Consider the following 144,179-nt stretch of genomic DNA (forward strand, 5'->3'; position numbering starts at 1 on the left):
AATGAACCTCATATTAAATGTAGTGGATGGTGTAGTGGTTTAGTGTAGTGTACCTAAACTTATTGCGAGAGATACGAGTATGAGATGTGTTTATTTGCTAGGATACCCCTCCAAAATTGATACTATTTGATTTAGAGCTCTCATGTTTCATTTGTTGCAAATGCCACGTTTATACTTTATTTGGAACTTGTGGAAAGTTAGAGAAGAGAAGAGAAGAGAAGAGAAAATAATCAAAAAGGGAAATGTGAGAAAGGGAAACTTTTTCTCTTTCCTTTCCCCGTTTGAGAAAATAATAATCAATAATCAAAAAGTTAGAAAAATTTCCTTATTTTCCCTTCCTTTCCCCATGTTTCAAACAAAGCATTAATTTCCCTTAAATAAGCTCCATTAGTGCAAAGTTATTTTGGTCTCAACTGTTAATTTCTAGGGTCGAATCAAAACCATTGAGGATCGGGAAAAAAAAAACGACGCCAATGAATATTCCTTACATTAGTGATATTTTACAAATTTGGCAAACAAAATTTTGTGCTAAATTAGGGGCATAGTACAAAGTTGTCAAACTCAAAACTTACATTACACCATGGTCTTGCAAAATGTCATCTCTCACGTTGTCCTTCATGGCAGATGAATAGAACTTGTCGTAAGAAAATACAGTGGATCAGAGCATAACACATGGGACTTTCAAATCAGGTTTTTAAGTTCTTATTCATGGAAAACATAAATTTTAGCCTTTCGTTAATCACATACTCGTTTAAGTTTTGCATTTACGTGTTTATTACTGTCATGTACTACTGTCATAATGCCATGTCATGCATTGGGATTAGTTGTAGTTTGTTTTATTTTACTGGTCGTTCTGTTGCTACATTGTCCTAACATTTCATGTAAGGTGTCGAAGGGGTCGAGGTGAACAATGATGATTCCACAAAAGTTGTTGATGTCGCTGATACCGAGGAGACAGTGGAACCTTGGAACCATCTATGGATTAGACGGTTTATTCTTTTTTAACCTCTTTTTATAAACATTATTTACTTATTGTTAACTTCAAAACTTATTCGACCGAAATTACAAATGTTGTAATTTTGTAATTGAAACTCAAACTTTGTCTTTTGAATTAAATGTTCAAATTTACTCCACGATTTTTTACACTCTTTAATTTCAAGGCGTTACATATGACTTTTTCATGTATTTTGTGCTCCATAAATTATTGCCAAGGCAACCTTAGTCTCTTTTTTAACTAGTGTGGGTAATTGTTTTTTAAAATCTAGACGTGTTTTCATATAGTTTATTTTTATTCACGTTGTCTGTAGCTTAGAAGGAAAATTTGATCGAGTTAGAATTCCTCAAGTAGTATTTGGTAATTGATGTCAATTGAGCCTATATTACAATCGCCCGTGCTTGAACTCGTTTCTTTAGGCATGCGCATTCGCTTGTTCAACAATAACAAGAACTTTAGCTAATACTCCCTCCGTCCCATAATATTTGTCCGGTCCGCAAAACAAGGACTATAAAATAATGTATTTCTTTCAAGAAAAAATTTAAATTTTTTTCATAAGTTAAAAGAACTCGTCAAGATCTAGTAAATTGTTAAATTTTTTTCCAATTTTTTATACAAAAATTGTATTATTTTTACGTCTCCGTTTGCGGTCCAGACAAATATTATGGGACGGAGGGAGTAAATAGAGATGCTCGTATTTGCAGGATTTGGGGTGTTTAGAAAGCCCAAATCAAAGATTAAGGGTTGGTGCCTTAATCTGATTGAATGACAATCATGAGGGCTCTAAACTGAAACGGAAAAAGTTCGGAGACCAACCCTTATTCATTCAAAACCTTGAATATTTTAGTACTAAAAATTAAGAAGATCATTTTGGAGCTAGCATGGGGCAATGACCCTCACAACCTGTCGGGCAATGGTTCCATAACTCAAGCAATTTGCAATTTGTTTATTTATAGCTCCCTGTTTTTGCCAGTGGGTATGTGCTTCTCGGGAAGTACTCAATTATATATGCATACTATATAGTATATAACAAAGATAGTACTACTTGCTTTCGTTTCGTATAAACAAATGAAGAAAGATATCGTGCATCCATCCACTTGATTTGAAGTTGTATTTTAGCCATTAATTCCTGGAATCAATTCTGTATTTTTCTTCTAGAGAGATTTAATTCTTAAGAGATTTGATGAGTCAGAATCCGACATCTTCAATTGGCTATTTGGCTGCACTCGTTGAGCGCCACATGAAATGGAGGGTCACTCGGCCTAGACATTATAAAGAGCTTGTCAAGGCTAAAGAAGCAGAGAGTCTTCCTTGAACCCGAGATCAGGCCCGGTCCTGAAATTTTCGAGGCCCTAGGCGGGGTTTGAAAATGGAGAATCTCATTATATATATATATATATTAGTATTTTAAATTGGGTAACACAAAATGCTTGTAGCCCTATGGCAATCCATTGTGCCCCTCAGTTAGTACCTTTGGTGGCGATGTTGAACCTCAGTAACATCAGTTCAAAACTATTTTTTGTACGAGTTCAAAAGCTATTCAAGTTAAAAAGTTAACATTGATGGGATTTAAACTCACATTGTCGCATGTAAAACACGTACATCTTACCACCAAACTACATCAACTTACTTGAAAATAATTGGCATGCACAATATTTATTATGGTTCCGCTATTTTGGGGGTCCTATGATTGGATCCAAAATTGGAGACCCAAAGTGGTTGCCTAGTGGACCTAGGGCCGGGTCTGCCCGAGGGCAAGCCATATCCCATCGACTAACAAGTCCACCCTCACAATCAATGAAACAGTAAACTTCTATCGAGGGATCCTCCTCCCCTGATTCCAAAGTGTCACGATTGAGGATTTTTTGAGAATCACATTTTGTTTTTTGTTTTTTAAATTGTTTAAAAAATAATAATTAAAAAGAATTTTTTTTGGAGATCATGAATAAAGAGAGTGGTTGGTTTTGGAGACCTAAAGCTAAAACTTATGGCTGAAGCATATTTGGACATAGGCATTCGAATTGAGTGACATATAGGCATTCGAATCCAAGGAACCCTTTTAATTACTACTTTGTTTTCCACCCAAATTGATCACCAGCCTTTCTTATTATGTCCTTTCCTCAATCTCATCTTTTTCTTTACAAAAAAAAAAAAAAAGAAGCTAGTCTCGATTTAGCTTTATGACTAGTGCTTTTTATCATTGTGAAAAGTTGATCACTTTATATTCTTGTTGACCAAAAAGTATTTGAGCAATAATCTACGGTGCCTATTAAACAGAATACTTATGGTTGGAATAGAATACCTCATTTTCTTTTCCACCGATGTCGGATTGAATGAAGAAGTCTCGAGTTGGCTATCGACCGACCCCTCCTGTCTAGCCGAGGAATGAAATGGCTTTATGTGGTAGACTCAGTGAGAATGATTCTGGGTCAATGAATGGTTAAATCTAATTTGTGGCAAAGGTTATTATACTTCAGAATCAAGAGAGAAAAAGGCTGCGAAAAAATCTAACGTTAACATGGAGTTCGATTTGTGAAGAGAACGAAAAAGAAAAAGGGGCAAAAAGGCGAAGCAAGTGAAGTAAAAGAAGCTACTAACAATGTTTTCGTTTGCTAATTTGGGTTATGTCACAGTGAAAAGGAAACAGATACGTAGGTTTTTTCCAATAAATTAATAAAATTACTCCTACTTTTTAATTACTGCTTAAAAGATAAATTGGTAGTTAATAAGTACTTTAATAGCATTACTGTTTCAACTTTCATTTTCTTGAATCAAGACAGAAAAAGTAACACTTCAGAATCAAGAGAGAAAAAGGCGCAAGAAAATCTAACGTTAACATCGAGTTCGATTTGTGAAGAGAAAGAAAGAAAAAAGGGGGAAGAAGGGAGATCAAGTAAGTGAAGTAAAATAAGCTAAATTGTTTTTCTTTTGAACGGATAAAAAAAACCATTGTTTTCTTTTGAAAATTTGGGTATAAAATTACTTTTTAATTACTGCCTAAAAGAAAAATTGGTAGTTAATTAATTAATAGGGAGATTTAGTGATAGGTCCACTATAGACATTTCATAAGCTCACAAGTCCACCTAATAATTTTGTTAAGCCACAAGTCCACACAACCTAAACCTTAGGGTATCCTATGAAAGTGCCTAAAACCCTAACCCTGTGAAAGTGTCTAAACAACTAAAATCCTATAATAGGAAAGTGCACCCTAAAACCCTATAAAAGTGCCTAAACTCTAGGGCACCCTATGCTAAGGCACCTTACACTAGAATAATCTACCCTGTCCTAGAGTACCATATCCTATAATAAAAAAGTGCAATCTAAAATCTTATGAAAGTGCCTAAGCCCTAGGGTATCCTAAAAGGGACTTGAGACCTTACAAAATTAATAAGTGCACTTGTGAGCTTATGAAGTTCACATAATGGACCTAAGACTAATTTTCTATTAATGGGTAACGTTACCCTTTGAATTTTCATTTTCTTGGAAAAATTCCACTATCTAAACATAACATTTATATTGTTTGGTTTTGAATTTTGAATTTTTTTTTGTTGGTAATAAGTGGAGAGAGATAGAGAGAAACTTATTGAGAATCGTGCAGAGAGTAAAAATTTTTGGAAAATTATTTTGCATTCTAATTTTTTATGATGGCACTCCGAAATCTGTCTTTTAGCGTGCCTTGCTATGTATAATTTTTATACTAAAAAATAAGTTTTGAAGTGCCATCATAAAAGGTGGAGTGCCAAAATCATTTTCCATTTTTTTCTTAAAACTTGTAAATGAAGAAAGTTGCATTTAAGGCCAGGTTTGGAATTATAGAAGTCAAAAAACAAATTGGAATATTCTCATCGATAGTGCAAATTTTTTTTTCTATGAGGTCAATAAGGACCATATAGAAAAAAAAAATTAACGACAAAAGATTAACTTGTATTGTTAACTTATTTTTCTACGGGCAAAGTACAAATTATCTTTTTGTGCGTGTGTATGAGAGAGAGTCTCTCTTTGTTCATCTGTGAAGCACAAATTGAGGGCAGTTTGGTCTTTCGGAAGTCAATATAACGACAATTGGGTGGAGGGAGGGATTAGTTTATCGGGCTGCAAGGGTACTAAGGCCCCGTTCCGGAATGCAAAATAAGTACTTATTTTTTAAGAAGACAATTTCAAGCTTAAAAACGATAGGTTTATTGAAATTTAAAAATATGCAATATGGATCTTGTTTGAAAGATCTCGTTGAGATCTTTAATACGGTGCAAAAAAAAAATTAAAAGTTATTTTTCATCTACATTATTTTTTAGCTTGAAAATATGAAATAAGTACTTATTTTTTAAAAAGGTGTTCTGGATTAATCCCTGGATTCTACATCCAGCATGCAAAATGCAAGCAACCACCAAATACCTGAATACTATATCCGGCCTCTCCCCATTCCTCACACAAACAGGCCCTAATTCCAAACAGCTCTCGATTCTTGGAGAGGCTAATAGGACAAGAACATTTCTCGTTCTTTTGTTTGACTTTGTTCACAACCTCTTTCTTTGAACTTGGATTCAAACTTGTGAATAGCTAGAGCGAAGATTGTTGGAATAATTTCTTGATAATTATGTGTGGCCTGAGATCTTGAATCTGAGTACCTCTTTGATGAATCATGTGGGTGCCTAGCCTCATTGTCCTAATCTGCAGAGGGAACACACGACTAAAATCTGGTCAAGGTGTTTCCGGCAAGGCCCTCCGGCGAGAGAGTGAAAACGTGCATAGAGTAAAGTAAGTGTTCGCGCGCGAGGTGGCTCAAGGACTGAGTGGGCGTGCCAAGACTTGTCGCGTCTAACGTAAAGGGCTGAGCGTCCCTGTTCTGACTTCTAGATCTGAGAGGGCGATAGTGCTGCAACCTAAGGGCTGGATTGCAATGAAGGTCCGTGGTTTTGCCTCTTCGTGCGAGGACTTAATAATTTCCTAACCGTGTAGGAAAGAAAGTAACAACGTAGAATTACTTTACTATATCGTAATAATAAAGTAAGGGATGAAGAGAGATATGAACAACTTTATTATGTTTCGTAATAATAAAGTTGGGGTACAAGAGAGATAGAAACCCGAATTACTTGGTGCAGTAATTGAGTGAGGGTGAGAAAATAGAGATAGTTGCTTCGCTGGGAAGGCTTTGGTTTTAAGCGTTGAGCTTGATTGGTGTGGGAACCCTTTTTTCTTCTTGTACTGTCTTCTATTATTTATAGGCCAAGGGTCTTCGATTTTCTGCATGTAAAGGGCTTGTTGTCCTCTTCTCATGGCGCTATGTGTCTTTTGCAACTTCCCCTTCATGAGATCATGGGGTAATGGGTAGTTATTTGGAAGTTACAAAAGATCATGGGCAAATAGTGCACTGGTCCAGATCTGAGCCAAGTTTCCCGCCTTCACCATGAGCTGACATGTGTCCCGAGTTGGCTCTAGATGTTGCCAAGTGTCCAAAATAACTACCCATTAACATATTTAGTGGGATCATGGGTGGTTATTGAAGGTTTAAAAGAAAAACCCACATGTTTCCTTTTACCGTGAGAAGTTACTGGAAGTTAAACAAGAGTAATGGGCCACCCTCTTTCCTCTTTTCGTGGGTATCAAAGAGTAGTGGGCCATTTGACCAAGTCAAATGGCCATGTGGCAAGTATTCCCACCAACTTGTTTCCTTTTCTTCTGTGGATCGACATGAGCAACTATTGCAAAACACTAAGCATTTACCCACCTTCTACTTTTTATGGGACTCTTGGGTAATGGGCCATTTAATTAAATTAAATGGCCTATTTATATGTTTATCCCATAAAAATACCTAATTAACTTCCATGGGTCATGGGTCAACTAATTCCTTTTTGCAAATAGGCCCAGAAACACTAAGCCCGTGGCCGTAAAATTAACCGGACCCAATAAATATTGTCTTGGCCCATTAACTTTAACCCAATACCTCTTTATTTTTTGCCCAATTTAATTAAAAGATAATTAAATGGCCTTCCAACGCTTGCCCAGAACTGGGTGCCAAAAACGAGTGTAAACAATGCCCCCCCATGCCTTGATCTTATTTAAGATTTAGGCTTGTAGTTAAGACAGAGCACGGTTTTTGGCAAGCCAAACGAGTCCTTGCCCCTGGGTTTGAAAAGAAAACAAAAAGATAATTAGGCTCACTTAGCCTAAAAATCCCTTAACAAAATTAAACTTAAAAGATAATCAGGCCATAATTAGGCCTAACAACTTTTTAAGTTTCAAATTACATCTCTTAATTGGGTTTGAACTTCTCCATTTTGAATCTCAACAATTTTCGAGATAAATAACCCCTTAGGGAGTCCTGCTGGCAGCAACAACTATCACCATTTTAAGCCTGAGGGACATGTGTCATCACCCCAGGCCGTGCATTGGCTGCCATGCAGCTTTCCAAACCGTCAGGACTCTTTGCGTCAATCAAGAGTCCAACCTTTGATTTGCCTCTTCAATTTCGATCAAAGAGATAAAAAGGGAAAGGGAAAGAACAACGGCATCAATTGTGCCGCCACCCACAAAATCCCATTCTTGCTTTTCATTCTCTCTCTACATCTTCTATGTTTCCCTTCCTCCCGTACGAATGAAGTCCAGAAAAAAGATCTAAACCGCCATTCTTTCACTAGGTCTTCTGATCTGCACCAGATATAGCGACCCATAAAGCTAATGCTCCACCTCGAAATCTCAACAGCCTCGCCATCCAAATCTGCAAAATCATTGACGAAGAGCACATAGCGATTACCAATGACGTCTTAGTCATTGCAAACGCTGATCGAGTTGGGTTGGGGCCTGCGTTTCAATTAGGGTTTCCTTCCCAACTTGCACCGATGTACCCATTGGCTGAGGAAGTCCTTCCCTTTGAATCTCCGTCCCTTGACTGGAATCGTTTCAGCTCTGATATTCCCAATCGTCTTTGGCACAGACCTGACGCCAAGTACGTAGAGTGGCTTGATCGAATGCTTGAGGTCAAGAGTGATCTGTGGAAGCACATAGGGATCTGAGACACCATTCTGCTCAGTCGATCACTTATTGACATGGACAAAAATCTCTTCCTGGCTGCTTCTCAGTTCTGGTCAGTTACCACAAACTCATTCCATTTTAAGGTAGGCCTCATGAGCCCCACTCTTCAGGACCTGGCTTTCCTGACAGGCCTCCGTCCCCATGGGATAGAGGCCAATTACTTTCTGTCACAAAAAACTCCTTACTTCGAGTATAAAGAACCCTTGTCTTTTGCCCCTTTCATTAACCATTATGCCAAAAAGGGACCCGTTGAGGATAATGAACACATGGCCTTCATCTTGTACTGGTTGAACAAGTTTATCTTCTGCGTTTCTGCAAATAGGGTCACCAAGGACTTTATAGACTTGGCCTGTGCCCTATCTTCTTGGCAGAAGCTGGCACTAGGCCCTTTGGTCTTAGTCCATCTTTACCGTGGTATGAAGGAACTGATAAGCAACAAATTTATCTTTGCCCTTGGACCCCTGTGGGTCATGACCCTATGGTTATGGTCCTATTTTCCTAAACTTGCCCCACCCATGAACAAAAAGTCAGAACACACCTGTTACGGCCTTTATTACACTGATGCTCGCGGTCCTAGATACGCCTTCGGGACCTACTTCAAATTCTTGTACCATGAACTCACTGGGATGGGAAAGAACTGGCTGCCCTTTGTTAGGGACACAGTGCCCTGGTGGCTGAAACAAGAAGCCTCAAATCCGGTGATGACTTTGATGACCATTTCGAGATCTGGAGCAGCTTTCTGATTTCCAGGGACCTCATGTATGGCATGGCCTATACTCCTACCAATTACAAGTGTGGAGTTGAGTACTATAATGCAGCCCAATTTGCCAGACAGTTCGGTCTTTGTCAACTCACTCCATTACCTCCATACCAATCCTTAAATGGGGACTTCACTGACAGACTAGTGGTTCAACCAAAGGACCTAGAAAGGGTTAGAAACACTCTCCCTGAGCTTCAGAAGGCCTTTGCCCTTCATCGCTATGCTGAATGCACTAACAAAGGAGCCAAATTTGATAGCTGGTGGGGAGGTTACACAAGAATGCATTTCGTCAAACTCTACCTGGAGGTCTTAACCACACTTCTGCCGCAATCTGCTGGAGTTCCTGAGCCTGGCATTACCATGCCCTTGCAACAGATCAGTCCTTCCCCATCTTTGAACATAAAGAGAAAAGGTAAGACCCACACCTTTGCTGTTGCAAACATCTTGAACTCTATCAATATTTGGGCTAATCTCTTCCTTGTCTCCAGGTCCAGAGAGTATCCCCGATGAGACCCCTGCTGAAACTCCCCCACAAAAACCCAAAAGGACTAAGATGCTCGCACGCAAGCAGGCGCCAGAGGTAAAATTCCTTTAGCATCTCCCTATTCCTTCCGTACATTACTTATGCTTTAAATCTCCTCACAGGCCTCTCAGACCACTGTGGCTGGTAGAACAAGGAGTAGTGCCAAAAACAGTTCTCCTGAGTCTGACCCCTTGGAGAAGGTTTGTACTTTTCCTGGCTCTGCCCTTGGCTTCATTGACACCTTTTGCTAAATCCCCTTCCTCTTGACAGGCCACATCCAAGATCAAAGAAGGGCAAGCTGATTCTGCTCCTACCAAGAAGAGGTTGAGGAAGAAAAAACCTACTCCAATTGACTCTGAAAATACCGTGTCTGCCACGGAGGGCAATCCCATCGTAAGGATGTATTGTGACATGTCCTCTTCAGCATTTATGGCTCCTTACTATCATCTAATCCCTCTTACTTTTAATCCCAAGGAACTTGATGATTACTTTGAGGAAGAGAAAGAGATAGAAGATAAAGGGCTGGGTATGCCTCACCAGGAACCTGAACACGAAGCATCCTCCAGAACTCCAGAGAAGCCCAGCTCTCCGGCAACCAAACATATCCCCTCGACTGATCCTCCTGTCGAACCTGAATTCGTCATCGTAACAGAGGAAGAAGAAGAAGAAGATCTGGATACTTTGTTTCAGTCTGCTCAGGACTTGCCTCAGGCAGCCAATTCTGGTACCTCAGGCAGTGGTCTTGGATCAACTTCTCAATCTCAATTTACACCAGATGAAATTGCTGAGGCCAAGACAGCTCTTAGGATGGCCCTTATGCAGAACTTCAAGGCTATTGTCCATCCAGCTCGAGCCTCGAATATAAAGAAGGCCATGGAGGTGCTGGTGAAGTCCCAGGCCTTGGGTACAGAGGAGACCTCCCTTCAGTATTTCCAAAAAGAATTTCCGACCATGATCAAGTCCCATGATTCTTCCACCCATGAGCTTAACAAAGTTAATGCCAAGTTGGCAGAATTGGATCTGGTTGATATGGAGCTCACCAAATTCAGTTCTGAATGGAATCAGCTTAAGGAAGATATCAAGGTCAATGAAGCAAGCATCACTGCCACCTCCAATGAAATTCAAGATCTCAAAACCCAATTGGCACTAGTTGAAGATCGACTGGAAGATTTTCGGAAGGAATCCAAAATCTTGGCCCAACATCATGAAAAATTGAAGGTTGGATCAAAAAGTCAGAAAATGAAGCTGAATCTTCTGGTTGAAAAAGTCCCAGGCCTTCGTGGGCAGCGAGATACACTTGAAGCTCGGCTTGCCAATCTTGACACCTCATGGGTAAACCTCAAAAGCAGTCTTGAAGGCCTTCTGTAGGTCTTAACCTCAAAAACTTTCACTTTTGAACTTTGGTTTGTAATAATTAGTTTATCTGCTTCTTGCCTGGCCTGGAACTTTCCTTTAATTGGCCAAAGCAATGGTTTGATTCGATGATAGGCGGCCTGAACTTTAAGGCCTTTATGATTTTTGCATAGTAGGAATTACGGCCTCCGTTCAGGCCTTACTATAAAATCTCTCTATGGTTTGTTAGATTGAATTTCCCCAAAGTCTCTCATCTCCCACATAAAAGGATGCTTTAGGTACTTTCCATTTATTAAATGCTTAAACAGACCGCCATTTAAGTCCATAAGAAGATAGACATTACCTCTAAGGACTTGAGCAATCTGGTAAGGTCCTTCTCAGGTTGGAGACCACTTGCCATATCTTGGGTTCTTTTCCCCTAAGGGGAAGACTACCTTCCAACCCAAAGCACCCTCAGTAAAGCTCTTTCTCCTTACACGTTTGTCATAAGACCTAGCGACTCTTCTTTTCTGAACCAACATATGATCAAGGGCTGCCAGCCTAACCTCGTCCAAGTCCTCCAGTTCCATCAGCATGGCCTGAGTATAATCTGCAGGAATGAGGCCATTTTGATAGGCTATTCTTGCTGACTTTACTGCTACCTCCATTGGTAGGACTGGATCATGCCCATATACCAACATATAAGGAGTCATATTGGTGGCTTCCTTCTTTGAGGTTCTGTAGGCCCATAAGGCCTCAGAAAGAAATTCGTGCCGGGCCCTTGGATTATCTTCCACCATTTTCTCTATAATGTTGACAAGAGTCCTGTTGGTGGATTCGGCTTGGCCATTTCCTTGTGCATAATAAGGAGTGGAGTTGGAAATAATAATATTTTGCTGTGCAGCAAAGTTAACCACTTGTTCCCCCATAAATATTGTACCCCTATCTGCAACCAAGTGTTCAGGCAGTCCAAACCTATGGATGATTATTTCCTTGATCACTTTGATTACCTCTTGTTGATCCACAGACTTTAATGGTACGGCTTCTGCCCACTTGGTGAAGTAATCCGTGGCTACCAAGATGTAAGTATGATTTCCTGAAGAGGGCGGATAAATTTTCCCAATTACGTCAAGGGCCCAACCTCTAAATGGCCAAGGTTTGACCACAGCATGATAATCAGCTGCAGGAACACGCTGAATTGGGCCATGGGCTTGGCAAGGTTGACATCCTTTAGAAAAATGAATACAATCCTCTAAGATGGTTGGCCAATAGTATCCATACCTTCTAATTAGCCATCTCATCTTTGTTTCAGATTGATGGGCGCCACAGATTCCTTCATGGACTTCACTCATGACCCTCATGGCCTCGGGGTGCCCTAAACACCTTAAAAGTAAATCATCCTCAAAGCTTTTCTTGTATAATTCATCACCCACGAGGATATAGCTCATAGCTCTTCTCCTTACCTTCCTAGGGGTTCTGTGATGAGGCCTCTTTAGGAAGAAAATAATAGGTGTACGCCAATCGTTCTCTGGTTCATCATCTAATTCTTCACCTGTGAAGTCAAAAGTAAATACCTCCAGTCCTAGACCTCTCCTTCTAACAGAAGGTAACAACCTCTTTTGGACTGTGATGATCTTATGGATTGTTTCTGGAGCTAGCTTCAGACCTGTAGAGGCTTGAGCCAAGCTGTTGGCTTCAATGTTCATACTCCTTGAGACGTGTTTGACCGTGACATTATCAAAATCTTGGATTAATTGCACTGCTGCCATATAATAAGGAGCCAAGTCCTCACTATAACATTTGAACGTTCCCGCCAAGTGATTGATTGCAAGGTTTGAATCCCCAATAACTTGCACCTCTTTGGCCTCTAAATCCCTAAGAATTTCAAGGCCTATAACAACCGCTTCGTATTCAGCTTGGTTATTTGTACATGAGAAATCAAATTGAAAGGACAATTCAGTCCTCAGGCCTTGAGGAGAAATAATAATTACTCCACAGCCTGAGGCCTGCTGAGTCCTTGATCCGTCAAAGAGCAGTGTCCAAGGAGTAAGGGATATCTCAAGGGCGCTCAAACTTAACTCGGACTCATCGCCGATATCCACGCATGGATGATCAGCAAGAAAATCTGCTAAGGCCTGATAAGCACCTAAGATTGCTTGATCGTGGTGCTTAAGTCCGTTAGTTAGAAGTGCTTTTAGCTATTATTTGTCGTTTTTATTCAATATTGCTCGTAAGGTAGTTTGTTAAGTGTTTCAGGCAAAACGCCCTTAAAAGGCGTATTTTGAGTGCAAAGCCAACCCCCAAGTTAGTTCAAGAATCATCGGCCGGGGGAACTTGTGCCAAAGTGACCAAAGAACGAAGGCGAGAAGCGTCGGGAAAGCCAACAGTTGTCGAGTGTCAAGTCTGGGAGGCTGGCCTGAAGTTTTGGAGATAAGCTCTGCGTATCGATACGGATTATGGACCGTATCGATACACGTTGGTTAAGTGGGCAGCCAGATTGTTCCGTATCGATACGGATTATGAACCGTATCGATACGGGAGCGTTACGGGAAATTGGTCTTCTCAGCTTAGCGATATGGTATCGATACTTTGCATAATCTGTATTGATACGGGGAGCTCTCGGCCAGATATTTTGTTACTTTTTGGGCTTTCCATTTATGGAATACTTGCCTTTAATAGTATGTTTTTAGATATTTGAGGAGAGAGAAACCCATTGTGTATAATTAGGGGTCTCTTTTCTCTCTTTTGTATTTAGCTCTTCACTAACTTTAGCTTTTCCTCCATTAATGCTCTTTTAAGCTTTTCAAGTGTAATCTCTTAGAACTCAAGTAAGTAATTCTCGTTTGTTAATTTCTCGTTTATTAAAATTGTTCCTACGGACTAGATCCTTTATAATATCAAGTTTGTTTTCGTTTTTATCGGTTAAAAGTCATGTCTCGTTTTTATGCTTTCTTTCATGCTTTAGCTATGTGTGAGTAGTTGATAGGCCAAGTCTCGGGGTAATCTTTTCCGAGTACTTAGGTGGTTATTTGGTTCTCAAACCTTCGGGCTTAAAATCATGATTTTCGGAATTTTATTAACCTAGCCATTTTGGTCTAAGTGAGGGGTGTTAACTTCTTGGTATGAAGTTTAGTCAAGCGGTCTTGGCAAGCGACATACCGAGGGCTCGTGGCCTCCTACGTGTTAGATACATTAGCAAAAATAGGTTTGTTTAGTTCCGTTTAATCACATCTTTTGATAAACGAAGTCATTAAAGTTAAATCCTTCTGGCGTGAGCACGCGGTTGTGACTCTTGCCTGAGTTATAATCGAGAACCGGTAACGGCTTAAGTCAAGGGTTAGACGATCCCTAGACTTGCCTCTTTTAGTTTATAAAGCTCGTATCTAATTTGTTGCTTTAGCCTTTCCACCATTGAAAGCAAAACCAAGTTGGCCGTCTTAAACGCCACAATCCACCATATAAAACCTACAATCCGATTAAGCTATATTCGAATTCTCTGTGGGTACGATCCCGGACTTTTCGGTTATTATGCTACCGACGACCTAGCCCTACGCTTGGGGTTTTTCTCAACCTTAATTGAAGGCGAGGTTTGAAGGCTAAGCAAGGCCTGGCCCTTTACAGCCTTTTGAGGAACGTATTGAAAACTAAACTCTATTAGAGCTAAAGACCATTTGCCGATTCGGCCTCTCATGATTGGCCGAGAAAGCAAGTATTTAACTAGGTCTGTTTTACTCATAATGTAAACCAAAACAGGAAGCATTTAGTGCCTCAATTTTATTGCTGAGAAGTACAAGGCAAGACAAATCTTTTCAATTGGAGTGTATCTCTTTTCACAAGGAGTCAGCAATCTGCTCAAGTAATAAACCGCCTGTTCTTTTCCTTGAGCATTATCTTGAGCCAAGAGGCCTCCAATAGAGCCCTCAGCTGCTGAGATGTAGAGCTTCAATGGCCTGTTCTTGATGGGAAGCATAAGGACTGGAGCCGTTGCTAGATAGCCTTAGATCTCATCAAAGGCCTTTTGATGGTTTGCCTCCCAAACAAAAATGTCATGGTCCTTCAACTTCAAGAGTGGAGAAAAGACCTGAACCCTTCCAGCTAGGTTTGAGATAAACCTTCTCAAAAAGTTAAACGAACCCAAGAGCTTCTGCAACTCCTTTTTGGTGGTAGGAGGCTTCGCTTCCATGATTGCTTTGGCCTTGTTCTTGTCAACTTCAATCCCTCTGTTGTGAACCAAGAATCCGAGGAACTTGCCTGCGGAGACGCTGAAGGCACATTTCAAGGGGTTTACTTTCAAATCAAATTGTTGCATCCTCAAAAAAGACTTCCTCAAGTGTTCCAAATGTTCATCATAGGACTGAGACTTGACCACGATATCATCAATGTAGATCTCCATGAAATGGCCAATGAAATCATGAAATATGGCGTTCATCGCTCGCTGGAATGAAGCACCAGCATTCTTTAGGCCGAAGGGCATTACGACCCACTCAAAGGTTCCTAGGGCTCCAGGACACCTAAAAGCGGTCTTAGCCGTATCGGCCTCGTCGATAAAGATCTGATTGTAACCAGAATGCCCATCCATGAAGGACAAGACCTTGTGACCAGAAGCTCCATCTACCAACTGATCTACAACTGGCATTGGATACTCGTCCTTTGGGGAAGCCAAGTTCAAGTTTTTAAAGTCTACACACACTCTGACCTTGCCGTTCTTCTTAAGGACTGGCACAATATTAGAGAGCCAAGTAACATACCTGGCTGTGCGTATGAATCCAGCATTGAAAAGGCGTTCAATTTCATCTTTGACCTGTAAGTAAACCTCATTGGACATCCTCCTTGGCGGTTGTTTGAAAGGTCTGAATTCTGGTTGTATAGGCAACTTGTGTTCCACTAGGTCTCTGGACAGACCTGGCAGCTCTCCGTAAATCCAAGCAAAACAGGACTTGAATTCCCTTAAGAGCTGGATGAATTTTTCCTTTACGTCCTCTGGCAGAAGTTGACTAATATATACAGGTTTGGGATTCTCTGAATCTCCCAAATTAACTTCTTCTAAAGGATCTTGCACGTCAGCCTTTAAATCATCCAACTTGGCTGGGGCTGCTTCAAGGTGTTCCAGGCGGATTTCATCAAGATCTTCGACCAGGTTTTCGTCTTCGTTGATTACTTTGGCCGCACAGGCCGAAAAATCTTCCTCAAACTCTTGACTTCCCATCAGCCTCTTCTCTAGTAAATAGGCTTCAAACTTTGACAACGTGGTCTGAAGGGCCACATGTTTCTCTGCTTCTGAAGGGCTTACTGACATTGAGAAGGGTGTTTGGATGAAGCTATAATCGGTCTACTTGACTCCATAATCATTGGATCGATTAATTCTTGAAAAAGCGCCTTCACCTCTTCAGCTGACTTTTTGTTATGAATGAAGGCTATTCTGTGGCGGCCATACTTGTCAAGGCCTGCCACCTTCATTGGACCAACCCCTTCATCATATAGGTGGGCCTCAGCATGGTTAGTAGAGGCCTGGAATGGTCTACGGTCAGCCTATATTACCTTCACGTCGTCTTGATTCCAAAAAATAAGACATTGGTGAAGGGTTGAGGGGACCGCTATACAGGAATGAATCCAATCTCTCCCCAGTAGCACATTGAAGGAAGAGTGTGAATTGACAACAAAGAAAGGTGTTGTTAAGGTCTTGGACCCTATCGTTAAGTTCATGATCAAAATACCTTGGCATGCTGTCTCCTTCCCAGGGAAGTCAGTCAAGGTGGCGTTGCATGAAACCAGGTCTTGATCAGTCTTCCCGAGCCTCTGCATCATGGCCTTAGGAATGAGATTGGCTGCTGAGCCGTTGTCTACCAGGATACGGTTCACTGGCATCCCATCAAGGCAACTAGTAATGTGCAAGGGCTTGATGTGTTTGTTCATCGTAGGACTCGGCCTCTCAAAGATCACGCTAGCCGCACGATCTTCATTCTTCTCTTCGGTCTCGTCCTTTAGCACGATCACTGAAGGCCCATTCAGTCCTACAGAGAAGGACTCATTTAAAATCTCCGCTGTCTGCCCCATCTCTACAACATCTCCCTCCATGGCCGTTGGAGTATAGTCCTTGGCTTCCAGATCTGCTGGTAAGAACACGACCATGTTGCATTGCATGTTATGACCCTGTCCAGGCACAAACACCTTAGCCTGTGGATTCAACTTGGACTTGCCCTCCGAGTCTGGCTTTTTAGGTTCAAGGGCTGTCCTTTGGAGCAAAGAGACTTGTCTTGGTGGAGGCTGAATCCTAGCCTCCTTAAGAGTTCTTTCCAAGAAAGGTTGTTTCTTGGGTACCGTTGCCTGCTTTGGAGGTGGTTTGGTAACAGCCTCTTTGTACGTCTTTTTGAACGGGATTTGCTTCTGGGGTAAAGTCCTCGGAGGAGGCTCAAAGATAACCTCTTCCATAGTCCTTTCCAAAAGCTTGTATACTCTTTTAGCCTTAGGTTTTTCGACCATAGGCTCTTCCACTAGGATCTCCATCTTCGTCTTCCCCTTTGGATCATCTCCATTTATGAGGTCATCTTCATTCATGGGATCGTCAAGTAGGTCTGCTTCTTCCTCAGCCCTTCTTGCTGCCTGCTTGAATCGTTGGCAGCGCCTCTTCTGATATCTGGACAAAGGTGGAGGTTCAGAGGGAAACTTTGGATGTTCAACCCTATGCCACTCATCTGGAGAAGTGACTAGAGGTTTCACAGCCCTTGATTTATCCCTGGAAGGAGCAGATATCCTCAAGATGACGAGCTCATCTTCAATTTCAACTAACCCTGGCTGAATTCGGTTGAACACAGATTCGCGTACAACCCTTTTCCCTTTAGACCTGCGTGGCTCCTTAGGACTTGGCTCAACCCTTCCCACAATAATGCTTTTTAGGACTGGCTTGCTAGGACTGGCATGATGTCCACACTCTGTACACACCATGGAACAAGTTGGTTTATTTGGTTTCTTCACTCCCGAAGGTCTGGACCACCAAGAGTTCAGTTTTTCGAACCTTCTAACCCGCTCAGTCCTGACATCGCCCTCATCATAATAAGGATCCCAATACCTGCGTGAGCTGGACTTATAGACTGCTCTGGAAGGGGCTCCCAAACTTATCTTCTGCCTAGGAACAGTCCTAGGCATGTCCCTTATGTTGACGGAGACCATATTTGTACTCAGCCCTGAAGGAAAGGGATTGCCATCCACCCCCATAGGCTGCTTGTCTTTTTCATGGAATTTGAACTCTCCCCGCTCAATTTTGTCCTGGATATCATTTCTAAATACTATGCAGTTATTAGTAGTATGACTCCAAGAATTGTGATACTTACAATACTCTTTGCCCTTCAGTCCTTTCGGAGTTGGAATCTTGTGACCAAAGGGCAGTTTGAGCAGCTTGTCGGCCAGGAGTTGATCAAAGATAGCTTCAGCCCTACCCACGTCGAATGTATAGGTCCTGGTTGACTTATTGAAAGTGCTCTGGGCTGGCTGCTTTGTGGGTTCCATCTTGACAAAGGCCTTGCAAACGTATGGCTTTTTGTTGATGATTTCAGCCACTGCCACGTCAGGGTCTGCCTCTGCTTCCACTACAGCAACCTCAGCCCTACCCACGTCGAATGTATAGGTCCTGGTTGACTTATTGAAAGTGCTCTGGGCTGGCTGCTTTATGGGTTCCATCTTGACAAAGGCCTTGCAAACGTATGGCTTTTTGTTGATGATTTCAGTCACTGCCACGTCAGGGTCTGCCTCTGCTTCCACTGCAGCAACCTTATAATTAGGGTCGCGGTAATACGTCCCTTTGGATGCCGTCTTCCTGTCCTGCTCTTCCGCCAAGAACTTTTCATAATGAGAAGCCTTAGAAGATAATTCGAACAGGTTTCTGAACTCTGTTCCATAAAACTTCTTCCTCATTTCAAAGCCCAGGTCGTTTAGTGCTATACGCACGTATTCGGCCTCATGAAGGACTATCTTGCATTTGAATCGAGCAGTTTTGAAACGTAAGAGGTAGGACTCCACAGACTCTAGATGGGTTTGATGATAGCATGACAAGTCTGCCAACGTGACTTCTGGTTCTACCCTGTAGAACTGCTGGTGGAACATCTCCTCCAACTGTGCCCAGGTCTGCACCGAGTTAGGTGGCAAGTTGATGTACCAAGTGAAGGCTATCCCAGTAAGAGAATTGGGAAAAAGCCTCAACTTCAGTGCATCAATGGTTCCAGCTTCTCCATATTGAACTTGAAACCTGGCAATGTGCTCCACCGTCGACTACATGCTCTCACCATTGAAGGTCTGAAATTCTGGGACTCTATAACCCTTTGGGAAAGGTGTATTGTCCACCTCCTCGGTATGAGGCTTCCTATACATTGGCCTTCCCAAAGGTCTGAAACCAGGTCCTAACTGCTCCTGGAGCAGGTTCAAGACTTGATCCCTTCCCATGACTGGGTCTGGCTCAGGAGGCGGCTGTGGGTGCGCCTCTTGTGCCTGCTGGTTCTGGGCTGGACTTGCCCCCTGAGTATCAAAGCTTTGAGGAGTATGTGTAATTCCTTTATCCTTTCCAGAGCCCTGGCCTCCTTGCAAAGGCCTTCTGTCCATCTTGTCAGACTTGTCAAGCTTGTTCTGGTCCTCGACCAAAAGAAACCTTTGATCGTTATTTGGAGGCGTCGAAGCTCCTCCAATCACGACTCCCTTCTCTTTTTGCCCCCCGAGTGCAGGGCTATTAGACGAAGTGGCATGGTAAAATGTCTGAGGAGGGGGAGGAACCCCCAATAAGCCAGCTTGGTCTTGACCGTTGCCAAAGACACCAAACTGTGGAAAGCCCTGCTGCTGAGGAGCGAGCGGTAGCCTCTCTGTAAGCGTAGCAACCATTTTATTGACTGCTATGGTTAGAGGTTCCAAGGACTAAGTGAACGATTGCGAGATTGACTGCGTAACGTTGTTCGAGATCTCACGTCCCGCCATGAACATATAATTTTTGACGCTGTCGGTAGCGTCAGTAAGATCTTGGGCGCTGATCTGAGGACCAGCTTCCTCGAGTAATGGCACGTCGACTGCCACTCCCTCAGGACTCTGTGGTGGATCCGGGATGGGTGGATCCGGTTGTTGCTGCGGCTTCCTGACCATGATAAAACCCTTAGACGATTAGGGTCCCACTGGGCGTGCCAAAAAGATGTTCGCGCACGAGGTGGCTCAAGGACTGAGCGGGCGTGCCAAGACTTGTCGCGTCTAACGTAAAGGGCTGAGCGTCCCTGTTCTGACTTCTAGATCTAAGAGGGCGATAGTGTTGCAACCTAAGGGCTGGATTGCAGTGAAGGTCCGTGGTTTTGCCTCTTCGTGCGAGGACTTAATAATTTCCTAACCGTGTAGGAAAGAAAGTAACAACGTAGAATTACTTTACTATATCGTAATAATAAAGTAAGGGATGAAGAGAGATATGAATAACTTTATTATGTTTCGTAATAATAAAGTTGGGGTACAAGAAAGATAGAAACCCGAATTACTTGGTGCAGTAATTGAGTGAGGGTGAGAAAATAGAGATAGTTGCTTCGCTGGGAAGGCTTTGGTTTTAAGCGTTGAGCTTGATTGGTGTGGGAACCCTTTTTTCTTCTTGTCTTCTAGTATTTATAGGCCAAGGGTCTTCGATTTTCTGCATGTAAAGGGCTTGTTGTCCTCTTCTCATGGCGCCATGTGTCTTTTGCAACTGCCCCTTCATGAGATCATGGGGTAATGGGTAGTTATTTGGAAGTTACAAAAGATCATGGGCAAATAGTGCACTGATCCAGATCTGAGCCAAGTTTCCCGCCTTCACCATGAGCTGACATGTGTCCCGAGTTGGCTCTAGATGTTGCCAAGTATCCAAAATAACTACCCATTAACATATTTAGTAGGATCATGGGTGGTTATTGGAGGTTTAAAAGAAAAACCCACATGTTTCCTTTTACCGTGAGAAGTTACTGGAAGTTAAACAAGAGTAATGGGCCACCCTCTTTCCTCTTTTCGTGGGTATCAAAGAGTAGTGGGCCATTTGACCGAGTCAAATGGCCATGTGGCAAGTATTCCCACCAACTTGTTTCCTTTTCTTCTGTGGATCGACAGGAGCAACTATTGCAAAACACTAAGCATTTACCCACCTTCTACTTTTTATGGGACTCTTGGGTAATGGCCCATTTAATTAAATTAAATTAAATTAAATAGCCTATTTATATGTTTATCCCATAAAAACACCTAATTAACTTCCATGGGTCATGGGCCAACTAATTCCTTTTTGCAAATAGGCCCAGAAACACTAAGCCCGTGGCCGAATTAAATTAAAATTAACCGGGCCCAATAAATATTGTTTTGGCCCATTAACTTTAACCCAATACCTCTTTATTTTTTGCCCAATTTAATTAAAAAATAATTAAATGGCCTTCCAACGCTTGCCCAGGACTGGGTGCCAAAAACGAGTGTAAACAATAAGAGACTAGGGTTTTGAGTCTAAGTTTAGGTGTCCCTCTTTAGGGCTGCATCACTTGGTATTTATAGAGTCTGTTTTGCTTGCTCTTCAAGTACAGACACATGCCTTACACAGGTCGGCTGGTGTCATTGTGACGTCAGGGATATGGCTGTAAACGAACCAAGTAGCTCGCGTGTAACACCACGTCCCACATCGGAAGTCTACATGGATGATCTTGGGCATATAACAAACCTTGTGGGCTACTACTAGTACCTTGTGCTTAAGCTTTTGGGCCATGTGGTGTGGCTTGTGGATCAAAATCAAGGTACTGGGCCAGTGGTCTGCTCGGGGCGTTACAGGTGGTATCATAGCCATCCTTGTACACGACCATGTGGGCCTTTGGAGTTTGGTTGGATTTGGTTGTTGGTTAATTTGGTTTGATTTGTGTCGGTGATTATAGTGTTCAACCCCTCGCGAGGGCGCGAGGCTATAAAGTTGGGGAGATTGTAACACCCCGTCCCACATCGGAAGTCTACATGGATGATCTTGGGCATATAACAAACCTTGTGGGTTACTACTAGTACCTTGTGCTTAAGCTTTTGGGCCATGTGGTGTGGCTTGTGAATCAAAATCAAGGTACTGGGCCAGTGGTCTGCTTGAGGCGTTACATCGCGAGTTTGGCTCGGCTCGACTCGTTAAGGCTTGGTTCTGCTCGGTTTGTTTAGTAAATGGGCCGAGCTCGAGTTTTCGGCTCGTTTAGTGGGCTCATTTGATAAAAGTTTGGCTCGTTAAGGGTGGCTCGGCTTTATTAAAAAGACTCGTTTAATAAATGACTCAACTCGGCTCGATAAGGGCTCGGCTCATTAATGCTCGAGCCAAACTGGAGCTCGAATTTTGGGCTCGTTTACAGCCCTAGTCAGGGATAAGGTTGGATAACCATTTTCTGGGGTGAACTAGCACTTCCATGTGCGCTAATCATTATCTCTTGGCGTAATCGTTCCCCGCGCGTGGGGGTGACATGTCACTGAGCGTGGCCGAGCCAGGACGCTCGGTCGCCAAAGGAGGTGCATCGGAAGGAGATGGACAGGGTGAGGTCCTCTATTCGAGCCTTGGCCTTAGCCGAACCAAGACGCTGTCTCTCGGCTGAGACATCAAGCGGATGAGATGAGATCCTTTGTCTGAGCTCGGACATCGCTGAGTTTGTGCGCTCGACTCCGATTTATTTCGGCAAATACGGGGGAAGAATCTCTCTATCGTCAGCAATGTTCGCTCCGACTTAGCCCCGAGCCATCTCTAGGGGATATATGATCACTACAACAAATTACACCATTCCCGACTAACGTGAGTCGGCAAATGTAATGTTTTAACGACTAACAGTTTAGTCGCCGAATTTCTTTTTCCCGACTAAATAAGGTTAGTCGCTAATTCTTTTAGTCGGTGAATATACATTATTAGCGACCAAATACTTTAGTCGCTAATAATTATTTCCACTTGACGCCAACACCAAAAAAAGTATGTCCCACACTGGCACAATGAAGCACCTCGAACAACCACGTCGAATCTGAATTGTCCCTTTCAAAGAGCAAATTTCTACTCCCAGTTTCGAAACCCGGACCTCATCTTCGCATGCCGAGCAACTTATCAACCGGCTAGCCATGTACGTGTTTCTAAGTATGCTATTTTAATTTATATATTTTATACTCCTTGAGTGGATGCATCAACATTATTTCTGAAATTTAAACTTTAAGTACATTTTTTTTAATTTGAAAATTTTATTTTTCTAATCGTATTATTCTAAAGAGTCATATTTAATTTTTGTTTCCGACTCTCAAGTATCTGCTCTTCATTTAAAATGATCAGAAAAATAAGATCTTTACACCGGTTCAAACAAATTGAAAAAGGTGCACAGATCTTTATTTTAAAAAGGTGCGAAGATCTTATTTTTTAAAAAGAGTCATAATTAATCTTTATCTCTAGGACTCTCATAATTAAATACCTGCCCTTTCATTTTGTTCTATGGTTGTCATATTTGTCTCTGGCCAAAAATTAATTATGACCCTTTAGGATAAAACAATCAAAAAAATAAGATCTCAAATGAATTAAAAATTAGAGTATTTAATTTTTTAATATATAAATAGGCTAAGTGCTCCAAGTTTATAGTCGTGCCAATAAAAAAAAATGGTTAAAGTCCCTATAGTGCAAAGATCGAGGGCGGCCTAAGTTAATTTTTTTTTTAAATTAGAACCGTCTATCTTTTACGTAATAGGGAATAAATCATTCCTACAAAAAATGAAGTAAATATCTTATCGTCAAATACTTGATCGGACATAAAATATCATTCTAATAATGAATCTGTGTCCCGATAAAGGGGGTTTCAAAACCCGATAAACCCAAAATTTTACGAGAATGATTAAAACACGAAGTACAACAAAATGAACGGAATCGATCGTTGTGATTATGTTGTGATCATCTGGCTACTGTACATTAGATTATAACACAAGACCTTGATTCAGAAACAAGTAAAATCAATGTATAGATTTTAAAAGTGGTTGCCGGCTCATTTTTTTTAATGTTCGATCTAAACCGTTAGGATTTTACGCTTTACCGATTATAGCATTGTCACAAAAAATCGGAGATCATTAGAAATCATCTATCTTTAACGTAATACAAATTAGATCAATCGTACCAAGAATGAAGTTAACCACATATGTCGTACCAAGAATGAAGTTAACCACACATGGATAGACACTTGATCGGACAACAAAGTTTTTTTTATTTAAGAATTTGTGTGCCGATAAAGGGGCTTTCTTAACCCGATTGAGCCAAAATTCTACGATAATTTTATGATTAAAAAGACAAAAAAAAAATGAACGGTTTCGATCGGGAAGGTTGCATCGTGATTAATGTAGTCGGAACTAATATTTCCTTTCTTGAATTTTTTGTAAGGGAGAAAAAAATTTATTATTTCCCAACTAAATTTGTTTTTAGTCGGCAAAACTGATATTCCCTGACTAAAATGGACTTTAGTCGGCAAAAATATATAAATTCCGACTAAAGGATTTAGTCCGGGAATGTATTTTAGCGACTAACATTATTTTGGTCGCAAAATGTTTACTTTCAGCGACTAAAATTGTTTGGTCGCCAATTAATGTTGTTTTAGCGACGAACAAATTATTTTAGTCGCCAATTTGTATAGTTTTACCGACTAATAAACTTTTGTAGGTAAATGTGCATGCATTCACCGACTAAATGTTTTTAGTCGCTAATTGGTATACTTTCAGCTACTAAATGTTTTTTTAGTCAGAAATGGTGTAATTTGTTGTAGTGGATCTGAGTCGTATAGTTCAGCCTACTACAAATTATGCAAAAGATTAAAAACTCATAAACAATAACGACGGCAAGGATCCGGAGTCAAAAATCGTGTTCACTAAGTTCATATCCACTGTTAGATTCGGTTCTTTTGAGCGACAGGATCTATAGTTCCCGATAAACCATGAGACGTCAGATCAGAATAACCGGTATTCGAGTGCTACGAGTACGACGTTGTTGTTTTACCGAGCTCTAGTGGATCAGAATCCTTTTTCAAATCATAGTAATTCAGAGTGTGGTAATAATTATACAAGTCTGAGTCCAGTGCAGAAAAAGTGCTCGAATCTGATAGGGCAGAGCAGCTCTCCGGCTAGGCTTTCTCTAACTTGAAAGTTAAAAATGGCATTTTTTAATTTATTTCCCGCCTTAGATGTAGATTATATTTCAGATTTCAGATTTGTTTTAGCTGGAATTTATCTTTGCCAAGGATAATTGAGAGGGAAGTGGGAGGGATGAGTGACGGCAGTATGTACAACGTCGGTTTGTTCGTCGACATGGCAAGCGGCGGGACTAGGTGGGTTCGTGATGTTGAGTAGAGGTAGATCAGAGGTGGGTGTATATTCCGTGATGGGTGGAATGGCCTTTTTGCCCCTTTCATTTTTGTTTTGGTTGCACATAGTAGGCACATGATTAATTTTTCTTCCAAATGTTAACCACTGTTAACGATTGGACGCAATTGAAAGCAATCAGAAACTTGAGGGTATAAATTCATCAAATTATTAGTTTACTGGTGACATAGCTAGACAAAATGTGAATAGTTTATGGGATAAAAGCCAAAAACAAAAACCCATAGCTTTTTTTTTGACAAAAAAGGTTCTTTTAATGATTACAAAATAAGGGCTATTTCCCTCGTAAGGTATTAGGTTCGATTCTCCTTGCTAACAACTCTTGGGGCCACCTCAGCCTCAAGCATCAGCGTGTCAAAACGGCTATGAGAGAGGCTGTAGGGATTAGTCCGCGGTGCAAGCAAGCGAGTTCGGGTTGATAATAATAAGTGAGGGTTGATATTAATAACAGTTCTTCCATTTGGAAAAATAAAGTCATTTTGATTGAAAACGAGGGTTGATATTTTTACAACTTTTTAATGTCAAAAAGGGTGAAGTTGGCAATATAAGCTGTTTTAGTTGATTATATCACGTGTTTAGTTGAATTGTTGTTGATTGGGGTGTGAATGAAATGAAAATTGAAACCACGGGGAGTTTATTTTTATTTTTTATATTTGAAGGGAGTATTTGTCATTATGAAAAACCTCGGAGGTATAAGTAAATTTTACCCTTTTTAGAGGGTGTTTACACTAGTGATCAACTTATGCAGAATAATTTTTTAGTTTTGTCTTTATTCTTTTTTTTTTTTTTTTGCATTTGTTAGTTTTACGCCAAACTTTTATGTTATATGGGTGAGTAAGGAGAAGAGAAATCGGAAAAGTAAAAATTTTAACTTTTAATTACACAAATATTTTGAAAAATATCCAAAGAAAAACTCAAAAAATTAATTTTTAGCTCATTTTTTATGAATTTTTACACTGGTTTATGTATCATTGATAACGCCCAGACTACTTGTACTCAATGATTAGTTTAGTTGGAGGGAGGGGGGAGAGGGAGGGAAGGCTACAAAATTAACTTAAGTTTGCTGGGCCACGATCGATGTGGAATCCGAAATCCCTCCAAATCATGGTCCTATTACCTCTTCCTGCATGTACTTAATTGGAAAATAGAAGTGGTATTGAAACCATGGCACCAGCAGCTCCGCTAGCTAGGCGGCCCAGAACTGTCTCAATCCACATGCACGAACCAAATAGTATTAGTAACACACACACACACAGTACTGTCAAAGCTGGCTTTACCCACCAACGCAAGAAGAATGTCGTACGTCAAAGCTGCTTCTTCTACCAAATACTACCAATTATCAAACCCAAAAAATATTATGGTCAAAGCTACCTCACCCACGGAAACAAAATTTTATATATTTCCCCTGATGAGGTTGTTGCTTCATCGCATGCATCTTGAAGCAGTAAAAGCAAGTGCACCAACAAATAGGTAAATTAGGTTCCGTTTCGGAACAAAAAATAAGTCCTTATTTTTAAGAAGGCAATTTCAAACTAAAAAATTATGAGTTTATTAAAATCTAAAAACATGCAATATGGATCTTGATTGAAAGATCTCGATGAGATCTTTTCTACGATGCAAAAAAAATTTAAAAATTATTTTTCATTTACTTTATTTTTTAGTTTGAAAATGTGAAATAAATTGTTTATTTTTTAAGAAAGTTTCTGAAACGAGGCCTTAGTTATTCAGAACATAGTTTTTGTACTTTACCTATTCACTTTTTGTTTGGCCTAGGCAGCAATGCTCTGTACTTGCTTTTTATTTTATTATAATAGTACTTTATCATCTTTAACGAGGAGAGAGAAGAGTATAATTTTTTAGAGAGAATTCCGGAGACACTATAAAAACATCTAAAATGTCAATATTATAGTTTTCGATCAAATTTTGATGATTTCGAAGCGTTTAATGTGTTTAAAAAGTATTTTAAAGGATATTCGCGAGAAATTGACATCAAAAATTACCGGAAATGACTTGATCTAAACAGTTTTTCATAAATGCTGATAGAAACTATTTTATGAAAAACTGCACGGATTAAGCCATTCTCGATATTTTTTTGAGGTGATTTCTCGCGAGTACCCTTAGTTTGAAATGAGGACCTCTTAAAATGCGGACTTTTCTTACCCGATCAAATTTCAATGATCCAAGCTGCTCAATATGTTCAGAACGTGATTTTAAAGGTACCCACGAGAACCCCGAATTTTAGGAACGTTAAATAGGAAATTTCATTGAAAAATAAATGGAGTCTAGCTCAATATTACATCATAAACCTTACAAAAGTACTTTTATTCAAATAAGGGAGGGAACTAGGGTTCCTATCTACTGCTCTGCTTCTTCCTTCATCCTAGCTAGCTTTTCGGCTCCAAAGGCTTCCAAGGTGTAGAGTTCACCATGTTCATCTATAAGATCTGACACATTATACCAGCGCCGCCACCAATATAATATGTCAGGGTCATCAAAGATAACACCGTGAGCTACAAAAGCTCAATAAAGTAACCCATACCCTCTAACCCTTACACTTACGAACAAACGATCATAAATTTAATAATTTCCATATAGTTTGTGCATATTTGACAAAATGGTTAACAATGATACATCCACATTCATTATCCAAACTAACGTTGGTGCCCATTATTTTTTGAGTTTCTCTTACGCCCTCGTAGACCGTGTCACCATTTTTTCCATATTTCATAACCATATCAACATTTCCAAAATCATTTTTAACACACCCAACCTCGGTTCCGTCACGTCGGTCTCCCGAGTATCCTCACAATGGTTCCGCCGCATCGGGTTCCCATTGGCACACAAAATTTGCATTGGCTCCTCTCCGCGGATAACCAAGCTACTCATCCAACCTCGGTTTCGCTGCGCCGGTCTCTCGAGTATCCTCACAATAGTTCCGCCGCACTGGATTCCCATTGGCACACAAAACACACACCACACAATGGGCTACCGGCCACATTGCGGTTTCCAAAACATTTCACCTTTCCAAAACACGCCTTTTCATTAACCACGCCCTAGGTGTCATGTTCCTAATTTTCTCGATTTTCGTGTTTCGTTTTCATGCAACGACTCCGCGGTAGGACTTTTCTCATACGTAATCATAAATCATTCATTGAAATCTTGAAACTAAACTAGCAAGATTATCCAATTCTATATTACTAAGCATGCTTAAATTACAACTTAAAACATAACGCTACATGTACGGACGCCTTTGGAGTGAAAATCACTTATGCTTTACAACAAGGCAAGTAATGCAAACAATTCATGACACATACTCGTAACCATCTAAAAATCAAAATATGAATACTTCTATCAACGATAAAGTCTTATCTTTAGAAAACCGTTCTTTCTTCCTTTGTGGGAAATTCAAAACAACACATGTTTATTAGAGTAAAAGTTGATTATTCCAACATGTTCATACTATCATTAGCAAAACGAGTTTATTCACTATCATGCATTTCAAACATTTAAAAGTGATAGATAACCTTATCTACTTAAAAATATTTCATGTTATACTTTGAATTAAAGAGTAAAGACATTCTACTTTTCAATATTCAATTCTACGCTACCCGTTGAGTTAGGGGATAAGGGATTCTACATATATTTAGAGATAGCGTATATGGGACTCTACCTTTCTTCTTGGCGGTAGTTGACGACTATGGAAAGTTGGTTGGTGTTTGAGCGGAGTAACTTCTTACGGTTGGCTTCCGATAGCTTCGAAAGAGAAATATTTTCTCTCGAAACTACTTCGTGACTAAAACTACCAAACTTTATGGATCGAAAATGTGTTTTAGGATGAGTTTCTTGAAGAACACAAGAAGAGCTTCAAGAACAAAGAAATTTAAGAAAGAACAAGTAAGAACACAAGCTTTCTTAGAGAGAGAAGTTGGAGGATGAAGGTGTGAGTTGAATGATGAGAATGAGGTGCTATTTATAGAAAAAATTTGGACTCCCTCTCCTCCCCCGTGGCCGGCCCTCTCTCTCTCTTCTTTCCCATGGATTTTACTCCATTATTTGGTCAAATCAAGCTTTTAATCAAGATCCTTGCCTTCCCTCACTTGTCAATCCAACTTTTAGGCTATGAACTAGGTGATCATGACGGGTTTTCGTCTAGTCTTGTCCTAGGTTGATATTGCTTGCAAAAAAGAACATAATCAAATGCTAGGTTTGTACTTTGGAAGGCAAGAAATGGGTTGACATGGTCATAAATAGCCTTAAGGCTATAAGGTAGCTCGTTGGAGTGGAGAATACACAAGCACACACACCCACTCTCCCTCCCTCCCTCCCTCTCTCGGCCTCTCTTCACTTTCTCCCTCTCGATTTTTTCTCTCTCTCTCTCTCTAGTCCAATGTGTGTGTGTGTGTGTATATATATATATATGTATAGAAATCTTCAAGTAAGGACGCTTGTTGGAGTGGACAATACACAAGCACACACACCCACTCTCCCTCCCTCTCTCTCTCGGCCTCTCCTCACTTTCTCCCTCTCTCTAGTCCAATGTGTGTGTGTGTGTGTGTGTGTGTGTATATATATATATATATATATATATATAAATATATATGTATAGAAATCTTCAAGTAAGGACGTTAAAATGAGGACCTTATATGCAGACCTCCCAATTTCTCACCTTTTCCGATCGGATTTCGATGATCCGAGCCGCTCAATGTGTTCAGAACGTGATTTTAAGGGTACTTGTGAGAAATCGACAAAAAAATGACCGGGAAGGGCTTGATTTGAGCAGTTTTTATTTGAACCGTTCGATAAAAAACAAACAAAAACTGCTCGGATGAAGCCCTTTCCGGTCTTTTTTTTTTGCTGATTCCTCGCGAGTACCTTTAAAATCATGTTTTGAACACGAGTACCTTTAAAATCATGTTTTGAACACATTGAGCGGCTCGGATCATCGAAATTCGATCGAAAAAGGGAGATACGCATTTTATTAAAATGAGATGATCCTTATAAGAAGGAGACTCATGTATATGTATATATAACTACATATATGGTTATATATGTACTTAAGGATTGTAGGAAAGTAACTTTGGTATAAATAGGCTTAAGGCTATAACTCTAGGCATGTCTTGTCTTATCAAGTTATATATATATATATATATATATGTGTGTGTGTGTGTGTGTGTGTGTGTGTGTGTGTGTGTATATGTATATATACTTGGCAAGTCTAATCTCTATTAACCAAGGGATAATAATTCCCCTAACATTTGTTACCTAATGGGTAAAGAAAAAGTAAGATTGACATGAAATGTTGAAATGACAAGGTTGACTTTTTGGAAGTAAGGTACAAGATTCTCATGTGACTAAATTCCCATGTGACTAGTCTTGTCACACACACACACACACACATATACATATATATATATATATATATATATATATATGTATGTGTGTGTGTGTGTGATAAGACTAGTCACATTGTAATATCTTTCCTAACAATTATGGACCGAAGGGTAAAGAAAAAGTAAAGTTAACATGACATGACCTAAGATTCTTTTCTTGACTTGTCACATCAAAGCTTTATTGGCAATTACAACTCTACTACCCAACGGTTACAAGTTTCCATAGTGGTTATTAACTAAAGGATGGAAGAGAAAGGAACTAGGTAGTTTGGTTTCTCCAACTAACCGGTTAGAAACTAATTATACTAACCATGTAGGGTATTTAATCAAGAATTAAATTTTTAAAGGACTAAAATCTAATTATGACGGATAATAGAAATTAAAAAGGAATATTAAAAGTAATATTAAGTAATTAAAAGAAACTCCGATAAATAAATGAAATTTTTATTAAAAATTTCGAGTCGTTACAAAATCGGTAAAAAATAAAAAGGATCGAAAATGGCTTGATTTGAGAAGTTTTTATTGAAGTGTTTAATAAAAAACTATTCGAATCAAGCCATTCCCGGTCTTTTTTTTGTTGATTTCTCACGGATACTCTTAAAATCACGTTCTGATCATATTGAACGGCTCGGATCATTAAAATTCAATCCAAAAATGAATGAAATGGGGAGGTCCGCATTTTAACTAAAATGAGGACTTCCTCATGAAAAACGGACTAATATACTGTTTGTTCAAATGAGAGGGTCCTTATTTTAGTTAAAATACGGACCCCCTTTCATGATCGAATTTCGATGATTCGAGCCGCTTAATGTGTTCAGAACGTGATTTTAAGGGTAACCGCAAGAAATCGGCAAAAAAAAAATCGAGAATGGCTGCATCCGAACAGTTTCGAATTTTTTTTATTGCACGGTTCAAATAAAAATTGTTCAAATCAAGCCCTTTCTAGTTATTTTTTTGGCGATCTCTCGTAGGTACCCATAAAATCACGTTTTCATGATCACATTGATCGGCTCGAATCATCGAAATTTGATCGAAAAATGGGTGAAATGGAGAGGTCCGCATTTTTACTGAAATGAGGACCCGCTCATGGGAAACGGACTATAATATATATATATACACAAATTATCAAGTGAGGGATCCCTCACTTTTTTAAAATGCGGGACTTTCATTTCCCGATCAAATTTTGAAAATCCGAACCGTTCAATGTGTGCAGAACGTGATTTTAAGGGTCCCCGCGAGAAATCAGCAAAAAAAATGACCGGAAAGGGCTTCATCCGAGCAGTTTTTTTTGAACCGTTCAATGAAAACTGCTCGGATGAAGCCCTTCCCGGTCATTTTTTTTGCTGATTTCTCGCGGGGACCCTTAAAATCACGTTCTGATCACTTTGAGCGGCTCGGATCATCGAAATTCAATCGGGAAGGAAAGTCCCGCATTTTAAAAAAATAAGGGATCCCTCACCGGAACCTGACTGTATATATATATATATATATATATATATATATATGTATGTATGTATATATATATATGTATGTATGTATAGAGTCTGGTTCAAGTTAGGGATCCTTGTTTTTGTTACGGTTAGGACCTCCTGCAAAAGTCTATTTTTTTGATCAAATTTCAATAATTCGAACTGTTAAATGTGTTTTTAGGGGTACCCGCGAGGTTTCCGCAAAAAATATAATCAGAAAGGACTTGATCTGAATTTTTTTCATAAAAATGCGTAAAAATGTATTTTATGAAAAACTTTTCAAATCAAGCCATTCTCGGTTATATTTTTTACTGATTTCTCGCGGTACCTTGAAAAACACGTTTTAAAGACATTGAACGGTTTGGATCATCAAAATTCGATCGAGAACAATGAGGTGCAGACTATAACAAAAATCCGGGATCCCTAATTTGAACCGGATTGTATATATCGGGGCAATTCTGGAGACACATAAAAAAAATTTAAAAAAACACCCAAAATCTCAATCTCATAGTTTTCGATCAAATTTTGATGATCTAAGCTGCTCAATGTGTTCAGAACGTGATTTTAAGGGTATTCAGGATAAATTGGCAAAAAAAATTACCGGGAATGACTTGATTTAAATAGTTTTTTATTGAATCATTTAATGAAAAGTTGTTTGGATGAAGCCCTTTTCGGTCATTTTTTTTGCTGATTTCTCGCGGATACCTTTAAAATCACGTTCTGATTACATTGAGTATTTCAGTTCATCAAAATTCTATCGGGAACTTTGGGGTGTCTTTTTAGGTGTCCCCGAAACCGCCTCTAATACACACACACACACACACACACACCAGTCAAGATCCAGTAAGGGATCCCTTACGGGCCAAACTGTGCGGACCTCCACTTTTCCAATCGAATTGCGACGATCCGAGTTGTTCAATGTGTTCAGAACGTGATTTTAAAAGTACTTATAAAAAATTAGCAAAAAAAATGACTAGAAAAGACTTAATCCAAATAGTTTTTCTTAAAAACGCTATAAATATATTTTTATGCAAAACTGCTCAGATCAAACCCTTTTCGGTCATTTTTATTGGCGATTTTTCGCTGGTACTCTTAAAAATCACATTCTGAACATATTGAACGGCTTGGATCGTCGTAATTCGATCGGGAAAGGGAAAGTCCGCATGGTTTGACCGTGAAAAATCCCTTACTGGATCCGTGTATATATATATATATATATATATATATATATATATATATATATATACAGAAATTTTCAGATAAGGACCTTAAAATGAGGACCTTATATGCGGACCTCCCATTTCTCGCCTTTTCCGATCGGATTTCGATGATCCAAGCCGCTCAATGTGTTCAGAACGTGATTTTAAGGGTACTCATGAGAAATCGGCAAAAAAATGACCGGGAAGGACTTGATTTGAGTAGTTGTTATTTGAATTGTTAGATAAAAAAATAAACAAAAACTGCTCGAATGAAGCCCTTCCCGGTCTTTTTTTTGCTGATTTCTCACGGGTGCCCTTAAAATCACGTTCTGAACACATTGAACGGCTCGGATCATCGAAATTCGATCCGAAAAGAAAGGTCCGCATTTTATTAAAATAAGGTAGTCTTTATAAGAAGGAGACTATATATACAGTCCGGATCCAATGAGGGATCCCTTACGGTCTTATGGTGCGAGACTCCCCTTTCCCGATCGAATTGCGACGATCCGAGCCGCTCAAAGTGATCAGAACATGATTTTAAGGGTACTTGCGAAAAATTAGCAAAAAAAATGATCGGGAAGGGCTTGATTCGAGCAGTTTTAAAATGAACCGTTCAATAAAAAACTGTTCAGATCAAGCCCTTCTCGATCATTTTTTTTGCTGATTTCTCGCGAGTACCCTTAAAATCATGTTCTGATCACTTTGAGCGGCTCGGATCGTCGCAATTCGATCGGGAAAGGGGAGTCCCGCACGGTAACACCGTGCGGGATCCCTCATTGGATCCGGACTATATATATATATATTCTCAATAGACCAAATGCATGGCTAGCTAATGGCTTCATACAATTTTCTATATTAAATGTTGCTAGCTCTAGTACTCCTGGACCTTGTTTGGTTTGGCATTTGGGTTTTGGACTTTCTTTCAGCACGGTTCTCAATAAATTTTTTCTCAATCATTATTTTCATTTTACTTTCTATTTCTCTCCACTCAAAATCTAAAATCCAAATACCAAAACGAACAAGGTCTTGGAGCCTTGGTTCTTGAGTCTACGAAGTTGTCCTTCTAAATCTTTTACTAACATTTGACCTGAAAATTAATGTTTATTCCCGACAGATGAAGCTGATCAAGCCCAAACGACTAGTGATCAAATGGCTGAGAAAATAACCATCAATTAATGTCACATACCGTCGTGCGGCTTCTGCCAAAACAATATCTATCTATCTATATATCAATATACTATAAAAATGTGTCCGAACCCATAAGCTTTCAAACCCTCATTCCTAATTTTCTTGATTTTTCACTTTTTTTTTTGTTTATAAGAGAGAGAGAGGGGAAACATGGGAGAGAGGGAGGGAGGCGAGAGAAAAAATTATTCTATGCCACCGGAGACCGTCAAATGGTACTTCAAATCGAACACGAGACCGGATAGAAAATTAAACTATGTTTTTTATAAATTAACGTTTTTGCCCGTTCGATACACGGGTTTGAAAATAAATCAATGGAAATTTTTTTTATCTTGTGCATCGAACGGGCACAAACGCTAGTTTAGTGTAAGGTGGTGATTACTCACCTTAAAACACTTTTTATAGTCAAATAGTATTAAAAACACTAGTTTAGGTTTTGATTGGGTTTTGTTTCCCCCTCCAGTTTTGTGACTTTTTGTGACTTTTGTCTTCTATTCTATGTAATGATGCTCTCTAGTCTTTTTATAATGAAATTCTGTTCAAAAAAACAGAAGAAGAAGAGAGGAGGTATAGATCGATATACAAATAATAGGAGCGTACGTACGTGGTGATTTTTACACTTTTGTTTTTATAACCATATATACACCTTTTTTAATTATATTTGTATATAAAATTTCTCACATCGTTTATCTAAGCCACCCAAATTTGATTAATAAAATCTTGAGACTACGTACTCCACTTATAGTCAATTTCTTTTATGTTGGAATACTCTAAGAAATCTAACAAACAATATACACCTGATCTTAACGAAATATCACATAAGCACCTGACGTATTAAAGAACTCATTAATTAAACCCCTACCGTCAATCTCCGTTAAAAACAAACGGAAAACAAGTTTCTCTCTCCAATTTTGCTACTCGCACTGACTTTTTTTCACAGATTCTGCACATTTTTGTGGGCCCTTTTTTGGGTGCCACACATATTATCCGATCCATTGATTATGTAAAAAAAAAAAATTTTTGAGAACCCTTGCAAAAAATCAACTCCATCAGATAAATGTAAGTGTATGATCCAATCGTACAACTTTTTATTCAGAATTCGGATTAAAATTCTACATGAAAAGTTGTAAGATTTGATCTAACACTTACATTTACCCCCATTGAGCTGATTTTTTATAGGATCATGCAAAAAAAAAAAAAATTTTAATGAGCGGATCGGTTCACTTTTGGGTCCCCACAAAAAAAAATTTGTAATACGAATAATTTCTTTTGCGTTATTATTTTCCTTTTTTCTTTCCAGCATAGTGCTAAGTTATTTTTTTTAATTTATATTTTGGCGGAGCAACTAACACTACCCACTGTTCCCACGCAAATTAGTATTATATAGATTTTTTGTGGGGCCCACTTTTGGGTCCCTAAAAAAGATCTGATCATTTCATTAGTTTTAAAATATTTTTTGCGTGACCTTGTAAAAAAATCAGCCCAACAGGGTAAATGTAAGTATTTGATCAAATCTTACAATTTTTTATTCAAAATTTTAATTCAGAATTATGAATGAAAAGCTGTACGATTGGATCATACACTTACATTTATTTTATGGAGCTGATTTTTTGCAAGATCACTTGAAAAAATATTTTAGAATTAGTGAACAAATCGGATAATTTGTGTGAGACCCAAAAATGGACACCACAAAAAATTTGTGCAAAATATGTGAAAATAAAAGTCAGTGTGGGTAGCAAAATTGGAGAGAGAAACATGTTTTCCGTTTGTTTTTGGACGGAGGTTAACGATAGGAGTTTAATTGATGAATTTTTTAATACGTCAGGTATTTATGTGATGTTTTGTTAAAGTTAGGTGTCCATGTGTAATTTACGTGAAAGCTCAGGTGCTAATATGAAATTTAAAATAAAAAAAAATACTTTATTGCATAAACCGTTACTTTCAGCATTTGTAGCATTTTGCTTTTGTATAGTTTAGTTTACACTTGCACGCATTTTAGCAACATCATGGGAGCACTTTTTTCTGTTGGTACTACGGAAAGGGGGAGCACTTGTTCACTCTCTTAATTGATACGCTTTTAATATACAGTAAGTTTTTTCTTAAAATTATTATTTTTTCAATTTAACTAACATTTTGAGTTATTCCATTCAATATGATGTTTTTTTTTTTATCAGCAATTTTTTTTTATAAACCTTTGAAAAAGTGTACAAAGATTCAGCCAAAATAATTAACCTAACACCAAAAGAAATAAAACCGAACCTTAAGAGAGCAAATCTAAAGAACAAAATCGCCAAAACCAAAAACATGACCCAAACCCGCCAAACCTCCATGGAATATGATGTTAAGGAAATAATTTAGGTCCAGCATTCCTAGATCATATGCCTTATATGCTACCAACCATATCATATTGCAAAGACTTCTCATCCCCAAGTTACAAGAGAGATTATTAAGAGATTAGAACATTAATTGGCAAAGCAAAAAGAAGTCAACAAATGGATCGAGTACTAATTTCTCACAATTACATATCAACCATAAACAATTATCACGGATATTCTACTCATCTTAGTAATACATTATCTATCATACACTTCCAAAAAAAGAAGAAGAAAAAAAATCAAACAGCGCCTTAAGGAACAAAAAAAAAAAAAAAAAAAATTTGAATACACACTCTACCTTTATTTTGAATATAAAAAAACAAAGATGAAGCAGAAACAAAACAAAAAAAAAAAACAAAAAACAAAAAAACGATAACCTTCATATTAGCGAATTAAGGAACGGCTTGAAGTTTTCGGCCACCGCCTTCTTAAACCCGTTTACCAACTTCTTGATCCGATCCCCGTTGGAGGTATACGTCACCGTTCCGTCGTTCCCGGCCAACACTCTGTACTTATCCTTCCTAGTAAAATTGGTGCACTCAAACCCCAGCGTCGCCGCCAAGATCCTCTGCACGTAGTTGGCAACCTCGTGTGGGCTCTTCCCCGACGAACACGTGGCTTCATGCGGCAACTGGTTCAAGAACGTTACCTCGTAAACGGGCTTCGGGTTCATGAAGAAGAAGATCGGGTCGAGGCCCTTCCACCCGCGTGCCGTCGTCGCGTGGAAGAACCCCACCCGGTAGTTCATTGCCACCGGCACGATCCGGTCCGTCAGCTCCGCGAACAGCGCGCTGAACCTCAGCAGGAACGGTTCCCTGCACGTGGTCCCTTCGGGGCACACGACGAGGTCTCCTCGGGTGAGTTCTCGCTTGATTCTCTCGGCGTCCACGTGGCGGACGCGGGTTAATCGGACGGTGGGGATGGGGGAGAGGATCTCGGAGAGCCGGGAAATGGAGTAGGTGACGGCCGGGACGCGACGTTGGAGGACGGAGGAGAGGACCACGGGGTCCATTAGGGTGCGGTGGGTGCACACGAAGAGGACGCCAGAGGTGGAGGCGGTGGAGGACGGTGGCGGCGGCGGCTTTCCTTTGACGATGACCTTGCCGCCGAATATGACGGAGTAGTAAGGGATGGCCCACATCGGGAGGATGAGACCGACGGAGATTCGGATGGTGGCGAGGACTATGCCGAAGGGGATCCATAGGAGGATTAGGAGGGCGGTTGGTGGGGTCGGGCGCTTGACGAGGCGGCCGTCGTGGAAGATCACCGGCAGCGGGCGGAGGAGCTGGTGGTCGTTGTGGTGGTTGGTTGTGTTGTTTGTGAATGGTGGGTGGGATTCTTCCTATAATAAAAAAAAAGCACAAGTTTCATGTTCTGGTTAGTATGGGTTGTTACAAAGGTTGGTAAGCTAGTCATGCAAAGTAGTACTTTCGAGGTACAAAACTTCAAATGAATCCAATTAATATATTGACCTCCATTCAATTCGAGCCAAAACTTTAACACGGTCATTTTAAAAAAAAATAAAAAATAAAAAATAAAAAAATCTGATTGCTAGGATAGTTTTCATTCAACAAGACAACACACCTATTAGAATAAGAAAACATTTTATCCTATATATTCAGTACATGGCCGGCCGGAGTTCGTCAATCCCAATAAAAATGAAAACTTTTTTTTAATTTGTTAGCTTATGTATTTGGATCAACTTACGTGCAACTTCTCAATTAAATTTGAAAAATAGATTCACCATATTATTTCTATCTAAATATACTACAAGTTTTACAAATTTTAATGATGCATGTCATGGCTAATTTTCTTTTTGGACTATAAAGCACCAATTTATTTGTTTAACAGGTTCATGTATATATATATATATATATATATATATATATATATATATATATATGGTTGAGTGATACTCAAATAAGTTTACAAATGTAGTTACCAAAGTAAAAGTATTTTAGCAAAATTGTGAAGGCTGAGGATTTTCGAACATTAACTAAGAAAGTGCCATTTGTAGTTAAGGTTGGTTGTTGTACTTTTTTCAATTATAGACTTGCAGCTATCCACATAATGCACCTATTGAGAACTCACTTGAATTAAACTTTATCAGAATTGAATTGATATTCATTTTGATACGTAGGATTTTACTATCCAAGCGAAGCTGAACTATTGATTTCTCTTTTAGGGGCATTTTTTTCGAAAACCCTACCCTACCATTGGTGCTTGAAAAAAAATCGATGTTGGCAAATCATGAGTACTCTCACGAAAAATCACTTACCATGCACAGAGATAAGAATGAAGAACCGGACTCAGGCCGTCCTAATCCCATACTAGCTTGAACGCCATCATTCCCAAACAAAGCTGCAACCCGGTCTGACAACGAACCCACATCCTCCTTAACAAACCCGGTAGCAAGCCCAAACCGGTTCACTACAAGTTCACTCCCAACCACCTCATCAGCTCTCAAATGCTCCTTCACAAACCTCTCCACCATAACCCTTGGTGTTTTAGTCACCACAACCCTCTTCTCATAACAACTAAAAACCCCCCAAGCCTCCATGTTAATATCATCCATGTAAAACTTGGGCAACACCGCTCGAGCCACCGACTCAATCTCCGAAACGCGGAGTCCGGCCGTCGCCACAAAAATCGTCAACTTGAGCCCAGCATCCCTCATCCCGGACAGTTGGAGAAGTCGAATAAACGGCCACAGAATCAGCAAGAGAGCGAACCGGATCAGACCCGACGCCTCGTAGGCTACTAACATGAAGTAGGAGAAAGGGTCGGGGCTTTTCACAAGTGTTCCTTCGAGCTCCGAAACAACCGACTCCATATTTACGGGCTTTTAGTTGTTTTTTTTTTTGGTTTGTCTCAAATGGGTCTTTTTTTGGAGTCTGTGTAAGGGATTCAAAGAGTTGTAAGGGGGGATATAAGGGGAGTGAGATGGGGGTAGATTTGACCGTTTCTCTAATGGAAGAATTAAGACGTTCATCAGATTACAGCTAACTTGCCTCGTATTTATATAACCTCTCTCTCTCTCTGTGTGTGTGTTTTTAGGTTGATGTAGCTAAACGGACGGATTATTACATTATACGCCACTTTAACGTGTAAAGACGGATAAGTTAACATCAACAACTTTGGTAAAATTGTTCAGACTCTCGGATTTTCCCACCTAAATTGTCGCCCTCCACGTTGTTGATTGAGGATATTGCAACCGTATTTAAATTTTTATATTTTCTTCTCTCCACTTGGTGGCTAGTTGTCTGCTTTCAGATTTTGGTTTATTTTTCCCGTCAACTTTTAGTCTAGAATTCTCTCTCTCTCTGGACACAACAATGTGTCATTATTATGTGATTGGTGATTGTAAATTAGTTTTAAAGTAATTGTTCTCTCATTAACAATTAATCCTGTAGTGTCATATAAGTGTGTGTGGTTAGTGTTGTGGTAAAGTATTGTGTCCATAGTATTATTGATGTATATATTTGGTTGGGCTCATTTCTTCTCAATGCTCTAAGATTGCGTCTTTATTTATCACATATTTTCGTAGGTTTCACACATTTAGTATTGGATTTCACAAAAATATGTGATGGACAAAAACTTAAGTGAGGGCACCGCCTTGACCACCAAATAAATTTTCCTCCTGTGGACTTGACTAAATTTGCTGACATACCGTCTCAATCACATACTACTAAATTTAGATTGCGAGAGGCTACAATATATTGAAAGCGTGTTAGACGTTTGCTTCTAATTCAGCCGACTTCGATCCAGTTCTACTGATCCCTCACCCCATTTGGTTTTTAATTAATTTTTTTCTGTATCATACAAAAGTACTCATTGAAATATTCTTTCTATTGGCGAGAAAATCAAAAGTTATTTTTAGAAGTAGTACGTACTACTTTTGTTTAGCTCAAACTGACACAGTCTTTCTTAGCTAGAGAACGTACGTACAAACAAAATAAGACAGCGGGAATTTTTTTAACGAGAAGTCAATGAATTAAAGCTAGCTCGTTGCGTTGTCATTATGGGGTTCACTCCCTGTTTTTCAAATTAATATTATATTTTGTGATCATGACACCTATATATAGTAGTAGTATATAATTGGAGGGTGTGCCTCTAAAAAATATGGAACCTGATCGAGGAATATTAGTATATATATATATATATATATATATATATATATATATATATATATACATATATACCAGACAGACACCGCCTAGCTAGCTAGCTAGCTATTCTCCAAAAACTTAACCCTATATATATATCATTTCTTTTGTCAGTAAGCCAATAAGTGATCGATGTTTGTTTGTGATGAGAGGAATTTATCTGGCGCTTCCTTTTCATATCACGTGAATAAGGCCGGCCATAAGTGTCATCCGGCCGTGTCCCACGCGCCACATGCATTTAGTTGATCGACATAGCTAGTAATTACTCCATTTAATTACCATGCATATATACATATAGTATTACAACATCGATCCAAACATGTCTTAATTTGTCAACGCATGCATGCATGCATGCACCCTAAATGACCAGGTGGGAGCGGAACTCCATGCCATCAGCAGATCAGCCTCCTCTAAAAGGGGAATTTGTGCTTCAAGTCACCACAAAAAAATAAAAGGTAGTTTGGTTTATGTAATAATAATACTCATTAGGCCACCAATGACATTTCCCCCAAATAACATTTATATATAAACATTACTGTACTACTTTGTGCGCTTCCCGCCAATATTTAACATTAAAAAAAAAAAAAAAACACATACATGCAGTGTGGAATGCAAGATTTAAATTTAGTGAGGATTCAAACCACATGCATTTTCCACATTATTAACAAAAATTATACTGTGTAATTTATGAGATTTTTTTCACACAGACATATGAATTTTAAGAATTTTTTTTGCAGCAAAAATGAACTTGAATGAGAACCCGTTACAACTATTCCAAATTGATTTCACTCTTGATCTTGACAAGCTCGTCATTCTCTAGTTTGATTTCAGTCTTGATCTTGTCGAGCCCATCAAAAAAAATGCATCAGTGATCTTTTCGAAATATAAATATTATTGAAGATGTCTGGTTTGAGATGTGTAGACCCAAGTGCATCCTTCCGAATGTGAATTTGTTAATTTGCGTGGTTTTTTTTTGTTGTTGAAGTATTATTATTGGAGTATTTGTTAGTACCAACCTTATTTATCTACAATTGATTCAACCAGAAGCACTTGAGACGCTTGGCTGGTGCAACCCATTTCATTTTTAAAGATAACTAACAAATGTATTCCTTAATTGGAAACATTCTGATAGAAAAGTCACCAGCAGACAAGAAAAATATTGGAATTTGAATGCAATCGGCAAAAAGCTGTAATGTAACAGAATTCAAAGTAGGTAAGAATATTGGCATAATTGGATGAGCCAATGCCTTGGCTGGGCATGCCCAATTGCAATTTAGTTTGTCATAATTAGAAAGTACTAGTAGTAGAAGTAGTAGTTAATTAATTAATTAATTCAAACAAGAAATTAAATCAAGGAAGTTAAGAAATTGTTTAATCTACATTATCGATCGTTTTATAAAGGGAAAATTTTCGTAGTCATCCCTGTAGTTTTACGGTTGTCTCACTTTCGTCCCTCTAGTTTCAAAGTGCTCTAATTTCGTCCCCGTAGTTTGTTTTACGTTCCAAATTGGTAAAATCGTTAACACCGTTAACGAAACTAACGGGAAAAAAAATAAGTGTTCCAATTTTCAATCCGTTTGAACCGGTGCAAATATCTTATTTTTCTGATCATTTTACCTTAAATGGTCATAATGAATTTTTGGCTCTAAGGCCTTTCAATGAGCACCTTAAGAGAGCCCTGAAACTAAATAAGGAGTCTTCGGGTGCTCGTTGAAAGGCCTTAGAGCCAAAAATTCATTACAACCATTTAGGATAAAATGATCAAAAAATAAGATCTTCTCACCGGTTCAAACAAATTGAAAATTGGAACACTTTTTTATTTTTTCGGTTAGTTTCGTTAACGGTGTTAACGATTTTACCAATTTGAAACGTAAAACAAACTATAGGGATGAAATTAGAGCACTTTGAAACTAGAGGGACGAAAGTGAGACAACCGTAAAACTACAGGAACGAGTATGAAAATTTGCCCTTTTATAAAACGTTATGGTGGCTCAACCTCTAATTTGTTGAACAGTGCAATCTTTCTTTGGAACAACCTGTTCTTTCTCACAGGTAGATAAAAGTTGGTTAGAAAAAGGAAACCCTAACAAGGCATTGTCCGTGTACGTAAGTTGATTTCTCCTATTGCACGGAGGACGTTAACATCAAATTAACATGCCAATTCCTATCAAGTTGTAATATTTCATTTGTGATGCAGCGCAGCCTCCTTTTACGAAATTATTTGTAACAAGAAAACACGAATAATGTTTGAGCCAGAGGTACTCCCTCTTTGAACAAACGAATTGAGATAAATTTAGGTTTTTCTTTAATTCATCAAATAACTGCCGTGCCCTAAGGCTTACAATGAATATAAATAGGGTGGTAGAAACCCTTAACAACTTAGAAAACAATTAGGGCCCAGAATCAAATCCTAATCGCAGAAAATACGAAAATTATCAAAAACAAAAAATTCTACTTTGACTGAAAAATTAAATACGAGGAAGAAATATAATATTGCCAAAACAAGCGGCAATTAAAACAGAGTTTCCTATCAAAAGTTATTAGCAATCTAAATATTACTATAAACGGCAAAATAGGCATTTTGGAAGGCTAAAAACATCGAACGGCCGTTTCGCTTCAACCCTACGGCCCATGGGTCATTCTACCACTGTCACTCTGCCTCCAGTTTGGTTTGGGCTGTGCTCGGTCCAGTCGCTCTAGGAACGTGGGCACGACCCGCTCCACATCAGTTTGTTCGTTGATTATTTGCTTAAGCCTCTACTTCTGAATTGGCTAGAACTCTTGCTTCTCACCAGAAAATCAAAAGTTTGAATCATTTCACTTATGTGTGAGTGTTTTTTTCCTTAGAGAGACTTTTTCTTTCATTGTTTCTTCTCTATGATGGGCTTATTTCTTGTACTGATTGAGTTGCTGGGCTTGATTATCTCTTGAACTCTTACAATTGATATAGTGTTCCGGATTTGTATTTGGTTATTCATACATGATGTAAATGATCTCTCTTATCGATTGAAAAAAAAAAATTCTTTGGCAGCCAGAATTATCTGTTATATGTATGAAAAAATAGGGTAATGCTAAATCCACGACAACTTACTATAATGCCACGACAATTTTGGCGACTTGACATTTTTATCCTCTCCAACAAGATTAATGCTCTCTCTCTTTCATCTGTTTCCATATTTTCTCTCTCTTATTTTTTGCATCCCTATTCACTCTATCATCATCGTGTCATTCTATCCCACCACCATCGGCAATGGATAGAGTCACGGCCCACAAATCCCAAGCCAAATCAATAAGACGCCAACATTTTGTCAATAGTTTAAACAATCCTCAACCTGTCTGAGTACACAATTTAAAAGCCGCTCTTTGAGGAACTCTTAAAAATCATGAATTAGCGAACCTTTCGAATGGATACGCTGATGGATTTAGGCAGCATCGACGAATTCACAGTCTATCTTAATGGTGATGCTGATGGATTTGGGTGACTCATACGGGGGGATTATGGTTGAGGATGAGAGAGAATGGAAAACGATCGAAAAATTTATAGACCTGATCTTTGGATCTTGATCTCGGTTTTGTGGGAAAGTGATTACGAGAGAAGCAAACAGAAAAATGAAAATTGGGACTGGGATAATCTGTGTTGATTCATGTATAGTGGATTGAGAGAGAAGTAAAAGTACATAAGAGAGAGGCAATGAGAAGCAAAAGAACAAACAAGGTCGGTCCAGTGATAGATGAGGGTAAATATGTCAAACTGCATCAAATAGTCGTGGTCCTAAAAGAATTGGTCGTGGCATTATAGCCGCCCTGCATATTGCCAGGGAGAGAATTAATTAGGAATCCTTGTTTGAATCTTATCACTGCATGTTATAAATAGTGTAACATAAACAAATGAAAGGCGCGTCAAATTTACGTGATTCAAACTGATGTGGTTTACTGATAAAATTGATGTGATTTCAGCGGCGGTTTCAGGAACTTTTAACGGGATGTTCAAAAATTACCCTAAGTTTTACCTCTATTAAGGGGTAAAATATACACGAAAATTAATGTGGTTTAGGTCAAGAAGTGTATCCGAGTTGTTTCACTATACATGGTGAAATAATAAATTTTATGTCAGAGTTGATTTACCAATATATCACAATATATAAATTGTGTTACATATAACATGTGAAAGCATTTTAAAAAGAAATACCCTCACGTAAATAGTGCCAGTCCTGACATTTTGAGAGCCTAAGGGGAAAATAAGAAAGTGGGGCCCTTTATGCATTATCGACAAAATTTTAAAAAAAAGAGAAGGGTTCAACTTGAAAATTCAAAATTATTGTATATAAGATAAAATTAAAATTTAAAATCATGCGTATGATCAAAAAATTTGAAAAAAGCATTTAAAGATCACTCTTCTCTTGCATTTTTAGCAAAACAAAATCACTAATTATGCAGACCTTGGGACCCTGCAGTGCCCCCTTGCGCGCTGCAAGTTGTAGTGCTTGATCCTGTCCGTCCATCTCGGCAATCAATAATCTAGATTTTAAAAAAAAATTCTAGAAAAAAGTTCGGGGAAAAGTTTTTCTAAAATCTGGACTATGTAGCACTGCAAGGTGCAGCGCTTAAGAGGCACTGCACCAACCCGCATTTTTAGCAAAACAAAATCACTAATTATGCGGATCTTGGGACCTTGCAGTGCCCCCTAGCGCGCTACAAGTTGCTGTGCTTGATCCTATCCGTCCGTCTCGACAATCAATGATCTAGATTTTAAAAAAAAATTCAGAAAAAAGTTCGGGGAAAAGTTTTTCTAAAAATTTGGACCTTCCAAAACACTTTTGGATGGTGAGATGCAGCACTGCAAGGTGCACTAATTATGCTTGTATAATTAATTTTGTTTAATCTGATCACATGCTCATTTTGTATGAATATAATGTTACAGACCTAAATTGTTGAATACTACAAATTTTTCGGGCCAAAGGTGATCTGCATTGCTGATTTTAACGAAATTTTAGGGGCGGAAGTTGATCTGCCTTGGTCGCTAGAGCCGGCACTAAAGTACTTTGGGCCAGGGGGTGTTCGATTACCTGACTTTTTTACTTTTTACATTTTAGTTATTAATATTTTGGCTTTTTAAATTTTGGTCAGAATGTGTTTTAAATATGATAGAGTGTTTGTAAGTTATATGGGTAATATATTTTGCAACATAAGTACTAGTGTTTGGAAGATACTATATGTAGAATACATTCTGTAGATCTTTTTACTAACCAAAATGAAAAAAGTGTAAAATGAGAAGTCAAAAAGCTCTTCTCACCCTACTTCTAACTTCTCTTCTCTAAACTCAAAAGTAAAAAATGACAAAACGAAATGTAGTAAGTGCCAACCAAACACGCTCTACGTATTTCTCGTCTCGGCTTACAATATCGTCATGCTATTGACGGAATCCTTTCTCGGTCTACAATATCGTCATGTATTTCTCCCCTGATGAAAAGCATTGGTGTACGTACGGTAGAGGGTTTTTTTTTATCCTCACGTGCGTAGAGTTTGACGATGTGTAATTTTTTTTTTTTTGAAGAGGACGATGTGTAATTGAGTCGCCATATTTGATTGAGTCTTTCCTTTCACTTTCTAATTATAGTCCTTGTTTGTCCAGCAATTTCTAATTATGGTTGCCGGTGCAAGCGCAATAAAAGAAGAGAGCCAAAGAACAGTATACACAAAACAACATGAAGAATTGAGACACACCCATGGGTTGCTCTAGTGGTTTGGGTGAATACTCAGACTTTGAGAGTATTTACTCAATGTCTGGAGTTCGATTCTCCACAGGGTGGGTACCATGAAGTAGGCGGAGGGCCATGACTGGTGTGGCCGCGCTAGCTCCCCCACAGATATTCCGTTTCTCATTTTTTGGTCATTTTCCAATCACATTTGAATGATCGATTTCATTCATTTTGTAGAGTTCGGCAAGAACCTTAATCATGCCAAAAATTGTGTTCATCGGACTTTATTTGATACATGATCGGTACATGTGAAAATTGCAAAAAAAACCAAAACTGAGTTTTGATTCAGTGTGTTTTGGGACTCAGTTTTGGTTTTCTTCAATTTTCACGTGTGCCGATCATGTATCAAATAAAGTCCGATGAATACAATTTTTGGCATGATCAAGGTTTTCGCCAAACTCTACAAAATGAATGAAATCGATCATCCAAATGTGATCGAAAAATAGCCGAAAAATGAGAAACAGACCGGAGGGAATACCATGGGGCTTGGTATTCCCAGGATACCTAAAAGTAACTCTTTGGATTGCGCGATCAGGTTCATTTAGTGACTTGGTTATATGGCTATTCTTCGGTTTGAAAAAAAAATAAAATTGAAGAACTCGGTCACGTAGATCACCTGGTTTGGATTAGGCAAAGGAGTCCAGTTTCAGTCAAGAGTAGTAACAAAAAGCCCGGTCAAAGGAAGAAGTCAAACTACGGCGTTGTAGATCGTTTCAACTTTCCATTCCCACCTCCTACAATGGGCTAATAGGAAAGGATACGCAGAACTTAGCTTATTAGCAATAAGTAATCCAGAAGAAGAATGAAAGCTAACGAACATACAAACTACCAAAGCCAAGAAATTAGAGGGCTGGCCCTCACGTTTTGGTTGCTCGAGTCTGACGCCAAACTTGGTTGTCTGACCGCTTATTATTAAGTCATACAAAATAAAAATACATATTAGTAAAAATACAAAATTATGGTTACATTGTGTTTTTTGGTTGAATTACATCAAAAAAATCAAAATTAAAATGTAACCCCGGTTACAGTACTTTATGATTAGGACGATCCGATTAAGAAAAATATATCTTCTCATTGCATTTTTTGAAGCAGATTCTTCAAATAACACTACCAAAAAAAAAAAAAAACAATCTATATTGACATGCAAAAATTGTCACTAAAATCTCCATTAGTGACAAAAATTTGTTATCACAAACAAGTCATTAGAACTTAGAAGAGTGTAGCTAAAAATATAGAGTGAAGTTTTAGTGACAAACATAAAGTTGTCACTCTAGTCTTAGGCTATGTGTGCAACTTGTGAAAAAGAACAAAAAATGTTCATTTCCTTGTTTGGTTCTTCAAAAAACAGAAAAAATTTCAAATCTCAATTCAACTTTTTTCCCAATTTTCCCTCTCATTTTCTTTTTTATTATTTTCTCTTTTCTTTTCTTTCCGTAAGTTCCAAATAGAGCCTTAATTTAAGTGAAAAGGTAAAAAATAAAAGACTTAAAATGTTAGGCACAAGAATTGAACCCGCGTCACACAAGTCGGGGAGCCTTAAGTACTCCCTCGGTCCCACTTTACATGTCTCCTACGGAAATTCGTGCATTTTCAAACAAAAATATATATTTCTATATATTATTTTTTATTTTCTTACACGAAATTAAGAAAATAAAAAAAATAATATATAGAAATATTTTTTGGGAGTAGGATGATAAGATGGAAGTTGAAAATTCCCGTGGTCCAACTTCCCTGCATTTTCAAACAATGAGCACTTATGTGAATTTTGGTTCCTGTTCACGAGAACTCTTTTCTCCCACAACCACTAACTATGAAATTCTCATGGTCCAACTTCCATCTTATTTTTTTGGGCCTAGTGTTGTAAGCTGTAGACACTCAATTCTGGACTATCCAGATTAGTTTACTTACGGTTTTTGATTCCTCAATGATGACTACGGTCAAGAACACTCCGAGGTTAATAGTGTGTTTGAGCTTTAAGTGTCCTGAACCTCATTCAAACCTTTGTCGAGCCTTGTCCAGACCCTTCAAGCCAGAACCAAATGGCCTCAGCAAAACCCTACTTGCTTACGCCGGTACTGTGCTGGCGTACGCCGGTTAACTGCCACGTATCAGTCATCGACCGTTGACTCAGTTGCCACTTGCGCGCAGGTATAATGTCGGCGTACGCCAGTCAAAAGTCAGTCAAATATCACTATTCAACCACGTGCTCGAGATTTTTGTGGCCACCCTGACATAGTCTACAGTCCCCTGATGATTACCATTGTGCAGCCGGCTCCCCCTCTTTCCTACACCACCTTTCAACCCAAGTCCCATGCATTTAATGCATGGAGACTTCTCTTCTTAACCCAACCAGCCCAACCAAGGCGGTTACCACTCTTCCTCAGTCCTCTCTTTGGCTATAAATACCCCCCTTGCATTTATATGCAAGGGGTTCACAAGGTTAATGCATCATAAAGAGCATTCAAGTCCTCGCTCTTCTTCTTTTTGCTTTCTCACTTCTCCCATCAGTTGGAAGAGGAAGCCAACACTTCTCCATACACTCACCACACCCCCACACTCATCATCCAGCCCTTAAACTTCAAGTTCAAAACTCCAACCTTCTATAAACTCCAACATAAAAGGTATACCACCTTTTACTCTGCAACTTGTTCTGACCCCCGAGGGGTGTTAGCAAGGTCAAGGCTGGTAATCAATACCAGTCCTGACCCTAAAGCTGGCAGCATTTCAAGGATCGAGTATGGTCATCAACGGCGCACGCTAGTGGTAATGAGCTGTACGCCAATCATGGTGATACGTGCAGTATTGGCGTGGGGATCATTGATCATCCATCTTTTTGCTTTCTTTTCACTTTATCACCTTTCAGCATGATAAGAACTAGTTTACTGCTTTCTGTATTTTAAGGGCTGTGTAGTTATCATCTGTTATTTCTGTTTTAGAAGGCCTCTGGGATCCTTCTGGTCGTGTTCCAGAGCCCAGATCATGCAAAGCCAAGCACTGACCAAATAGTGTAACTGACGTACGGGGTCTTTGGACTGACGTACGACAGTTTCAATGGGTCCAGTGGCTGGCCCTTGCATGTCAGCTAATCTTGGCCTTTGTTCATTTCCCCACGCTGTGTATGGGGTGTGTTTGTCTATTTTGTTTCCTTAAGTTCATTTATGCTGTCTGTAACCATAAATATGCTGTTATACTAACTGTGTGGTTTGTCATTGGTGTGCACTGGTCCTTCCAGAGCCCAGAGGGTTGAGAAACAGGAGCTGAAAGTTTAGATTTACCGGCGCACGCCAGTATACCTGTGGCGCACGCAAGTAGTCCCTGTATGCAGTAGCATGGCCAGTGCATACAGCCTCCCCTTGCGTGCTTCATTCTAGGACAGCGTGCTCTAGTTTGTTTAAAATGCTCACAGATGCATATTCTCAATCTATTATCATTTGCTTCAAGTAAATCATCCATCACATTTCTGCTATATAAATGCAAACTGCTACAGTTTTAGTCCCCTTTTAACTGTTCCCCCACCCTAATTGACTAAAAAATGATTAATGAGAGAAAAATGCAAATATTTTACAAAATGCCTGAGTAGAGACCGATCTCCAAATTGGGCGAGAGGGGTGCCATAAAACCCTTCCCCTCTTGTAACTTGGCTCCCGAACCTCAGATATCGAAGGTGACGACGATCCAGTCTATGCCCTTTTCAAAATCAAACAACGTAGCAAATGTTTCAAGTTCGGTTCCTTGGATATTTCACTGCTAAAACCCGAGTAGCGACTCTGAATTGTAAGCGTTTCGCCGTGCTTTCCAAAAAGGGGCGCACCCAATTTTATGCACGGAAAACAGAATTTCCGGGGGCGTGTGCCCACATAAGCTGAACGAATTATGAACATGACATGACATGGTAAATTTCGGTGTGCCTTTACTCCTTGTTATGATCATAGGTATTCACATGCTAAAAAGATATAGATAATTTATATGTATTTAGTTAGTACACTGGTGCTGGATGATAAGATGGAAGTTGGACCATGGAATTTCATAGCTAGTGGTTATGGGAGGAAAGAGTTCTCAAGGATAAGAACCAAAAATCACATAAGTTAATGGTTAGTGAAATACATTTGAAGTTGCTTGGTTTGTATTAAAATCTCTTTATTATTGTTGTTACTGTATTTGCTTATTGTGTAAGTATAAGGGTTAGAAGCGTAGAGATTTATATTTTGAGTGTCATTCACTCACAATACTTGTACCTTGACAATTTACAAAAGGTGTTGGAAAAAGGAGTGGCTGTTGCTGACCAAGAGCTAATTGGAAACTGGAATCCAAACGCGAGCTCTGTTCATTTTGGCTTATTTATCTTTTTGGTTCTCAAAGTATTAGCGAGTAGCCAATTTTGTCCTCGATATAAACATTTGTCCAATTTCATCCCCAACATTTAAAATGTGTGTCAATTTGGTCCCCACCCCTAATGTCGTCCCTCTCCTCCGTTAAAATGGAAAGCATCAATGGTATTTGATATTTCACCCCAACAATACAAAAAATGAAAAAAGAAAAGAAAAGAAAAGAGAACTGATGCCCTTTGGTTCCTCACCCTTTCTAGATACGTGATAAATTCACTTCCACTTCTTCCTTATCCGTTGAATCCTCTCGGGGCAGCATTCCAATACGTTCTTGAACCCTAACCACCACGATAAAACCCTAACATCAGATCTATACACATACGTTGAAGATAACTTAATATGGAATGGGTATGGAGTCTAGATTTTGCATGTTTTCGGTTGCCATAAAATGTAGTCTACAAACCTATGGCCAAGGGTTGCCTGGAGCCCTAGTTTGAGGAGGCTGAGGGATAAGCTCTAGATTTAAAATGCTACTCCCACCGTGCCGGGTAAATGTTCCAATGGAATCTGTACCTATATCACCTCCACCAGTGGCGTAGCTAGGAATGAAGACCTTTGGGGGCATAACAAAAAAACCACCTTTAAAAAAAAAAAACTATAACAAAATGATACAACAATACGACCAAAAACCAAGATATTCATCAATCCACATAAGAGTTAATAACCTGTCCACAAATACTAACAAAAACTACCGTAGTCATAAACAAAAGTTACTAAACTAAGGTTTTACAATAGACCACGACGAGTTTTCATGTTTTGAAAGCTTTGCATGAGAGTTTCATTGTCAATGCTTTCACATGTCTCTCTCTATATATGCAACCATGCTATCACTTGTCCATTCATCACCCATTCAGTTGCGCCATTGATTCTTCACATAATTCATAGCCGAAAATGCCCTCTCAACTGTAGCAGTCGCAACTGGTAAAGTTAAAGCCAAAACTAAAAGCAAATAGACCAATGGATAAGCTCGGTGTTTTCCAATCTCCACCATTTTCTGTGCAAGATCACTAATTCCATGCAAGCTTGAAAACTCAATGGTAGTGCGCATATCATCAATGTAATTATCAAGTTGATCATCAAGTATCATGGGGTCCATAGAGGAAAAATCTTGCGGATAAAATTCAGCCGTATGGATCAATTTTTCCTTGTCAAAAGAAGAGAACAAGTTAGATGGATTCAGACATGCCACACATAGAAGCAACTCCGTAGTCGATTCAGGGAAACGAGCATCAAGTTCAATAGCTTGCATATCAATAACGGAGTTGAATATCTCAAAGCAGAAATGATGTAAGTTTGTCACCTTATGAGCTTTGCGCCTCTTTCCCCCTCGAGGTACAAACAAATCATCCATATTGGGAATAACTATTTCATGTTTTTCACAAAAAGATGATGTAACATTCAATAGAGTGATCCACCCACTCTCCCTCATTGTTTGGAGCCGCCCTTTCGACAATTGAAGTAGAGCCATAGCATTAACAATATCTTGATCTTTTCTTTGGAGTGCTTGCGATAAGTCATTTGTAATTCCCAATATTGTTCTCATCATATGAAGATACAAGATAAATTCAAAGGATTGCATTGACTCCAACAAAGAAGTTGCTTCTAATCTTTGTTCTAAGTATGTACCATCCTCCTCGACTATTTCAAGCACACCAATCGCCGATGCAAACATACCCATTAACCTAACCAAAGAACTATAATGAGAGCTCCAACGTGTATCCCCAAGCCGCTTGAGACTAGTTTCTTGGTTCAACCCTCGCCCACTTTCGATCTCTCCAAGATTAAGTGCTTTAACAACTCTTTCCACTTCATTTTCTCTAAGAATGTCTCGCCGCTTGCATGATGCTCCAACAACGGTCCCAACTTTAGAGACTAACTGAAAGAGATATCCAATACGATCATCTTTCTTTGCCACAGCTACAAGAGCTAATTGTAATTGGTGTGCAAAACAATGAACATAATATGCAGAAGAATTCTCTTTTAGTATGAGTGCTTTGAGACCATTTATCTCACCTTGCATATTGCTAGCACCATCATAACCTTGCCTCCTCAGTCTTCCAATACTCAATCTAAGTCTACAAAATAAATTATCCACAGCTTTCTTGAGCGACATAGCACTAGTATTAAGAACATGTTCAACACCTAAAAAGAGCTCAATCACATGACCCTTCTTATCAACATACCGAATTGCAAGTGCCATTTGCTCCTTGATTGAATTGTCACGGGCTTCATCAACCAAAATAGCAAAAAGTGCATCACCAACATCTCTAACAATCACATTAACAGCTTCACGTGCAGCCACGCACACAATGTCTTTTCGGATCTCAGGAGAAGTCAACTTATTATTTTGTGGAGCATTGGCCAATACAACAGCTTTAACATCTTGATTACGTTGAGCATGCCACTTTAAAAGTTCAAGAAAATTACCTTGATTATGTGAAAATTCAGACTCGTCATGTCCACGAAATGCAAGTCCTTGATTTAGAAGAAATCGAGCACAATCAATTGATGCATTCAACCGGGTTCGATAATCAATCCGAGCTTGTTCTGATTGCTTCAAAACTATAGTCTCAATATGTTGCTTTTGGTTTAACAAATCTTCACATTTTCTCCACGCTTGAGTATGCGCACTGTTGTGGCCCCCCACATGAGTACGTAGTCTACGTTTCTTTTTCCAATTTGAAAAGCCATTACCAACAAAAGATTCACCTCCCGCTTGATCACCAATATCCGGCTTGAAAAGATAGCAATAAAGACAGAAGGCGGCATCTTTTGTAATGCTATATTCTAACCAATCAGGAAATTCTTTAAACCAAGCCGGAATAAAACGCCACTTCGTTTTCCCAAATGCTTTGTTCGAAAAGTTATGGTTATGAGGCTAGCAAGGACCTTTCTGTAGATATGCCCTACGGATTTGGTCTCGATCATTTGGATTGCAATCCACAATCGAAGGACGTAGCCTTGGATCCGCGGGAAGTTCTGTCAATTTGAGTTCCACACGACTTCGTTTGGAAAGAGAACTCTCATCTTGTATTTGGTCTCAATCATTTGGAATGCAATCCATAATCGAAGGACATAGCCCTGGATCCGCGGGAAGTTCGGTCAAATTCAAATCCACACGACTTCGTTTGGAAAGAGGAGAACTCTCATCTTGTTTTTGAGAATCACGGATTTCATCAGTTTTTGGCTTTGTTTTATAGTATCTCTCCATATCTGTAAACAAAAAATAGTATATAACACATCCGGAAAAAAACAGAGGGGGTCATTTTGATGGTAGTGGGCATTATTGATTATTTTGTTTGCTAAGTAGTGTAGACTTATTTTATTCCCCTAATCCCCTTATTTTATATTATTGTATAGGTATATGTATATTATCATTTGTCAGATTCACCTCCCTAGGTCCCCTTGTTTTCTTCCCCACAAGACCACAAATCAGTCAAACAGATGAATCATCATCAAAATACGATTCATACGAACACAAATTTACAGTATACAAACATAGATGATAGATTCACAGAAAAGGAAGGAGAAACAACCCTAGTTTTTCTTGTAAAGGGAGGAGAAACAAAACGAGAAAAGAAAAATACCCAATTGTCCGACGATCTCCGGCAATCGGCGTTGGAGCTGGTCCGACGAGCTTTGACGTCGACGATCGGCTCTCTGGTTCTCCACTCTCACTGGCAATTTCAATCAATTTTTGGGAAGAGAGAGAAAGACCCACGTCTCTGAAATTGTAAAGAGGACAAAAAGTAGCACTATGGAACAAATATTTTTTTAAAGTCAAAATTTAAAAAAAAAAAAAAAAGTTCCGGAATTTTGCAGCAGTGGGGGCATGTGCCCCCATTGTCGCATGTGCCCCCACTGTCGTCCCTTCTTAAATCCACCGCTGACCTCCACCAATCACAACTACCTTCTTTGAGTTCTTACCCATACAGAGATGTATTTCCCATCCTCAAGATTGCTATCAAGCAAACCTTTTGTATTTGAATGCAGAAATTTCATGGCAAAATGAACCCCATTTGAACCTGGAGAGGAGGGAGAGTGGTGTTTGAGTACTGGAGGTGTAAGGTGTTGAAGCCCAGCCGTTTGAAGCACCGACCGTTAGACGAAGCGTCCAATAACTAGTCGGAGTACTGAGAGGGTGTTCCACTAATCCTTCTTTTTATAAAAGTTCTTTTTCTTCAATTTTCAAACTCAAATATAATGAAATGAAAAATAATTTTTTGATTTTTTTTTGCACCGTATAAAAGATCTCAATGATATCTATCAAAAACAAGATCCATATTGGTAGAAAAATTATTTGCGTAAAAATATAATTTTTAGGCTTAAAATTTACCTTCCTTTTCAAAAACGGAACACTCTCTGACGCTGGTGATGCGTCATAGGTGCACGGGATCTCTGCCCGTCTTCCCATGGCATTCATGTCACTCTCTCTCCTTCTCTAGAAGAGCCAAGCTTTACCCAAAACACTATTAAATCCCACAGATTGTAGATTTTCGATAGATACTCTCTCTCTCTCTCTCTCTCTCTCTCTCTCTCTCTTTCTCTCTCTCTCTCTCTTATATCCAACAGATTATAGATCGATATAGAATGACAGAGGAGAGAGAGAGGAGGAGGGGAGAACGGAAGAGAGAGATGATTGTGAAAGGGAGTTTTTTTTTTCTCAATCTGTTGGAGTGTTTGGGATGAAATACGACTGATACCCTCTATTTTAACGGAGAAGAGAGATGACATTAGAGGTGGGGACCAAATTGACACACATTTGAAATGTTGGGGACAAAATTGGACAAATGTTTATATCGGGATGAAAATGGCCACTTGCTAATACTTTGGAGACCAAAAAGATAAATATACCGTTCATTTCTGTTAATTGTAATTTTAAATCAATTACCTTCAAAAAATAATACGTACTAAAATATTTGCAAAAATATAATACAATCATTATAAACTAGCTTGCTTTCATATACACAACTCAAACCTGTTAATACTGATACACAGAGAAATTTTTAATACCCCTAGGCCACCACAGTGTACCAGATGTTGAACCCCTTACCCTGGTTCATTTGTAACAACGTACCAAAAAGATAAAAGAAAGAGAAAATTTCTTTTTTATTTTTTTAAAAAGATTTTATTAATCATTGAAAGGATATAACGATTAAATTTTTTTTGGTATACCGGCAAAAAGCCACTGAAGAACCAAACAGTAAAGAGAGAATTTCAAAAAAACCTCCATACTTTTACTACAATGCAATCATTATATAATCACAAATACTTACACAAATATTTACACAAAGTCACTCTCTTTACATTGGGACCCACACACACTACACTTTCAATGTGTGTGGCCTCCACCAAAAGATGTGAGTGTGTGTAAGTATTTGTGGTTAAATAATACTCCCTCCGTCCCATTTTTATTGTTTATTTTTGAATTGCGTGCCATTTTTTAATTTTTTCTATCTTTTATTCTATAATATTTTTTGTAATTTTGAAAACTTTGTATTATAGAACTAATCGAGATCTATCAAATAAGATTCACATTACATATTTTTCAAGACCCATACTAAAAGGTAAATGTAAAAGACATTAAAGAGACAAACAAAATAATGGACAATGAAAATGAAAATAGGACAATGTTCTATAGACCTTCAAACTTCAATAAATTTTTAAATGGTGGAAGGCTTACGTTTCCTCTCTTTATCCAATGGTTACAACTAGAGGTGGTAATTTCAACTCATATTTTTTAACCCATCCAAATCTGCCACTTGTAACCCAACCCAACCCAACCCGCCTATATTGTGTAATGGGTTGAACCCACATCAACCCATATTTTTATTGGTTTGCATGGGTTGAAAATGGGTTTAATATGGGCTAGAATTAAAAATGGTCCAACACCCCTTTTTCTCTCTCGCCCGCACTCTCTCCCGTCTTCTCTGATTCTCTCACTACAACCAATCCAATTCACCCATCTCTCTCTCTCTCTAACTGTTTCTACAACAAAACTCAAAAAGTAACGCACTAGATTTAGGGTGGGTTTGAATTTAAAAGATAAGTGGCTTATTTTTGTCTTTATTTGAATTTTTTTTGCATTTGTTAATTTTGCGTTAAACTTTTGTGACTTAATGATTCGTCTAGACGAGAGGAATCGAAAAAGTCATTTTTTTTTTATCGAAACTCATAATTTTTTTTCAAAAAGACAAAAATAATATAATTACAAGACCAATCCCTTGAGCTCCTCTCTCTCTTTTGGGCTTTTTTTGGTTTTGTCCTTATTCAACTTTTTCCACGTTTTTCTTTTTGCGACAAGTATTTTACGATTTTTGATTCGCTCCAATGAGAAAAGTAAAAAATTATGATTTTTACCCAAATATTTTTTAAAACTTTCAAGATAAAGCCTAAAATGCCGGTTGTTGGGATTTATCTTCAATATTACAAAAAATATTAAGGTCAAAGTAAAAAAAATTACTTTTTCGATTCTCTCGTTGAGACGAACTAAAAGTGATAAAAAGTTTGTTACAAAACAAACAAATACAAAATAATTTGAATAGAGACAAAAAAAAAGTCACTCGACTTTTTAATCCAAACCTAAGTCGTGGCTTCGGTGAACGCAACGAAAACCGAAACTGTACAATCGATGGAATCATCGCCTTCCAGACAATTCTCTGATGCGGCCTCTGACTCATCGTCGAAGTTACATTACTGTTTGAAAATGGAGAAAAAAGGGCAAAAACCTGATTTTTTAAAGCTTTTTTAGCCTTTAATTGCTTCATTTTTATTTAAAAAAAATTGAATTTTAATCATAAAAGTTTACTTTTCGAAAAAAAAGAAAAAGAATCCTCTTATTGAGACAAATCAGAGAGAGAGAGAGAGAGAGAGAGAGAGAGAGAGAGAGAGAGAGAGAGAGAGAGAGAGAGAGAGAGAGAGAGAGAGAGAGAGAGAGAGAGAGAGAGAGAGAGAGAGGAAACGGGTCGGGCGGGTTTGGGTTTAGCTTGACTCATATTCGACACAACCCGTTTCGACCCGTTTGCTTTTGACCCATATTTGACCCGTCCATATTTAACTCATAACCCGTCTCAACCCGCCCAAATTCACCCCAGATCCGCCCGTTTGCCACTTCTAATTACAACAATGAGAGGAAAAATTTCCCGCCTTTTCCCCACCCCTTCTCTTTCCAAATTTCACGGAATCAAACGCGTGGGCTAATATTAAGGAAGCAGTTTTCCAACTGGGGACTCTCAAATCGCCGGGACCCGATGGTTTCAATGGTTTGTTCTTTCAACTATACTGGGACACGGTGGGACCTAAGGTGTGTATGGCAGTGAAGGATTTTTTCAGTTCGAGCAGCCTTGTCAGGGACTTTAACCTTACGGACTTGGTTCTGATTCCTAAAGTGCAGTTTCCTGAAACTCTATCACAAATGAGACCTATCAGCCTTTGCAATTTTTATCTCAAGATCATCACCAAGATTCTTGCCAACCGGCTCAAGTTGATTCTGAAGACCATTATTTCTCCACAACAGTCAGCCTTTGTGCCTGGAAGGATGATCCAAGATAATATTCTAATAGCCCATGAAGCATTCCATTTTCTAAAGCGTAAGAAAAAGGGAAAGGACAAATTTATGGCAGTTAAGCTAGATTTCAGCAAAGCATATGACAGGGTGGAGTGGGACTTCCTAGAGGCTTTATTGAGGAAGATGGGCTTTGCAGACGTGTGGGTTGATTGGGTGATGGAAACTGTTGTTTCAGTTAATTTCTCTGTGTTAGCAAATGGTGAGTGCAGAGCAAGCGTATCTCCTGAACGTGTTTAAGGCAAGGCGACCCTCTCTCACCCTATCTCTTCTTGTTAGTCAAAGATGTTCTTTCCAAGCTAATTCAGGAGGAGCTCAAAGGTGACCACCTGGAAGGTATGCGTTTTAATAAATATTGCCCTATTCTGTCGCATATCTTCTTTGCCGATGATGCCATTATTTTTTTGAAAGCTGAGTTGAAAGAATGCAGTAGGATCAAAAGTGTTTTAAAAAATTATTGCAGTGCTTCAGGACAATTGGTGAACTTTGAGAAATCTGGTGCCTTTTTTTCTTCTAACATTTGCGAGGTTGATAGGCAATTGTGCTGCGATTTACTAGATATTAATCGTCTGAAAGGAGACTCAAAATACCTGGGTCTCCCTTCTTTTTGGGGCCGCTCAAAAGCTGAAGCTTATACTTTTTTGGTAGAGAAGGCAATGGGCAAAATGCAGGGCTGGAAAAAAAAGCTAATATCTATGGGAGGGAAGGAGGTCCTTATCAAATCTGTGGTGCAGGGGATTCCAACCTTTGCAATGGCTTGTTTTTTGTTGCCAAAAAAGCTTTGTGATAAGTTGGATGCTTTAACGCGAAACTTTTGGTGGAGGGGCAATACCGAAGACAGGGGAATTTGTTGGGTCTCATGGGAAAAGTTGGGTAAGGCTAAAGAAGAGGGAGGTTTGGGCTTTCGGAATCATCGAGCTTTTAATGAGGCAATGCTTGCGCGCAATGGATGGAGGCTATTGATGAATCCAGATGCATATTGGGCCAGGGTCGACTACAAGAAAAATGGCCATTCCCGGCATTTTTCTTCCCGGCATTTTAATTAATGCCGGAAAAGCCACTATTACCGGCATTTCAAGAAATGCCGGAAAAAAATAATTATTACCGGCGTTTGGTCAAAAAATGCCGGCAAAAGTCAATTTTTCCGCCAAAATAAGTACCGCCAAACTATTACCGGCATTTGTTGAAAAAAATGCCGGAAAAAATCAATATATAATATAAATATTTTTTATTGTGCATTGTAACCCAATATGGTGGCTAGCCTAGTTGGTAGCTACATGCGCGCACGAGGCAAAGGTCACGAGTTCGAATCTTGGGGCAAGCAAATTCTTCACAAAAAATTTGCTTGACACGCGGGCGCCACACAAGCGCCACGTGGGTGATATGCAAGCGACACGTGGGGTGACACATGGGCGCCATGCAGGCGCCCATGTGGCATTTTGTCTTATATGGTACAATTTTTCCCGGCATTTGTACAAATGCCGCAAATGAGTCCATCTATTCCCGGCATTTATAAAGACCTTTACCGGCATTTGTACCATTACCGACACACTCCTAGACGGCATTTGTTATAAATGCCGGTAATACTCTTTACCGGCATTTTTTGAACTTTTAGCGGCATTTATAAAATGCCGTGAAAAGCAAAATTTCTTGTAGTCCTTAAGGGGATTTACTTCCCTAAAACCTCGTTTCTTTGAGCTTCACGGGGCTTTCGAGCATCTTGGGCTTGGCTAAGCCTTCTTCATGGAAGGAATCTCTTGCTTAGAGGCCTCAGGTGGCAGGTCCAAGACGGAAAAAATATTGACTTTTGGAATGATGCATGGATTCCCTCGCTCCCAAATTTCAAGGTCCCAGTGATTAAACCTTCCAACAGTGCCATTGAAAGGGTTGCCGACATTATTGATCCCCAATCTAGACAATGGGACATTCAGAAATTGGAAAAGGAGGTTCCACCAGAAGTTGTGAATGCGGTGAAGGATATTCCCATTTCCCATGCGGAGAGAGCAGACCAATTGGTGTGGCACTTCAACTCAAACGGAAGATATTCGGTCAAGTCGGGGTACCATGTAGCTCATCAAAATCTTATGGAAGGGGGACACTCCAAGCCTAGCCCCTCCTTCAAGCTTGGAAAGGATTTTTGGAAGGTACTGTGGAAGATGAAAGTGCCGAACAAAATAAAAAACTTTTGGTGGCGAACCTGTTTGGATATTTTAGCAACCAAAGGAAACCTTTTCAAGAGGAAATGTGCTAGAGACAATGTTTGCCCCATTTGTGACAGTGGGGAGGAGAGCATTGATCATATGCTTTTTTATTGCTCTTGGGCTAATCTGGTTTGGTTTGGATGCAATATTAAACCTTTTGGAGATCTTGGGGGTAATTCTACTGTTGCAAAATGGGCAGCTGATATGATTGAGAAATTGGGCTCGAAAGTTGGAATAGAGTTTATGGGCAAGGTGGCCACTATTGCATGGAACATTTGGAAAGGGAGGAACGATTACGTGTTCAACTGTGCGATGGTTAATCCTCAAAAAACCATTGCAGCCATTCGTCATGCGGAGATGGAAAGTGTTGATATTCCAGTGATTACTACAGTCCATATGGATAACCCTTTAGCCCAAGAGGAAGTATCCTCTTGGCGGGCTCCGGACATTGGGAAGTTTAAAGCCAACTGTGACGTTGCAATTTCAGTCACCAAGAAAGCCAGCAAAGCCGCTGTGGTTCTTCGGAATTGGAGGGGAAAAGTGGTGGAAGGGGCAGCACAAACAGTGCGTGCTTGCTCCAGCCTTGGTGGAGAATTGTATGCAATTAGAGCTGCTTGTGAAATGCTTCTTAGGCTGGGAATGAAAGAGGTTGTAGTGGAGTCTGGATAACAAGCAAGCGATAACTCTTAGTGTCTCTGAATTGGTACCACCGTGGAATGTTAGAGCTTTGGTGTTGGACATCCGGCAGTATGCCAAAGAAGGAACGGTTCTCTTCAAATGGGTTCGACGGTCCGCCAACAAGGTCGCGCATGAAGTAGCCTCTCTTGCTTTATGTAATTCTCTACCTTGTAATTGGATTTCAAATCCACCGTTATCTCTTGTATCAGTGTTAAACTTGGACTTTAATGAAAGCCAGTAGAGGCGTTTTTTGCGGATCAAAAAAAAAAAAAAAACGCGTGGACTAATTGATGAAATGTTGTGAAGTTTGGAGACTTTGATACGAGCAGAATTGACTGAAGTTTGGAAGTACATTGCAATGGGGGGCGTTTCACTGAGAACTTTTAAGACTTTTTTGTTGTTTTATTTTTATTTGAATTTTTTTTGCATTTATTAGTTTTGCGCCTTATCTTTTTGATTTTCCGTTTTGTCTCGCCAAGACAAATTAAAAAAATAAATTTTTTTATTTTTACCCTAAGATTTTGGAGAATAACCAATTTTTAGCAAAAAAAGTCAACTATTTGACTTTTTTTTTCTTTCTAAAAACTGGTAATTTTTAAAAATATTTGGATAAAAAGTAATCCACAAAGGAATTTAATGTAATACTAGCAAATGTAAAAAAAAATTTAAATAAGAACAAAAAGTGCTACAGTAAAATTAAGCAAAATAGAGTGTCAGAGTTTAGAGTTTTTTTTCGAAATTTCAAAAAATAGCGGCCTTGTTCGTTTAACATATTTACTTTGTTTTAATTTTATTTTTCAATCATTATTTTATATCTTTCTTCAATCATTACCATATTTCTCCAATTATTAATTTAATTTCTCTCTCTATCTCTCTCCAATCATTATCCCTCTCTTCAATCGTTACTCTATTTCTCTCTCCACCCACTACCAAAACTAAAATACGCAAAGTTATTAAACGAACAAGGCCAACTGTTTTTGAAATTTAAAAAATTTAATACACACGTGTTGGGGGGGCCAACTGTTTGTGAAGTTTGGAGACTTTGATACGAGCAGAATTGACTGAAGTTTGGAAGTACATTGCAATGGGGGGGCGTTTCACTGAGAACTTTTAAGACTTTTTTGTTGTTTTATTTTTATTTGAATTTTTTTTTGCATTTATTAGTTTTGCGTCTTATCTTTTTGATTTTCCGTTTTGTCTCGCCAAGACAAATTAAAAAAATAAATTTTTTTATTTTTACCCTAAGATTTTGGAGAATAACCAATTTTTAGCAAAAAAAGTCAACTATTTGACTTTTTTTTTCTTTCTAAAAACTGGTAATTTTTAAAAATATTTGGATAAAAAGTAATCCACAAAGGAATTTAATGTAATACTAGCAAATGTAAAAAAAAATTTAAATAAGAACAAAAAGTGCTACAGTAAAATTAAGCAAAATAGAGTGTCAGAGTTTAGAGTTTTTTTTCGAAATTTCAAAAAATAGCGGCCTTATTCGTTTAACATATTTACTTTGTTTTAATTTTATTTTTCAATCATTATTTTATATCTTTCTTCAATCATTACCATATTTCTCCAATTATTAATTTAATTTCTCTCTCTATCTCTCTCCAATCATTACCCCTCTCTTCAATCGTTACTCTATTTCTCTCTCCACCCGCTACCAAAACTAAAATACGCAAAGTTATTAAACGAACAAGGCCAACTGTTTTTGAAATTTAAAAAATTTAATACACACGTGTTGGGCATATCCCATTATTCTAACCCTAGTTCTGTCTTCTTCCCCCCCCCCCCCCCCCCGCTCTCTCTCTCTCTCTTCCCCGATACGACTGGTACACGCCGGAACATGAAGCGATATGGAATTAGACCTTGAAGGTACCGGATTTTTCAAAAAAGGGATGTACCGGCCGGTACGGAGCGGTATTGACAACCCTGCAGTTCATGAATCATAACCAACTACAACGATCTCTATCCCCAAAAGAGTCAAGCGCAGCACCCCCTGTTCTGTTCTAGTAAAAGCACCAGGTCGATTTTCTTCTGTTCTTCTCGTATATATGTGTATATAAACATGAATCATCGATGTATGCAGTTGTGTTTGTATGAATGTATCACCAATCTTTCGTTGCTTCTCGATTTCGGGGACAAATGGTGGTTATATACGCATACATCCGCACATAAATATATGTACATTCTCTTTGGTTTTCTCGAATGCAAGTGAATGTCTCTGAGTTTGTATAAGATTCATGTTTTTGTGATCTTTTTTCTTGTCATCGTTTTGTGGATGAACTAGTGGAGTGATAGCAAACGGTGAAGTAAAATAAGTTAGGTTAGTTTCTGTCGCCTATTCTTTCTCTCTCTCTTTTTGTTAACAAGCATGGTTTTTTTTTTTTTTTGTAGGAAGCGGTAGTTTCATTGATAACAATATATGGAGGCCTATAGGAGACTAAAGTTAGGTAATGGACTTACACACTTCTCATTCCTGCGCACAAAGATGAGTAAAAAAAACACGAATCCAAACTTAGGCTACCCTAGTTAGGTTTTCTAATTTGTGTTTCCATTCCATTCCTTTTCTTTCTTTCTTTTTTTTTGGGTATTAAACCCTCCACAAATTCATGATATGGGAGCGATTGAATTTAGTTTACGAAGATTATAGTTTCAAAATCATATTATCGAACTATATTGAAGCTATATAAGTTATATAAATTCGTCTATATAAGGCTTTCATGGAGAAAATGTACACCCATTTGGGTAGAGTCTAGAGATGATTGTGGGTAGGAAAAATCACTATTACTCTAACTTGTGGCCTTTTCTCCTTTTGTTATGGCTTACAAACTTTGTATGTAGAAGGGAGAACCTACGAGAAGATGAAAAAAGGTTAATGAAGAGTGAGAGAGATAAAAAGATTGTTGCTTCCATTTGGTTAAAGACACTTCTTCTCTTCCTTGGTTACTCCTTTTAGGGTTTTTTTTTTTTTTGTGCCTTACAACTTGTATAATCTCTCATCTGATGGGTTGGTATTGAATGCATGTGTAGGAGCTCGTAATCAAGCAAGCGGAAATTTGTTTGAGATTCTCGCAATAGAGGTAAACGGATAAACCTTCTCCTTTGTTCTTCAACAGCTTCAATTTCTCACTGAAGAATGTCCTATTTTCAGCAGGATTTGCATTTTACACGACGTCAATGAGTTCCCCTACTAGTTCACCTGAAGATTCCCCTATGAGTTCCCATGAAGATTCCCCCATGAGTTCCGATGATGACTCCCCGATGAGTTCCCATGAAGATTCCCCTATGAGTTCTGATGAAGATTCCCCGATGAGTTCCCCCGACGATTCGGAACTGATATGCTCATGTGGGCTTCCTGCAAAACTAATAATATCAAGGAACAGGAGCCCTTATAGGTTATTCTATAACTGCCCCAGAGGTCAATATAATGTATGTCCTTTAGGAATTTTTTTATGAGATGCTACAACCACACCCAAAATCACGCACCCAAATACACACCCTCGCACAAAACACAAGGGTTCCACACACACTGCATAGTGTGTAGTGTGTGTGGGACCCTTGTGTTTTGTGAGAGGGTGTGTATTTGGGTGTGGTTGTAGAATTTTTGTTTTTATCTCCGCCTTCTCTTTCTTTTGTTGCAGTCAACATTTATATTTTGTCTATCATAACTGAATTTTGTTTGGTATCATTGGTAGCAATGCGGGTTCCGCCAATGGTTTGATGAAACAATGCAAACTGACAATCAACATGTGGACCAGATAAATCTGATTAGCATTGAGTGCATCCAACTACAAGAGAGGATCAATGAAATCGAAGAAGAACGGGGTCAGGAACGGAGTTTACGGTTCAAAGAAAGAGCGGAGCTTAACTCGCAACTATCAGCTGTGAAAGACGAGCTCAACAAAATCAAGAGTAAAATCAAACCAGTGAACAAGTCCAATCCTACTTCAGCAGGTGTTACTTTTCAGACGATGTCGATGAGTTCCCCTGAAGATTCCCCTATAAGTTCCTATGAAGATTCCCCTATGAGTTCACCTGAAGGTTCCTCTATGAGTTCACCTGAAAATTCTGAAGTGATATGTTTCTGTGGGCGTCTTGCAAAACTAAGACTCTCAATGACCTCCAAGAACCCTAATAGGTACTTCTATAACTGTCCCAAACGTCGAAACAATGTAAGTCTATTTTTTCCTGTTCCCTTCTTCCCTTTCTTTAATCAACCTGCATTATTGTTCCATACTTGTATTCTAATCAAATTTTGTTTCGTATGATTGGCAGCAATGTGATTTCTTCCAATGGTTTGATGAACCAATTCCAACAGGTGATCGATGTGTGGATGAGATGAATCTCATTAGCAGTGAGCGCAACAGACTACAAGAGAGGGCCGATGAAATCAAAGAAGAATGGGATCAAGAAAGGAGTCTCTGGAACAAAGAAAAAATGGAGCTACACTTGCCATTATCAGCTTTAAAAGACGAGCTCAACAAGATTAAGAGTAAAATCAAACAAGAGAATGATGGGCTCGACAAGATCAAGAGCGAAATCAAACTAGAGAATGATGGGCTCGTCAAGATCAAGAGTGAAATCAAACTAGAGAATGATGGGCTCGACAACATCAAGAGTGAAATTAAACTAGAGAATGATGGGCTCGACAACATAAAGACTGAAATCAAACTAGAGAATGATGGGCTCGACATCAAGACTGAAATCAAACTTGAGAATGAGTCAGGTTCAATGCCTCCACTAAACTAATTATCCAGCTCTGGGCTACCTGTTGTGCCTTACTGCTTTATATGAAGCAAGGTGTGCTATGAGGGAAGGTAGGGCCCACTTTGGGGCCAATGTGCTGATGAAAACCATTTATTTTGTAGTCTTTGTCGAGAAAGTAATTTATGCGAAGAATCAGAGTGATTGGGTAATGATAGCTACTTGATGGGATCACATTTGGGAGGTAGTTTGTTCTCAAAATTACATCTTATGTTCTCTTTTTTCGAGATAAATGTGATCTAATCATCTAGCTATTGATCTCGTTTTCACTTGTAATCAACTCGACTGGCCAACAAAATGAACAGTTCTCATTAGCTCAACGAGCCTGATGTGGACCTCGCCCTCTCCCATTGCACTGCCTGTTTTGCAGCAGATAACCCGAACCCCTATCCCAATTAGTGTCAACGCAGATGAGGATGTAAATGTTGCAGTGGGCATGGTATGCCATAGAATCAGCAAAGACTAACAAATATTGGTAATGTTCTCTCTGCAATTTTGAGTTTTTATTGTAGATATAGCAGACAAGTAAATACACTAGTTTCCTGTAAAGAACCAAGATATTTGGTAAAGCTTTGCAATTTGCCAAATTAGGTCCAATTGATCGTCTTCCTCGATGACCACTGAAATTGGTTCTATGAATTTTGCCCTAAATAGCTTGAAAGCCATCATTCTTGGGTTCCTTTTAGTTTCTTTCTCGTGAGTAAATTTGCTTTTGTGGATCTATGGATTTTGCACTAAATAGCTTGAAAGTCTGTCATTCTTGGGTTCCTCACATTTATAATTGTTCTTAGGCAATCCTGGCAGTTGTCTGTCTTGTTTAGAAAATATAGTGAGACGAATGACTACCAAAATTATTTATAGAGTCAGCCAACATCATATTAGGAGAGGCCAGGATTTTTCAGATGTGTGAGATTTGATAATTTTGATCCATAAAGATCTTTTTCTTAATCTTGCCGGGTTGTATTTGATCGTCTTCATTTTTTTATTTTTGGTTTTGGTTACAGGTAATTCAATTTCTTATCTTATTAACATGGATGCCTCTTCTGTTTATTGCTGGTTAGAACGAAAAAAAAAAGCAAAATATTTTGTTGTTACCATGCATATGTGCATTGTAGTTTTCAGTTGTGATATTGTGTCGCTTGTTTGTGCATAGGAAAAGAGACTATAACCAATCTGATCTATAACAAAATAATTTATCTTAAGGCAGAAATAGCAAATATTCAGACAAATCATAAAGAAGGGAAGACCAATTATGCTTCCACCAACTCTTCATTTTAGAAATAACCAGATATCCGGTTTCCCCACTACGATTTCATATCCCCAGAAAATTCAACCACAAATCACATAATCAAGTACTTTTACTACTATCAACTTCAAACAGAAAGCCCCAGAACAGCTAAAATAACAGATAACACACGCCGAAACCTTCCATCATTTCGGAGGACAGAAACTAATGACATACCGCGGAGCCCTACACGTCTTCAGCCCCGTAGCCTCATCATACGCATAGCTATAAGCCCGAGGGCAAATTGCCTTGAAAAGATGTCCAAAAGGCGTAGGCTTACACATTTTTGGATTAGCATATCCCCCTGTACAGCAATATCTATCAGACTTAGAAGCCAAACAAGCACTCTTGCATCCAACCACCTTCCCCTGCCTTTTGACCACCAAATTGGAAGGGCAACAAACATTCAAATCTGCCTCACATGCCGCCACCCCACACCCAATGCCACCACCGATTGGAACCATAGACACTGGAAGGTTAAAACCGTCAACCAAACTGACGTCGTAGAAGTGGAGGGGTGATTTGGGGGTCCCGAGTGTCATTTCGACTAGGGTTGCGGGTGGAATTCCGCCCGTGCCCATGCATTGGAGGAGGCCAGAGCAATCCCCGGTTTGACAAGAGAATTTACCGGTTTTTTGGTCGGAGCAACAACCTTGCCGCCCCCAGATTCTTCCGGACCACCGGTTGGGAAGTTGGAGCACTGCTTCTTCACCGCTGCAGAGGCGGAAACCGCCATTGTTTGGAGTGGGGTGGCCTGCCGTGCCGAGGATACCGGGCCATACGGTTTCATTGCAGTTGTTCACGATTATGAGTTGGATCTCATCTGCAAACAAACATCAAAAGGTTAAGTATTAGTGAGAATTGCATTTAGTTGGTCGTGAAATACGTAGGTATTGGAAATGGAGAAAAAGTGGTCATCGAGAATTTCAGTTTTGGTTGAGGATATGGGGATTTAACATAGGATGTCTTTGTGATTCTCTCTCTCTCTCTCTCTCTCTCTCTCTCTCTTACACACACACACACGCAAAACACAAATACGTAGAGAGACGTATACCTGCAGAGAAGACGGAACTGAACAAGATGAGGAGGAAGAAGGGATGCAAGGAAGTTGGCATTTGCTCTGAATAATGGTAGAGAGAGAGAGAGAGAGAGAGAGAGAGAGAGAGAGAGAGAGAGAGAGAGAGAGGTTTTGCAACTCCTTTTCCAACCGCTTTGTGTAGAAAGACTAATGGTTTTGAAAAAGAGGCGGGGGAATACAATGATCAGCAGCAGTTTCTCATTTTTCTATGGATGCTTCAGACTAAAGTACCCCCCATTTCTTGCTCTTCAGTCCCACTCTCTCTTTTATAAGAGGTGCTATGGCTTTTATAGAAAGTGGGTGTACGTGGAGGAAAGGCGAGACGCATTTACAAGCACCCTTGTTAATTTAGGGAATTCATTGAAGCTCATTAGCCTAGCTCCTGCTCGATAAAGTGCTTAAAAATGTGTTAAAAAATTGCTTGAAAGTGTGAGGTGCGAAAAAAATGTCTCGAGATGTTTAGATTTTCCTAAAGCTAACAACAGCCTAAAAAAACCCTTTTGTGAAAGCTTAAATGTTATCCATCATCTACTTCTCCAGCTAAACAAAGGAAGATATGAGTACTAGGATAAAAGTAATGACATGCTTTTCGGTCCTTTTGGCAATAAAAGATTTGGATAATGTTGGTAAGATCCTCGTTACACGCAAAAAGGAGAGCAAATTTCAAAGCAAGCAATCATACAGCCCACCTTGACATCCCTCCACTTAAAGATTCTTTTCATCTATGTTAGTAGAAAAGAAAGTTTGAAAAGAAAATTGTCAGAAAGAGACCATAGTGTTGTTTTGAATATCATGAGAAGGTATACTTTTGGTGTTAATTTTATCGATATAGGAGCTACTTGTGTCGCAACAGACTTTACTACAATGAAACGGATGGTGAACGTCAAACACAATTTGCAATCCATGGTTACTTCAGATGAGTGCATTGAGTGCGCTCGTTCAAAAAAAAACATCAGAGGGATTTGCAATGTTAGATCACAGTAGTCAGCGATTTTGGTCATCGTGCATATTAATATTCCGTTCAACAAATCCACTCCTGCAACTTTTGAGGTTAGTTGGGAGTGAGGAGAGGCCTGTGATGGGGTATGTTTATGCGGGGTTTTATAGAGCGAAAGAATCAATCAAGAAACAGCTAGCTGATAAGAAAGATTACTTAAGCTTATTGGAATATAATCGATCACAGACTACAGCGCCACCTTCTTCTTGCTGCAGGCTTCTACCTCAATCCCAAATTGTTCTATAGCATTGAAGGAGATGTACATCATCAAAATATTTCATCCGTGTATGATTGCATAGAGAAGTTGGTTCCTGACCCAAAAATCCAGGACAAATAGTGAAAGAGACAACTTCTTACCAGCATGCTGTCAGGGATTTTGGGTGGAAGATGGCGATTCGAACCAGAGACACTTTACTACCTGGTGAGGGTCTTCTACAAAATGCAAAGTTTGGATTTTTTTTTATAATGGTTCTGTTTGCTTGCTTTACTAGTTTCTTCACAACTTGCAACTTTGAAGAATATCCGACATCTTATTGGGAGCCTTAAGACACCACCCATGCTTTGTTCGTTTGTTTGATAGACATGCTTTGTTGACTAGTTCTAGTAGAATTGGCATGCACTTTATTTCTTTCACGTTTTTTTTGCAGTTAATGTTTTTCCCTAACAAACATTAATTTATTTTAATCATATCGATGGTTGCAGGAGCTGTTTCCTGACAACACAAAGATATATATATATATATATATATATTTTTTTTTTTTTTTGTAGCAATTGGAGTTGTTGGACAAGTTTATTGGAAGCTTGTTTCGGATGGTAGTTTGCTGCAGTTGGTGTACCCAAATTTATATGTGTTCTACCATGACATATTGTTCCACTAGAAGTAAGAGTTAAACTAGGTTTTGAATTGGGTAAATGTTCGGGTAATTTGCAGCTAGATGTTATAGTTTTATCAAGTTAATCCAATATGTTTTCAATCGAGAGTGCTTGATACTTGCATTTCAACCGAGTAAGCCAACAAGCACGAAAACTGGTTCTCGTTAACATCAATTGTAACGGAATAAGTGGATCCCACCAATTAACACTATCATCGTTCACTGCACTGTTTTTTATTCTGGAAACTAGGTTGCATGCAGTGGTTAGTTGTAAATTTTTGAATTTATTATTTACTTTTTTTGAGGGAAGGGAAGACAGGGATTATCACAAAGCCTATGCACTACTGTACTCTATGGGTATTTGGCCAGCCGATTTTGTTTCAAAACTGTGTTCTATGGGTATTTGGCCAACCGATTTTGTTTCAAAACTGTACTTTCTGCCTTTTATGTGACTTTCTTGTCTGATTCTTAGACTCATTGATTCTCTGTAGATGAGTGGTGGTTGAAGTATGGATGGGGATACCCGAATTTGGCTCGTTTGGCCATCCATACTCTCAGTCAAACTTGCAGTTTGATCGGCTGTGAGCCAAACCGGCCAACTCTTCAAAAAAACACATGATACGAAAAAACTGTAGTGAGCATCAGAGGCTTAGTGACCTTGTTTTTGTTCACTACAACTCGCGATGAGGTAAATGCAAGTGTAGAGTAACATGAACGTTTCATTTCATAGGCCACACAAAGTATTTAAAGTGCAAGAGATAAGGCCCTTCCTAACTGATCCTTTACAGGGTTCGGAAGGACAGAGAACATGACACAGTGAACCCCATTTCATGTGAATTCATGGGTATCGTTGGGCACTGGGTAATGGAGAAGGAAGGACGGTCAGAAGACTTTGGGAGCTCAGATGGATGACGGTGGACCCGTCTATGGGGAACACAATGCTTCTAAGGGCCCATCAACTGATGATGAAGAAGACTTAGGTGAAGGTAATAACAGTCTTTTTGTAACATCATCTTCTTTGCTTTGTTGCGAAATAAATTAATTCTAGTTATGGTTTTGCAGGATTTGATGATTTTGAAATCTTTGAAAGAGTGAAAGGGGGAGAAGAGGAAAATTGTTAAGAGAATGTAGTAAGCCAGTAGACACTGCAGAAAATGCTTCTTTTAGTTCTGGTCTTTCTTTCTTTTGGCTGCAGTGGATAGTTTACTTTGGGGAATCTACTTTGCGAAGATACTTCCTGTATTTTTGGAGTTAGGGATCACACATGTTGTTAAAGCTAAACCAGTCGTGTATTTTAGTTTGGTGAAAACAGGAAGTTGGAGACTACAATGATCTGAGAGTAAAGATCTAGTTGGAATCCTTGTGAGGCTTAAAACCAGCCCAATGCATGGTGAACTCAGTATTGGTTAGAGGAACAAAGACGTCTTTCCCCAAGTTGAAGCTTGAAGCGTGATACATATGTAACCGGTGCTAGTTTTTGCATTACCGTGAGGTTTCTATTTTGATGTTTCTGTCGCGGAGAATTTTGTTGGCCTGAAATGAGATTTAGAACTAGCTTTTTGTATGCGATTTTTTTAGGTTTTTTTTTTTTTTACCTAGGTTTCTGCTTTACATTCTTTTTTCTGTGGCCTTTAAATTCTTTTAGTGGTAGATGACCTAATACTGGTATATTAAATTGAACTTCCAGAAAATAAGTTGCAAGCCAAGGCCTTGCCTAATGGTTTGAGTTTCGTCGGCTTCATGGTAATCACTTTGAAATTACGTGTACCATATAAATGGTCTAAAAGTGGCTTGTACGATTTAACCAAATGACATCCCTTCAATACTTTTGTAGAAGAGGGTGCTATGGAGATTAAATCTCGCATTATCCTATTATTAACCTACTGGAGTAGTTTGTTTTCCTAACACTACGAAAAGATATTATTTGCAAATTTCTTGAGCTTGGAGCCACAAATTCCTCTAAAACAGGCTCAGTAAGCCTTAGTGAATTTTGCTCGGACCACCATGCAGTCTTCCGGTGAAAGCCTAAACGATCTGCATCAAACCGGGCGTGATGGAGAAGTGGGAGGGAGGCAATGTGATTAAATCGACAATTCTAATTTGCAACAGAAAAGGATTTCAAATGCTTCCCATTGACAGCAACGTATTTACAAATTCCATCAAGAACCACCCTTCCAACGTAAACCAGTTTGTTCTTCCGAAAAAGAACACAAAGACTAACAACCACTGTGCTTCAGATCGCCATTTCATCCTGCCAAATTTCAAGTTCCTCTCCATCCAATTCCCAAGAAAAGAATGAAAATTTATGTGCGCCAGAATTCCAAAACCCAATTTAAGACAAATAAAACATATACTAGAGGGAAAAAAAAAACCTAGCATTGGCTACCTGCCATCTCCTCCACCGGAGATGGACACAGTCGAAACACTCAACCCAGTTTCAACATCCACATTCCCATTCCGTTCCCCCACCGACGAGCGTGGGCTCGCCTTCTCAAACATCCCCGATGACGACGGATACGAATGCACAAAATCCTCAAACTCAATCCCACCACCACCACCCCTCTTTCCCCCGTCATACTCACCCGGCGGCGCCAGCTCCTCCGGCAACCCCGTCTCCCCTTCCAAGTACCTCATGACCTGCCTCATACTCGGCCTCCTCCCTGGCACACTACTCGAACACATCAACCCAAGCTTCACCACCACCACCACCTCAATTTCATCACACTCCCCTCCCAATCTCTTATCCACCACTTCCAAAATCGCCCCTTGCTTCCACTTCTCCCATACCCACTCCACCAAAACAAGCTCTTCCGGCATCGCCTTCGGCTCAATAGGCCTCCTCCCGCACACAATTTCTAACAACAAAGCCCCAAAAGCAAACACGTCCGAGCTCGCTGTCGGCTTCCCCGTCCGGGTTAGCTCCGGTGCCAAATACCCCAACGTCCCCACCACTCTGGTTGTACTCGGGTTTGACCCGTGCTCGTATAATTTCGCGAGCCCGAAATCCCCGAGCCGGCCGTTTAAGTCTGAGTCCAACAACACATTCCCCGCTTTCACATCTCGGTGAATCACGGTCTGTTCCCACTCCTCGTGTAAGTAAAGCAAACCCGAAGCAACCCCTTTTATAATCTTGAATCTCTGTTCCCAACTCAGATTCACTTTTGGTTCGTCGAAAATATACTTATCGAGGCTTCCATTAGGCATGAAATCGTAGACCAGTAACAAATCAGTTCTCCGTCGACACCACCCGATCAACTGGACGAGGTTCCGGTGGCGCAACCGGCCCATGCTCGCGATCTCCGACGCGAACTCGCGGAACCCCTGCTTCGACTCGTGAGATATTCTCTTAACCGCGACCTGGGTGTTGGATTTCGGCAGGGTTCCTTTGTAAACCCGGCCGAATCCGCCAAACCCCAGTAGCTCCTTGTCTCTAAACCCCCTCGTGGCATGCTTCAGCTCTTTGTAGGAGAATCTGTGCGGCCCGATGTCGAGCTCCCAATCTTCAACAACGTCAGCGTTTTTTATCTTTCTGATCAAATAAAACGCCGCTCCGATTGAGAGAACGACGATGAGGGTAACGGTCACAGATAGCCCTATGACTAAACCCGTCTGGCTCTGTTTTTTACCTGGCAGTGAAGGGAGAAAGGAGAGATCGAGCGACGAAGCTTGTCCACCCCTGATTCTAAAGCTCCACCCCTGTATATAGTGGTAGCTCGCGAGTAGACCAGTTGAAGCAGAGAATCCCACGTACATGGTGTCTTGTAAAATAGGAGAGAGATCGACATCGAAAGACAAAATCGACGAACTGGGTTTCGTCGAGGAGAGTGAAAGGGTGACGTTGAGTTGGTTTGTGGTCGAGTCGTAGTCGATCCAAGCTTGAATCGTTTTCCCACTCTTGAGGTTTAAAAAACGCGGTGTCGAATCGGCTTCGGTGAAGTAACTAGCGTTTACCGAAGCGTTCGAGACCAGGCCGTTTATGTCGATGCCGACGTGGTTGTCGTTGATGTCCTTGAACTCGAAGTCCTGGACGGTGTCGAACTCGACGGCGAAGATGTGGTTGGAGGAGTTACCGGTGTTGTTGGAGTTTAGAATTCCCAAGTACTGGCTGGGGAGGGCCCCCTGGAGGTCCTTTGATGGGGAGATAGTGAAGGCGAAGCCGTGGCCGCCCAGCTTCGCGTACTCCGGGACGATTGCAAAAGCGAAGGCGGTGGAGAAGGAGAAGGCTTTACCGTCGGTGGAGTTTATGAATTGGATCGGGTTTGGGTAGAAGGCGTGGCCGATTAGCCGGGTGGTGTCGTTGGTTAGCTTGAGGAGACCGTTGTGTTGGATCTCTGCGACGCCGTTGAGGCTTATGCTGTTGTTGTTGTTGTTGGGAGTCTTGAATCCGTTGTAGACGAACTCATTGAGCTGGGAGAGAACTGGGTTTGTGAAGAGGAAAAGGAAAAGGAATAGCCACAAAGATTTGAGTCCTTTGGCCATGGGAGGGGACGTCAAAGGGAGCTTGATTCTTTTAGATTTGGTCTCATCTGTTCCGGTTAGTAGGTGTGTGAGTGTTCAGGACTACTACTCCTCGCTACTTACCATGTATGGGGTTTGCTGTGTACATTGTTGCCTGTCTAGCTGGAAAGGAAAAGGAAGGAAGGGTATTTGCTGGCTAGCTGGAAAGGAAGGGGAGGGAAGAGGAAGCACAGAGAGAAGAATTTGTCGTCGAGAATTTTAAGTTTGCGTTTACAATGTGGTGGTGTATGGGATGGCAATCAAAGCTAAGTGGAAAAGTCCAGTGGAAACTCAACTACCCTGTTTGAAACACTTCCTTCCTTTTCACATTTCCTCCAGAGAGGTGCTATTCAGACAGACAGACGGTGCATGTACCGTGCACGGATTACAATATGAGATCCATTACAAGTTTCATATAAATGATTTGAGTTGTTTATTAAATTTAAAACATTTTTTTAAGGGCTCCGCAAGAAATCAGTTCAATCCGATACCTAAAAATACTCGATCTAATCATTTAACTTTTTGTTCAACTTTGAATCTGAATGAAAACTTATATAATTAGATTAAGTACTTATAAGTGTCGGATTGAACTGATTTTTCACGAGAGCCTTTGAAAATTGAAAAAATATTTTAAATTTAATGAATGACTCGAATTTTTTGTGTGGAATCCTTAATGGGCCCCACATTGGAATATGTGCACGATCTGTGCACTCTTTGTCTTTGTTAACAGACTTACGCTTTCCTCTAGTTGATATATATGGAGAGATATAAATTTCGAGTTAACCCGATTTTAAAAAAAAAGAAGGGATCTCTTGATACAATACATGAAAAACTTTCATGAACTGCCGATGAAAAGCAATAGAAAATTCATAAAAGTTTTTCATGTATTGTAACATTTTCGTAAAACCAAAAAAGAAAAATAAACAACGTTGGTTGGTTTTCTTGTATTAAGCGGTTCCTTATTTTTTTTCCTCCCCGTGAACGGTTTCTTTGTTGATGGAAAAGGCCAATTACATTAATATAGTTCTACAATAAAAGAATCCGAATCTTCTATTAGAACCCCTCTAAGGATCTACGTTAATGCGTAGGCACCCTTGAAGCAAAGTAAGAAATTTGTGTGCGATCATCCATGATGTACATAAAGATGGCACCCATGGGAGCAGCCTGCTTCATCTACCGTCCAATAATTGGACAGTCTCTTTCCTTTATTTAATCTTCTTTTTGGACGACAAAAGCAACTACTTTTGTAGAAAAGACTAATAAGGATTGAATTTTGCACGCAAACTTCAAATTGAAGAGCTATAATCAAATGATTTTTTATTAGCCGAGATCGAGCAATAGTAGATTGGGTGCCAAGCGCCAACATCATAGTTGAGATTCATCCAACATGAGAAAATATTTTCAAGATCGGATAGTAATTCTGTACAAACTACTAACACAAGTACCAAATGAGATGGCCCCGTAAAGATTTTTTTTAGGGGGAACAAGAGGGTAACTTCACCTATCAACTCACGTATAATGGAGTGTGTGCTTTTATCTCTTCTTTAAAAGTTGCCCAAATTGATAACCACATATTTTCAGAGGACTGTCAAAATTAATTTCATATAAGGATTAATTTTGATAGCGGTCAAAGTTTAAAACTATAGATGATGATAAAGATGGGGCAACGAGCGGGTCCCATCAAATTCTTTACTGCTAGATTATTATTATTATTATTTATTTTTTTATTTTTTTTTGGGGGTGTGTGTTTAAATTGGAAATTCATTGCTAGATTGTTTTAAAAAAAGTGTACACATGACTACAGATTCCCCTCCTCTTACGTCAACTTAACTCAATGATTACGCTGGCTTGGCTAAACAAACAACTACTCAGAGATTTATGTTCCTTCAAATTTATGGCCATATTAAAAGTAGGTAGACTCTCTGTAGTCGAAGGCCTATTTGGGCTTTCTCTTGCACCACTAATATGCCTGGAGTCAGTCCCAAGTCTGATTAACATAGTACTAAAAGATTACCACAAGATGCACCATCGATCAAGCGGTTTACTAGAGGTTATTCGTTTTTGTTTTTAGTTTCGGTCCCAACGAAGATATGATGAGATTCACTATAAATGACTCGGGGTGCAGATAGTAATACTCCTGCCAGAAATATAGATTATTGTTATCTGCCTATTCATTTTCCTTTAAAAGAACACAAAATGCACTTGACGTTGCTTTACTTGTTGTGCACACTGAGTTAGTTGAATTAGGCTCGAAAAAACAATTTTATAAAAGGCACCATAACAAACAAGTTGGAATCGTGCTCAGTTTCCGGGGAAGGTAGTTTCTGGGGCTAAAGTTTCCAAATATAAAGTCGACAACCACCCCAACTTCTTTGATCAGCTAACTTGTCACTTACATTACTGGGCAATGCTTCTTGTGGTTGACCGATGCAGTCAAGTAATCTCTAAGATGGTCTCTACCTAAGTTGGTCCTTTGATTTAAATAATGAAAACTCGTCCACAAGTAAATTACTTGGCCATTCGTGTGTGATATATCAATCCCTGCTCAGATTATATAAAGCAAAGAGTTCCTAGAGAGGGGTGAATAGGATAATCAATTAAAAATTCGTGATTCATAATTTGTGACCCGTTAGCATCAGCTTTGACAACAAGTGACAGGACTACTGCTAGGAAGTCGAGAGGGCGAGGGAGGTCTCGCCCAAAGTTAAGAGGGAAATCTAATGACAAAAGATGAGTGTGCCCTTTATCGTCAAAAGGGACACTGAAAGAAAGACTGTCCGAACAAGCAACCACCTGCAAATGTTGCCAAAAATATTGAGGATGATCTAGAGTCAGCACTATATGTTTCATCATCACCGGGCCATTCAGAGGAGTGGATACTAGATTCGGGATGTTTCTACCACATGTGTCCCAACAAGCTGCGACGGATCCAGAAAAATAGCTTAATGGGGCCACCTTGTTAATTATAATAGCGAAAGTTCATTTTTTTCCGTCAACCAGTAAGATCGTACAAATTAAGGCATGCAGTATTAACTACAAAAGTTTATAACGTGTACTTTAAGTTAAACTAGGTAAAAATGAGCATAAAATCTCAGACAAAAATTTAAAAGTGTTTTAAATGAACATCGACAAGTTTTAGAATGATCGAACTAGTTTTGTTAATGACTTTATTGTAAAATATTTTTCCTAAATGGTTAAAAATAAAGAGAATTAAGAAAGAATGGCTCGAAATAGACAAACAGTTCATAAAGCAATAAATATAAATGCACCATATGATAAAATTCAAGCATAAAATTAATACTATATATGTATTTTCGAGATATATGCAAGTATGTATGTTTATATATTAGCACACTTTCATAATTATGCTAATTTATACAAAAATACTTTTAAAATATTTTAATTTCGAGTGGGGGCCAGCACGAAATTGAGTGGGGGCATGTGACCCTGCGTGCCCCCGTGTGGATCCGTTACAAGGACTGGTTCTCGAGTTTTTAAGATTTCAATGGAGGAATTGTTTTGATGGGCAATGACACTGCCTGCAAAACACATGGGATAGGTTCAATCTGTTGCATGATGGGACAATCAGGAGACTTGTGGCTCCCATCCTCATTACTCCAATTCAACTGTCAACCGTATAAGCTCATCACCTCATCCACTTTCTGGACAGTCGTTTACTAATCACTGTGCCAGCCTCCAAACTTAAAGCCATTTTGTAGCATATAAGGGATAGAAAACAGAGGTTTCTTTGCGGTCTACAAATCAAAGCTTTAGGCTTTGGTACTTGTGTCAGAAATCAGAGAGATACACGAGAGATATTGTAAGGCTATATGTAATCCTCCTCCATTGATAGTGAATCCGCTGCCCTCAGTGGATGTACCCGTTGGCCTTTGGGAAACCACATATATCTTTGTATTGTGTGTGATTGGTGTTTGCATTTGTGTTTGTTGGTTTGATGCTAATTCGGCGCAACATGTTGATCATAGGCCGAACAGTTGCCTCCGCCACTGGTTCTTGAAGAACTAATTTCATGCATGTATTGTGTGCAATATTTGTCTTACTATTACGCAAATTTCTTTCACAGCTGTGTGCTTCGTTCTCTCACTACGATGTTAACAAGGCCAATCATTCACTAAACGACATATTTCCAATTGTCAAGCCCTAAACACTTAATGGCCCTGAAAATCACCCTTGGCCTTAGGTAATTAAGCTCTTCTCCTTGCGCCATTTGAATTAGACATGGATGGTGTGTGGCCCCTCTTTTCCGGCCCGAGTCCTTCCTTCGTTGGTTCAGTGGTCTCCTAGCCTTCTCCACGCAACCTGCACGATGAGCGCACGACTAAAGACCAGGCCGGGGGTTGTCCCGGCAAGGCCCTCCGGCGTGGGGATGAGTAATGTGTAGAGAGAGTAGGCAGAAGATTATCAGAGAGTATGTAGTAGCATGTACCTCTCTAGGGTTTTCACTGCTAGGTATTTATAGAATCTCTTCACTTGCTCTCCAAGCACTAACACGTGCCTTGCACAGGTCAGGCAGTGTCATCATGACGAAATAGATCTGGTAACCGTTTTTAGGGCTGAGCTGGCACACCCATGTGCGCTCATGATCATTGCTTGTTATAACCGTCTTTACAAGTGGAAAAATATGCAAAACCAGCGGCTAGCCGTGGTCGGCAGTGGCCTCGCCCTGCGGGTGGCCGAACACGCCTTCGTCGATCGGGCGTCAGATCGACAGGAGAGGACAGTCACAGGTGACTTGCCGTGGAAGGTGGCCGTCAACGAGACGATCCGACGACGAGTCCGTGGTCAAGGAAATGGCTGACGCAGAACAGGGACGGGAGCCGTGCTGAAGATGCGTGCTCGGCAAGGCACGGGCTCGGTCGTTACGTAGCGAACTCATGTTCGGCCTGCTACAGATGGACTTGACAATAAAATTTTGGCTGCTGGAAAGTCAGCGAAATAACTGTTGAGTCCTCTTTCTCTATGAACGCTTTATCCACGGACGCTCCATCATTTGCAGAAATGGATATGAGCTTCGCAGTTCACTCTAGCCCATTTCGGGTCATTTTAGCCTCATTCTTTGCCTGACTGGTTAATTGGTTTGAGAGCTTATCTAGTTAATTCAGGCTATTCAGCTCAAGCTACATTGGTCTTAGGCTTACTGTGGCAGTTTAAGGTCCTAATTCCATGACGTTTCATGTGTGTACGTACTCTGTAGAACATGGGGGACTGATTCGATTCTAAACAACTTCTTAACACAAAACACCCTCTCGTTTGGTCTTTAATCTCTATCAACGCAAAATCGATACCGGGAACCTTCTCAGGACATTGAAGAAGCAGACCGCATTACATAACGTTGGAATAACTCCACAGTTTTCTTCTAATCTTTGCGTTTATGTGCTGAATTGTCTCGTTAGTTTTGAAACAAGTTCTCTCTTTTCTAGTGGTTCTTGTCCTGGCATTGTGACTATTCTGCAGCTTCATCTATATGTACCCGTGACCACATAGTGGGCTCATCACCTAAAGCCTATGGTTTCATCTCTCTTGAGCTGCATTTCCACTCTGAAAAAAGCCCCACTTCGTCTTGTCCCAAATATCAATGAAGACCCATGAGACCATGACAATTATAGTTTGGAGATTGATTTTAGCACTCTAACTTTGTCCAATGGCACTCTAACTTTTGTCCTTATTGTGTAAAATTACAAAAGTATCCTTCTTTCTTTAATCTTTCAATGACCAAATACCTTAACTACCCTCACAATAAATTAATGAAGAAAGTCATTCCTTTTTTCTTTAATTTTTTTATTTTTTTTGGTAAACCACTTTCTTTAATCTTTCTTGTACATGTCTGGCTTTCATTGGCCTGGCCCTTCCTCGTGATACCAAAATTCCACTACAAAACCATACCCATAGTTTCACTTCAAAAAAAAAAAAAATAGCATGATTCCAGTTCAAAAAAAAAAAAAGAAAAAAAAAACTATACCCAGAATTTAAACAACCTTAAAATCTTGCAAATCTTAAAACAACCTTGGCCAAATTAGATGCTTGAATTTTTCTGAAATCCAAGATCATTCCCAAATTAAGTCCAAAAAACACAAGAACTTCACACAATGTTACTCCAAAAACCCATACAAATATTCATCATCTATCCTAGTAGAGATCTCCAATCATTTGATCTTCATAAAGTCCAACAAAAAAACTGCAGATGACATTACAATAGAAAATTGATTTTCGCGCTCCACTTTTTATTGATGACGCTCCACTTTTTTCATGATCTTCATGAAAAAAGTGGAGCGTCGTCAATAAAAAGTGGAGCGCGAAAATCAAAATCCTTACAATATACTATATGTTCTAGCAGTTTCCTAACTAGTTCCTACCAAAAAGTGGAGATCTTCTTTGCACAATTGGTTCTCCACAAACAAATAGCAACACATCCACCAAACAAACTCCACCACGGCTATAGTTCTAGTGAGGTATTGATCTCACATTCAACTGCAAGAAGTAGTTGGAAGCACATATCAATAAAAAAGAATAGTTCAAAGCATCAATTAATCAAGGAAAAAATCTCATAGAATATACTAAAAAAAAAAAAAAATCTTACATTGTGTTTGCAGCATATTTATGTTGACATACGTTGATTAGCCAAGACAAAATGAGGACTCCTGCTAGTGTTTTCATCCTTACGTGGACAAGTCCAACAATTATGTCCAATGTGGTGACAAACACTACATTTTCGATGATCATAAATTCTGTGATCAATGTTCATTAGGGTTACACTAACCTAATAGATTTTTCTCATAATTAAATCCGTGAATTTGATCATACGAATGGAATAATAATTGATTACCTTATTGAAATTCAAGATTGAAATTCCGTGATAAATTCCAAGGAAACTTAAATTATTCCATTCGTATTTATACGTTTTACATAGAAAAATTGATTACCTTATTGAAATTCAACATTAATTGCAACATTAACTACGTCTATGGAAGGTCTCTTTTATATATCCACATCAAGATTTTCAAACTTTCCACAATCTCTCTCCCCCCCTCCCTCTCTAATCTGCCGTGCACTCTCTCCGGCTTTGCACAAATGAGGTAAATTGTAGTATACTGCAATTTTATACTACCCACCATTGATCACTTCACATTTTTTGGTTTGTTAATACATTTTTTTTTTGTTGCTCTTATATACCGTACATTTTTCTTCCTTTTCACAGTACACAGAAATTGGTTTCAAGAAGGCAAATCAATTTTTTCAACTCCAAGGTAAACCTCTTTGATGTATTTTTTGTACTTTTATTATTTGTCGGTTAATATTTGTCTTTTTTGTACTTTTGTTTGTTAATGCATTTTTTTGGGGTTCTTTTCACGTACAAATTCATTTAGAGGAAGACCGATCAATTTCCCAACTTCTGTGTAAGCTTTAATTTGCTTTTTGTACGTACTTTTATGTGTTGGCTAATAATTTTTTTCCCTTTACACACGTTGTACACGGATGACCAATCAATTTTTTTATAGGATGAATCGTGAGAATATTAACCCGAATGTAAATTGCTCCAATCGAAAAATACAAATACTTGTACGTGGAGACGCTAACAATGATCGATCAAACGAAAAAGAAATCAATGAGAAGGCGGAAGAAGCACGCTATGTGAGATCGTGCACATTGCGCGAAAAGAATTTGTCACCTTGAAACACCAACCATTCTATACTTAATTGCTATCTTCAATACTTTCTATACCACCTTTTTTGTATGCCCAACCACACGAATGCTTGTGGAAGTAAGCCTTTGTGAAACATATGAAGATACCTAAATTTGTAAAAAAGAAAACTCAGTATTCAAACCCATGAACTCATCAGTCGGCGTGTTTACGCTTTTTTACCATTTGACTTATTTTGGAATCTCCATTACAGTTTTTTACCATTCGACTTATTTTGGGAACTCTTAGGTACTAAAGAAATCTTTGGATAATATGCAATTGGAGACAAGCAATTTTCACCTTCTCTACACTGTGTGGAATCCTACTTCTTAGTGTGTGGTACTTGATGTAAGGAAGTCTACAAACATAACTTCTTAACATGTGGATACAGACCTGTTAGAATATCGTAATCATATATGATGATTTGATTACGATGTGATTACGATTTGATTGTAATTAGTTAATTAGGATTATTTTCTTTCCATAATTATGTCTCTTCCCCTTGTATAAATAGATGACCCATTGTATAGTTTCATTAATTCAATCAAATACACATTTTCTCATCTTCGTTTTATTTTAACATGGTATCAAAGGTAAGATTTCTTTAACCTTGTTCTCTCCCCGCCACTTCTCTTCCTCGCCGCCAATTTGCTTCCGTGCTATCACCACTGACCAACGTCACAATCTCGCTCTTGAAATTCGTCATTACCCAAACTCTCGAATCACTGTAAAAAGAAAAATACCTAACCCATTGTTAACCACCCTCACTGCCATTACTTTTGCCAATCACCGAAATTACCAACAAATATCTTGATCATAAGAGCATCCAAACTCCCTATGTCCAAAACCACAAGTCAAACCAATGTCCAAAACCACAACTCAAACCTATCATTTCACCCACTGCCCACCCACCGCTTATTGTTCCACACCAATCTTGTTAATCCCAATCTCGTTCCTATGGTGATGATTGGTCCGCTGATTTAATCCCAATCTCGTTCCTAATCCTGCACCTCCTAGCCCTTCTCCAACTGAGCCTCCTTCACCCCTTGACTCATCCCTTCCAGTATCCCTCCCATCTACCTCCACATTCACCCACGATGATCCCGATACTACCGTTCCTCTTCGTCATTCTGATCGAGTAAGGCAAACTCCTGCTTACTTTCGTGATTTTGTTTGCTCTTCTACTGTTCTTTCGTGTCATGAACCTCGCTCTCATCGTGAGGCCAATACTAATCCTGTTTGGCAGCAAGCAATGGCAACAGAATTGCAATCTTTAACTCACACTCATACCTGAGATTTGGTTGATCTTCCGCATGGCAAGACAACTATTAGTTCTAAGTGGGTCTACAAAATTAAGACCCGCTCCGATGGTTCTATCGAGTGCTATAAAGCCCGTCTTGTGGCTAAGGGCTTTACGCAAGAATATGGCATTAACTATGAAGAGACATTTGCTCCTGTTGCTCGTCTTACCTCTGTTCAGAGTTTACTTACTGTTGCAACTGTTCGCAAATGGGGGTTATATCAGATGGATGTCAAAAATGCTTTCCTCAATGGTGATCTTATTGAGAAAGTTTATATGCAACCTCCCCCGGGGTACGATCATCCTCCACACAAGGTTTGTAGACTTCGACGTGCTCTCTATGCTCTCAAGCAAGCTCCTCGCGCTTGGTTTGCCAAATTCAGTTCTACTTTTCAAGCATACGGATTTTTCTCCACTCCTTATGATTCGGCACTTTTTATACGTCACTCTTCCCAAGGCATCAGTCTACTTCATCTCTATGTGGATGATATGATTATTACTGGTGATGATATGGCTGGTATTTCTGATCTTAAACTTTTTCTTAGTAAAAGTTTTAAGATGAAGATTTGGGTTCTCTTAGTTATTTCCTGGGTCTTGAGATCTCTTCTAATACTAGTGGACATTATCTCTCTTAGGCTAAGTACGCGTCTGACCTTCTTGCACGTGCTGGTCTGACTGATAGCAAAATGGCATCAACTCCACTTGAACCAATGCTCGCTTGACTCCCCTAGATGGCACATTGCTTTCTGATCCCACACTTTATCGCCAGCTAGTTGGCAGTCTTGTTTATCTCACTGTTGCTCGACCGGATATAGCTTATGTTGTTCATCTTGTTAGTCAGTTTTTATCTGCCCTTCGGTCCACTCATTATACCGCCATACTACGGATTCTTCATTACATCAAGGGCACCATGTTTCATGGACTTCATTACTCTACCAACTCCTCTCTTGAGTTGTATGCTTATTCGGATGTTGATTGGGCTGGTGATCCTACTGATCGTTGTTCTACTATTGGCTTTTGTTTCTTTCTTGGCGATTCTCTTGTCACTTGGCGCAGCAAAAAGTAGACAGTTACAGCTCATTCCAGCACTGAGACTGAATATCGAGCTCTTGTTGATACTACACAAGAGCTTCTTTGGCTTCATTGGTTGCTTACTGATTTAGGTGTTAAGCACTTGTCAGCCACAGTCCTATGTTGCGATAATCACAGTGCTATTCAGATTGCTCATAATGATGTCTTCCATGATCGTACTTGTTACCCAAATTATGCAACCTAGAGGGGGGGTGAATAGGATTGCTAGTAATAATTACCGATAAAAATTTATCTCTAACAATATATGCAAACAATAAGTATGCAATCAAATAGAGAGATAGAGAGATAGAACCCGTTTATAGTGGTTCGGTCCGGATTTGTCCACGGTCCGCCCCTACTCCACTTCTCCTCAAGCAATTACTTGAAGGTTCCACTAATCTTTAAAAGATTACAACTTGTAAGTCTTGCGGGTGCTTACAAAAACCGAATGCCTCTAGCTTTCCCGAGGAGCTAGCACAACCGCAAGAGTTTTCTCCGAAAAGTCTCTCAAAAACAAACACCCAAAATCTGTCAGATTTTGGTCTTCTAAGGTTTACAAGTGATCTCTCTCAATCACTCACTTAGGAATACAAATTGTGAAGGATGATGAGAAGATGAAAGCTCACAACAACAATAAAGTTTTCTCACAACAATAGATATGACAATGGAAGAGAATAAGTGTATTGTTCTTGGATCTAGGAGAGAAGAGCAATATCTTTTTGCTTGGAAAGTGTAAGAGCTTTTTGTTGTGATGAATCAATAATAAAAAGACTAGTGCTTTAAGACCCCTGTTCTGCTCTTTAGCCGTTGTGCTCAAATCCTGCCGTTGGAGTTTAATTTGAGCCGTTGGATTTAGATCTGGGTCGGCACAGCTGGGCGAGATTTGCTTTGGCCGGTCGTCCGGGTGGTCGTCCAGGCGGTCGTCCGGGTGGTCGTCCGGGTGGTCGTCCGGTGCCCTCCGGTAGACACACTCTTCTGGTCTGACAGCCGGCTTGTCAGCTGGTTCGTCAACCAGTAGCTCATAAAATTATCTAAATAAATCCATTAAGGCATGTATTGAGCTCAATAAAGTCTTTGTAAATATAAATCATGAATCCAAGAGACTTTATGCTATATTTCAAGGTCACGAAAATATTTAGTTCGTGAAAGGACTTTTCGATAATTTTGTATTTGCCGAATAAAAATATCATTGAATTAATCATCAAAATAATTAATAGAGATGCATATAATTTTTCACAAATTATAATGCATACATTTTTCAACAATCTCCCCCTTTTTGATGATGACACAAAATGATAGTTTTTATGCAAGTAAAATTTATGCCAATCTCCTCCTTAATACATGCTCCCCCTAAAAAAGAGCTTTTAAGGAATACGAGGGGTGTTACTGAGAATGATTATCACATAGGTGATCCCTGCAAGCTTAGTGACAAGAAATTCATATCGGCGAAGTATATAAGAGACAATTAAGCACTAAGCCATGAAGTTCATACAAACTAAGTGTAACAGACTTAATAAATCAGAGTTAGCAATGCGAAAGCTTGAATAAGTCTCAACCATAGGTTCGACGATCAAAGTTAAAACCGATGCAGCTCATAATCAGATATCAAACTACTTAAAGAGTAAGTTCAAACTTAGAAAGTACGACTAAGGAGCCAAGTACGAGTTAAAGCATAAATAACATAAAACCAAGACTTTTTCTCCCCCTTGACATCATCAACAAAGGCTAAAGAGGGAAGGTAGGAAAGTTACTGCGGTGGCGAGGGTGGGTGATAGGGTGGGTAAGGCACGAAGGCAGGGTACTGCTGATGGTAATGGCTGAAGTAGTGCTGCTGAGCTTGAACAATGTGATCCATTCTATGCTCCACTCTATCAAAACGACTATTCTGAGCAATGGCAAACTGTTGGAATTCTACCAACATTTGATTTTGCGAGGCTTGCAACGCATCAAACCTAGAGAACATTTGCTGAGAAAAATCTCCTCCAACTGGTGGTTGTGTCAAATGCTCTCCCTGCTGTCCTGTAATGTCCTCTTGTCTTTGCTCAACATTGGCTTGAGGATTACCTACCTCATCATCACCAATATGCCCCCTAGTGAACAGATAATCTTTACTAGGCCCGGGGTCATTTTTCTCAGACTGCTCTCCCTTAATCCTCACTTTGGCACTCAAAAACAGTTTAGTGAGCAAAGCACCATAAGGTAAAGCCTTATTATTATCCTGAAGAACAGAGGCCATCTCTCTGAGTACCAAATAACTCAGGTTCAGATAGTTGCGCGTCTCTAAACTGTGCAGAATTAAACAATGAAGAGGGGACACGACATCATAGTGTCCTTTTTGAGGAGCCACATTGTGTGCAATAAACAAATGTAAGGGACGCAGATGTTGTTTCAATTTACTTTTAGACACGCCTCCACCAATAACACGATCACTAGTAATGGTTTGGTAGAAAGCAGCGACATCATCTATTACAGTTACCAAATCGTCATCATTATCCACATACTGATAATTCTCAACTACTGGGCATTTCAAGAAACTACTCATGGTACTTTCATCTAGTACAAAATCAACTCCTTTGACCCGTGAAACTAAAGTATACTCATCGGCATTCCGATCAACATCTAGATTGCAGTAAAAATATCGAACAAGTTTCGGATAGACAATATTCGGCACTGCCATTATCTCAATCCAACCCGCAGCAGTAATAACGTCATTTATATAGCGGTAATAACGGGGTGAAGTTATTACCTGACGACCCGAAACAATAGGTCGCGATTTGAAACCTGCCCAATTTCCTTCATTAACCCGGTTGGTGAAGAGTTGATCGTTGAAGTCAGGCTGCGGTTCGCTTGGCCCTGCTCCGGAGCGAGTTCTTTTTCCGCTTGCTAGCATTTTTCAGAAAACCAAGGGTTTTGAAGCGTTTGAAGTTGGTTTGGGTTGATCGGAGTGGAGAATGGTGAAATTGATGGTAGAGATGAGAATTAGGTGAAGGTATAGAGGATTGATTGGGGGTTTTGAGAGGACTGAAGGGTGTTTGAAGGTTTTGGGGTGTCTTAGTCGAAGTTCTGATGTCTGTCGAAGGGGGGTTTTATGAAACAAACCGGACCAGATCTGAACTTAAAAACGACCCAAAAATACACTTACCGGTCGACCGGTCGATCGACCATATGGTCGTCCGGTTGGAAATCCGCTCGGTCATCTGGCTGACAATAGCAGGTCAAGTCCAGAAAACGTTTAAGAGGAGCAGCATTAAGGACCAGAAAACTATTTTATGCATATCAAACACAGGAAAAATATCACATATGATAAAATGTTTGGAGTATGATTTCGTTATCAAGATCATTTGTACTCTCCATCAAATACGATATTTACAAGTTCCACCAACTTAACATTGAATCCAAAAAAAAACTTTTGATATCAAAAACAAAACTTTTTCATAAATGATTAGACATGCCGAGTTCTCGTCGAATGAAACAAAATTGTTCCTCACCAAGGGGTTTTGTGAAAATGTCCGCCAATTGCTTGTCGGTACAAATCAAGTTAAGTTCAATATCCCCTTTTTGAACATGATCTCTTATAAAATGATGTCTAATCTCAATATGTTTTGTTCGAGAATGTTGAATCGGATTCTTGGTTAAGCTAATTGCACTAGTATTATCACATTTAATAGGAATATGATCATATTGCAAATTGAAATCCTCCATTTGTTGTTTGATCCACAATATTTGGGCACAACAACGTTCGGCCGCTACATATTTCGCCTCGGCGGTAGATAGAGCTACGGAATTTTGTTTCTTGCTATGCCAAGACACTAGAGAGTGCCCTAGAAATTGGCAAGTCCCATTTGTACTTTTACGATCAACTTTGAAACCACCAAAATCCGCATCCGAATAACCAACTAAATCAAATGCAACTCCACGTGGATAAAACAATCCTAAGTCATGAGAAGCGGCAACATATTTAAAGATACGTTTAATAGCTTTTAGATGTGATTCTTTAGGACATGATTGAAATTTAGCACACATGCAAACACTAAACATTATATCCGGTCTACTTGCCATGAGATAAAGTAATGAGCCGATCATACCTCGATACATCTTTTCATTGACGGCCTTACCATTCTCATCTTTGTCTAGCTTAGTTGATGTGCTCATTGGTGTGCTCGTTGGCTTTGATCCTTCCATGCCAAACTTCTTAATAAGTTCCTCCCCATACTTGGCTTGGTTGGTTAGGATCCCCTCATTAGTTTGCTTGATTTGAAGTCTGAGGAAGAAGTTAAGCTCCCCCATCATACTCATTTCAAATTCACCTTGCATACACTTAGCAAACTCTTTGCATATATTCTCATTAGTAGCACCAAAGATAATATCATCAACATATATTTGAATGATGAGCATATCTATACCCTTGGCTTTAATGAAAAGAGTAGTATCAATTTTTCCACGAGTAAAGCCATTATCAAGCAAGAAAGAGCTAAGTCTATCATACCATGCACATGGTGCTTGTTTTAAACCATATAAAGCTTTTGAAAGTTTAAAAACATGCTCGGGGTATGCATGATCTTCAAAGCCGGGAGGTTGTTTGACATAAACTTCCTCATTTATAAACCCATTCAAAAATGCACTTTTCACATCCATTTGATAAAGCTTGAAATTTTTGAAAGATGCAAAAGCAAGTAATATGCGGATAGCTTCTAATCTAGCTACCGGTGCAAAAGTTTCTTCGTAATCAATACCTTCTTCTTGATTATAACCTTGAGCAACAAGTCTAGCTTTATTCCTAACAATATTTTTGGATTCATCTAGCTTGTTACGAAAAACCCATTTAGTACCAATAATAGAATGATCAAGAGGCTTAGGTACTAATGCCCAAACTTTATTCCTTTCAAATTGATTCAACTCATCTTGCATGGCCAAAATCCAATTTTCATCATTTTCGGCTTCCGAAAAGTTTTTAGGCTCAATTTGAGAAACAAAAGCTTGATAATCACACAAGTTTCTAAGAGAAGAGCGAGTGGTTACCCCTTTCGAAACTTCTCCAAGAATCAAGTCCTTTGGATGGTTTTGCACGAATCTCCAATCCTTGGGAAGATCTTGATTGTTTCCCATGACATCTTGAGGTTGATTAATGACTTCATCTTCCTTGATTTGAGAGCTTTCTACTTGAGTAGCACCATCATCGTTTTCTTGAATTGTCAAGTCATGAATCTCATTTGTACTTTCTACGTCATCATTATCATCAACAACCTTAGTAGTGCAAGGATTAGATTCATCAAAGGAAACATGAATAGACTCTTCAACAAGATTAGTGCGCTTATTATAAATTCTATATGCTTTGCTAGTAAGGGAATAACCAACGAAGATGCCTTTATCTGATTTAGAATCAAATTTACCCAAGTCATCTTTTCCATTGTTTAATACATAGCATTTGCAACCGAAAGCACGAAAATAACTAATGTTGGGTTTTCTACCATTCCATAGCTCATAAGGCGTTTTCTTGAGGATTGGCCTAATCAAAACTCTATTTAAAACATAGCACGAAGTATTTACGGCTTCCGCCCAAAAATATTTTGGTAAAGAGTTTTCACAAAGCATGGTTCTAGCCATTTCTTCCAAAGTACGATTTTTCCTTTCAACTACCCCATTTTGTTGAGGAGTGCGAGGAGCCAAAAAATTGTGGCCTATACCATGTTCATCACAAAACTTTTCATACAAGGAGTTTTCAAGTTCTTTTCCATGGTCCGTGCGGATATTTGAAATAACAAAACCTTTCTCATTTTGAACTCTTCTACAAAGTTTTGTAAAGTTAGGAAAAGCCTCATTCTTATGAGCTAGAAATATAACCCATGTGAATCTAGAGTAATCATCTACCATAACAAGACAATAATATTTACCACAAAGACTTGAAGTGCGAGTGGGTCCAAATAAATCCATGTGTAATAGTTGCAATGGCCTTGTAGTGGAAACAACATTTTTTGATTTAAAAGAAACTTTTGTTTGTTTGCCTTGTTGACATGCATCACAAAGTTTATCCTTTTCAAATTTAATTTTCGAAAGTCCTTTGACTAAATCTTTTCTCGAAAGTTTTGCAATAGCATCCATGCTAGCATGTCCGAGGCGTCTATGCCAAAGCCAACTATTATCACTTATAGCGGTAAAACATTTTGCTTCAATGTTACTCAAATCGTTTAGCTTGAACACATACACATTGTCAAGTCTTTGTCCAATAAAAAGTGTCTTGTTACTATCGATATTTTCAATGATACACTTTGATTTCTCAAAGACAACACGATTTCCTATATCACATAATTGACTTATGCTAAGAAGATTGTGTTTTAAACCATCCACAAGTAAAACATCTTCAATAGTAGGTGACTTACCAATATTACCTATGCCGATGGCTTTACCTTTGCTATTGTCGCCAAAAGTGACATTTCCGCCATCTTTTGGTGTAAGAGATTTGAATGCCTTCCTATCTCCGGTCATGTGTCTAGAGCATCCACTATCAAGGAACCATGTGCCTTCCTTCCATGTACTTTTCAAACACACCTACAATAACGCATCAAGTCTTGACTTTTGGTACCCATATCATTTTGGGTCCTTGTAGGTTAGCATTGACATGGTTCTTGGGAACCCAAGTCTTTCCACCGTTTGAAAAGATTTTCATAGAGCAATTTGGAGAAATGTGACCAATCTTTCTACAAAAATGACACGTGAGCTTGGGATGACTAGTTGGAGGAAGATCCTTGTCAAAAAGATTTTTGTGTTGAGTGGGATTATACCCAATTCCGGCTTTATGAAAAGAAACCATTTGTTTTCCAAGAAGAATATCTAATCTATCTTTACCTTTGGTAAGTTTAGCAAGAGAGTTTGTCAAATCGTCAACTTGCTTAACTAGAGATTCATCTTGAGGAATATTTTTCAAAACTTCCTTTTCCTTTTCCTTTTCCAGAGAAATTTTCAAGGATTCATTTTCTTCTTCCAAGGTATCTTTTTCTTCAAATAAATCATTTATTTCTTTTGAAAGTTCTTTGGCCATTTTCTTAAGAGATTTGTTCTTTGAGACAACCTTTTCAAAATCAACTTTCAAACCTTTATAGGCAATAAGCAATTCATCAAAGGAATAGGATGAGTCGAGATCTACCTCGTTTTCTTCGATGGCCATGAAACACAAGTTAGCGACCTCTTGTTGCTCATCGGCCTCATCGGAGCTACTATCGTCGCTATTGTCCCATGCGGCCATCATAGCTCTCCTTTTGTCCTTCTTTGAATATTTCTTGGCATATGGACATTCACTTTTGATGTGGCCGGGCTTCTTGCACTCGTAGCAAATGATTGGATCCTTTTTGCTACTTTCTTCTTTGCCTCCATCTTTTCTTGAAAATCCTCTACCTTTGCGAGATGCTCTATTTTTGAAAATCCTTACTTACTATTTATTTACTTACTCAAGTATAACGTTGTTATTTTGAATCGCTAAGAAAGAATGGTAGATTCTCCCTACTCCGAATTATATGAAGTGTATCTTTATCTATTTACTTTAAGTATTTGTATTGTTGATATTTAAGATGGTTATGAGTATGCATATATGTGTTGCTTGTATTACTTGTGGTGTGATAAAGCATAAGTGATTTCACCCCAAGGGCGTCCGTACATGTGGCGTTGTGCTTTGAGTAAGCATAAGTGATATACTCCAAGGGCGTCCGTACATGTGGTGTTATGCTATAAATGGTGATTGAGCGTGATAAGTAATATAGAATTGGATGATCTTGTTAGAATGATTCCTGCTTACTTTTGTCCTACCGCGGAGTCTTTGCATTTAACGAGACACGAGAATCGAGAAAGTAGAAACATGACACCTAGGGTGTGATTAATTAAAGGAAATGTTTTCCGAGGAAGGAAATATTTTGAAACAACATAATGACCGGTTTTGGGTGGCATTATGTGAGTTGTGTGTGTGAGTGTGTAAAAGCAAGGTTTGTGAAAAACCCAATGAGAACCCGGAGCGGCGGAATCATTGTGGGGATACTCGGGAACCCGGAGCGGCGGAACCAAGGGTTTAGTTTTTTTTGAAAGCCCAATGAGAACCTGGAGCGGCGGAATCATTGTGGGGATACTCGGAAACCCGGAGCGGCGGAACCGAGGGTTTAGTTTTTTTCGAAAACCCAATGAGAACCCGGAGCGGCGGAACCAAGGGTTTTGAATTGTAGCTTGGTTATCCGCGGTACGGAGCCAATGCAAATGTGTGCCAATGGGAACCCGGCGCGGCGGAACCATTGTGAGGATACTCGGGAACCCGGCATGGCGGAACTGAGGTTGGGTGTGTGGCTTGGTTATCCGCGGTACGGAGCCAATGCAAATGTGTGCCAATGGGAACCCGACGCGGCGGAACCATTGTGAGGATACTCGGGAGACCGGCGCGGCGGAACCGAGGTTGGGTGTGTAGCTTGGTTATCCGCGGTACGGAACCAATGCAAATTTTGTGAGTTAAACAAATAATTTTTGAAAGATGAATTGGTATATGAAAATGTTGACACGGTCTACGATGAGTTGCGTAGGAGAAACCCGGAGAATCTTGGACACCAACGATAGTTGATTAACGAATGTGGATGTGTCATTGTTAGTTGCGTATATATGTATCATGTGGAAATCGATGTGTTATTATTCTTGTTGTTTTTAAGTTATGGGTTAGCGGGTATGAGATTTTTCTGCTGAGCTTTTGTAGCTCACGATGTTGCCTTTTGGTGACCCTGACATATTATATCGGTGGCGACGCTGGTATAATGTGTCAGATTTTGTAGATGATCAGGGTAAGCAGATCACTGTGGAGGCTTTTGGAGTTGAGGAGCTGGCAAGAATGGAGGAGCTGAGGAGCTGTAGTTAGGAACCCTAGAACCCCCCTCTATTTGTGTAAATATTGAACTCTTGTGGGAGTTTTGTTGTAATAAAGAGCCAGACTCTATTTTGAGGTTTTCAATAAAATTGTCTTTTTAACGTACCCAAAATTCGGGGCGTTACAGAAAATCTCTTGGTGTATAACTCTCTATCGATCGATTCCACCTCCTATCCCCATTATTCCACTCAATTCATTCTTTTTTCGAACGAGTCATATGAAGGTCAAAGTATAAGCCTTGTGTAAAGGAGCACCAATCCCGAATAGCAGCAATAAAATCCTCTCTCTAATGAGACTCCAACGGTCCCTACTAGTGAAAGCATTTGGGCCCGGAGCACTGTCTGGCTTAAAATCCTGCATCACTTTCTCAATATCATGGTTTGAAGGAATATAAGAAAGCATAGGATTATGATCTGTGGAGATAACTAAGGGGATTCAATCCAAAACAGAAGAGCTCGCTTGCCCCTTTGACAGACTGAAGGCTATTTTCTTGGTTTGCGGATAGGATAATAGGGTGCAGAGAATAGGTTTCGAGTTCTTTCTTTCTAGCCTGTTCAAAGGGGTAGTTCCTCTGTTGACTCAGGAAAGCGGGTCAGTTGATTGGCAAGCCGATTGATAGGGCCCCGAAGCAAGGTATGATGGGTGCCAACAACTTTCACTTGTTAGGAGTACGGGCTACCGAACCTGAAAACATTTTGACTTTCTTTTGAAAAAGAAAAGAGTAGATCATTCACTGTCTCCTATCCTCATGGCCTTAGGTAGTTCCTGGGTTGGTTGTTGGAGCGAAGCGAAGGAGGTTCTTTGATTGGAGTCGGTGAGGCTGACTGTTCAATCCAGATGTTTTGGTCAAACAAAAGACATTTCAAAGATATTATTAAATTCCATAGCGTAGTCTAACCTCGGGTCAATCCTTTGAGCCAGGAAAAAGGTCAAGTACGATTCATCTTTTGCGTCTCAAGCTCCATCTTTGAATACACCAGCGGATCCGGCCGGGAACCAATCCTAGTCTTTACTCCGATTTGGTTTCAACCACTGGGAATAAGCTCTCTGTCCCCATCTCTTGCCAGTAGTTGACCCACCTGAAAGCAATGAAAGTCTCTCTCTTTCCATCATTCGATTCCTTTCCAATCGATATGGGATTACGAAGACGCTATCGGAAATTTGATTCTCACTAGAGATGTAAGGAGTCCTTATGATGCTTGCCATCACTTTCTTTCTTACATAATGCCCTTTCTATAACATATCCAGGAGCCTTCTAGATCTTTGGCTCGCTCGTCTTTCACCGGATTAGAGGCGGCTCTCGATGCTCCAAATCCATTTCCTCCAACAAGCTCTTTGCCCACACAAGATTCCTAGCTATAGTGGGCATTGCCCTATACTTGGCTAAATCAAAGCGATCATGAATTCTTGTAAGTAACAATCGATGTGTTCTATAGGATTTCATTCTATATGGCCGATCGTGTCTGTAGGACTGAATTCTCTTTGGTGGATCGTCTTTCCTTTCAGCTCCCCTTTGGTTCTATCCCCGGCTACGGGTGTGGAGAAGAAGTAGCCGTTTGACATGGTTATCTGCTTTCATTGTCAACCTCGATGATAAGTGCCGAAATATTAATATTTTGGCTCTTCAAACTACACTTCTTAGTCATTATATTTGATTCTTGATATTTATTTTGCTTTTATTTTATTTATTGGTTGATCGAGCTCGTTGCCCAAAATATTGGATAAAAAGAAGAGTTTAATGAAGTTTGGGGTTAAAGCGCAGAATGCTTCAAAGTTGAATTGTTAATTAATTAACGTATGAAGTTCAAGGGGTTGAATGTAATTAATGCTTGAAATCCTATATTAGCAATGGAAACCTACTGACTTCGGGTTGGCACTTGTAGGCGTGGACTTGCCGTGGAGCGACGGATGTACGAAGCCAATAGTGAACAAGCAAAGTTCTTGTTGTCATGGAGGCTAAATCAAGATTAAGTTGTCTCTTTCCTATGAGCGGCTAAACTCCTTTCTAGGGTATAAATGAAGCTCGAACTCTGAGTAATACTATCTATGTTTTGATTTGGGTTTTATTATTCGAATCGTGGTTGTATGATTATTCAGGATTTATTACTATTATTCTTTCCACCAAATCGTGTGTATGAATTTCTAGGTTTTATGCACATTCATACAACGGTTTTAATTGTTTTGTGATAACTGGTTAGATGGATTATACTACGTAAGACAAGTCGTGCTGGTAAGACGATATGTGCTTGATTAGAGACGGTTTGTGCTTATAAGATGATTCGTGCTAGGCGGAGATAGTCCATGCCGATTGGTGATTCATAAATTATTTTTAGGAGATATCGTTAGGGCTTGCAATCCTACGATATCCGGATTGATTCGAATATATGACCTACAATCGAAACATATTTAGGTTACAAGGGGAAACAGTGGATTCGAAACCCTAAAGCTCTTTCCCATCAACACTTTTCTACACTTTAATTACTGTTTAATAATTTTAGGAAACTATCAATCAATCATCTTTTTCTCGGATTAATATAGAAATTAATTGAAATAATTGTAACTCAGCCTTATAATCTCTGTGGAGCGATATTCGGAATACTTATCACTATTCATTTGAGTAGTAGTAATTGTTTCGTTTTGTTAATTATTTTTGGTACGGAAACGACCCAATCTCTCGATATCCTTAATCCTGGGGCCGTTTCCGTGTCAATGGTTGGGTAAATCTCCGGTGGAGTTTTCCGAGAAAAAAGGCCCTACCCGAAAGCGATAGTGAAAGCGACATAAAGATATGGATTGACTTCCCTTGCACACTGACTCCTATTCAAGATATGGATACTTTCCTGGCTCGTGAGCAACTATAGTTCTAAAAATAACTTTCTTTGCTCACAACCTTTAGAACTTTGACTGAGCTATAGTCTCCCCGGACTGGACTACTTGATCACTTCCTCCTAAAAGCCTTCCTATCTCGCCTTCTGATCTTTCTTAATCTACTTGACGTTATAATCTCTTTCCTAGTTCGGTTGCTTCGCTTCCTTCAGCTTTCAACACTCGAACAGTTCCTTCAGCAGACAGATGAACTAAGACTAATCAAAGTCAAGATGAACTAATCTGTGCTCGCTGTGAGTAGAGGAGGGTTCTAGCCCATTCTCTTACGGATAGCCCGTGCCAAGCTTGATAAGAGAAGCCTTGGCCTTATTGAAGAATGCTTCGAAACCGGCCTAAAAGCTTCCATCGCCTCTCCATACCCAAGCCCATAAAGCAAGCCATCTCTCCATCAAGGAGAAGTTGGCCGGGTCAGTACTAGGATCGATCTTTTCCCCGAATACACCAAGAATCTTGATTTGCTTATTCGTTCTAGGATCTCCACGAGTTGCCCTGTAGTTATGGCCCCAAAAGCGCTGCTAGCTAGTCAAGGGCGCTTTCTGACTTTGATTTCACCTTGGCTGGCCCATATCAATAGAAAGCAAGGGGGTAAGGGTAAGCGTTGTTCAGCTCAAAAGGGCTCAAGATAAGCGCGATATACGCACCTTTGATGCAATCAATAAGGGCTCGGCTTTCAGGAAAGGATGGTAAGGATTATTCTATTCTTTCTTTCCCTTCCCCGGGCTAGGAAGTCTATTCCCAGCTGTTCTGCCAGATTCTCGTGGGATTTTTCATTAAACATCAATTTCCCTTCATAAGCCTACTATCTAAAGTTTCATTTTGCATGCGCATATAGATGACAAATCTGTGATTGGGATTTCCCTTCATACGATGGAGATGCTAAGTGAAAAAGTTCATTTCATATAGCTGTGAAATCAGAGAATTTCTTTTTAGACCTAACAAGCTCTTTAAAAATGAGAAAAGGTTATCTCATATAGTTGACAAATGATAGATTTGGTTGAACTATCGTCAGTCCGGTTCTTCGGTTGATTTACTTTGATTGGCTAGTTGAGCACAAACTCTTAAGAATGGTCGTGAGCGGGCGGGTTAGGCGGAAGCAATCAAAGTGATGCGTAAGGTCGGGGCTTCGGGAGGGACTCATGTAATAGATAAGCTTCAATACTGTGTGTGTTAGACTTCCCCCTTTCAAGAGCTCTGCAAGTTAACATAGGGGACTAGCATGTTGTATGGAAGAGATAGAGTCTATCCCTAATTGATTATTGAGTATGACACTCAACTAATTAGCAAGTGCTAATTTTTCTTTAATGAAAGAATTGGTGCAATCACTATCTGATAATTGAATTGAATGAAGGTAGCTTGTTGGAAATAGGTGCTTGAGCTTGAACCATCGCATCAGCTGGATCAACTTACGCTATTGGAAAGGCTAAGTGCTTCCGGGTTGAAAAGGAAAGCTAGCGAAGCTAAAACAAACATGACAAGCAAATCCCCAGAAAGCCTATTTAAAGGCCATCTTGATTAGTCCAAAAGGCTTGTTTGGGGGCTTTGATGCGTATTGGCCGCCAAAAGTCTCTCAAATAGGCCCCTCTTTTTGAAGGCTCATTTAACTTACTTATCAAAGGATGCTAGCAAAGCAAAGAAGAGGGGGACGGCAGGTGGAAGGTAAGGAGGAGTGGTGCAATTAGGCCTTCCCTTTGGTATGCGATATCAGTATGTAAAGTCAATTTCTCTACGTAGGCCTAGTCAAAAGCTTTCGAAACTTCTGGTTGGAGGGACTTCACGGCTAACGAGCATCGATAAGCTGTCGCAAGCAATCAATCAAAGTGATTTCCTTCCTTATTATATAGAATCCATCTCAGGCCCTGCCCCTGTCTACAGCTATGCCATCTCTATCACTGCTAAGGTAAGGGTCGATCTGCACCTGGATCAGATATGGAGATTTCAGCCCTTTCCCTCCTTTCCACAGTTACAGAAACCTTTGCCGCAGATGACCTCTTTGACATATTAGCCCGGATTACGCTTTCCTCAGAATCGAACACTATACGAAAGAACAAGCTACTCCCTTACCCGCTTAGTCCAAGAAGGGGTCTAGGCCAGATCTTCAAGAAAATGATTGGGTTATCTCCCGACACCCTGAATATAGATCACTTATTTTGCCACTTTCCTGTATCTTCATCTTGAGTTTCACACCTCTTATACAAATTGGGTCTTAATCTAAATCACATGCGGGCCTACAACCCTCATTTGATTCAAGTCTTGCCTTCAACCACTTCAACCGAACCCTCCCAAGATCAGCAAACAAGTCTTTGTCTTCATGGTGCAAGATCAGACGCTCCTCCTTTTCTCTCTCTTTCCCAAGGGTTTCCACAAGGGGATGGGATCTAGCCATCTACTAATGAAATGGGTCATGAGGGTTTGTCTTCCTCCCTTGAAGAGCTAAAAGAGTTTTAGCAGCATTGCCAGGTTACATTCCGGTCTCTGTTGGTCTAACATTCCGTGATGGTGTCACTCAAGTGTGTCCTCTGGTGTGACATGAAGTGGCAGTCAAAACTAGGTTAGATCTTCTGGTATCTCTAGGCTTAGCCATTTCCTAGCAACACATGGCAGGCTAGAAAGGTGAGAGGGGCTATAGTAGCTGCACGAAACCAAGTCATTCTTTCTAGAATACTTGCTGGCATGCGAGACGAGACTGGAACCAAGGCCAAGGGCAGAAACTCCACCAACAGGAACCCTTTCATCAACCAATAGGCCAGGAGCTTCAACTGAAAGCCAGCGCTTCATCAGCCCACTTCGGTGAAGTTGGATATACATTAGATCCACCTTTCAATAGGCATTCGGCTGTAGTGAAGTTGGCCTTATGCCCTGACCTATCCCGATTCCTGCCCATCCTTATTCCCATTCATTCCTTCTCCCTTCTTTTCCATATAGTCCGTAGCAGTGCTACTCACAGCAGTTTGAGTTGATGACCCGGTCCGGTTCAAGTAGCATTCCCGCTAGTTCAACCCATTTCAGTGAATCACCCCGCATCTTAGTAAGTCCCACAACCATCACGTTTCACTAAAGCAAGAGCTGATGCTAGATTCTCCGGTTCCATTTGCAGGCTAAGGGGATAGCATCGTACCGTTGTATCTTTGCATGAATAGATCAGGCCTTTGTGGGCATAATAAGTGTAAGAGACAAAGCAAGTGAAAGTGCATAGAGATTTCATTCAAGCGTATAAAGGATGGCGTAAAGATCACAATGTCATCGAAGCATGTAAATATCCCGTCCGGATAGAAGGGCATGAAAAAATGAATCAAAGGTGGGAAGGCATAATCTTATACTCCATGCCAGGATCGAAGCGCATCAAGATTGAAGGCATAGGCATTTGACTGAGATTCTGAAGATCGAGTAAAAGCAGCAGGTTCCGCAGTTGATCTACTTGAAGCGCTAGTAGTAGCGGATCTAGTTGACCTAATTTACCGAGGGGAAAATTCAACAACTATGAAGCTACGGGGCGGGGCTATGGCTTTATAACTTCTTTATCTAGGTCTATGGACACTTGATCTCCAATGGGATATGGCTCTGGAACAGGATTTGTATGGGATAGTGGCTTGAAAACTTATAGATAACTAGAAATATATTAAGTAGCAGGCGTAGCAGGATGTTAAAAAGCAGATTCACTCCCACCTATAGCGAGCGCAGGTGCAATCTTCCTATCCCCACTCGCTAGCGCTGAAGTAAGAGCATGATGATAGAATCACAGGTATTTTGGCTCCCACTATTACAGTGACTAGTCATTGGTACTGCAGGGGGTCCCAACAATAGGAGAAAATCAAAGAATTTCCATTGCCTTTTTACCTTTCATATTGATGAATATGACATATATTAAGGCTTTTCTACGTGTATTATTCGTACCTAAGCTACTTGAGCTTTCGGTTCGGAATTCAAAAAAGGGAGAGGGATCGTGGTAATAATGTCGGGAAGCTACACGAGGAAGAATACACGCTTTATATGCGCTTTCGGTATAATAAAACAGATTTACGTTCAATAATCCCAGGGGCTTTCATAGATAAAGAAGGTGTGCTAACGGGATGAGAGCGAAGACTTTAACTGATTAGCGTCTTTCCAACCATCCTGAGGATACCTTCAAGCAGTAACAACAAAGTGATGGCCTTTCTTTCAAGCTATAAAGGAGAGGGCATAGGAGATCGAGTGCATAATAACATATATAAATCAGAACCAACAGATAGGTTCAAAGTCGAGGGGAAAACGTTTAGTGAGATAGTGATAACGGGCTGCTAAAAGTACTTCTATGAAGTAGGTCACTGGCCTTAGTAAACTATTGGCTATGGAGCTTTCAACCTTCAACCAAGACCATAGTCTTATAACATATATGTTGAATGAAGTGCTTCCTTTCACTAAGTCTTGAGTCATTGATTGATTGAGGGGAATCAAAGCGGTGTAAAGCAGGTTCAATGCCTACTGTAGATGAAAGAATGCATCGGATGGATAACAGGGCATTGAGAGGGGCTTCAAAAGGCAAAATGCCGTGGGCAGATACCATCCGTGATCCGTGTATCCAAGCCCCGTGGCTAGTCTGCGCTCCTCACCCATATGAATGAGTGAGCGTTACCATCCTTGGACTTGACCTTTGATGCTCACACCCAACGACCTAAACTTTATTGATGCAATGCCCAAAAGCAAAGGAATTCCATTCTTGCTTAGCTTTGTGCTTTTGTTCTTGTTCGCACTAAATTGAGCTATATGATTGTTGCCTTGCTATGCTAGCTTGCCCTCTACCTTCCAACTACACTATGTTCCTTAACCCTAGGAGAAAAAGGACTCTTAACGCTTGTACACGGTCTATCCTTCGTTTGCCTTGATGCATCCCCTTCCCTTCTTAGATTGGGACATGAAAATGAGGAGATTCAAACGGATAGAAGAACAAAGGCTAGAAAAGACAAGGCCCATAAGGCTTTGGAGGCCCTTCGTAGTTTTCTATACCATTTTTGAGCTTGAGATGCGAGAAAGGATAAAAAGGAGAGCTAAATTCCAATCAGATCCACAAGAAAGAATGATTGAGCTAGCGGATGTCACGAAAAGGTAAATTCCAAGATTCAAAGAGGCAAGCCCCATAATCGTAAGAAAGTGGGCCTTCAAAAGAAAGATCACCTTAAGATTGTCTATGTGCGTCAGTCTTGCATTTCTTTCCTGGTGGGCATACATGCCCGAGTAATTACTCACACAACCATTAGCTTACTTAAAGCCAGAGTACGTACATTTTGTCAATGACACCAAAGTTGACCAGATATGTGAATAGCACAACTCAGGGTTCACATGTATGTGTGATGAGCAGCATATTCACACCGAAGTAGCAAGCGCTTTTGAAAAAGATGAGCTTTACGACCCCCTTGGCATAAAGTTCCTCCACCGAATTGTAGTAGTGAATCAAGAAGTAGACCATTATCTCGGCAATAATGAGCCAAGTTAGTATTTGCAGTGAATCCCCCTGTTAAGTAGTCATGCATTATGATTCCCAATTCTCAGGCAAATAAAGCCCTTTTGATCATTTCTTCACATGTCCTGCAGTAGCATTCAAGTAATGCCCTTTTCTTTCACCGGTTTCAGCCTGTGCTTTCTAAATTGCTTCGGCATAAAACAAAAGAAGACAGGGTCTCGCATAAATGGTTGGGAGTTCACGTTTTCATCATCTTTGGTCAAATCCACCACGTAGACATTCATAAACTGCTCTACCGTAGTTCTTAGCGTTGGTGGATAAGCCCAATTTAGGTTTAATAGTACATCCCAATAGGGGGGGACCTTCTTCAATTATTTCTCTCTTTCAACTTGGATGCCATGAGGTGGGCCTTGGAAAGCTTTAAAATAAGCAGGAGGGATTCGCAGATCCTCTAGACGTAGAGCGCACAGGGCTTTGAACCCAAATAAGAAAATGACCCACAATCGAAGTAAAGATCTTAGTAAGAGGAGACTTCAAAAAGGGCTAAGGGGTAAGCTACATAAGCAAGATATTGATTTTCTTCTACAGCGACGGGCTTGATGTGGTAGCATCGTCCTTTGTAACGATCAAGGTGGGTAGTAAGCCCAGTGGTCCACACAGTTGTCCATGTACCAGTAGAAGATTCAGCAGCTACCGCGGCCCCTCCTTCCTCAAGTGGAACCCCGGGTTAAGGAATGACTCGGAATGCTGCCAAGATCTCAGTGTCTTTGGTTGGATAAGATGAGCTAAATCTATTTGCTAAAATATGAAATAAGAGCTGATGAGATAGAAAAAGAATGAATCGTAAATAGAGTCCAGGTTCAAATTCCATAGATAATATGGATGGTTTGACTATAATGATGGACAAATGAAAGACTTTCCTCAAGATTTTGATTCATAGACTTGAGATTTGGAAAACGGCTTGGTTGAACTTCATTGAAGTGGAATAAGTAAAGAATTGAATTGCGGATGGTACCAACCTAAATCGATTGCTAACTCCCATTTCTTATTGACTTACAAAATCGATTGCTAACTTCCATTTCTTATTGACTTATGTAGCAATCAACTTGCTATCGTTTTGAATTCGATCATTTTCGCAACAAGAAAACAAAGAGAATTGTGAAATATTTCACACTTTCTTATACTTTTAATAGAATAAAAGAAAGCCTACGACCGTTTAGAATGGGCTTTCCATGCTTGTTTGAAAAAAGATAAAGTTGGGACGTCTCGCTCAAATCATTGGTTCGGTACTGATGTAGACTTTACCCCGGGCAAGATGCCTAGCCTAAGATTGACTTTAGAACGCCTCTCGTAGTTAAAGTGTTGGGTCAAGAAAGATTAATGTGACTTGGTGAAGTACAACAATTATTAGGAAAAATGGCGTGTTGGCTCTAGTCTAGCTATGAGTGCTAGAGATGGTCTAATGAGAGGAATGGAAGTGATTGACATGGAAGCTCTAGATTCAGTAGGCAACTTGGAAAAGACATTAGCTCTTGTACTGGTGCTTAGCTACATGGACTCGGACCCACGCACGATAGAAGAACTGCAAGCTAGCAACACCAGGGTAGCAAGAGGGAGGACACCGCTCGGGGAGTGGTGTGCTCTTGTCCCGAGTCACTGTGCCAGCGAAGGTAGATTCATTCAATCCAAACCTCTTCTATCTCGATGCCATGGTTTCTTTCTTTATTAAATGCTAGGCATCCACCCTTCTCTTCTATACGGAATGTCTTTGGAAGCTGCAAAGGCAGCTTATGAATGCCCAAATCACTGACTAGGGCTTCCATCTGAACAACCGCCTACTCGAAGATGTTAGTGGTTGCCTTCCAATTGATCTTCAATGCCAGGATGATAGAGAAGCCTACTATTCCATATATGTATAGAAAGACCTCCCTACCTGGAAAGCTCTATGAAATGCCTAGTGGAAGAACTGGAGTGAATAACTCTAGCCAGAACTCGGAAAGCTAGCCATCCTTTTAAAGAAGGAAATTCCACTCACCTGACCCTCAAAAAGCGACTTGAAAGTCAAAGCCCGAAACTGGGCCTAAACATCTATGCCTTCCAACGGGTCATCGACGAATGCAACCGTTCACTCAAACCCCTTATTTACAGCAGTCGATTAGTTTCCCTCATAGGTGGACCTTACACAATTGACTTTCTGCAATTCGTTCGTATACCTGGGAACTCTTCGCGACAACGCTTGGCACTTCGTAATCAATATCAAAAAGTTGACCATCACGTATGGGTGAACCATTTCTTCAAGGGTGAAATTGAGAGACAGGCCCCACAGCCTAATAGAGCCAAGAAGAAAGGTATGTCAGAGACGGCCTACTTCCATTCTACCACAGTCTAGCGGCATAATATGTTGGTTACTGAAGCCCAACTCCGGAATTCTCAAGTGAAACGTCATTCGCCCGAAAAGATTCGTCATGGCCTGGTGCAGGGAGAGAGAGTAGCCATAGCTCCGGCCATCCTTGCCAGCATTTATTACGGTTTGGGCGCTGTTGCCCAAGAGAAACTGGGTCCAGGTTAGTGCAATGTGGAATTCCCGGTCCACTACTTTTATGCATGGCTGGACCAGTATTTTCCTAAGCTTTATATGAGATTGCCGCTTCCGGACCTGGGGAAGCTGAAAGATTATGTCCCGAAGATGCTTGCAATTGAGAACATTGAAGCCCGGACGTTCGATGCGAAGATGGCCAGGCTCTTTATTTGTCATCCGATGAGCTTCACGTGGTGGCCCTACAAGCATGGTATTGTTGAGATGCCCTAAATCTTGTATGATTGGTCGACAAGGTTGATGAAAAGGGCCCTTGCTACTTATTGCTGTTGTGAAAATGCATCAAAGAAAGTCTCCAATCACCAGCACATTTACCTTTAGACTATGCAATTCCCTCCGCTTGAGAAGCCTCTGTTTTATAGACAATTGACTACTGCCTTTCAGGACTTCAATCACTCCTTATATATAGGATAGATCTCGGCTTTGTGTCTAACCACTTTGCCCCATGGGCCCTGCACTAGTAGGAATCAGACTGGGAAGAAGAACCAACAGCAGCTTTTCTTTACACATGGCTAGGCTGACGGTGCTTGCGCTGACTCTCAATATCCGTTCTTTCTCTAAGCCCTCTATAAGCACTAGAAAAGCCCCTATCTGTAAATCCAAGCCATCTTTCTTCCTTATCATCCGGGAACTCCACGAAGACGAGATTGATAGCAGCAGGAGTTGATCTTTACACAAGCTCGCCGGAAGACATCACTCCAGCGGGAACAGAATAGCATGCTCTCGAACAAGAGGGATTAATTCATTCAGCAGACCAAGAAGATGAATGAAGAAAATTTGCAATCACATCTCCTCAAGGAACTGTTCTTCTTGAACTCGGTAAAGCAGTTGATGCTTACTTGATTGCTGGTGATTATGACTTGATTGCGGGTATTGGCCTCAGCCTACTAATAGGAATGTGACTGTCCTCTAGCCCTAGTTGGAACTGCCCTTTTATCACTCTAATAGCAGCTTTGTCTCATTATCTTTCCAATCTGTTAGCGAAAACTCCCAAGAGTTCTCCCCCTTTATCACGCGTGGTTTAACTACCATTTATTTGAATTCGACTGAGCAGGAACGTGAACTGATAACACAAGCTAGCCGGAGGGAAGTTCCAAAACCAGACTAGATTGAAGGACTTCGAGCTCTGTTCTTTCTCATCCCATGGCATCGAACGTCCCCTTCCTTAACTGCTTGCTTTCCTGATTATCTTTTCTCGGGTCTCTGAATCAAAATCAAACTCTTACTAGGATTATCTGCACTCTATTGTGATTGAAGAATCTGCTTTTCACTCGAATTCATAGTTCATCGTTAGAGACTGAACCTGAGGAACAATCCTCAAGCAAAGGTTCCTGGTCAAAAAGCCATTTCTTAATAGAATTCCCCGTGAGGTAGATGTATGAATATTGATTCCCTTGCCATTTATGTCTAAAAGAAAGAATCTTGAGTAGCATCTCACAATCCCCCTTAGGGGCATAAAAGAAAAGCCGATCTCATGGCTAAAACCGGGCAAAGTTCTGCTACATCATCTTCGACTGAAAGCAGCCTTATTAAAAAAACCCCATCTGGAATGAGTTAAAAGAGGTTCGACTATGAGAAGATATTTCATTGGCCTATCGTCTGATGGTCCTCTCCAACTATTACAGTTAGAGTCCAGAGAGAGCAAAGAGCTTCTACCTCTCATGCTGGGGCGCCCTCACCTGCCTTTTCACGTTTCTTCCATTCTGACATTGCTGAAATCCCCCATTTCGCTGGTTTCACTAATTGGAATTGGAATCCTCAACTTCCACCATTGGGCTATTTTCTCCATATTTTATTGTTGGCTATGTTTATATATAAAGAATGCGGGTTGGTGGTCGTCCCATCACTCAAAGGGCCCCAACAACATCGATTTCGAAGCCTAACCCTTGCAATGGAAGAAAGATCCCATCTCAAGCAGCTAGACTAGAAGAACAGGAATCTAACTGCCAAGGCAGTCTCTTGACTCACGTAGATCAATCCATGAATCTGTGAAAGAAGATAATTAGCTGGAACAAACTACTTGATCTTACCAATGAGAGTAACGAAGTTCTGTTCCGTGGAATGAATCTTAGTTTCAGTGTTCTAACTATGAAAAGAATCTGAAGATCTAACATGACATCGGCAAAGACAACGTATCAATCCATAGATAGCTACTAGGATGGTGCGGTGTCCTGAGGCTCAGTTCAGTAAGACAATCAATCGGGATAGACGGGGCATTGCCCTGACTTGGGGAAAAAGCTCCAGAAGAAGTTAGCCATAGGACATCCGATTAGAAACAAGCAAGAAGAGAACCCTGTTGCCTTTCTAAGGTCTAACCTTTAAAGAATCCTCTTTAACTCTTCTAGAAAAAGAGATTTTTTTAGAAACCATTAGACTGAAACAAGGAGATAAGATGCTAGCCTTAGCGCAGAAGGGAATAACTCCCCCTTAGGCCACTACCAAACAACAATGAGATTTTCTTTTTATTTGGCACAATGAGATCTAGCCATGAGCAGAAGAAGTCACCTTTCTTTTGCAGGCACCCCATTAACCAAGACCTTGTAGAGAGTAGGACGCAGACTTGCCGCGGAGCTTGAACAAAAACTTCTCCCATCGCATCGTTAACCGGTGTAGAAAGATTGTTGGTCATAATACCAAACCTCTGTCTTCCCTATTAGGCTTTCTACTTTTCGAAACCAAAGCACCCGTCATGGGGCCGACACCCCCCAGTCCAGAGAATCACTGACAGTTAGGGACTTCCCTCATAGAGTGAGTAAAGGAACATTCAACCAAAGGGGCAATACTGGGTGTGTGTTATCTGAAGGTCAGAAAGGTTCGCAAGAGGGTTTACAGCTAGGACAAAGACTGCAAGCCTGATTTAGTTGCTTTCGGATTTTCCTAAGGGCAAGTATGAGTGATTTTTCTATTATAGGAAAAGATCATCAGAGTAATTAGCAAGGGCTTTAGCCGGGAGTCGTGAATTACGGGAACAGATCCGCGAAGTCCATCATCTATTCCCAAGCCAAAGAAAAAGAAAGGAGAAATCACAAAAGAAAGAGGGTAGAGCTCGGTAGAAGGTTCAAGAATAGGATCGAATGTATAAAGATCTTTTCTTTCGAGGGGCTTCCCTTTCATTACTTCTTTCACGACGAGGGAAGAAGGGCCATTACACTAAAGGAGTTGAGCAAGCGGAAAGTAGCTGCTGCATTGCATGGAAAAAGCATTTAATGAGAGAAAAGAGGTCTAACCCCCGGGAATATCTATATCTCTATTTTTGAAAGCTTCTGAACTTTCACTCCTGGGCTAGCAGATCAGAAGTACGGACTTCAACCTCGCAGGTGCCCCATTTCGCCTTACCAACCTTAGAGAACCAGGGACAGAGGATTCTTAGGGAATCTACCGAACAGTTCGGGCTCGTTCTGACTCCTGACCTTAAAACAAATGAAGAAAGAATTAACGAAGAGAGAGCTCCGAGAGAGACAGGACTGGTTATATAATAGGGAACCCGGAAGAGCTAACCCAAGAAAGGGAAATGAACGAGCACTAATAGCCACTCGAGATCCCGAAAAAGAGACTGAGGGAAGAAAGCGTAATAGCTCATTGGTACTTAGAGGGTCACCCCTGACTCCATTACCTCCAGATTTTAACGTCATCGTAGTAGTAAATAAGATGCGTTACCATACCAAAAGGGATGAATCCAAAAGGTAAATATACAAGTAACGGTCCAGGGCCAGAAAGTCCATTGGACACGAGACGAGTTGGCATGGACCCGTCGAGTTCTAGAGCTTAAGTCTTACCGTGAGGGTTCCCCGTATCTCTTAAAGACTTCTCAAAAACAAAGTTTCCCCAACCTATCTCTGCAATTTGATAGACATGGCCAGACCTCTCGCTTTCAAAGCAATAAGTGTCACTGCAACGCCATTCTGTGATCTTATAGTTGAGAGATAAGAATGGGATAAGCTCCTTACTTCCCCCTTTTCAGTGCATGGGCAGTAAGAAAGTACCAAGGCGACTCTGGTTTCAGCTTGAATCCTCGGAGTTTCTACCAAACTAAAGAACGCCGTGATTCTAATCGGTCTTTGTCTTTTGCTTCGCTGTTCTCCTCTCCTTTCCTTATAAAGTGCAGGTCGACCTGGCCCATGCTCCCCTAACTACACCCCTCTCCAGAGCTTAGACAGTGGTCACTATATCTCTCTCTAGAGAAATCTCTCGGCGCACGATAGAATTTCCTTTGGAATGCTAACGTAAGCCGACTTTCCCTTTTCATGTAATTTTCTTTTTACCTTTCCTAGGCAATTTCTTTGATCGATCGGGCTATCGTACGCCGCTTATACCCTCCCTTCCGCCATGGAGGAGGTGGGAGATCCTCCAATTCAAGCCAACTTTTCAAGGGAAACCAATTAATCTGATTGGAGCAGCAAAAAGGTCCAATTAATGGAGACTGCTGAACCTAAATCTAGCGACGTTATGGAAGAGGGGGTTTCGCCGGCTTAACCGCACACTAGCCCTAATCCTTTAAGTAAGGGTACGCTTCCTTAACCGAATTCATACAGAGACAAACTTCTAGGTGTCACTGATCCAGTTAATGATAAAGATGAATCTGACGATGAGGATTCTGAGGAAGTGGATGAATCCATCTTCGAAGAAAGAGCAGTGGTACACGATTGGCCTGGGACTGGCACTGACTTTGCTTTACCTGGAACTTGTTCAGCAACCCCTGCTTATTCTGCTTGCTTTGATGCTGCTGGCTTAGATAATGGCTCTGCCTCCAATACCTTTGCTCCGGCTGCTACTAGGTCTCAATCCGTTGTTGGCGGTGCTGCTTGCTCTTTATCTCCTAAAGGATTTGCTACTCGGACATAAACTGCAACATAACATTTTGGTTTGGATAGGAATAGACCATAGAAGAGCAGGAATACACATCATCATGGGATAACAGAGATAGGCGCTATGTATCTCAACCTGTAAAGGATGCTTGCTCGGATGCTTCATTTGCTTCGGGATAAATGAAGTAGACTATCTGACCTTTTGCTCAATAAACGGAATCCTCCCTAGGTGCCTTTCTCCTTGTTGCTTCTACTATCTTGACTGCTGCTTTGGGTGGTTCTGCAACTTAAGCACCTGGCACTCTGGAACTTCCAAATCAATTGGGTCAAACTTTTGACTTTGCTCCCTATACTACGGATCCAACTCGGTAAGCTGGACTGCAATTGGATCCACTTAAAGTGGGGTCATTTATTTATAGGTCCTGGCTATGCTATTACCTTTGCAACTTCCCCTGCAACCGGTACATTTCTTGCGAAAGGTAAACAACTTAACCCACCACCAACTATGCTGCCTCTGTCCCAACCTTTATGGGTTCTGCATCTGGCTTTGCCAATACCTTTGCTCTTGATGCAGCGGGGTCAACTGCCTTTTCAACGGATGCTTCAGGTGGAAACTGGTTTTACTCGAAAAACAAGATCGACTACTTTGGCAAAGCATGGCATTTTTATGGGAACAGAGCTAGTCTCCGGTACTCAAATTGATTCAGATGCTGGTTCGCGGTCAACGTCCACTGAATCAACTAGCTTTGCACTTGGAGGATACGATAGTGGCTATGATCCTGGGATTGGAAGGAATACCTCCGTTCTTCCCTACCCCAATTTCGAATGGTAGTGATGGAACCATGATACCTATTTTCTTTAGTATTTACTTGTAATAATGACACTTCTGGGAACACAAGTTGATATATGGCACATCTAATTTCATTTCGAAAAGCGAGACCCAGAAGCAGCCCAGACTGCTATAACACCATCTCGCCATATCCGCAGCAGGATGAGCCCTAGCCCCCTGTAGACATCTCCGATGGCAATTAAATGTTGCAACTAACTTAAAGGATAGAGTCACTGCAAGTGAGATGGCTTGTATGGAGGTAAAGCAGTAGAGAGTCGGTTCGAAAACTGGGAGCTTCAGTTGTACAAATGGATGAAAGACCCAAGTTATTAATATCAAATGCGTTTATATTGCCATTTAATGACCCCAGTAGATGGATAAGTCCTCGGGAGTACATATGTGGAATTGAACATTAGCAAGGAGCCTGACTGCGAGCGACTTTGTATCCCGCCTGGGAAGGACTGGAAACAAGGAAAGATAACACGCTCTTTCAGGCCATAAAGGCATGAACCCGTAAGTGCCCTTTTCATGGCTATTCTGTCAGGCTACGAACAAAGCCAACGCCGAAAACGTTAATAAGCTAAGTACGAATATACTTGGGTTGAATAAGGCTAAGTATGAAAAACTTAGGTAATAAATGTGCCGAGCACGAATAGGGGCTACGTGCGAACAAACCAAAGCCATGTTAACAAAGAATGCCAGCAGTAGAAATAAGTGCGAATAAACTTGTATGCGGCAACGAAGAATGCCATGAGTAAACCCCAAGTACGAATAACTTAGGCGGTAAATATGCCGTGCATAAATAAAGTCTCGGGGTGAACGAACCTAGGCCTTGGCCAAAAAATAAGGCTATCACTTAACTAAGCAAGGCTCAGAAAAATGACTAGGATCAGATAAACCTAGCTGCGACAGCAAATTATAAGCCACGAATAAGGCTCTTATATGACTAAGTACAAATGAACATAGGATCAGGCAATGATTAATGCTACCAGATTGACTAAAGTCCAAAAAAACTTAGGCATGGGTCTACGGAGTAAGCCCAGAAAGCAACATGAAGCACAAGGCAACCAGTTGAAAGCTAAAGCCACGATGGGCTATCAAAACGAGATAAAAGCCACGAAGCGCTGATATTAGCTAATGCCACGAAGGGCACGCAAATAGTGTGAAAGTGTTTTGTGCATCTGCCACACAAGGCCAACTTTTGTTTCATCTGCCACGCAAGGCAGGAACGAGAGAAAGGGGCTTAGAAGTACCTGGTCATAGTGTGGAGGTGTCATCAAAGGTATCCTCGGCGGTCATGTCCACAACACTGGGAGCAGGCATGGAGGTCGGAATGATGGGCTCAACACTTTCAATATGTGTACTGACCCTAGTTTTCGTCTGGCCAAGGTTAGCATCTCTAGTGGCGAGGGCGCTAGAGGTTGTCCCTCCATTCCCAATGTCAACTTTAGTGGGAATCATGAGGATGTCTAGGCCCTTGGGGAGGGTTTGACCCCAAAGGGGAGAATCTTCATAAATCCCAGCCTGTCCCAGGCAGCATTTCCAGCTGGCGGCCCAGATTTTCTAGGTGACGCCAGGAATTTGCTCTTCAAAATCTCTGGAGCATGTGTCATAGCCGTTATCGTAAGCTTCGCCATAGTTGTCCTCCAGCATCTTCAGATCAGCACTTTTCTTCTCCAACTCCTCGGCTGCCTGAGTAAAGCTCTCCTCTGCCTCCTTCCTCTTAACTTGCTCGGCCTCCAGTTGTCGTGCAAGCTGGGCAGCAGCGTCCTTAAGCTTGAAATTCTCCTCCCCCAGCTTATTGTTGGAGTGTAACAGACCAGTGTTCTCTGTGGTAAGCCTCAGCACCTCGGCCTCGCCATGCCTAGCTCGGCCTGTCACCTCCAACATTTTTTGGATAGCCTGCAAAAGGTAGGAGTGTTAAAAACCAGCAAGAGACTAAAAGGAGTGAGATGGAACATGAGAAGGGAGGTTACCCTTATGCTACGAGAGACTCTCAAGTGCTCCAAAGTGGATTCCTTTTCTTTCACCACATCAGCTGGAAGTTGAAAAGCTTGGGCCAGGGCAATGGCAGTGTCCAGCGAGCTGGCGAAGTCTCCCACATTAATGGGGCGGTCACCCCTTTGATAAGTTGGGGCCCAGGCAGGAGGGAACTCGGAGCTGCTCGGCGAGGCAACGACTGAAAGACGCAGAGTAGGAGAAGTAGCACGATTGCGCTCTTGTAACTGCCGGACAGAGAGTTGATCCTGTTCTTCATCTTGGCTAAAGGCCTCGCGACGAGTGTGTTTGTTCTGGCGGGTCTGTTCTAGTGCACGCTGGGCTGGGGAGCCAGAGGCTGAAGTTCGAACAGGAGTGGAGCCAGGAGAGTCAGCAAGGGTCCTTGAGCCAGGCTGACCATGGCCGCGAGTGACATGTCTTGTTCGGCAAAATAATCAAAAGGGGAGATGAAAGTTGTGTTACCCAAAGATGAAGCGCCAGTACCCCTGGTTCGAACCTGAGGAACATTAGAGGGAAGGTCGATTTCTCCTTGTTGAGCTGCGACAGTCACGAGTGGAGCTCGGCGGTTGCGTCTCTTGTTGTTCGTTTGAGAGGGACCAGCAACTTGGTTGGTGTAAAGCTCGAGAGCAGGAAAGGGGCATTGAGTACGAGCCTCGAGGCGAAGACTGATGCCGCTAGTGTGAGAAGGGTTATACTCGAGCAAGATATGTGCAACCCGTCCAAGTCCTGTGCCGATTGTAATCAATAGCTCGACGGATGGTGAACAAAGGAAGAGCTCGACGGATGGTGAACAAGGGAACTGATCGTGCGATGGTGTTGGAAGCTGCAAGGCGAATATGCAAAAGTGATTAGCTGTACGAAAACAGTAGGAATAAAGAAAATAGAAATTGTTTGAAGGAATGAGGGACTCACGAGGATCCGTGATGCCCAGAGGGCCTGCCTTCCTCGTCCCTCTCCTCCCAGTTGCCAATTACGATACAGATATCGTCGTTATCTCCCTAGGCAAAATCAGGTGTGTGGGACAATGTTGTACATGTATTGTATGTCCCAGAACCCGAAGTTGGTGCCTAAAACTCCATTTAGGGCAACGATGCCCATAACTAGGCGAAAAAAGTTGATTGTACCCTGGAGGGGAGGCGAGACGGTACGTGTTTAGAGTTTGGGAGAGTAGATGGTGAAGAGAAAGATGAACTCCCCCTTCGACGATGGACATAATAGAAATGCAGAGGACTTGGTCATCATGACCGTCCCTAGGGGCTTCGATTGGGGCAAGTTCTAAGTGAATATCGTTAGGGATGCCATAGCGTTCCCTGAACATTCGCATTCTTTCCGGTGTGTCACAGTGCCTTTTGAAACTCACCATCGTAACGGAGATTCGGGCGCAAACTAGGGCTAAAACTTGAAAAGTGAAAGAATGAAACCTCGAAAAGGCGAACTACAGTAAAAACGAAGGACTTACTCTAGAAAGGCAAAGTCTGGCAGAGTTGTTTGACGGGAGACAAGCCATTGAACCCTGAGAGAGGGAGAGTTGTAGTCACCTCGGAAGGAAGATGAATAGTAGAAATGGGGGATGGAACTCTTTCATCTGAGTATAAAGAGAGAGTGATAAATGAAAAAGTGGTTTTTGAAATGTTTAAAAACCCAAAAAGTGGGGTGACGTATTGAATATGTCCCCCAAAGGACGCCGTATGGGCTAATCCAAAAAAGGGAACATTGCCTCGCATTTAATGCGAATGAGGCGTGAACCGCCCCGTGGCGGAAAAGGAATCTTTCTGACTAAATGCGGGTGGTTGAGCCCAGAGGTTCGAATTAGTATGCGCAACAAGGGTATTCAAACACATATTCGACCAAAGCAACGAAAGAGCTTTACCCATTGTAGTGGGGTTTTCCTTAAGCTAGGGAAATCATACCTGAGCACGTGCTAAAGGGGCACCACGTAAGGGAGCATATGTGAGGATAGAAGCCAACGGAGCACCGCAAAGGGTGCAGATGAAACGGTATACGTGGCAGCACTGCGTGAGGGTGCGTAGGGCTGAGCAAGGTTATTGATCAGGAATAGCAAGTAATAATACACGAGATGGGCGGCAAGGGCGGTCAAGAATGTTATGGATTGGGTTCCTTACGTAATAAGGACGGATCCCGCGAATAAGGAAGTAGCGTATTCTGCCATAATGGGTAGAGATTGAGTCATAATAGGGAACGAATTCCATAGTAAAAGTGTTTCCTAACGAGAATAGGACTTCGGCTTAGTTAAGGGATCCCAGAAAGGCTGGGTTTCCTATACGAGATAGGAAACCTAGGGCAACGAGGATACTTGGAGAGCCAGTCATGCGAAATCTGTCTTCCTTACGAAATTAGGGTTTTAGTATGAATACTAACTTAGGCATCGGATGGCCTTTTCCGACAAGAGGCAAAGGTGCGCTCACTCATGCTTGTGTTGCAGGTTTTAGGGTTCCGGCAAAGCTATCACATGTTGTTTGATCTCGAGAGTGTAGTTCTACATACAAGAAGTTTTTTTCCCCTTACATGTGGCAGGAACAAAAGCCAAAAAGGTAGGAATTTCAAGAGACGAAGGGACTCTTCAGAACTTAATACAAGAGTAGCCTTGTGCAGTCCAGGCATCTAACAATCAATTATTGTACTAAACATAAGTTCTTATCTAAGCAATGAGAATAGATGGTTAAGTGGAATTTTTTCAGTTCCACGAGATTGTAACATTGGTTTATCATTCTACCTCTAAATCGTGTGGATGTTAGGCCTTTGATACACCATAAATGGTAGTAGAAGCTTATGATGAATTAGAGGGAGCACAATTGGTAATGTTTTCTTCGTTGAGTGGAGAAGAATGACACAGAATTGCTGATTAAAAAACATGGAAAAAAGAATGACACAGAATCTTTAGTTTTTAGCTATCTGATTGTGCACAGTGGTTGGCTTTACTCCAAAAGTACGGAACCTGCTAGCCTGTTGATGCAGAAAGGAGGGGAGAAAAGGGGAGAGAGGAAACTAAAGGACCACAAGCATAAATGGAAAGGCCTTATCAAGCCAATTCCGTATTTATAGGAGATTTGAATGAGATAAACATCTAGAATCCTAATACTAATAGGAAACAACTTATAAAGTTTCTAGTTAAACTCTATATATGCGTAATATAAAAGGGAGAACCCCTTTTTGGTGTCTTCTTTTTTTGAGGTTGTGTATACTTTTCTTTTGCAAAAAAAAAAAAAAAAAACTAACAAAACAACAGAATTGATGCTCCTCGCTTCTTTGCTTTAGGGGCAAAATTGGAAAAGAATGCCTAAAATGAAAGCTGCTCACAACTCCTGGCGGTTCCCATTTTATTCCTCACCATTTGATGGTTACCTTCAAAATACAAATCCTACTGCAGTTTTGGGAAAATACAGAGTGCATAAACGAATGGGTTGCGTTGAAGAAGGTAGAGAGAAATCTGCATAGAGATAGGTGTATGCAGTGAAAGACTGAGGCACATTTAGAGCAAATTAAAACTTCTGTGTATAGGGTTAAATGTGTGTTGAATGACTGAAGTATTCTTTATCTACTCTCACCGAAAAAGTTTGTTCTTCAAATTTGTTCAGCCAGATTTCAGTTTTACATGCGAACACATTTAAAGGTGAAAGAAAACATTACAAAAGTTTGAAGATAGTTGGACAAGCATGGTGTGTGCCCAACCTCTAGCTTAAAACGAAACTAAATAAAAAGAAAATGGCCGTAAAATTAGTAATTAATCCTCCACAACGGAATGTTGTTGGGCACAGGAAAATCATTAGACCTCAATCTTCCACATAACCTGGTGTGTTCTCCAACACTGCCCAACACACCAATTAGAAAGAAGAAAAGGAATACGGCATGTTAAGAGCAAGAGCTCAAACTTGGTGTGCTCTTAATTGAGAACTTAATAGGTACCACTTTCGAAGTAATTAGTTTTTGAGCCACTAAAGTTGGAGGAAAAATAGGAAAAGAAAAGGGATTATATCATATGTGAAAGTAGAACTACTTTTTTCCATGATACGTACCCAGTATTGTATAAAGTAGATCTTTAAGTAACATTTATGATGTGCTAGGCAATCGTGGATGACCTTGAGTGGGCATTATTTGTTTCTTTTTTGTGTTTTTCCTGTAGATCGAGAGTCTTGCCAGCTATTTGTTGCTCCTTGTTGGGATTATGGTTGCTTTACGCTTGCTGTTTGGTAGATCCCTCGTGTGTCCTTATCTGTTGATCTGGTGCACTATCCAGTGAAATTAGGATGGACCTGGACATGAACGTAGATTGAAGTAACTAGGACATTGGCTTTGGCTCTCTCTTTGCCAGCAGGTCCTCATTTCTAGATTGTTCCCTTAAGCAGCACTGACGCTACCACTCAAAACTTATGCATTTCAGTATCTGGGATTATTGAAGTTCGAACTGAATAATGCAAAAAGCATTATTTGGTGTGTGGATGTTGTTCTGTCAATATGCTTCAGTTTTCATTAAATCTGGTACCTTTGTGTTGTCGATAGAGATTTTCATCCTGAAGAAACAGGGTTCACATTTCGAATGACTTTATGAGATGTCTAGTGGCTTGTTTTGTTATTTTCCTGTTCTCTACTAGTTTTTTGTTATGTATGAGCCATAGTTTTAAATCGCGGTATCGGTCGCCGTATATCGGTATCGGGACATATCGGTGATACGTCGCGGGAATCGGGTGTCGCGGTCGTGAATTTTTAAAAATCATTAGCAACATGTATAAAACTTGAAAAATATACTGTTGCCCCAAACATTGGCTTAAATTATCACATTTTAATTAGTTTAAGACATGTAATAATCCATTCTCTTCATGTGAAATATTCGATAATTTATCAAAACTCGCAAGTCAATAAGATTTTACAAATATGAGAAAAATGCAACATTATAAGTTTCGATATAATTGACATAAATAGCAAAAATAAGATGAAGACATTAAAATAAACACACCATAGAGGTTTTACATTACATAATCGCTAGCCACAACTAGTTTCAAGCTCATAGCTTTTAAGTCAAACATAATTTTGCTAATACAACTTCAATGCCAGAATGAATGACGTGGAGGTACCAACACGTACATGAATGACGTGGAAGCAAATATATACATATGTGTGGAAGGAGCTCTGTTTTTTGATTTTTTCTGTTTTTTTTTTTAGCTCTGTTTTTTGGTTTTTTCTGTTTTTTTTTTTTTTTTTTCAGAACCGATACGTACCGGCCGTAACGGCTGTATCGGCCGTACCGGTCCAAAAATCGGTTACAGACCGATACGTATCGGGAACCGGCCGATACGCCTGTGAATTTCAATCTCACCGATATATCGGCCTATATCCGAACCGGGAGTCGAAAATTCCGGTACGAACCGGCCGATACGTATCGTATCGGCCGATATTTAAAACTATGGTATGAGCTCCACATGAACGTGAGTGGTTGTGTAGGGCGTCAGCCAGCGGCGGTGCCCCAAGACCACTGAATAATTCCCATTTGGACAAATATTGGATGCTCCTGTTTGAGGCACACATAAATCAGTACTTTGAAGTAGCCTGTTTGTCTTTTCACGGACATGGTGGAAAAAGGACGTCATTGGGTGCATGTCGATGTTTGGTGCTTACATGTTGCTAATCATCTTGCTATATCAGTAGTACTTATATATAGATTTATATATCTTCTCATATTGTGATGAAACATGCACCAATCAACAATATCTTGTGTTTTTTCTCTCTCAAAAGAACCATGGCCTTAGATTTGTTGAATGAGTGCGCAGGATCTTCTAACAAAGACCAAAAACTCTCAATCCCTCCAATGGTGGGAACGGTATGGGATGCATGCTCTGCCCTTAAGAAGACTCCTTCCACAAATATCACAGCAATAGGGCGGGAAATAACACAAGTTGCCGTTTCTATGAAAGATGTCCTGTTGGTGCAAAATTCGTCGTAGCCGATGAAAGTGGATAAACAGAGATGCTTCAAGTCACGTTACTATGTCGCTGTCCTTAAAACGATATTCGCCCCCACCAATTCAAGAGAATTCGATGTGCACCGGGTTACAGCGAATCCGCCTCCAAGATAAAATGAAGCCCAGTCTCCAACTGTTGTCTAACTGCGTTATGCACAAACGAAGAGAGACCCGAATACCTTTGGATTTTGCGAGCCTCTTAAGTATAATCGTAGGAGATAATTCTAGAGAGAAAGAACAATCAGAATTGTTCTGATTCTCTTCATATTTCAATTGGTAGAACCATTTGCTTTTTATAAGCATAGATCGTGACCGTTGGCTAATGATTACACCTCTTTTATTAAATGCAATAGTCATGTCTATTTATAATAGTCATGTCTATTCATTCCACCCCGGCCAATGGTCACACCTTTTGGTCTGGTAATGTCTATTCATTTAACCTGAATAGACACACCTTTTGTGCTCAAATCCAATATTCACGTCTATTCATTTAACCTGAATAGTCACGCCTCTTGGATTAAAACCGTTCACCAATATTTACATTTAATATTCATTAAATATTTTGGAAATGTTCCAACAATCCCCCACCATTTTCAAAATATTGAAAATAAAACTTGTTTTAGCTCGGAAAATTTGTGCATAAATGAAGGTATCTTACGATTTGAACCATTCACTTAGTGAAGACACATCAAAGTTAGTCGGAAGAGCATAGTAGACTTGTCTTTGAACTAGCAATCCTTTTTGACTAACCGGACACGTCTCACACACAAATTTTCTTTTCCTTAGGTAATTCATAAAAGCCGACCCATATATTGGCCTTGGGTCTATATCTTGGTTTCATGAGTGCTCTAAAGTCAAAAGCCCCCGAGACCTATAGGAAGCGGCACCACCTCCACACTCATATAGGTAGGATTTTGTCAGTGTTCCTGTAACTACAACACAAAAATCCTATTAAGAACTAAGTAGTTCACCCTCTTGTTTTCTTCATTACAGGTACCAAGCACTTTATCTTGGGATGGATCAATTTAAAAATTAAGTGCTTACAATCACGACATATGGTGTACTTTGCTCATTGAACTCAAGACTTGAGGTATGGCTCAAGCGTTGAGTCGAGTTTCCACCAGGAGTGATTAAACTAATTGGGCTAAAACCCCATCCCTTTTGATGTTTGCCACATCAACACCCTTGCAAGAGTAAATAAAACCATTGCCTTGAAAGCAATATTTTCCATAGCTATATTTATGACATGATTTACTTGTCCGGACAACCATCATAGTCATAACTTATCAACCCTCTTCCTTAAGTGACTTACTGAGAAATATATCTATGACAAAATACCATGTCACTCCACCTCATCGTAAAATCCTTACTTAAATCCAAGAGAGAAAACCCCCAACAAAATAGACTTACTATTTATCCATGGTATTTATGCTTCAAATATATCAGGCGCCTTTGTATCCATCATAACTAATGGATACTAATTACAAGCATATAAACCAACTCCACCAAATAAACTAATTTGGATTTAATTAACTTGTGGGCCATAATTGTTTGGAACAATTATGCAACCAAGATAATAGGAATTTGTTATTCCACTCCATATCTTTGTTTAATCTCCAATACACACAGGAGAACATGTGACCGAAAGTCACATTATCAACATTTCTTCCAATGAAAATCACGTTTCATACTTCTTGGAATAATCATGACTCTTCATTTTAATCCAAACACCACATCCCTTGGTTATCCTCCAATGGTCACACCATTTTGTCTGAAACCAAGAGCCACACCTTTTGGGTTACACCCCTGGTTAAATCCTTAACCTCCACATATACATATTTACATGTATATATCAAAGTGTATTTGGTAAAGGGTAAGAGAAGAGTCCCGTCCGTTTTTATTTTCTCAATAAAAACAAACCCATTCATATAAAGAATTCACAACTCCCACCATTTTGATTACCTTATGAATATAAACTTTCAAAATTTATGATGGTATGTTCAGTTTTGGAAATGGCTTCCAAAACTAGGATTTCAAAATACTCTATATCTAGCAATTTGCATAAAGCAAAACATTCGAGATAATTTAAATAGCCACCAATTCGGTTAACCACCGACCATGTGTCCAACAGTACTGTAACCTTGTACTTTCTCAACACGATTATCTAGTTCTTGATCAAGGTAGTCAAACATTGCTCATTGAGAGCCACATAACACATTTCCGTGTTACCGAAACACTACCATGACACAATTACCATGTCAGGTATCACTTTTGACAAGCCCCAAAACCTTTGGCTACAAAAATCTATTCGAACTATCCATGCATAAAACCTTATTCCCACGCTCATAAAAGAAACATTTATAAACATGATCGTTCTATAAAGCAAGTGTCAAGAAATCTCACTTGAAAGAGAGATACACTACATAAAGAATAAAATGTTAACTGACATCTCTATTCCGAAATGGCACCACAGTGAAAAGTTGCATTGATCCGTTACCTAACGATGACTGATAGTTACGTGTGGATAGTTACAAATATCCAACACCAACGGTCAAACTTTCTTCCAAAGCCACATAAAGTCAATATACCTCAACGCACATGTGCTTGTTCTCTTGTATTAGTAAATACTCCATTTGTTACATGCAAAGCAACAATATTCCCATGGATGATATGCAATCATGTAAGCCCACGTTTCTTTCTCCAGTTTTCCTTTCCTTTTCAATTCCTCCAAAATTGAAACTCTATGAAATCAATCCCTTTCAATATTAATAGCAATAAAAAGAACCATATATTGTTGAGAGTTTATTTGTATCAAACAATAAAATACAAGGCAACTGATAAAGGGTAAAATAAAACCAAGGAATTCCATCCAGTCCACATTACCGCGCGGGTAATTAGGTATATTAAGATTAAGACCACGATTACAGGCATTCTAAAAATTATCTCCAGCCATACCCAATCAAAAATATAATCGATAATCATGGACTCAAAATTTTCCATACACCAAATAAAGAATAGTAAATGCCAACTTAACACCCTTCATTTAAGCACAAGAGTACACAACATACATCTCCAAAAATAAAAGAACTGTAGATAAAACCTACTTAGCATGTGAATACATAAACTACCACACATATTTCAACATCCTAATCAGCCGAAAATTTGATCTTCTTTAAAGATCCAGGGCAAGGAACGCTCTTACGCGCCGTTCGCCTAATTATTGGCCCTTTGTGACCAAAACCATCATGACGTTTCTTTCGCGCCATTTCCATCGTCTGCAATTGACGCAAAGGAGTCGAAGTATAAACACTCTCGCTCACTCCTTCAAATGCCGGCGGAGGGGACAATTCATGGTTGATACCGTTAGGCGAACCTCCCATTGCTGCAGGAGACTCATCGGAATCCTCCATATTTTCCAATGGAACCATCTCCTTTGGACTATGAAAATCATCATACATAGATGAATCCTTTTCAATTTCCTGAGATCCATGTTCCGATATTTCCTTAACCGGAATGGCTGCAACGTTTTGCACTAAACGTTCTACCACAAAAGAGTCCTCTTCATCAGAAGAGATATCAATCATCACCGGTTGACTCTCATGCAAGAGGCCTCGCCTTGCAAAGACCTCTTTCCATTCTTTAAACCAAAGAATATCATCGGGACTTGGATGTGATGAATTTCCCAAAACAATATTAAACGGTGGAAGGAAAGGAGCCGAAAGACGTATGACGTTTAAAGGAATTTCGGAAGGCATTTCGTCGGAACAATGTGCTTCAAAATTGCAACCCAACCAAAAGAATACAGAAGAATGTATATCGGAAAAGGACAAGCAAAGCACTAAAGATATTTATATAGCATGTGTCTGACTTGTAAACTGATGAGTGATGCCCTTTTATAAGAGTACTTATGTCTTTTCCAAAAGTCACCAAGACTGCTCATGCAAGAAGCAACCAACGTTCATAAACCGCTCTTAACCAAATGGTGCAACGGTTACCGACAATTTAAAAATAAATTTCAAAAGACACCGATTAATAGAAAGACACCCGAACAAATGTCAAAGTACTAAAAAAACATTCCAAAAAGAGATCACAACTGGCCGGGAAATAAGGTTGTATCACTTACCCACTCCAGCATACAAGTCATGCATAAAAATAAATACCATTCCGACGCCATATACTCATATTGCAATTAACTAATTCAAACCAGTGTCGTGACCGTCCACAATCATTCCTTTCACCCAAATGAATACATGGATGGGCACCAATTCCGTGAATTGTCCGATCACAATCGATGACAATGATGAAATCATTCTAATCAGCCGCACCAACCTGTATGACTTTCCTGTCACACATACGCCCTGCGGTTTCTTTGTCAGTGACACGTTACCGCCAAGTCATTGGATTATTAGTTGAACCATAATCACAATGCCAAAATTGTCTTCCTTGACAATTCTCCCACGTATTGATGAAACTATGAGTTTGCAAACCCAAAAACTATAGTCCAGAGGCATGACAAAAATGAGATTATAGTGTACCTTTTACCTTGAGGAAAACTTGTAAGAGTTTACGGCTCACTGGAAATCGTAGCCCCAAAAGGTAATTATTATTAATCCTGTCGCCTTTAAGTCTCCAATCGCATCTTTCCGTCTTCGTCTTAAGGACCCATAACATAATCAATCCACTTTCATCTTCCCGGGTATATCGTCTTAAGATTGTTGCAAAATTCGTTGTAGCCGATGAAAGTGGATAAACAGAGATGCTTCAAGTCACGTTACTATGTCGCTGTCCTTAAGACGATATTCGCCCTCACCAATTCAAGAGAATTCGATGTGCACCGGGTTACAGCGAATCCGCCTCCAAGATAAAATGAAGCCCAGTCTCCAACTGTTGTCTAACTGCGTTATGCACAAACGAAGAGAGACCCGAATACCTTTGGATTTTGCGAGCCTCTTAAGTATAATCGTAGGAGATAATTCTAGAGAGAAAGAACAATCAGAATTGTTCTGATTCTCTTCATATTTCAATTGGTAGAACCATTTGCCTTTTATAAGCATAGATCGTGACCGTTGGCTAATGATTACACCTCTTTTATTAAATGCAATAGTCATGTCTATTTATAATAGTCATGTCTATTCATTCCACCCCGGCCAATGGTCACACCTTTTGGTCTGGTAATGTCTATTCATTTAACCTGAATAGACACACCTTTTGTGCTCAAATCCAATATTCACGTCTATTCATTTAACCTGAATAGTCACGCCTCTTGGATTAAAACCGTTCACCAATATTTACATTTAATATTCATTAAATATTTTGGAAATGTTCCAACATGTCCTTCGTGAGATGAAGGAACTCAAGCCTGCTTCTGCCAAACCAAAAGATGAAGATTCTGAAGAGGCTTCAGTCAAAGACAACAGTGGGCCCCACGATAGTGACGATTCATGTGGAGGTGATCTGGGCAACGACTTTTCTCCTGAAGAGATGAAAATAGCTCAATTGGCCATTGGAGTTGTGTCTGAAACACTTGTAGTGATAAAGGTGTTGGAAATAGTAATTCATAATTTTCTTAATAATTGGGGATGCATGTATCTCAAGTAAGATGCATGATAATGTTTAGTTTTATCACATTGGGAGATGTAAAGTCATCTAGGGACTAGTGATTCATCCTCTAGATTAATCCATGTAGTCCTATAAAAGGACGCTCTATGTTATTGTTTGAATACAATGGTAATACAATCAGAAATACTATTAGAGTCATATTCTCTACAATCAAGCCCTCTTTGGTAAAGTTATAGTTCTGTAGGAGCTCTGTAGGGCTCCGCCCCTACATCTCCAAAAGGCATCTTTTTTATTTCTTTTATTATTTGCTTCCGCTGTCCCCAAAAATTCCAACATGGTATCAGAGTGGGTTGCGTTCATTATCTGGGCGTAATCAAGTGATTCCATTCCTACCCCCTATTACTTTCTGTGCTCAACCTCATAAATGTTTTTTGCCTGCATCATCTATATTTTGAAAATTTAAAAAAAAAAATGTTCCCATGATCCAATGCAATTTTTTTTTTAGAAAAATCAAAAATTTCATGGTAGCCAATTGCTACAAAGTTTTAAAAAAATGCCAAAAGGCAATGAGCATGCTGGGAAGTCGATCTTTTTTCGCTTCTCCGAAAAGAATTTTGGGCTTGTCAAATGACACCAAAAAAGGGAGCCAATCTCCCAACAACAAAAAAAAATGGGCCGCAGCAAAATTGAAAAGTTGTTTGAGTGTTCAACTATTTTGCAGGATCATGGAGAACCAAAATACGACTGTCGTCGTCAAAATTTCATTCAAGAATCTCTTGAATGAGATTGTGGAAAAATTCCACATCGCACCACCAATGTGGGAATCCTACCAAACTGTAGGGAAAAAATTCCGGGCAAGTGTTGAGATTCGAGATAATGCTGTTGAAGGCGGTTCAATCATTCTTCACAGCTCTCTTCACACAAAGAAGATTGATGCAGAGCAAGAGGCGGCTAAAATTGCTATTGAGCACTTGAAGGATATGTTCAATTTTGAAGTTTATGATTTCAACCTTCATGACAAGGAAATGTATCGTCAACATCTCGAACAAGTTGACTTCGCGTCGGTCGAAGCACTTCAAGAAAACAAGGCTCTTAAGAATGAAATTGCAAAAATCCAGACAAAGGCAAAGGATGAGAAAATTATGAATTAAGGGGGGTGTTGGAAATAGTAATCCATAATTTTCTTAATAATTGGGGATGCATGTATCTCAAGTAAGATACATGATAATGTTTAGTTTTATCACATTGGGAGATGTAAAGTCATCTAGGGACTAGTGATTCATCCTCTAGATTAATCCATGTAGTCCTATAAAAGGACGCTCTATGTTATTGTTTTAATACAATGGTAATACAATCAGAAATACTATTAGAGTCATATTCTTTACAATCAAGCCCTCTTTGGTAAAGTTATAGTTCTGTAGAAGCTCTGTAGGGCTCCGCCCCTACATCTCCAAAAGGCATCTTTTTTATTTCTTTTATTATTTGCTTCCGCTGTCCCCAAAAATTCCAACAAAAGGAACTTATCCGTTTCATTACGAGTTTGAATAAGCAGGAAAACCCTGATAACGGAAATGATTTTGTGAATCTGTTGGAGAGATCGTTGAAGCTTTGCCAAGAAACTGGACTACAGGTTGACGAGCTTGGAGCTTGTCTTTACCCCCCTCAACAGTTTTCTGCTATGAAGACAGCCGTGGAAAAATATCCAGCATTATTGATGGAATGCAGGATAGAGGTAAATATTCTTGAAGGCTCTTCCGAAGCATTCTTTCAAGCATGCACGGGTTTTAAGGGGTTTGCTGAGAGAAATGGAATCCTAGCTAGGTTCTAGTGTAATTAGGTGTAGACACCCCAATCTGGGCTTCCAGATTAGTTTACTTACGGTTTTTGATTCCCCGATGATGAATCAGGTCGAAACAGTCTCGAGAACTTGGAATGGCTTGAGTTTGGCATGTCAGGAACCCATCCTTAGCCCTAAAACCTTTGAATCAGAACCTGGACCTTGGGTTTGATAGTCGCGCGACACACTAGGACCCTCGCGCGATGGTCCATTTGCCAGGTGGTGGTCAAAGTCAAAGCTTTGACCATTGACCCTCGCGGGGTTGGCTGGACCCTCGCGCGATGCTCTCACTTCATCGCGCGATGGTCAACACCTGTCATTTTCACCCAGATTGCATGGTGGTCAGGGGGCTACAGGCCTATGTGACCCCGTTTTCTCGGCTGAACAGCGTTCTGGGGGGGCTCCCCTTGCACCACCTCACCCCCCATTCTCCCATCACCTTTGCCACCCCACTCCTCCACGAAGCAATTGTAACCAGCATTGTTGGCTGGTTACAAGGCCTTGGCTAGCCACCAACTAACCCCTTTTTCTATAAATACCCCCCCATGCTTCCTTGCAAAGGGTTACCAATCTCTCTCCAAGAAAGAAGAAGGCAAACTCAAGCACAAACATCTCACACCCCACTCACTCCCACATAATCACCCTCCAAATCTCACCATCTCATCATTCAAGCCATCTCCAAGACACTCAAACAAAGGTATAATATCTTTCTGCTCACTGTTCGAACCCCTGAGGGGGGCTGGCAGGGTCAAGGCTGGTAATCGATACCAGTTCTGGCCCTAAAGCTAGCAGGGTTTCAAGAGCTGTTACCTGGGAAACCCTCGCGCGATGGTCCTATATACTCGCGCGACAATTCTGTCTGCGTGAGATTGGACCACGTGGGGAAGGGACCCGGGTCTTTAAGTTTATTATTGTGTTTGTAGTCTTTTTAAAGTCTTTTAAGGAGCTTTAGCTCACTGCTTTGCTGTTTTGCATGTTGAAAATCATTGTTTAGCTTAGTTTATAACACCTCTTGGTTTGGAATGCTCTTGGGATGCTCCTGAACATGTCTCAGAGCCCTAAGTATGCAAAGCAATTCCTGGAAGTCCAGTCTGAACAATCGCGCGCCTGTGTCACTCTGTCGCGCGATGGTTCTCTGTCTTCCAGGGACTGCCCTTGCATGAGCAGTTTGGCTTTGGCCTCTGTTTAGACACCCCCACTGTTTAGGGGTTGCGTTTTTATAATATTTCCATCTGTTTGTTGTAATATTGTTTACTTTCAAGTACCTATAAACTGCTTGGTTTGCACCTGGGTAAGCACTGGTCCTTCCAGAGCCCAGAAGGGGGTGAAATTCAAACCATTGGTGAAGCGTCAATAGTCGCGCGAGTATATGGTTATGTCGCGCGATGGTTTGCTTGCATGCGGATGAACTCACGCATGCAAGCTGGCTGTTTGTTTGTGCCAAAATCATACACAGCGCTGTCTTGATGTATGATCGACGTTTTGAACTTCATTCCATTTATTACTTGTCATCTCACTCATCCATGCTATCTATCACATCCTGCAAACATGTTACAGTTTCAAATCCCCGATTAACTGTTCCCCTGCCCTAATTGGCTAAAAATTGATTAATCAAATAGAATCGCAAACAAACATCTTTCGCAAAATGCCTAAGTAGAGACCGATCTCCGGATTGGGCGAGAGGGGTGCCATAAAACCCTTCCCCTCTCGTAACCTGGCTCCCGAACCCAGATATGGTTCTGACGGACTGGTTCCTTAACTTTTTCAAATCAATCAGCGCGGCAAGTGCTTCGAAATACGGTTCCTTGGGTGTCGGACCTTCAAACCCGAGTGGCGACTCTGTATTTTCGCGAGCGCTTGCTTCCCCGCTCGCGCTCCCTCGATCTGGGCCCCTGCGTCTCGGAATCCGGAAATTCCGAAGGGCACGCTGCCCAAACTAGGCTACTCCCAGAAATGCAGAACCTTGTTGTGAGCAACTAAGGATAATATCAAGGAGAAATGTAAGAATGATGAATTGAAAGAGAAGACTTTTTTTTCACTATTTTCTTGTTTTTTGAGTATAAAAGGTGTAATGGATTGGCGAGCAGTGTTAATTTTGTGGTCTATTGTTAATGAATCCTATTTTCCCAATTTTCAGGCAGCTTGAGTAATTTTTTAAATTACCTTGTGAATAATAATGCCACACTTCCTCTCCCCTTTACCATATTTCATCATGTACAAATGACCACAATTGTTCATTACTATTATTGAGTTCATGTGGGATCGACCAAAAAACGTACTCCATTGTAACATGAAACAATGATTTTCATCGCATCCTTGGAGACAAGCCATGAAGCCTCATGAGTTCTGTTCGAGAATTGTTTGGATTCAAGTGCCTTGTGCTATCACCAAACCAGTTCACTCTTGATAAACTGACCCACAAGATGTGTGTTCAACTAAAAAAAAAAAAAACCCAGTAGCCCATTAATTTCCGATTGTTGGAACATTTTCAAAATATTTAATGAATATTAAATATTATTACTGATGAACGATTTTAATCCAAGAAACGTATCTATTTAGGTTAAATAAATAGATATGTAACATTGGATTTAAGCACAAAATATGTGTCTATTTAGGCTAAATGAATAGACGATGTTAGGTATTTGATTTTGATGACGATGTTTTTGTTAGAATGAATTTCAAGACTAATGTAAATGGTACAGGAAAAAGGTTATTGGACTTGATATTTGGATATTGGATGCATGCTTATCTTGGATATAATTGATGCATGCCTTATATGGAATTGAGCTAATTAATCTCTTATTTAACTGACTATGTGAAATGTCACAAGTGATAGAAGGATAACTTCATTGAAAGTTTGATCCATGCCGGGAACCAGTCAGTGCTACTGTTAGTTCATAGTTATATATCATTTACATTGTACTTCTAAAAAAAATTGATCTTTAGATGATATGTGCAAAATACATTTTTCAACAGGAGTAGTGTTTGGGAGATATTTGATGAAACTAAACTTTGGGTTAATTTTTTACCATGTTGCCCTTGGTTATTTATTACTATGATAAACAATGGGTATGAATAATGTTTTAAGCAATTTTTTTAAAATTATATTGTTAAAAATTATTTTCTTCTTCGTTAATTGAAAGTCTCCAGCTATTTTCTATTTATTTTTTTGTAATTCGGAAAAATAATGATAAGTAAAATAATGATGTGGAATAACGATTATTATTTTTTGGTCCAAAGTCTTTTTGTTCTTCCTCTATTTAAATAGGAGTAACAATTAACTTAAATTGCAAAAAAGCAAGAACACTTCCAACAATTATTAATCTAAAAAAAATAAAAGAACTATAAGAAAAATAAAATGGACAGCTTAAACATTACACAAATTAAGTCTACAATATACATAACAATACCTTATCAAAAAAATATAAATAACAAGAAAAACATATTCCAACACCGGTGAATTCATCAATTACACAAATCAATTACAAATTTAAATAACCATCATTAATTACCCAATTGAGTGAGGGTATTTTGGTAATTGATCCAATAATGTGAAAAGTCCAAAATGAAAAAAGGACCTCTGGGGCTCTTTTTGGTTTCTTGCCTCTAAACCCAAAATCTGTGAATTCATTTTATGAGAATGAATTCTACAATTAGGTTACCAAACACCCAAAATAGGATAATTGGATAATGAAAATGCAATAATGAGGGAACGAAACACCCCCAAAGTTTAGCCGCCTCAATGTACCCTTTGTCGAGTTTTAATAAAATCTTATTACCTATCAAAAAAAACTCGTATCTTTTGGTGGATTCCGATAGGTGGTGAGATTCTTAGCCCTATATCCCTTTTTAGACACATCAGATGGTGATTATCTGTATCCCTTGACATACTATCTCGGGTGGTGAGCTTTACCCGCCATATTATCCCATTATCTTTTTCCTTTTTTCTTCCTTCTCATCTTCCAATACCCTCAGTCATCAGCACCACACAATCATCTATTAAGGCCTCACTGCATATACGTCAAGACCGAAACTAAGATTTTATCGCGTGCTTTAATTAAGCGGTAAAGAGTAGATTTAGTTCCATCAAGCAGCTACTGAATTTCTATGTGGGAGCTAGCTAGCTCTTGAATATTGGAGATAATGGTTGCATCTATTTTTCCACATGGATGGTCCTTTTCCATGGAGGAAGACAAATTTCTCTTGCTTATATATATGGGCCGGTTCCGGAGAACACCCAAACAAACACCCTATCTCAGCCCTCCATTTCAAGGGCTGAGATTAAATCCACTCCACCCCTAAAAAGCATCGCTCCCCTTCTTCTCCCCTCACATTCTACTTCTGCACGACCTACCCCTCCACCTCCTTCCACTCTAACCGACGAGCCCCAGCCACCGACGACCCACCACCTCTCTCACGCTCTCTCTCTACTCGAGGTAACGTTCTCTCCTCCTCCTCCTCCTCCTCCTCCTCCTCTCTCTCTCTCTCTCTCTCTCTCTCTCTCTCTCTCTCTCTCTCTCTCTCAAGGAAAGGTTGAAGAACTCACCTAAACTAGTCAATAAATGTTGAAAATGGCAAATTAATTGTCACTCATTTGCTAAGTTGCCAGTAGTGGGAGATTTGACGAAAGTGAGGATAATTTTTAATTTTTTTTGGTAAATAATCCAAACTATGAATAATCAGGATGGAATGCTTTTAAAACCATGGAGTTTTGTTGTTGATGTATTTTTCTTGTTAAAGAAAAGGCTTTTCTAGTATGTTAACAAACGAATGTTATGTGTTTCTACAATTTTTTGCCCCAATGTCGAACTACCTTGTTTCGATTGAGAACTTGTTTTAATTTTTTGCCCCAATGGTTATCATTTATGAGTAATTTCAAAATTATTCATGAATTTGGTCAATAAAATCATAGCTCACTAGTAGTTTTGCTTGGGAGTAATTTGAAGATACTAGTCCTTATTGTGTACTCTCTGTTTGCTTGTTACCCGACCTGCTAGAAGCATATGGATTTCTTTTCTTTTTCTTACAAGCAAGCGAAGGGTGAACAATGGAGTTAGTGAGTTTAGATTAGAGGTGTTATTCGGTCGGTTCGGTTCGGGGTGGATTTGCCGCACCCCGATCGGGTTCGGGGTATATAATCCGGAGACCGATTCCGACCGGTATTAATTTCGGTTCGGTTCAGTTCGGTCGGGGATTTCGGGGTGCTCGGTCCGCCCGAAATGGGCCTTAGTTGGGCCATTTGGACCGTTTTTAAAAACTAACAATAGACTACGGGCTATGTTTGAACCATTTTTTCACCCATATTTGGGTCATTTTCACATGTTTCTCACCCATATTTGGGCAATTTTCAACCTTAAGTCAATCACCCATGTTTGGGCCATTTTTTCACATTTGGGTCATCGTAATTTGTACCTTCTTTTTTTTTTTTCAAACACCAATTGAAAAAAAAAAAAAACCATACAACAAGTATGCTCAAATAATTACAACTTTTACAAGTACTCTTCCACCTTCTTCTTTTTTTTTCAATCGATTGGAAATATTTTCTACAATAGTGTATATAACTTGGAGGAGTTAAAGTAATTTAGAACAGAGAGAGTAATCGATTGGAAAATTTTGCAAAAACGTAAATAAATCAAGCAATGAAATTCCAAAAAAAAGAAAGTAAGAGCCAAAAGTTAACCATTCAAAACAATAAGAGCCAGAAGATTAAAACAATTTATATAAATATATATAATATATATGGTTCGGTCGGTTCGGTCCTCGGTCGGTTCGGTCCGCATTCGGTTCGGTTCGGTTCGGTCGGTATAGATTTCCAGAAAACCGAGACCGAACCGACCTAGGTTCGGTTCGGTTCAGTCCACCCCGAACCGAAAAAAAACTCCCTTGGACCGACCGAAGACCGAACCGATCGGTCGGTTTTTTCGGTCTTTTTCGGTCCGGTCGGGTTCGTAACAGCCCTAGTTTAGATGATGTTGAAGTAGATGATATGGAGACTCTAGAAAACATTGTGGAAGAGTTAAAAACACCGAGAATTGGGATGTATTTTGAGACAATTGAAGAAGCACGGAATTACTATGAACATTATAGTCAAGAAAATGGATTTTGGATTTGTACTCGGGCTTCAAGCAAAGGACAAAACCGGTCGAATGAAGTCACTAAGGTGCTATTTGTTTCCGTAAAAGAAGGAAAGTATCTTGCGAAAAAGCAGCAGGAAAGTGTTGTGGAGGAGAATGATGAGAGATGAAGAGGAGAAAGTGATACCAAAGAAAAAAGTTAGTCATTGTTCAACCGTTAAATAAGAATGCAAGGCTCATCTGCAGATTGAAAATTCAAAGATTTCCTAACTATACAGCTATACTACCAACAACACTCCACACAAAGGAGGCTACTAGAAAACAAAAAATCCTACTCCTTACTTAAGAAGGTATTGATAATTCTGCACAATCGTTTTCTGTTGGATCAATCGTAAGTTTCTCTCCCTCTAGATGAGATACACTGTAGCTGGCAATGAAAATTTCATAATTCTGCACTTGAAGCTCTCCCATTTTGGGCAAACCAATCCAGCAAATCAACAAGAGAGATAGGCACACAAACAGATGAGGATTTACTCCATACTACAGACCACACAAATTTGGAAAAAGAGCAGCCAAAAAATAGATGCTTGTGACTTTCCTTCTCTTTGCAACATGAAGGACAGATTTCAACCAGGTTCTGTGATCTCGACATGGTTCAATTTGTCAAGTGCCTCATTGATCCCTTGTACATGTCACTCTTCGCATTTTGGAGAATGATAGTTGCGCTAGGCTTCATCAAATCAACAGGGAGACGAAAACAATTAAAAAAAAATCATTACTGAGTGTAACATCATAAAAATTATCGCGCATCAAAACTCCAAATCTAAAGTTAGTAGCTTGTCATTTCTGGGAGACAACATATTCTCAATTACATAATAGTTGCATATCTCCATATGCAACCAAATGTTTTTAAAATATAGATGCTAAATAGTAAGAAAGTTGCATATCGCCTACTGAACACACAACCAACATAAGAGAAGAGCATTGCTAAAATTTGCCGAAATTTTTGAAGAGTATTGTTTGTTGTCCATTGTTACGTTTCTAATTATCCAACTTTTTTGTACAATTGATTTTTACAATCAACTCATCTAATTTATCCAATCAATCTGACTATAAAAAAATCCCAAACTTCATCGTGTATGACAAACCTTAATTTTTGGGGGTCCCCAAACTTTGGAACCCTAAGATGGAGATTCTAGGGCTCATCGACGAAGAGAGAGAGAGAGAGGAGGAGGAGGAGGAGGAGGAGGAGGAGGAGGAGGAAAAGAGACCTTGTCAATGGAGCTTCGGTGGTGGCCAGGCGATTCAATTTTCGCAAGTTGACCGTGCTTCGACCTTCCCTTCCAGTAGTATGCCACAGAAAGAGGGAGAGCATTGGCAGCGGCGGGCAGTGGAGAGTCGTCGACGGCTGGGCTCGTTGGTCGGAGTGGAGGGAGATGGAGAGGTCGGGCAACTGGGGGTGGGTCTCTCAGTCGTGAGAGAGGTGGTGAGTCGTCGGTAGCTAGGGCTCGTCGGTCGGAGTGGAGGGAGGTGGAGGGGTGGGTCGTACAGAAGCAGAACGTGAAGGGAAAAGAAGGAGAGCAAACGCTTTTTAGGGGTGGAGTGGATTTAATCTCAGCCCTTGAAATGGAGAGCTAAGATGGGGTGTTTGTTTGGGTGCCCCAGAACCGGCCCCATATATGTATATGTGTGTGTGTGTCACACACACACACACACACAAACACACTAGCGAATGCTCGTGTCTGAAGGCAGGGATTCAAGCACTGGCTTGCATAATTTTGCCTTAATTGACATGAATTACCAATTCCTACTCTACGAATGAAATTTAACTCCATCAAAGTTCATTTTTAAAGCTATGCAAATAAAAATAAACTTTTCATGAAGTCTAACTGTACAACTTAATCTTACGCATTGTCTGCGCCTGATCATACTAAGTCCGCTCCTTAAAAGAGTATCACATCAAATGCAACCCACCAAATAACCACAGTGGGAAAAGAATATAGAGAATCGACCAAATGGACATAAATCCTGAAAAAATAAAATCTAAAACTCAAAAAAGTTTGAAATCGGAAAACCTATAGAGGAAAAATAAAATTTGAGCTGAGGTTTAATTATAGCAGAGAGAGAGAGAGTGTGTGTGTGTGACACAACATGTTTTCTAGTCCCTAGTGATTGTGCTCGTGCCTGAAAGCATGACACAACATGTTTTCAACAAATGAGCTCGTGCCTGAAGGCACTTATTAAAAAGCATTAACCTAATATAAAAGTTTTTTGCTCTATCATCAAAGATGTTACTATTCCATAAGGAATCAAAACCATTCGAAGCTGCTATTCAAACAATAAATAATTCAATAAGTAATCGAAAGACTTTTCAATATACATCTGTTTACACCCATTTTTGGCACACAGTCCTGGGCAAGCGTTGGACAACCATTTAATTATTATTCAATTAAATTGGGCCATAAAATGAAGAGTCGTTGGGCTAAGATTAATGGGCCAAGGAAATATCAATTGGGCCCGTTCAATTTTAGTCCAAACCGGATGTAGAATCAAAAAGTCGTGGGCCGTGGGCTACGTTGTTTGAAGAATAAATAAGGCCCAGCTAGCCTTTAACAAGGCCTGTTACATTCTTGAAGGCCCATGACCCATGAGGAGCAAAAGGACGAAGAAATGGGAATGGCTGCCACATGGCTATTTGACTTAGTCAAATTAGCCCATTATTCGTTAATGCCCACAAAAAAAGGGAATGAGGTGGCCCATTACTTGTCAACTGCCCATGGAAACAGGAGGTGGACCATGATCCCACTAACTATGTTAGTGGGTGGTTATTGCCGACACGTGGCAGCACCCAGAGCTCACATGGGACACGTGTCATCACGAGAAGAGGACAACAAGCTCATTGCATGCAGAAAATTCGAAGACTCTTGGCCTATAAATACTAGAAGACAAGAAGAAAAAATGGTCCACACACCAATCAAGCTCAACGCTTAAAAAACCAAAGCCTTCCCAGCGAAGCAATTATCTCACTTTTCTCATCATCACTCAATTACTTCTCCAAGTAATTCGAGTTTTCTATCTCTCTTGTACCCCAACTTTATTATTACGACATAATAAAGTTATTCATATCTCTCTTGTATTCCCGACCTTATTATTACGATATAATAAAGTCATTCTATGTTGCTACTTCTTTTCCTACACAGTTAGGAAATTATTAAGTTCTCGCTCGTAGAGGCAAAACCACGAACCAACACTACAATTCAGCCCTTAGGTTTGCAGCACTATCGCCCTCACGGTTAAGAAGTCAGAAAAGGGACGCTCAGCCCTTTACGTTAGACGCGACAAGTCTTGGCACGCCCGTTCAGTCCTTGAGCCATTTCGGAGCCGAACATCTTTTTGGCACGCCCGGTGGGACCCTAATCGTCTAAGGGTTTTATCATGGTCAGGAAGCCGCAGCAACAACCGGATCCACCCATCCCGAATCCACCACAGAGTCCTGAGGGAGTGGCAGTCGACGTGCCATTACTCAAGGAAGCTGGTCCTCAGATCAGCGCCTAAGATCTTAGCGACACTACCGACAGCGTCAAAAATTATATGTTCATGGCAGGACGTGAGATCTCCCACAACGTTACGCAGTCAATCTCGCAATCGTTCACTCAGTCCTTGGAATCTTTGACCATAGCAGTCAACAAAATGGTTGCTACACTTACAGAGAGGCTACTGCTCGCTCCTCAGCAGCAAGGCTTTCCACAGTTGTCTTTGGCAACGGTCAAGACCAAGCTGGCTTATTGGGGGTTCCTCCCCCTCCTCAAACATTTTACCATGCCACTTCGTCTAATAGCCCTGCACTCGAGGGGCAAAAAGAGAAGGGAGTCGTGATTGGAGGAGCTTCGACGCCTCCGAATAACGATCAAAGGTTTATTTTGGTCGAGGACCAGAACAAGCTTGACAAGTCTGACAAGACAGACAGAAGGCCTTTGCAAGGAGGCCAGGGCTCTGGAAAGGACAAAGGAGTTACACGTACTCCTCAAAGCTCTGATACTCGGGGGGCAAGTCCAGCCCAAAACTAGCAGGCACAAGAGGCGCATCCACAGCTGCCTCCTGAGCCAAACCTAGTCATGGGAAGGGATCAAGTCTTGAACCTGCTCTAGGAGCAGTTAGGACCTGGTTTCAGACCTTTGGGAAGGCCAATGTATAGGAAGCCTCATACCGAGGAGGTGGACAATACACCTTTCCCAAAGGGTTATAGAGTCCTAGAATTTCAGACCTTCAATGGTGAGAGCATGCAGTCAACGGTGGAGCACATTGCCTGATTTCAAGTTCAATGTGGAGAGGCTGGAACCATTGATGCACTAAAGTTGAGGCTTTTTCCCAATTCTCTTACTGGGACAGCCTTTACTTGGTACATCAACTTGCCACCTAACTCGGTGCAGACCTGGGCACAGTTGGAGGAGATGTTCCACCATCAATTTTACAAGGTAGAACCAGAAGTGACGTTGGCGGATCTGTCATGCTATCGTCAAACCCATCTAGAATCTGTGGAGTCATATCTCTTACGTTTCAAAACTGCTCGATTCAAATGCAAGATATGTAGAGACTCGTAAAATTTTTGTTATTTTCTTTAGTTGTTTAAATAAATGGAAGATCGTATTTTAACTAGGTTATATGTTTATTAATGTGGGAGTATGGATTTACGTCTACCGTTGTGTATCGTACATTCGGAGAATAGTAAATTTTGAGTTTCGGTGTTAAAATGATGTTTGGAAGTGTTGGTAGCGATCGGGGTTTGATTCGATGAACGCTGGCAAAAAATTTCAAATTTGTCCGCGATGTACCTGTACCGTGGTTTACCAGTACCGGTACATCAGGCAAAAATTTTTGATTTTTCAGCACACGATTCAGACACTATAAATAGACCTCTTATGTTATTTTCTCACTCAAAGGCCACGAACCAAGCCCTAAAATCGCCCCTCTACCTTCTCTCTTCAATCTCTCACCCAAATTCTTGGATTTCCACATCAAACACCTCAAAATCTTCAAGATCTATGGGTTGTTCATCCTAATTTCATCCGGAATCAAGGTTATTGCGCTCAAAGAGGTAAGAACTCCATCATTTTCGGATTTCTCTCTCTCTCCTCTCAATCACTTGTTGAACCTCACTTATTTCTCTTGATCTTGGGAAATCTTGGACCTAGGTCTCGTATTGTAGCTTCGGAGGAGCTAGATCTTGGTGTTTCAAGCTTGGGTTACTTAGGGTTTTGCTCAAAATCCATTGTGGTAGAGATTTCTTACTCTTGTTATACGATTATGTGATGTTTATGTACCTAGATTGTGCTTTGTTTCGTGCTTGAGGTTGGGTTTTGGTGTTTCGATCGAATCTGGAAATTTCTTCCCGTTTTCTGAGTTTCAGTCAATTTCAAACGGCCATAACTTCCTCGTCCGATGTCTGTTTCATGAAAATTTTATGTCGATTCGAAGGTCTTGAAGTTAGCTTTCGTTTGCCACCAGAATCACCTTTAAACTATTAGTACACGGAAAGTTATGACCATTTGAGTAGAGGTGTGTCAGTCGGTCGATGTTTGCGGCTACTCCTAAGGTTATTTTCGTTCCGTGTTATGACTCCCTATATGATTAGAATATGTTTAAGTCACTCTTGAGTATGGTTGCTTGTGTCCTAATGGTTCGTTGTTCGATCTTGTCTCTTAGCACTCATTAGAGTATAATATTAGTTTCGTTGGTTGGAGAATATACCGTAAGGTTGATTGGAGTACCGTGGGCTATAAGGGGATAAGTGGTGAATGTTGCGAGTAGACGTAAGTTTGTCTAGTGATCCTATGGGTAGTATTGTGACTCATGTCCTCGTTCTATATGTTTTCCGTTAGGAACCTAGTGGGTGGTGTGTCGTAGAGTCTTTGTGGATTCGATACGTGACGTAGGGCGTCGTGATAGACTTTGATGAATAACGTGGGCTTAAAGTATTTATCAATATGCAATGGGTGTGCTTATGAGTTTGGTATACATGGATAATGATGTAAGAACGACTGTGAGTTTGGAAAGTGATGTTCGCTTATATACGGATTGATAATGCTTTTACGTTTACGTGATTTGTGAATTCTGAATTGAGGGTCCTGCAACGCAAGGTATGGTAATGTGGAGACTCTAGAGGGCCCGCAACGCAAGGTGTGGTAATGCGGAAACCCAGGTGGAGAGAATTCAATGTGACGCAAGGGGTGGTAACACAGTTGAATGTCTCACATGATGAAATGAATTATGATTGACTTGGAAGTTTGTGTTGATGTTTGTACTGTTGGTTGTTTGAGATTGTGGCTGTTGAAAAAGTGAATTAACGGTTGACTCTATCAAGGTTTATTTTAAAGAAAGAAATTCAAGTTTTGAAAAGAGGATTTTGGATAAAAATCCTCCGGTATTCTTGAGCGAATCAACGGATCTGGTATTTGGGCACAAATCAACGGACTCCGGTATTTCAAACTCGAATCAACGGAGCTTGACCCGTGGTGGTCATGTGTTTTATCGAAATTGTTTTGGAAATTCAAATGGAAAAGTTTTATGAAATGAGGCTCTACGGTAGATGGTATGAAATGAGAAGGTGGTTTGTGACATTCATTCGGAAAATTATTAGATAGTTGAACTATTATTGATGTTTGATCGATCGATATGAGTTTTGACGTTGCTTCTAGTTGACGTGTGGATGGTTAGGGTTATCGCTAAGATGTTTGAAATCTTGAAGTCTAAATTTGTTAGTTCATTGTGGTAATCCCTCTTATGTCTCATGTTCAATTGTTGAGTCTCATTCACGTTTGGCGCATACTTCATCGCATTTTCATATAACTTGAGTCTAGATTTCTCTACTGGGCTAGTGTAGCTCAACCTATCATTTTCAGGTAAAAAGCAAGGAAGTTGGCATGACGCGCATCTCGTGGTTGTTGTTCACGTGTCTCGGAGGTATAAAGAAGGAGTTGAATTTGCATTTTATTTGAAAGTAGTATTCGGAAGAAAGATTAATGAAAACTGTAATATTATTATGGTATTTGATAACTCGGGGCTTCGAGCCAAGCTTGTATCTTTTAAATTTAACTTTGAGAACTGGGGAAAATAAGTCATTTGGGTATTACCGGTACTTCAATATTGTTTGTATTTATTGAAAATGATTATTATTTATGTTGAAAATCTAAGGCGTGACAAGATAGTCCTTCCTAGGGCCGAATACCTGCGTGTAGCATTAAATGGCCTAGGCTTTGAAATGAAGAAGAAGTTTTATGGAACGGAGTTCAGAGACCTATTCGAATTATCTTCTAAGGCTTCTCATTATGAAAAGTTCTTGGCGGAAGAGCAGGACAGAAAGACGGCATCCAAAGGGACGTATTACCGCGACCCTAATTACGAGGTTGCTGCAGTGGAAGTAGAGGCAGATCCAGACGCGGCAGTGGCTGAAATCATCAACAAAAAGCCATACGTTTGCAAGGCCTTTGTCAAGATGGAACCCACAAAGCAGCCAGCCCAGAGCACTTTCAATAAGTCAACCAGGACCTATACATTCGACGTGGGTAGGGCTGAAGCTATCTTTGATCAACTCCTGGCCGACAAGCTGCTCAAACTGCCCTTTGGTCACAAGATTCCAACTCCGGAAGAACTGAAGGGCAAAGAGTATTGTAAGTATCACAATTCTTAGAGTCATACTACTAATAACTGCATAGTATTTAGAAATGATATCCAGGACAAAATTGAGCGGGGAGAGTTCAAATTCCCCGAGAAAGACAAGCAGCCCATGGGGGTGGATGGCAATCCCTTTCCTTCAGGGCTGAGTACAAATATGGTTTCTGTCAACATGAGGGACATGCCTAGGACTGTTCCTAGGCAAATGATAAGTTTGAGAGCCCCTTCCAGAGCAGTCTATAAATCCAGCCCAAGCAGGTATTGGGATCCTTATTATGATGAGGGTGATGTCAGGACTGAGCGGGTTAGAAGGTTCGAAAAACTGAACTCTTGGTGGTCCAGACCTTCGGGGGTGAAGAAACCAGAGAAACCAACTTGTTCCCCATGGTTTGCACAGAGTATGGACATCATGCCTGTCACGCCCTCGATTTTTAACATAATTAAATAAAGCTTTTCATAAACAAAATGCTCGTAATATATAATATAATAACCCAAGGAGTTCATAGTTCCCATACTTCAATTTACAGTCCAACACTTTAGATTTTAAAAGATTACATTGGCGGCACACCGGCCCAAAATAGCATTTGGTCGAGATACATAAATGTTAAGAGCTGAGCAACATTCTTAGTCAAAAGGAATATGAAATTAAGTTACATATACATCTTTGACAAAAAGGAGATTTTACAAAGATGACTAACTAACTCCTCCATGTTAGCTTTCAAAAAAAATAAGTCAGTCAGTCCATGCACGCAAGCACTTCATGCTACCGCCCCTGAGTAGTACCTAAAAATGAAAGGTTGAGCTACACTAGCCCAGTAGAGAAATCGACACTACGTTTATATGAAAATGAGTAAAGTATAATGAATGAATGAGGACAACTCTTTAAGTCACCAACGAGAAGGTTTAAATCGAATAAGGAGTTTAACGCCCAATCGATACCATTATTGCCTACGTTCCATCTTTTACATATGACTTTACGAACTTAACAAAAAACCACATGACTTCGCTACTCATCTTTTTCTACTTCTATCGAAGTACCACTACATCAAGCATTTCGAATGTGTCATACATCTCATTTTCGTATCCTTGTCATACAATTTTAATCCGAGCATTTGGGACCTCACACTATCCCTTACCAAGCATTTGGGACCTTGGACTATCCCCATTTCATCATACACAATCTCATGTCCAGGCCTATTGACCTCATATCACCGGCGTATACCAACAAGTACTAAACATATAATAAAAGCTCAATGTATGAAACCCAAAGGACTACTTATCCCAAGCCATCACCCGTTTCATTCGTAATTCGCACTATTAGTCGTTTGCTATACACAACTTGTCTTAAAATCACATTTCGCTTGGCACGAATCCATTATCGTTGTCATACAATAAGTTAGTAGATAGTCTAATCATTCATCCATTTCAACCGTAATTCCCATTATTAACCCCTCATCGTTCATAAAGTGTTACTAGTTCACATAATAACCAATACAAGTTCGCAAACGCTATCAATTCAACGAGTTGCACAAAAAACCAAGTGTTTCGAGTTTCTCAGACTGATTTCAAGCCCATTTTGGTCCACCAAACCTCAGAACCCGAAAGCAAGTATTCAAACAAAGTTGTAGAGGATCGAATCAGCTGTCCAACGCAATTTGAATCGAGTCTAACGGACATCGCATGTAAGAGTTATGCCCAAAATACAAACTGCTGTCTGGGAACAAAAACAGGACATCCAGATCTGGAATACAGATTGGATAATGGACGTTTCTGGGTATAATTTATGAGTATGAATTTCTGTTCATATTTTTCCTAGAAAGTGACTCAAACACGGAACTTTTGGAGCAAGAATCAACCAAAATGGAGCTTTGTAGAGTCCTAGGGAATTTCTGCAAGATCTGCAAAAAAAACTTGAACCAGTCCGGCTAGGTGCAGAACAGTGACGAAAATAAGGGATTTTCGAGGCCAAACTTCAAACAATCAACAAGAGCAAGGTCAACCACAATATCCACACATTACACTAACTCAAAAACACATAAAAGTAGTTAGATTTCTCTACCTCAAAGATCGAAAGCACAAGCTCAAGCTCAATCGAACTCTAGGGCTTCAAATTCGAAATGCACCGAGATACACCCCTTCCAAGCTTAATCAACGCAACTCACACGTCGGGGAAGTTAGAACACGGCATAGAGAGGCTGGGTTTCCATGGGTTTGAGCTATGGATGCAAGACCCAAGAGAGAGAGAGAGAGAGAGAGAGAGAGAGAGAGAGGGAGAGGGAGAGGGTGCGTCGGACGGAGAGAGAGGGAGATCTGTCGTGTGTGAGAAGAGAGGGTGAGGAAAATGATTGTGTGGCTCTCACACACCCATATATATACTCATGTACTTTTGCATTACACTAACACCCCTAACTTTCAAGTTCTATCACATTCAACCCATGTCACATATTCACATAACATTTCATATTATCCCATAATTCTAACTTTTATTAGAATATTAAAATTATTGAAATAAAAAAAATACGGGTCTCTACAATGCTAGTCCTAGCAAGCCAGTCCTGAAAAGCATTATTGTGGGAAGGGCTGAACCAAGTCCTAAGGAGACACGCAGGTCTAAAGGGAGAAGGGTTGTACGCGAATCTGTGTTCAACCGAATTCAGCCAGGGTTGGTTGAAATTGAAGATGAGCTCGTCAACTTGAGGATATCTGCTCTTTCCAGGGATAAACCAAGGGCTGTGAGACCTCCAGTCACTCCTCCGGATGAGTGGCACAGGGTTGAACATCCCAAGTTTCCTGCTGAACCTCCACCTTTATCTAGATCTTAGAAAAGGCGCCGCCAACGATTCAGGCAGGCAGCTAGAAAGGCTGATAAAAAAACAGATCTACTGGACGACCCATTGATTGAAGACGACCCCAAAGAAGAAACGAAGGTGGAAGTTCTGGTAGAAGAGCCTGTGGTTGAAATACCTAAGGCCAAAAGAGTATACAAGCCCTTGGAAAGGACTGTGGAAGAGGCTATCATCGAGCCTCCTCTAAAGACTTTACCTAAGAAGCAAGCTCCTTCGGGAAAGACATACAAAGAGGCTGTTACCCAATTGCCTGCGAAGCAAGCCGCTGTATCCAAAAAACAACTTCTCTTGGAAAGAACTCTTAAAGAAGCTAGGATTCAGCCTTCACCGAGATAAGTCATTGTGACCCAGAAGACAGCCCTTGAACCAAGAAGGCCAGACTCGGGGGGCAAGTCGAAGTTGAATCCACAGGCTAAGGTATTTGTGCCTGGACAGGGTCATAACATGCAATGCAACATGGTCGTGTTCTTACCAGCAGATCTGGAAGCCAAGGACAACACTCCAACAGCCATGGAGGGAGAAGTTGTAGAGATGGGGCAGACAGCGGAGATTTTAAATGAGTCCTTCTCTGTAGGACTGAATGGGCCTTCAGTGATCGTGCTGAAGGACGAGACCGAAGAGAAGAATGAAGATCGTGCAGCTAACGTGATCTTTGAGAGGCCGAGTCCCACGATGAACAAACACATCAAGCCCTTGTACATTGCTGGTTGCCTTGATGGGATGCCAGTGAACCGTATATTGGTAGACAATGGTTCAGCAGCCAATCTCATTCCCAAGGCCATGATGCAAAGGCTCGGGAAGACTGATCAAGACCTGGTTTCATGCAACGCCACCTTAACTGACTTCACTGGGAAGGAGACAGCATGCCAAGGTATTTTGATCATGAATTTAACGATAGGGTCCAAGACCTTAACAACACCTTTCTTTGTTGTCAATTCACACTCTTCCTTCAACGTTCTACTGGGGAGAGATTGGATTCATTCCTGTCTAGCGGTCCCCTCAACCCTTCACCAATGTCTTATTTTTTGGAATTAAGACGACGTGGAGGTAATATGGGCTGACCGTAGACCATTCAAGGCCTCTACTAACCATGCTGAGGCCCACCTATATGATGAGGGGGTTGGTCCAATGAAGGTGGCAGGCCTTGACAAGTATGGCCGCCACAGAATAGCCCCCATTCATAACAATAAGTCAGCTGAAGAAGTGAAGGCATTTTTTCAAGAATTAATCGGTCCAATGATCACGGAGTCAAGCAGGCCGATTATAGCTTCATCCAAATACCCTTCTCAATGTCAGTAAGCCCTTCAGAAGCAGAGAAACATGTGGCCCTTCGGACCACATTGTCAAAATTTGAAGCCTATGCACTAGAGAAGAGGCTGATGGGAAGTCAAGAGTCTGAGGAAGATTTTTCGGCCTATGCGGCCGAAGTAATCAACGAAGACGAAAACCTGGTTGAAGATCTTGATGAAATCCGCCCGGAAGACCTTGAAGCAGCCCCAGCCAAGTTGGATGATTTAAAGGCTGACGTGCAAGATCCTTTAGAGGAAGTTAATTTGGGAGATTCAGAGAATCCCAAACCTGTATATATTAGTCAACTTCTGCCAGAGGACGTGAAGGAAAAGTTCATCCAGCTCTTAGGGGAATTCAAGTCCTGTTTTTCTTGGACTTACGAAGAGCTGCCAGGTCTGTCCAGAGACCTAGTGGAGCACAAGTTGCCTATACAACCAGAATTCAGACCTTTCAAACAACCGCCAAGGAGGATGTTCAACGAGGTTTACTTACAGGTCAAAGATGAGATCGAACGCCTTTTCAATGCTGGGTTCATGCGCACAGCCAGGTATGTTACTTGG

At 40.1% G+C, this 144,179-nt stretch overlaps 7 protein-coding genes, 2 long non-coding RNA genes and 1 pseudogene across 15 annotated transcripts; 4 read left to right on the forward strand and 6 right to left on the reverse strand.

The window, feature by feature from the left end:
- Window positions 1-36,732: 36,732 nt before the first annotated feature.
- On the reverse strand, window positions 36,733-39,651 carry LOC131320427 (glycerol-3-phosphate acyltransferase 5-like). Its single transcript, XM_058351130.1, has 2 exons — window positions 38,899-39,651; window positions 36,733-37,962 (listed from the first exon to the last, which is right to left on the reverse strand). Exons 1-2 carry the CDS (start codon window positions 39,451-39,453, stop codon window positions 37,000-37,002), a joined length of 1,518 nt encoding a protein of 505 aa, XP_058207113.1. The 5' UTR covers window positions 39,454-39,651; the 3' UTR covers window positions 36,733-36,999.
- Window positions 39,652-51,735: 12,084 nt separating this feature from the next.
- On the reverse strand, window positions 51,736-54,932 carry LOC131321208 (uncharacterized). The gene is made up of 5 exons (XM_058352212.1): window positions 54,841-54,932; window positions 54,518-54,655; window positions 53,336-53,710; window positions 52,932-52,999; window positions 51,736-52,775 (listed from the first exon to the last, which is right to left on the reverse strand). The coding sequence occupies exons 1-5, from the start codon at window positions 54,930-54,932 to the stop codon at window positions 51,781-51,783; spliced, it is 1,668 nt and encodes a 555-aa protein (XP_058208195.1). The 3' UTR covers window positions 51,736-51,780.
- Window positions 54,933-63,129: 8,197 nt separating this feature from the next.
- LOC131320429 (uncharacterized) lies at window positions 63,130-66,746 on the forward strand. 7 transcript variants are annotated; one of them, XM_058351136.1, is made up of 6 exons: window positions 63,132-63,392; window positions 63,765-63,820; window positions 64,401-64,450; window positions 64,525-64,799; window positions 65,066-65,542; window positions 65,646-66,746. In XM_058351136.1, exons 4-6 carry the CDS (start codon window positions 64,548-64,550, stop codon window positions 66,117-66,119), a joined length of 1,203 nt encoding a protein of 400 aa, XP_058207119.1. In that variant the 5' UTR covers window positions 63,132-63,392; window positions 63,765-63,820; window positions 64,401-64,450; window positions 64,525-64,547; the 3' UTR covers window positions 66,120-66,746. The 7 variants fall into 7 exon arrangements, with proteins under 7 accessions (XP_058207116.1, XP_058207119.1, XP_058207121.1 ...); XM_058351138.1 differs by lacking the exon at window positions 63,765-63,820 and adding an exon at window positions 64,212-64,286 and having other exon boundaries at window positions 64,522-64,799; XM_058351135.1 differs by lacking the exon at window positions 63,765-63,820 and adding an exon at window positions 64,212-64,286.
- A 620-nt stretch (window positions 66,747-67,366) lies between these two features.
- Window positions 67,367-69,194, reverse strand: LOC131320430 (thaumatin-like protein). The gene is made up of 2 exons (XM_058351140.1): window positions 68,474-69,194; window positions 67,367-68,242 (listed from the first exon to the last, which is right to left on the reverse strand). The coding sequence occupies exons 1-2, from the start codon at window positions 68,532-68,534 to the stop codon at window positions 67,566-67,568; spliced, it is 738 nt and encodes a 245-aa protein (XP_058207123.1). The 5' UTR covers window positions 68,535-69,194; the 3' UTR covers window positions 67,367-67,565.
- Window positions 69,195-72,465: 3,271 nt separating this feature from the next.
- On the reverse strand, window positions 72,466-75,155 carry LOC131320428 (L-type lectin-domain containing receptor kinase S.4-like). Its single transcript, XM_058351131.1, has one exon. It carries the CDS (start codon window positions 74,843-74,845, stop codon window positions 72,749-72,751), a length of 2,097 nt encoding a protein of 698 aa, XP_058207114.1. The 5' UTR covers window positions 74,846-75,155; the 3' UTR covers window positions 72,466-72,748.
- Window positions 75,156-83,580: 8,425 nt separating this feature from the next.
- Window positions 83,581-85,138, forward strand: LOC131321209 (uncharacterized mitochondrial protein AtMg00810-like; annotated as a pseudogene).
- Window positions 85,139-102,015: 16,877 nt separating this feature from the next.
- Window positions 102,016-103,219, reverse strand: LOC131321210 (ribulose bisphosphate carboxylase large chain). The gene is given in 8 exon segments (XM_058352213.1): window positions 102,016-102,263; window positions 102,266-102,335; window positions 102,338-102,398; window positions 102,400-102,514; window positions 102,517-102,628; window positions 102,630-102,663; window positions 102,665-102,938; window positions 103,198-103,219. Coding segments are annotated over 8 exon segments (936 nt in total).
- Window positions 103,220-117,796: 14,577 nt separating this feature from the next.
- Window positions 117,797-127,882, forward strand: LOC131320431 (uncharacterized). Its single transcript, XM_058351141.1, has 4 exons — window positions 117,797-118,295; window positions 123,672-123,880; window positions 125,418-125,738; window positions 127,679-127,882. Exons 1-3 carry the CDS (start codon window positions 118,067-118,069, stop codon window positions 125,727-125,729), a joined length of 750 nt encoding a protein of 249 aa, XP_058207124.1. The 5' UTR covers window positions 117,797-118,066; the 3' UTR covers window positions 125,730-125,738; window positions 127,679-127,882.
- An 8,588-nt stretch (window positions 127,883-136,470) lies between these two features.
- LOC131320436 (uncharacterized) lies at window positions 136,471-137,089 on the forward strand. The gene is made up of 2 exons (XR_009198233.1): window positions 136,471-136,907; window positions 137,005-137,089. It is a non-coding gene; the product is annotated as an uncharacterized LOC131320436 (long non-coding RNA).
- A 2,851-nt stretch (window positions 137,090-139,940) lies between these two features.
- Window positions 139,941-141,826, reverse strand: LOC131320437 (uncharacterized). Its single transcript, XR_009198234.1, has 2 exons — window positions 141,543-141,826; window positions 139,941-140,266 (listed from the first exon to the last, which is right to left on the reverse strand). It is a non-coding gene; the product is annotated as an uncharacterized LOC131320437 (long non-coding RNA).
- Window positions 141,827-144,179: the final 2,353 nt, after the last annotated feature.

The sequence above is a fragment of the Rhododendron vialii genome, chromosome 3a, assembly GCF_030253575.1.
Source record: "Rhododendron vialii isolate Sample 1 chromosome 3a, ASM3025357v1".
Classification (NCBI taxonomy): Eukaryota; Viridiplantae; Streptophyta; class Magnoliopsida; order Ericales; family Ericaceae; genus Rhododendron; species Rhododendron vialii.

Excerpts from the sequence above, each read along its gene's own strand:
- LOC131320427 (XM_058351130.1), bottom strand. The coding sequence starts at position 39,453 with ATGGAGTCGGTTGTTTCGGAGCTCGAAGGAACACTTGTGAAAAGCCCC. Across the intron at positions 37,963-38,898 it reads CATTCTTATCTCTGTGCATG|GAAGAATCCCACCCACCATT; the intron begins GTAAGTGATTTT and ends TTTTTATTATAG.
- LOC131321208 (XM_058352212.1), bottom strand. The coding sequence starts at position 54,932 with ATGAAATTTCTGCATTCAAATACAAAAGGTTTGCTTGATAGCAATCTT. Across the intron at positions 54,656-54,840 it reads TGGGTAAGAACTCAAAGAAG|AGACGTGGGTCTTTCTCTCT; the intron begins GTAGTTGTGATT and ends TTACAATTTCAG. Across the intron at positions 53,000-53,335 it reads AATTTTCTTGAACTTTTAAA|ATTGAGTATTGGAAGACTGA; the intron begins GTGGCATGCTCA and ends TTGTAGACTTAG.
- LOC131320429 (XM_058351133.1), top strand. The coding sequence starts at position 64,548 with ATGAGTTCCCCTACTAGTTCACCTGAAGATTCCCCTATGAGTTCCCAT. Across the intron at positions 64,800-65,065 it reads GCCCCAGAGGTCAATATAAT|CAATGCGGGTTCCGCCAATG; the intron begins GTATGTCCTTTA and ends TATCATTGGTAG. Across the intron at positions 65,543-65,645 it reads GTCCCAAACGTCGAAACAAT|CAATGTGATTTCTTCCAATG; the intron begins GTAAGTCTATTT and ends TATGATTGGCAG.
- LOC131320430 (XM_058351140.1), bottom strand. The coding sequence starts at position 68,534 with ATGCCAACTTCCTTGCATCCCTTCTTCCTCCTCATCTTGTTCAGTTCC. Across the intron at positions 68,243-68,473 it reads CAGTTCCGTCTTCTCTGCAG|ATGAGATCCAACTCATAATC; the intron begins GTATACGTCTCT and ends GTTTGTTTGCAG.
- LOC131320428 (XM_058351131.1), bottom strand. The coding sequence starts at position 74,845 with ATGGCCAAAGGACTCAAATCTTTGTGGCTATTCCTTTTCCTTTTCCTC.
- LOC131320431 (XM_058351141.1), top strand. The coding sequence starts at position 118,067 with ATGAAACATGCACCAATCAACAATATCTTGTGTTTTTTCTCTCTCAAA. Across the intron at positions 118,296-123,671 it reads AGTTGCCGTTTCTATGAAAG|ATGTCCTTCGTGAGATGAAG; the intron begins ATGTCCTGTTGG and ends AAATGTTCCAAC. Across the intron at positions 123,881-125,417 it reads AAACACTTGTAGTGATAAAG|GAACTTATCCGTTTCATTAC; the intron begins GTGTTGGAAATA and ends TTCCAACAAAAG.